The sequence below is a fragment of the Eumetopias jubatus genome, unplaced genomic scaffold, assembly GCF_037043125.1.
Source record: "Eumetopias jubatus isolate StellerSeaLion01/CBP00866 unplaced genomic scaffold, mEumJub1_p1.0 scaffold_9, whole genome shotgun sequence".
Classification (NCBI taxonomy): Eukaryota; Metazoa; Chordata; class Mammalia; order Carnivora; family Otariidae; genus Eumetopias; species Eumetopias jubatus.
Genome location: NW_028274815.1, coordinates 141031151 through 141172519, shown reverse-complemented (window position 1 = coordinate 141172519; position 141369 = coordinate 141031151). Strand labels below are relative to the sequence as shown.

The 141369-nt window shown below is 52.5% G+C and overlaps 3 protein-coding genes and 1 pseudogene across 7 annotated transcripts; all 4 read right to left on the bottom strand.

Annotated features, from left to right (window-relative positions):
* Nucleotides 1-25685: 25685 nt before the first annotated feature.
* LOC114204003 (voltage-dependent N-type calcium channel subunit alpha-1B-like) lies at nt 25686-54409 on the bottom strand. Its single transcript, XM_088026874.1, has 9 exons — nt 54272-54409; nt 38602-38710; nt 34326-34433; nt 33708-33820; nt 32569-32696; nt 31652-31768; nt 30052-30259; nt 29572-29816; nt 25686-26322 (listed from the first exon to the last, which is right to left on the bottom strand). The coding sequence occupies exons 2-6, from the start codon at nt 38696-38698 to the stop codon at nt 31735-31737; spliced, it is 480 nt and encodes a 159-aa protein (XP_087883000.1). The 5' UTR covers nt 38699-38710; nt 54272-54409; the 3' UTR covers nt 25686-26322; nt 29572-29816; nt 30052-30259; nt 31652-31734.
* Nucleotides 43836-49768, bottom strand: LOC148163623 (histo-blood group ABO system transferase pseudogene; annotated as a pseudogene).
* Nucleotides 54410-59165: 4756 nt separating the features above from the next.
* On the bottom strand, nt 59166-81850 carry PCMTD2 (protein-L-isoaspartate (D-aspartate) O-methyltransferase domain containing 2). Of its 3 annotated transcripts, XM_028095687.1 has the most exons (8): nt 81731-81850; nt 81174-81264; nt 76653-76983; nt 73177-73279; nt 71549-71720; nt 65131-65254; nt 61877-62252; nt 59166-60201 (listed from the first exon to the last, which is right to left on the bottom strand). In XM_028095687.1, the coding sequence occupies exons 3-8, from the start codon at nt 76957-76959 to the stop codon at nt 60156-60158; spliced, it is 1128 nt and encodes a 375-aa protein (XP_027951488.1). In that variant the 5' UTR covers nt 76960-76983; nt 81174-81264; nt 81731-81850; the 3' UTR covers nt 59166-60155. The 3 variants fall into 3 exon arrangements, with proteins under 3 accessions (XP_027951488.1, XP_027951487.1, XP_027951489.1); XM_028095686.1 differs by lacking the exon at nt 81174-81264; XM_028095688.2 differs by lacking the exons at nt 81174-81264; nt 81731-81850 and adding an exon at nt 77825-81135.
* A 10572-nt stretch (nt 81851-92422) lies between these two features.
* On the bottom strand, nt 92423-130640 carry MYT1 (myelin transcription factor 1). 3 transcript variants are annotated; one of them, XM_088026872.1, is made up of 21 exons: nt 130586-130640; nt 129675-129705; nt 123936-123998; nt 122993-123237; nt 120801-121664; nt 118918-119052; nt 118315-118405; nt 117195-117308; nt 114207-114421; nt 112721-112908; nt 111768-112025; nt 109055-109209; nt 107998-108060; nt 107818-107886; nt 103100-103162; nt 102652-102735; nt 98622-98843; nt 97464-97555; nt 96736-96839; nt 93939-94082; nt 92423-93594 (listed from the first exon to the last, which is right to left on the bottom strand). In XM_088026872.1, exons 1-21 carry the CDS (start codon nt 130638-130640, stop codon nt 93454-93456), a joined length of 3396 nt encoding a protein of 1131 aa, XP_087882998.1. In that variant the 3' UTR covers nt 92423-93453. The 3 variants fall into 3 exon arrangements, with proteins under 3 accessions (XP_087882998.1, XP_087882999.1, XP_027951531.2); XM_088026873.1 differs by having other exon boundaries at nt 120810-121664; XM_028095730.2 differs by having other exon boundaries at nt 112721-112845; nt 120810-121664.
* Nucleotides 130641-141369: the final 10729 nt, after the last annotated feature.

Here is a 141369-nt window from a genome sequence, read left to right as displayed (position 1 = left end):
CCCCATTGCACAGAGGAGGAGAGCGAGGCCCAGAGAGGGGAGGTAAATGGCTCCAGTCCCAGAGCTGGTCAGCAGAGAAGCTGGAAAGCCAGCCCTCCGGAGCCCCTGCTAGACCAGCCAGAGACTCCCTGAGTTGAACGTGAGCCCTCCCCTGCCTGAGCAGCCACGCACTGGCCCCTGACCTTCATGATGGCCTGTTCTTGACCGTGAAGGTGAGCTGGCCGACTACGAGGGGGAGTCCAGCTGGTGGGACAGGCTGTAGCTACAGGACAGAGTGACACGTCTGAGCTAGCAGGAGCCACACTCTGGTCTCCCTCCCGGAGCCTGACCAGGAGCTGGAATCTGGGTGCCCTAGGGGCCAGCACACAACAGGGTCTGCACTGACCAGGGATCCATGGCCCCCAGGGAGAGTCCACTCTGCCCTCTCCCCGCTCCTGCCTGGCCTCACCTCTCCTCACTGTGGGGCTGCAGGACCCGGAACCAGGCCTCATAGGGACGGATCGGTTCCAGCTTGTAATGATTTCGCAGCCCCCGGAGCCCCTGGGGCCGGAGGGAGGACTGGCTGTGGACCAGGACTGGGCTGGGGAGGATGCAGGGCCTTGTGGAGAGTGAAGGATGGGGCAGGGGCCGAGTCCTGGGGCCACTGCTCATGTCTAAAAAGGGCTGAAATCCCTGAATGCCCATGGGGTCCCTCATTACAGTAACGACCCCCTTCACACTCGGGCATCCTGCTGGTGGGCCCCTCCACCCCGGCCTCCTTCCCGCCCCTCTGACTCCAGCCGGGGCTGCCGCCAGGGACAGGCTGGACCTCTGTCCCGGCTCCTGCCAGGAAGACAAGGCAGAAGGAGGAGAGGAGAAGGGGAAGGGGCAGACTGATCTTCTCCCTGTCCTGAGTCGGCCTCCACTGATGCCTCTAGGTCCTCTGGCCCAGCCCTGCACTTAGCTGGACCCTGAGAGGGAGTCTGCATTCCAGGCCAGCTGGGTGGGAGGGGTATTCAATGACCTGTGCGTCCCCAGACGTCCTACCAACCTGGCCTTGCACCCTAAGGCCTGCGGCCCAGGGTGGGTGTGATTGCGGGGCCCAGTGGACTTTGGGGCCACAGAGCAGTTGGCTGTGGTGAGGGGATGTGGGGGACCGGTCAGGTGCAGAGCCATGGGTCTCATGTACATCCGCTGCAGGGCTGGTTCACCGTACAGGTGCTGCGTGCAGGTCTCCTTTGCACACCTGGCCATGACACACCTGGCTGGCCCTCTCGGTGGGGAGGCCTGGGTGCCTGGTGCACCTGTCCCCCACCTACCCCTGGAGGAGCGGCCACGTTCAAGCGTTTCCATGTCCAACCCTCAGGGACAGTTGGGAACCTGGGTCAAGAGAGGCAGGCACTGGCCCAAGACAAATGAGGGGTGCAGAGCCCAAGGAGCAGGGCTGCTCTCCAGTCCTGGGCCAGCCCCAACCCTCCCATGAGGGTCGCTTTGGGGGTGAGACCCCCTCAGATCCTCGGGGAGAGCTACCCACCATGTCCCATGTGGGGACATGACCTTGGCATCCCCAGGCATGTAGAGGCATGTGCACCTGCACACCCACCCAGACAAACACACCACTCTGACTGCCCAGCTGGGGGTCAGAAGGGGAGGACACCCTGGGAGCGAGGTGGGGGACAAGGGGGAAAGAAGAAAGAGGTTGGAGACAGCTGGGCCATGGGGCAGGGCATCAGGACTCCTGGCAAGGACCTGGATCCAGAGCATGGGGAGGGGAGACAGGCCAGGCTGATGGTCAGGGGTCCCCAAGGGGCCCAGGGGGTTGCCAGGGCACTGGGAAAAGACAGGGTCTGGGTTCCGGTGTCCACCACCACCCTGGGCACTTGGGAGTAGGAAGAGATACCCACCCCCAAATCCAGAGCCCAAAAGGCCTCAGCTTCCTCTGCTGTCACTTGGGCTGCAGAGATGCAGTGTCCCAAGGGTCCCACAGGCTTGTAGAAGAGCCTGTTGGCCTTGGATCTCCATCCCTGACCCTTTGTGATCCCAGTGCTGGGAAAATGCTTTGTACGCACCCTTGGTCCTTCTCAGCAGAGGACAGACTCGGGGCTTGGGAGGCTGAGGACCTGGCTACGCAGAACGTGGCAGAGCACTGGGCCACCAGTCTGGAGACCAAGGTCAGGGCCCTCCTTGTTGCAGCCTCAGGGTCCCCATGTGGAAGAGGATCCAGAATCACTGCTCTGGTCAGGGGGAGGAGGCCTTAGGAAGGAATGGAGCACCGGGAGCGGAGAGGGAAACAGGGACAAGGGAGGCTTCTGAGGTTTCTCACATCGCCCATGGAACCCACAGATCCTGCTCCTGGGAGAGACACAAACACAGAGACAGAGAAGGAGACAGAGAATGAACACAGGACAGAGGGAACCAGAAGTCATAGACTTTCCTCCACCAGCTTGGAAATGACATCCCGGCATTTTGTGCCATTCTATTCCAGAGAGTGCCGTCACATAGGCCATCCACCCTGGAGGGGAGGGGATTCCACAGGGATGTGTGACCAGGATTCAGGGGTATTAGGGGCCACTGTGGGGACTGCCCAGCACATGGGCACAGACGAGGCCCTGGGATCTGAGCCTAACCCTAATGGGAGCCCCTGGAAGTCTGTGTTGTGAGAGGACAAGTTCAGAATCAGTTCATTACTACCTTCCCATGGGGGCTGGGACACAGGTAGGAGGGGGGTGGCTTTGCCTGGACCCCAGAGCACACCCAAGCCCCACTGAGCTGTGCCCCATGCCAAGCCCAGCTACTTGGCTCATCCTTGCATTGCCAAGTATGCACCAGCCTCCTGTGATAGCAGGCACGGAACATGTGTAGAGGTCCTACCCCTGATGGCATCCCTAGAACTAGAAGCCAGAATACCCCGATGTGCAGATGGGGAGCCTGGGGAGGCCCTGAGAGGCACGGGGTCTGTCCAGGGTCATAGCCCTGGGCATGCGCAGGAGTCTGGTCTGAACCCAGCTCTGTGTCCTCACAGCAGGGACACCGGCTGCACCCAGGCCTCCCGGGGCTGTGGGTGGGCTGTGAGGGTGTCACTGTATGGATGGGGCATGGGGGGAGGGTGAGCATTCCGCAGTGGGGGAGGGGGCCCCTCGGGGGGCTCTTGTGTGAGGAGGAAGTTGGGTAAGGGGACCCCAGGCAGTGGTGACCTCACTTCCCTGACAACAGAGCCCAACAGAATTTGGAACCCCGGTAACCAGGCACCCACATTCCACAGACAGCCCCCTGCCCAGCTCATTTCATTGGAGATCTTAATGGCAAAATGTTCATGTGTTGCCTGCCAAGGTCCCGAGGCTGCAGGTGGAAGAAGGCGCGCCTTGAGGACGCTGTCCCCCGCTGGGGATTTCATGTCAGGACTCCCCACCGCCTCTGGCCATTTGGTCGGAAGGACAGAAAGGTGACAGCAGGAGGCCCAGAGCCGGCCACCCAGCCCCACTTGCTCTGATGACCTGTGTAGCCCCAGCTGCCCTCCCTGTGTGAGTGTGTGTGAGTGTGCACATGTGTGTGTGCATGTGTATGTGAGTGTGTGTGTAAAGAGGGGTCATGGGGGTGGGGACTGGGCAGGAGGACAGTACGGATGGCGGAGCAGGGCTGTGATGCCTTGGGGCCGGCTACCAGTCCCTGTCTTTGCAGAAGGCCACGGAGGACACGGAGAGGCAGCTGGCGGACGTGCCCTCCTCCCTGACAGAGGGGGTGACCCCAAAGGCATCCCAAGAAACAGGTGCTGGGGATTGCCAGGCAAGACCTACGACACCACGTGGACCACCGTCCCAGGTGGTCGTCCACTGGACAGTGGTCCAGGAGCCGGAGCCCATGGAGGCCGAGGCCGAGGGTGAGAAGGGTGGGGCTGGGTGTTTGGGGTGTGTGGGGACGGGTCGGTGCGGCCCCACAAGGGAGGAGCCCCCAGAGGCTGGTGTGGGGCCACGAGCAACGACTGGGCACAGAGCACACAGCGGGTGGACTGCAGTTGGGGAGATGTCCCCGTGAAGGTTCCTTCCCGGCTGTGGCTTCTCTGGGAGGCCCTGGGCTGGGCTCTGTCTCTGCAAAGGCCCATGGAGAGTAAGCACAGGGGTGAGCTTTTCTCCTCTCACAGGTGCTCCACCACCTGAGGAGCCAGAGCCCGATCTGGAGGGAGGGCTGGTGCCTGCAGTGACTTCAGGAGGAGACCAGGAGCCGGCAGGTGACCCGGCACCTGCCCACGGAGAGCCTGGCGCTGTCCAGGAAGAACTGGCACCTGCTCCTGCGCCAGCCCCTGCCCCTGCCCCTGCTACAGTTCCTGCCACTCCCCCTTCCCCCACCCCAGCCCCTGCCCCTGCCTCAGACCTAGATCCTGACCTGGCTCCTGCCCCTTCCCTTACCCCTGCCTCTGCCCCTGCCCCAGCCCCTGCCCCTGCCTGTGCTCTTGTTCCTGCCCCTGCCCCTGTTCCTGCTCCTGCCTCTGCCAGAGCCACTGTCCCTGACCCAGATCCTACCCTTGCTCCTGCCCCTGTCCATACTCCTGCCAGAGCCACTGCCCCTTCCCCTGCCCCTGCCAGTGGTCCTGTTCCTCCCCCTGACCCAGATCCTGTCCCTGCTCCTGCCCTGGATCCTGCACCTGCCACTACTGCTGACCCTGTCCCTCCCCTTGCCCCTGCCCCTGTCCCTGCCCCTATCCTGAGCCCTGCCCCTACTCCTGCTCCTGCAGGGCTCCCACAGGCAGATCCAGAGCCCACAGCCCTGCAGGGAGAACTCCTTGTACAATCACCCTTAGTTTCATCGCCGGAACCCGAGACCCCGCCCGATTGTTTCATCCCCTCCCCCTGTGTTCTTTCTCTCTGGTACATATTAACTGTTATTTTATCCTTCCATGTCCTATATACTGTTTATTATTTGTTTTAAATAAAATTACTTGTTTTCAATTGAACACCTCTTGAGCATTAAGTACATGCCCAACGCTGTGCCACCACACCCCAGAACATTGCCGCAGAATATCTCATTCCCCAAAGGAGTCCCCGAACCAGAAGCCCTCCCTGCCCATTTCTCCTGCAGCCCAGACCCCAGTGACCCCTAAGCTGCTTTCTCTCTCTGTTCCTTTACCTATTCCTGATGTTTCTGTAAGTGGAATCACACAATAGGGGCCTTTGTGTCTGCCCCCCTATTTTCAAAGGGGACTCGTTTTCTTCTGTGTTTCTTTGTCATAAAATTTCCCTTATTTGATATTGAAATCCCCGACGGATGACACATCAGATGGAATCATAGAGGCCACTTTAGGAATTATGGGCACAATCTCGGGGCCGAGACCCCTGGTCCTGCTGGGACACCACAGCCTGAACCCAGACAGGACAGGGCTGGTTCCTCCTGAGACCCACACAGAAACCAGGGAAATGCAGAAAGCTGGAAGACACACCACAAAGGGCAAAAGCATTGCTCACAACCCAAGGCCAAAGAAAGGGTTCACCTGACTCTCGTCCAAACCACGCTCCAAGTCACTGGGTTCCACAGGGACGGAGACCAAACACATGCAAGTCCAAGGCGGAAGGATAGGCATGCAGGGAATATGTGTCAGAGATGCGGGAGCTCCTGGGGAAGGACTCCAGCAAAGGAAACCCTATGGAGGCAGTGCTGGTCACCCTCAGACTGGCAGGTGTCTGGTCTGGGGACCAGCAGCCCTGGGGAGAACATGAGGAAGTAGAGGTCCCCTGGAGAGAACGGTGACAGGCACCCCTGTCTGGGAGAACAGTGAGCAGCACCCATCCCAGGCCACAGGTGCACCCATCCTCAGCCTCGGACTCAGCCCCGGAAACTCTGGCTCGGTTTTTCACACACCTATTGTCAGGAGTGTTCATCACAGCGGTGCTGGAGAGAGCAGGAAATGGAACAACACTAATGCCCAAGGAGATGGATGGGATCCACGGTCCCAGTTCTCATGATAGAATGCCCTGCAGCTACTGTCCCGGTGTCATCCGGGGCACAGGATCTGGGAAGGTCCTCCTGAGACCCAACCATCCTGCCACCCTGCCCCTGGGAACATTGAGAATTGTTTGAGGAGGAGGGGGAGAGGATCCAGGATGACAGCGGATGCAAGGAGAAGGAAGGTCAGCACTGGGAGGACAGATGGACGTGCCCTGAGCCACCATCCAGGGCCCAGGCTGTGATGCCCTCGGACCTCACCCCAAATAAGGACTCCTGATTTATGGACCCAGCTTCTGTGGTTTTACTCCCTCCCTCATTCATTCTCTCCCTCATTCATTCCCCACCTCCAACCCTCCCCTCCCTCCCCCTCCCTCCCTCCCTCCTTCCTCCCTCATTCAGCAGAGGATCTGGGGTCCCTGCTGTGTACTGAGCACTGGGGCTTCATCAGTGAGCACCCCCCAACCCACATGGTCACGTCCACTGTGGGAGGTGACGGGGGCAGTCCTCAGGGCTAGCACTGATGATGAACACCAGGAATCTGCTCCTGAAAACACCGGCCAGTTTCACAAAGAATGGAGAGACCCATGCTTAGCACTTCCTCTAGAAAAATCTAGTCCTGAAAAGTGATGAAAAGTAAGTATATCCTAGACTTCATGCGATGTGAGTTCTAATGGCAGGTACCTACTGATTCCTAGAACCAACAAAGAGTAAATCATCCAGTGTCGACTGGGGTGTTGTGACCCAACTTTTCTGACCAAATGACACGTTTCAGCCAACATCTCCAGGGCCTCTGAGTTTTCCCAAGGGTCTCTGCGATTCTCTGATCCTTCCATCAACCTCCTTGGGAAGCTCTGTCCTGTCGTCTTCCTTGTCTCCTGCCTCTTCTGGGACCCTTCCGTGGCCTCCCCACCAGGGCCACCACCACCAGGACTCACTGTGCCCCCTGGCCTGATGCCCACATCCCATGCTGGGTCCCATGAGCCCGGTGCTTTTTGCAAGGACTGTGTGCTCCCTCTGGGGTCACTTGGCATCTCCCTTGCAGTGGTCTGCATCTTCCTGTGCTGGGTCTCCTCTGAGCGGTCTGTGAGGCCGGACTGTACCCATGTCACGGGCATGGAAGCGAGAGTCCAGAAGGTCCAGACGACCTGCTCCCAGTCCCAGCGTGTGGAGCCTGGGTCAAGGATGGTCCACGAGCAGAGGAAGACTTGGGTCCAGGGAGACTGAGGGAGGATGTGGCACAGTGAGCCTGCAGGAGGAGAGTGAGCACTATGTGGGCCTGGTGCTCAGACCTGCTGGGAGACCGCATCTCACCCACAGCAGCTCTGTCCCCAGGGCTGGAGGGTGTCAGGGTAGCCACCCTCCGAGGCTCTAGGCTGACAGTGACTGGCAGGAGAGGAGGTGCACCTGATGCAGGAGAGAACCCTCAGGCAGAGAGGAGGGGGCAGGTGCTTCCCCAGCAGCTGGAGGAACTCGGGGTAGCCACCCTCCCAGGGTGCAGGATGGCAGTGGCCGGCAGGGGAGGAGGCACCTGGTGCAGGAGAGAGCCCTCAGGCAGAGAGGAGGGGATAGGCTCTCCCCCAGCAGCAGGTGCACTGGGGCAGGCTGAGGGGGCATCCGTGGACAGCAGTGCCTGCAGCTGGGGTCTCCACACAGACCCCCTCCTCAGGCTCAGCACAAGCTTGTCTGGATGGCCTTTGTCCCCCAAATACAAAGTCTGGCCCAGGACACTCCTCAAGCCCCGACTCCCAATCCTTTGACCTCAGCTCAAGTGACAAGAAATGGCCAATAGTTTAGGTGGGGTTGGGTGCACAGGGACATTTGCTTTTCTGGCCCATGCTGTAACATTGCTGGCATTTTAAAGATCTCAGGGCTTTGATTCAAAAACGGTAGGATGCCGGGGACCCCAGTCGGCTTTCGGGAAACCTGCCTCTGGGCCTTGCAGCCCTCCCATCCCACCAGTTCTGCTCAGAATCCCTCCAGGTCACAGACCCACAGTCTTGGCTCCTCAGATGGCCCGGACGATGCACCTTCAAAAAGCGATCCCGGTGGGGCAGCAGGACACACTGTGGATTCCAGCAAATACACCTCCCAGAAACTGAGGGTGCTGCTGGACGAGCTGTCTGAAAACAGCCATGTCAGGGTTCCAGGAAGATACCAGAGGCACAGGAGTAACTGAGGAGCATCTGAAGGTCAGGTAGGGGCCGTCAGAGCTTCCAGACCCTTCTTCCCTAAAGCTCCTCATTCCTCAGCCTTTCTTCCGGTGATTCTGCCTGGTTTCTATTTGCCCCAACTGTTATCCATTGCCTTAGGCAGCAGAGACTCACGTATGCCTTTAAATGTTTTGGACATTGAATGTCCTCCAGTAGCCACTTCACTACTGGGAAAGTTGGTAGCAAGCAAGAAGTCCCAGAGGACTCCAAGGGTCTGGACTTGGTGTTTCCCTCTCCTGAGATGGGGACACCTGTGGGAGGTGCAGGTGGTCAGCTGGGGGAGGGGGGCAGGCACCTGACGTGGACAGATGGGGCATAGGTGAGGCCCGAGGCCCCCGGGGTATGTGCCTCGCATCCGGACTGAACAGGTCTTCAGAGCTGCAGACTGGCTGGGATCATCTTCAGGCTGAGGAGGAAGGTGAGGGGAACAGAGGGGACTGAGGAGGTTCGGCTCAGACAGGAGAGGGCTGAGCCACACTTTTGGGGGAAAAGCGGGGTCGGGTTCAGGCTCACAGGGACAGACCTTGAGGCCATTATGCCATGTGAAATAAGCCAGTCCCTAAAGGACCGACACTGGAGGACCCCACTTGTGAGGGATGGAGAGCACTCCCATCACAGAGGTGGAAGGAGCTGCTGGGTGCCGGGGCTGGGGAAGGGGAATGGGGGGTTAGGGTCTCGTGGGTAGAGGTTCAGTTGGGGATGATGAAAACATTGTGGCGATGGACGGAGGTAGCCGGTGCAGAACAGGGAATATACTTATTGCCACTGAAACGCGCTTCATGGTATCAACTGTATGTCCATTATACCACAATACAAAAGAAGTGAGTCAGGACGTCGGGGCCGTCACAAATCCCTGGAGGGCCCAGGAGCAGGGAGCCTGTATCTTAGTTCTCGCTCTCACGCTCTGCCCCTTGTTGGGTGACTGAGCTCAGTAAGTGCTTGCTAAGACACAGTGCAGGCAGCTGGTCCAGAGAAAGTGCACAAGTGCAAACCCACTGGTGGGCACTGAGGAATCCCAAGGGGACGTGCATCCAGATGGAGCGAGTGCCCACATTTCACAAACACCAGCACAGAAATAGCCATTTTTTTTAAACATTTTATTTATTTATTTGAGAGAGAGGGAATGAGAGACACAGAGCACGAGAGGGAAGAGGGTCAGAGGTAGAAGCAGACTCCCTGCTGAGCAGGGAGCCCGATGTGGGACTCGATCCTGGGACTTCAGGATCATGACCTGAGCCGAAGGCCGTCGCTTAACCAACTGAGCCACCCAGGCGCCCAGAAATAGCCATTTAAAACCAAGGCAGGAACCTTATATAGCCCAGAGGGCTCCACGCTCCTGGAGGCCGAGCTACTGGCCACGGCCAAGGCCTCTGGTGGTGAGGGCACTGGGGGGTCTGAGAGGTGGCCCGGCGCACCCTGACCCTGAAGCCCCATGGCTGCGGTGAGGTGTAAGGACTGGGAGGGAAGACCCGGCCAGCACCTGTTCTGGCTCCATGGCTGCTACAGGGCTGCTCCCAGCCCCAACAGGCAATGTCTGTTTAGAACCAGAAAGAAAACCTTTTCCCTCAATTTTTCTTTTTAAAGATGGTTGCTCAGCATTGACACAGAAAAACCTCTGACATAAAACTGGAGCTGTTCACAGTTGCAAATGACCCCGAAATGATCAAAATGTAGTGACCACAAAGAGAAGAACGTGTGCCCCCAGGCAGGCCTCCTGTGCACAGGGGTGCCTGGGGCGTTGGCGTGCCCATGCAAGCAGTGCTGGGCTCCACAGTTTCCCTCAAGGGGACAGAAGTAGGAATCTGCTCTGACAGCTCCGCTCAAGGCAGCACCCCCTGATGGAGACGGGGGCAGCCCCTCGTGACTTCCAGATGTCCTGGTGATTCTTGGGCACAGCCATGGATCTCAGCTTCTTCATGACCCAGGGAATGATGGGGGGCCAGCCCAGCAACCTCGGGTCCCGCAGATCCTCCAGGGGACAGCCCAGCAGCCGCGGGTCCTGCATGGCCTCTGGGGGCAGCCCCTCATGAGTTCTGTGTGTCCTGGTGATTCTTGGGCATGGCCCGAATCTCAGCTTCTTCATGACAGGGGCCAGCCCAGCAGCCGCGGGTCCCACAGGTCCTTCAGGGGACAGCCCAATACCGTGGGTCCCATAGCTCCTCTGGGGACAGCGCCTCATGAGTTCTGGGTGTCCTGGTGATTCTTGGGCACAGCCATGGATCTCGGCTTCTTCATGACCCGGGGAATGATGGGGGCCAACCCAGCAGCCGTGGGTCCCACAGGTCCTCCAGGGAGAGCACCTTGGTGGGCCTGTGCAAGTCCCGTGCGCTCCCTCTAGGGTCACTTGGCATCTCCCTTGCAGCGGCCTGCGTCTTCCTGCGCTGGGTCTCCTCTGAGCAGTCTGTGAGGCTGCACTGTGCCCATGTCACGGGCACGGAAGCGAGAGTCCAGAAGGTCCAGATGACCTGCTCCCAGTCTCACCATGTGGAGCCTGGGCAGGGAGTGGTCCCTGAGCAGAGGAGGACTTGGGCCCAGGGAGCCTGAGGGAGGATGTGGCACAGTGATCCCACAGGAGGAGAGTGAGCAATGTACGGGCCTGGTGCTCAGACCTGCTGGGAGACCACATCGTACTGGCTCTGTCCCCAGGGCTGGAGGTTGTCAGGGTATACACCCTCCCAGGCTGTAGGCTGGCAGGGACTGGCAGGAGAGAAGGCACCTGGTACAGGACAGAGCTCTCAGGCAAAGAGGAGGGGGCAGGTGTTCCCCCAGCAGCTGGAGGAACTCTGGGTAGCCACCCTCCCAGGCTGCAGGCTGACAGTGACTCGCAGGAGGAGGCGCACCTGGGGCAGGAGAGAGCCCTCTGCAGAGAGGACGGGGCAGGTGCTCCCCCAGCAGCAGGGGCACTTGGACAGCCTGAGGGGGCATCAGTGGACAGCAGTGCCTGCAGCTGGGGTCTCCACACAGACCCCATCCTCAGGCTCAGCACAAGATTGTCTGATGGCCTTTGTCCCCCAAATACAAAGTCTGGCCCAGGATTCCCCCTCAAGCCCCAACTCCCAATCCTTTAAACTCAGCTCAAGTGACAAGAAATGGCCAATAATTTAGGTGGGGTGGGTGCACAGGGACATTTGTTTTTGTGGCCCATGCTGTACCGTGGCTGGCATTTTAAAGATCTCAGGGCTTTGATTCGAAAATGGTAGGATGCCGGGGACCCCAGACAGCTTTTGGAAACCTGCCTCTGGGCCTTGCAGCCCTCCCATCCCACCAGCGCTGCTCAGAATCCCTCCAGGCCACAGACCCACAGTCTTGGGTCCTCAGATGGCCCAGACGATGTGCCTTCAAAAAGCGATCCTGGTGGGGCTGCAGGACACACTGCAGATTCCACCAAATCCCCCTCCCAGAAAGTGAGGGTACGACTGGACCAGCTGTCCGAAAAATGACAGGTCAGGGTTCCAAGAATACACCAGAGGTAGCATCTGAAGGCCAGGTAGGGACAGTGAGAATCTCCAGTTTTGCCTAGGGGCAGCTCCCGTCCCCCTAAACCCTCAGTGGGATGGCTTTACTGGGGGATTGGGGGGGACCATGCCTGGAGGACCCATGGCTCCACTGTTAGAGGTCGCCGACTTGATCAGTGCACAGGTGGGGAAACCTGGCCACACCCAAAGAATTTCTAGAAACAGTAGCCATCTCAGTGGTAGCTGACCTGGGAGGTCAACCTTCCAGCTGCCTGAGGTGGGATCGAGCCACAGACCAGCACACTAGCCAGAAATGGAAGAAGGAGAACAAGTTCTTCATTTCATAGTTTCTAAGTCACCGGTTTGTGCCTACGGTCAGTATACTTTGCATCCTGGGAAATCTCTGCCTGTCTAAGGTCATGAAAATGTTCTCCTCATGTTCTCTGCTGGAGTTCTTAAAAAATCTCTGGTTTATAGGTAAAAATCATCCGGAATTGACTTTGGTTGGCACAGCCATGCTGGGAAAAGGATGGATTTTCCCCAAAATACTAAAAATAGAACTCCTGTATGATCCCACTGTCAGGTAGACCTTTTTAGGAAATGTAAGTCAGTTTCTCAAAGCAAGATCTGCACTCTCCCACCCAATCTCCCTGAGGAGGGGCGGCCACCCTTAGCAACCCTCCCCTTGAGGCAGGTGCCTCCCTGGACAAGGGGCTACCCCAGGGCTGGGAGGTCTCCACAGCAGCACACCCAATATCCTGGATACTAGGAGACAGAGTACAGCACCAGGCCAGTGAGGGTCAGGACACACTAACCTAAATATGGCACGTTGGCAAATTCAATATAGAAGCTAAAAGAACTTTTGCATAGAGCAGAAGCAAGAAGGTCTCTCTGACCCCCAGCCATCAGCCCTTCTTCCCTTAAGCAGGTCAGAATACTCCCATGTGGAACTTTCTCTCCCCGGACCACAGGGATGACGTGCTTATCACCAGAGTCAAGGAATTTAGGACCACGGGGTCTATACGAACACACCTGGTTAAACGAACCCTTATCTTCCTAGTTAACTTCTTTACCGTTTACGAGCCCTAGTCCAAACCCCTGTGTCTGTCAATTCTTCACACACTTACTGCTTCTTTGTCTAAAAGGTAGAAGAGCTGTCTGCTCCAGTCACCTCTGCTGGTCGTCATGGTCTTGTGAGGCTCCCACCAAAACAATCAATACATTTTGATTGCTTTTCTCCTGTCCATCTGTCTTTGTCAATTTCCAGACTCAGCCAGGGACCTTAAAAGGGTTGAGGAAAACTTTTTCCTCTCTTGCAACACTGTGGGGTGGGGGGTGCAGAGTCAGAAAAACCCATCCCATCTTCCTGGCTTTGGTGAAAATGGACCTCTACTGTGAAGCAGCACAGGACAGTGCATGGCTGGAGGAGCCAGGGAGAGAGGCACATGGAACATGTAGGAGCTACTTGGCCCCCAGCCAGGGGACTTGGCCCCAGTGACAAGTCCAGGGTGTGATTATGATTATTATAATGGAAGCATCCCAAACATCAGACCTTCCCCACACCAGGCTTCATGATTGCTGCTCGTTGTAGTTGCTACTGTTGGTTTAGGACTTTTCTGAACTAACTTTGTCAAGTCTGTATTCTTTGCTGTGTGTATGGCTACTGAATCCCTGTGCTGTTAACTTAGTGGTCAGCCAGTGGCTGGGCAGAGAAGTCACCCCTGTTTCCGAGCTATGGGCTACAGATTGGAGGTCCCCACAACCACTTCAGGTTTGAATAATCTGCTCCAGTGGCTCATGGAACTCAGAGAAACATGTTACTTACTAGATGACCAATTCATTGAAAGGACAGAACTCAGGGCCAGGCAGCCAGAAGCGATGAGCAGGGCAAGGTGTATAGAAGCAGCTCAGAGCTTCCCCGCTCTCTGAAAGAGGCCTTTGCCCATCTCCACTCTGACCTTCGTCTATACTTCCTAACTGATGACGTCCTTCCTTCTGACTCATCTGTTAACTCGAGTGAAAGACCCGGTGGGCACCAAAACGACTCCTCAAGTACTAACCACTGCTGCCATCCTGGTGATTCTTGGGCACAGCCATGAATCTCAGCTTCTTCATGATGGAGGGCAGCCCAGCAGCTGTGGGTCCCACAGGTCCTCTGGGGGCAGACCAGCAGCTGTGGGTCCTACAGGTCCTCTGGGGACAATACCTTAATGGGCTTATGGCCAAGCAGGTACCTGTTCAGGTGGCTCTCGTCGTGCCACACAGCCTCGATCCCATTGGCCAGGTTGACCCCCATTGTCTGGTGACAGGCCAAGGTCAGTTGGTGAACCTCTACCACCGACCCCCCAGAAAAGGCCCCCTTGTAGTCAAAGTAGCCCTTGCCCCTGGGAAATGTGCACCTGAGGCTGTGGCCAATGCTCGTAGCTGAAGTCCTTGTGGGCCGCCTGGTAGAAACCGGGGCGCAGGGTGCCGAAGAGGGTCTCCATACTCACGTGGTCGCGGAACTTCATGTCCACCTCTGTGCACACCAGGTAGTCCACCTCACAGAGGAATTGTGGAGTTAATCTTAGAAAATATATTGTCAGCCCTAAGGAGTGATTGTGGAAGCAGCTGAAACGCGAGCAGCGTTCCTGTTCTCAGGCTACTGACCACAATGGCCCGGTAGGAGCAGGATCCCATGATCCCCAGGGGCAGGGCAAAGGTTAGGAGCCAGGAAAGAATGTAACCCTCCCTGCCCCCCTTCCTGCACCTGGCGTTTGCTAGCACAAACATCCCACTCTTCCCTGATCCCATGACGGCCTCCCTGCGTGCCTGCGCGTAGAGGAGGGTGCAGGCCTGCTTCACAGCTTCAGGATACTTGCCATACCTTTGTCCTCCTTTCCCATGCTTTGAGGCGTCTGCCTTTGCTTTTCTGATAAAAAATGACGTAAAAGCGATGTGCAGAACCCAGCTGCTGCTGCCCTACTTGCAGAGGCAGCCCTGCATGGCCGCTCAGATTGGTGTCTGAGAACTTTATTTCAGCGCACGATGACGGGAAAAGCTGCTTACAGAAGCGGCGGATCATCACGTGTTCTGCATGGACGCGTCCTCCCAGAGCGGGGTGCCGGGAACCTCGAGCACCACCACCCTCCGGCCTTCCCGGAGGGGCACATGGGACCCGGCGGGCAACTGATTGGTGAAGACGTAGTAGGTGACCCTGTGTCCCACCATGAACTGCTTCTCAACTCTCTGCAGGAACATCTCCAGGAAGACCATGTATCCACAGGGACAGGGGACAGGGCTGGAGGAGGGTCACTGCCAGAGGCTGGCGGCAGGACCCCAAAACTTGGGCCGTGAACGTGTGCACTTTCTTCAAGGGGAGCAGGCCCTGGGCTGCTTTAAGCAACAGCCACCCTCCTGGCCTGGCCTGAGCGCGTCTGCTGGTGGGGCCTCCCTACCTTCGGCTCCCAGAGATGGGAGCCATCAGGACCCCATCTTACAAAGGGGAGCCTGAGGCTTAGAGGCTAGAAACCCGTGCAGCTGATTCTACCCAGTCTGTAGGCCATAGAAACAAGGGCTGTGCCCAAAGGTGCTCAACTCATGGCAGGTGGGGACAGAACCTGCAGGGAGTCAGCCAGGGGAGGGGACGTGCAGGGTTTGCCGGGGAGCTCAGCACAGGGGGAGTGTTCCTGGCTCTAGCATGCTGACTGTCGGGCTTCATGGGTCACAGGGTCACCTACCCTAACCCTAACCCTTAACCCTAGCCCCTAACCCTAACCCCAACCCTAACTCTAATCAAACATCATGCTCAATTTTGAGGACTGACAGCTCTACTCTGAAATCAAACACAAGTCCATCATGCTGGCTTTCACTCATTGCTCAGTATCATACTGAAAGTTCTACCCAGAATGATAAGGCAAGAAATCCACATGTGGAAGAAAACAGTAGAACTAGGTCTATTCAGAGACCAGAGATGACATCATCTTATACACAGAGCTTCCTAAACAATCCACAAATGATTACAGCCAGTTAATATCAATACACAAGAATCTCTCTTATTTGTATACATTAGCCATGAATCATCCAAAAAATAATTTAAGAAAACAATTCCATTTTAGGGAACATTAACATTGACAAAATACTTAGGAATAGATGTAATCAAGGTGCAAGTCTTGTACGCTGAAAATTACAAAACATTGCTGAAAGAAAGGGAAACCTAAATAAATCTGAGGACCCCACGGTGATGAAAAGACATACTATTGATAAGATGGCAATAGTGCACAATGCAATGTGGAAATTCAATGTGTTCCCAAGAAAATTCACAAAGGCCTTTGGAAAGAACTGCACAAGCTAATCCTAACAGTCATATGGAATTTCAAGGGACCACAAAATAGCCAAAACAATCTTGAAAAAGAAAATCAAAGGTGAAAGGTCATTCTTCCAAAGTTCAAATATTAATACAAAGCAACAGTAAATAAAACATTTTGATACTGTCATAAAGGTATGCATTCACCCTGAAACAAATAATACATTATATGTTAATTGAATTTAAATTTAAAACATTTTTAAAAATAAATAATTTTTTTAAAAAAGATATGCATACAGATCAGTGGGATTCAACTGAGAGCCCAGAAATAAACCCCTTCATCTATGGTCCACTGAATTTTGACAAGGGTGGACAACATTACACTGGGGGGAGAGAAGGGTCTTTTCAACAAAGGGTGCTAGACAATTGGCTATCCGTGTACAGAGGAATGAAACTGGACCCTTACCTCACACCACATATAAACATTAACTCAAAATACATTAAAGGCTTAAATGTAAGAGGTAAAACTATAAACTCTAGAAGAAATAAGTGGGGATGAATCTTCATAACCTTGGATCTAGCAATGCTATCAGATCTGACACCAAAGCGTAAGAAAGCAAAGAAAAAAATAGATAAAATAATATCCTCAAAATTAAAAATCTGTTCTGGGTTCCTGGGTGGCTCAGTTGGTTAAGCGTCCGACTCTTAATTTTGACTCAGATCATGATCTCGAGGTCATGAGATCGAGCCCACGTCAGGCTCCGCACTGAGTGTGGGGCCTGCTTAAGGTTCTCTCTCCTTCTCCCTCTGCCCCTGACCACTCGCACACTCACTCACTCTTAAAAAAGAAATGTAAAAAAAAAAATTAAAAATCTTTGTACATCGTAAGATACTATCTGGAAAGTGAACAGATAGCCCGCCGAATGGAAGAAAATATTTGTACATTATGTATCTACTAAGAGTCTGTTGCCCAGAACATGTAAAGAGCGTTTACAACTCCTCAGCAAAAAGACGACCCATTTCTTAAAATAGACAAAAGACTTGGATAGACCTTTCTCCAAAGAAATCATACAAATGGTGAAGAGCACATGAGTAGATGTTAAACATCCTTAGTCTTTATGGAAATGAAGGTTTAAACCAGTTAGATGTCCTTTTACACACAAGAGAATCTCTATAATCAAGGAAACTAAAATAACAAATTTTGGAAAGGATGTTGAGAAACGGAAACCCTTACACCTTGCTTGTGAAAAATGGTGCAGTCTACGTATAAAATATTTTGGCATTTAGGCAAATAGATCAAAGTAGAACGACCGTATGGTTCAACAATTATACTCCCAGATACATACCCCAAAATTGAAAGGAGAAGTACCCTTATTCAGCGCAGCATTTGTCACCGCAGCCAAAAGGGGGAAGCAACCCAAGTGTCCACTGACAGCCGAATGGATAAACGAAACGCGGTGTACACAGCACGGAGCACGATTCAGCCTTAAAAACGAAGGGGGCTCCGACACAGGCGACACCACGCACGAAGCGGGAAGTCATCACGCTGAGCGACATCAGCCAGTCACAGAAGGACAGACGCCCTGTGGTCCCACTTACCGGAAGTGTCCCGAGACACACAGTACAACGTGGCTGCCGGGGCCGAGGGGAAGGGGACGGGGAGCTGGCGTCTCCCGCAGACAGAGCCGCCCGCGGGGAGAAGGAAGAAGTTCTGGAGGACGACGTGCCCCCGCGGGACCCCAGCTACGGCCGGGAACTGCGCACCGGACACGTTCTGAGGGGTCACTGTGACTATGTTTAGTCCCAGTGAACACGGGAATGAGGGACCGATGCAGGTCACGACGGGGACGGCCACTGAAAGCAGCCCCCGTTACAAGCCACGACCGTCCACCCACTGGACCCATCGCGCTCCTTACATCCACCAAGGTCACCCGAATAAGGCAGCGTGTCGGGAGCAGTTCCAGAAAGAACTGGATCCGAATGGAAAGGACGCGTCAGACCGTGGGGCAGGTGGCGACAGCGGAAGTGGGCCCGTGGCCTGGGTTATGACGTGGGCACCGGGATGGCGTCCTCACGTCGGGTTCTGTGGTGGGTCCGCGGGACAGCGCCCCGTCGGGGGTAACACGCCCTGAGGCACCCCGCGTCTACACAGCGCGCCCTTCCTCCGCGGGGTCCTGTGAGCTCGCACCCCCTCCGCAGTCCCCGCTCAGGCGGCTTCTCCTCACCTTCTCCTCCCTCGGCGAGTCCTGAGGAGGCCCGGCTACCGTCAGTGTGGACACGACCCCACGTCCTCCCGAAGTCCCCACAGCGGGTCCTGAGGAGGCCGGCTCCCGTCAGCGTGGACGCGGCCCCACGTCCTCCCGAAGTCCCCACAGCGGGTCCTGAGGGGCCCGGCTCCTGACCGTGGCTGAGGCCCCAAGTCCTCCCGAAGCCTGGGCGTCAGCACAGCGGGTCGGTCCTGAGGCCTTGGAACACCTGTCCTCGGCCCGGAGGAGGAGGGCTGAGCGCGCATGCCCCGCACGGGTCGCGGGGCGGGACTCGGGCGCCCCCTGCGGGAGGTGGGGGCAGTGCAGGATGCGGTGCGCTCAGTTGCGTGGAGGCACCTGTCCCTTCTGGGGTCCAGCTGAATCCATTACATTTGGGAAATTCGAACTGAGATGGAGTCCAATTATCCCCTGACTTCTCCAGAAATAGAAACTATTAATTAGAAACCGTACGGAATTAAGTGAAATGCAGACACAGGCTTTACAACTTACACCAAAATTCATTTAAAATTGTACATAAATTTAAAATAGATTTAAAATCAAAATAAAGGGGGCGCCTGGGTGGTTCAGTCGGTGAAGCGGCTGCCTGCGGCTCAGGTCGTGATCCCAGGGTCCTGGAATCAACCCTCCGTCGGGCTCCTTGCTCAGCAGGGAGCCTGCTTCTCCCCTGCCTGCTGTTCCCCCTGCTTGTGCTTGCTCTCTCTCTCTCTCTCTCTCTCTCTCTGTCAAATAAATAAATAAAATCTTTAAAAAAAAAAGAAAATGAAAAAAATCCACATGGTCTTGGGTTCGGTGATGAGCTTTAACAAGCAACACCAAAAGCCAATCCACAAATGAAAAAAATTGATAACATGAACTTCCTAAAATTAAAACTTTTGTGGGGCGCCTGGGTGGCTCAGTCGTTAAGCGTCTGCCTTTGGCTCAGGTCATGATCTCAGGATCCTGGGATCGAGCCCTACATCGGGCTCCCTGCTCAGCGGGGAGCCCGCTTCTCCCTCTCCCACTCCCCCTGCTTGTGTTCCCTCTCTCGCTGTGTCTCTCTCTGTCAAATAAATAAATAAAATCTTTAAAAACAAAAAACTTTTGCTCTGTGAAAGACCTTGCTCAGAAAACTAAAAGACAAGCCACAAACTGGGAGGAAATATTTGCAAAGCGCAAATCTGGTAAAAGATTTGTATTCAAAAAATACAAAAGACTATCAGAACTCAATGATAAGGAAACAAACATCCTAATTGATAATGGGTAAGGATCTGAACAGATGCCTGGACAAAGAAGATACAAAATAAGCATACAAAAATATGTTTGACATCATCATTAAGAAAGTACAAATTTAAACAACAGTGAGATAGCACTGCACACCTATCACAAATACTAAACTCCAAAAACAAGAACACCAATTGCTGGAAGGTGAGGAATGGCAGCAACTGTCCCTTCAGAAGACATTTTGGCCATTTTTCCCAAACCTAGGTAAGTCTCATGTTAAGATCCAACAATTGCACTTCTAGTATTTAGCAACTGCTTTGAAAAACTATTTCCGAACAAAAACTCACATGCAGTTATGCACGGTAGCTCTATTCATAATGGTTATAAACTTAAAGGAACCAGGATGTCCTTCCATTAATGAATCCATAAGCAAACTAAGTGCATCCATGTGAAGGAAGAAGAATATGCCATGCAAAATATACCTCTTTGGCACAAGGGATATTTGGGCTGATTAATTTTAAGAAACGCCAGACATGGGAGAATCTCTGAAAACTGGGTAAAAGTTGCCATTTGGTGAGTGAAATGTACACTTATAAAGGAACGCCCCATTTGTACGCCTGTCTCCCTCTGTATCAGGAACAGAATTACTAAATCTCAAGAAACTCTTACCAAAAGAGAAGGCACAGACTTAAAGCTGTGTAACAACCATACCCTCGTTTACTGTGCTCACCTGATAACATCCCTTAACTGGCCTTCCCACCACCCAAAATCTTTTGGTCTTTAGCTGAGGATAGCATTTAGGGTGAGGGCTGCGCCACTTCAAGGAATTACACCATTTTCCTGGGTATCTCCCATGAATACAGGACATATGCATGATATTAAACTTTGACTTGTTTTTCTCCTGTTAATCTATTCAGCAATAAAAAGAAATGAACCATCACCCCATACAATCACATGGATGAACTTTACATGTATTTTTCTAAGTGAAAGAATCCAGTCTGAAAAGGCTGCACACTGAGTGACCCGATTTGTAGGAGATTCTGGAAAAGGCAAAACTAGAGATGATATAAGGATCTGGGAGTGAATTCCGTGATACTTTCATGATTTGTACCTGCCACTATGCATTTGCCTAAACCCAAACCTTTTGGGGCACCTGGCTGGCTCAGTTGGTGGAGCATGCAACTCTTGATTTTGGGGTTGTGAATTCGGGCCCCATGTTGGGTGTGGAGATTACTTAAAAATAAAATCTTTAAAAAATACAAACATTTCTACATCCCAAAGAGTAAATAATAATCTACTGAAAGTAAGTTGTTTAGGATGTGGGAGTGTCACAGAATGGTGTGGGGGCCAAGGGCAGGCTGCCCCAAATCTGCCACTTTGACATACAGATCATTTTAAATAAAAGTTACTTAAGAGACAGCCTATGCAATGAGGACACTTAGACCCTCCTCTGTCCCCCTGGAAAGGAAATCAATTTCCCATGTGAGGATGTCCCTGTACCAGGAGGTAAAGAGATTTTGACATCACCAGAGACAGGAGATTTGGAGCCCATAAGGCTGTATAAACAACGCTTGTTACTTTTTACTAATTTACAACCCCAGGCCAAATTTTGTTTAGAATTCCTTACTAATTGAAGCTCCCAAGGTTAAGTTTTCTTTGTCCTGTGATTTCATCACAGGTGTAGTTTCTCTTTGTCCAAAAAGTATAAATGTGCACATCACTGCACTTTAGGTTTTTTTCTCCTATTTATCTGTCTCATGTCAATTTCTTTCTTCATCCCGCGGTAAGAACCTTGGACCAAGGACAATTTCTTCCTCCCCTTCAATGGAATACAGAACGTGACACATAGTCTAACTGTATTAGAAACATATGGGGGGAAAAACCCTCACTGTAGGTTGTATGACAAAAGGTGCTGACCTAAGTAACTTTGGAAATGAATGGAATCCGTAGATTAAAGAAAAAATGTACTGTACGTACACAGTGGACTCCATTTGATAAAGTTCTCTGCCATCAGAGTGGTAGCTAACAGTTCTGAAAACACCACATCTGTAATCTGGAATGGAGCAATGAATTAAATAAAGGGCCGGTGGTGAGAGCCAGGTTTGTCGCTGTTAGAGTAGGAAGTTACAGATCAGCAAAGGGAGAAGATCACAATCTCCATGTGGTGGCGGACCAGGTTGGAGACATCAGTATAAACTCATCCTTAGCTTAACATGGACGCAGACGGTTCCACACAGAAATCTTTATCATTAGGTGTGTCGACATAGGTGGGAATACAGGCATATATTGCCTTGCATTGTCCACTGAGCATGGACATTTAGCTCCCCCGTGTAAGACTTTAATACCGTTCTCTACTACCCAGAGCTCCTTAAAGAACTTGCTGACGCTAGAACTTGGACAGTAAGTATAGGAGCCAGGACAATCTTGACGTATCAGAAAGTAAGGAAGTACCAAGAAAAGAGCCACAGAGATGGAATGATGTCAATGGAAAGCAGGAGCCAGTGGGAAGTGCTCTCCATCACCAAAGGAGGAATGAGCCAGCGACCAAACACTGTAGTGCTGGAACATAACCTACCCGGGTGTCCGTGCTGGTAAAAATAAATGATTCTTTTTAAGATTTTACTTATTTATTTGAGAGGGAGAGAGAGTGCATAAGCAGAGGGGAGAGACAGAGGGAGAGGGAGAAGCAGACCCCCCACTGAGCAGGGAGCCCGACGTGGGGCTCGATCCCAGGACTCTGAGATCATGACCTGAGCTGAAGGTAGACACTTAACTGACTGAGACACCCAGGTGCCCCCAAATAGACGATTTTTTAAAAAGAAACCACAGGGCCAAAATGGAGTCACTTACGTCAGGGGACCCAAGCCAGCAAACCAAGACTTACTACCTGACCTAACTGCAGTTCCACACACCCTCACCTCCACGTAAACTTTAACCGGTCAACCTGGAAAATGAACTGAATGGCCCCTTCTGTTCCCCTTAGGAGGGGGACATTGCCTAAAATAGTGCATCCTTTTCTAGTAATTTCTTTTTTTCAATGCCCTCTCTGCCTTTAAAATCCTTCCCCTCCCTGCAGCTCAAAGGAGCCCCTTTCTTTTTGCTAAATGGGATGCTGCCTGTTTCATGAATTGTTCAATGAAGCCAATGGGACTGGGATCTTTTAAATTACTTTGTTGCCTTTTTATTAACAAATTACATAGCTTTTTATAAGCGGGATTGCATAGACCTCTCCTATAAGAATTCCAACTAATAGATGTTGATAACCATTCATCAAGTAAATGGAGCTAACTCTCCTCTCCTAAAGTGGGGGCTCAGGGCAGTTGTCTTCCTGCACGTGGGAAAGAGTAACTTCCTGGTGGGGAAGCCTGACCAATGCTGCCTCAGCCAGGTGACCAGCGTTAACATGGACAGTGACAAGTGTTCCCTTGTTGTAAAGTAACGACAAAGCACTTTACCTCCCTGATCTGCTTCCTCAAAACCCATAACCCCAGTCTAATCAGGAGGAAAACAAGTAAATCCCAATGGGGGACTTTCTACAAAATGCCTGACCGGTCCTCCTCAACACTGCCAAGGTCACTGAAACAAAGCAAGACTGAGAAAGTGTCACAGCCAAGGAGAGCCTAAAGACACATGATGAACACATGTCACGTGGTGCCCTGCATGGGATCCTGGAGCGAGAAAAGGTAGAACAGAGGGAACCTGAATAAAATACGGACTCCCGCTAAAAACAACATATCAATATTTGTTCACTAATTGTGACAATTTTGTAGAAAACTAGAAAAAGAGGAGAAATTAGGGGCACCTGGGTGGCTCAGTCAGTTAAGCGTCCGCCTTCGGCTCAGGTCATGATCCCGGGGTCCTGGGATCGAGCCCCACGTCGGGCCCCCTGCTCCGCGGGAGCCTGCTTCTCCCTCTCCCTTGCTGCTCACCCTGCTTGTGCTCTCTCTCTCGCTCGCTCGCAGTCAAATAAATAAATAAGATCTTTATAAAAAAAAAACAGACATTAAAGGTCAAATAAGGGAAACCTATTGCATCGGACTGGAAGCCTAGAGGAAATGGGTGATTTCCTAATAAAAATGCACAATAATAAAATGGACCCTAAAATAAGGAAAAAACAGGCAGACCAATTAGCCATCCAGGGCCTCATCTTACTGCTGGTTCTCCTCTCACTGTTCTGGGGTTTTCCTCTCCTAGGACAGAAAAGGAACAGGGACAGAACTGTTCTGGAGCTGCCCTTAGACCCGACCCCACTCACTGTCTTCCTCTCCCCCAGCCATACCCTGCTCAGCGAGGACACTGTGCACGGGGAGTCTCAGGGATGGTGGATCCTGATGTGTCACCCAGTTCTTTTTTGGATGGCAAGGGACTGGACACACTTACTAAAGTAAAAGAAGTTAATATTTTTTAATGGTAGAAATACCTTAATACTTGCAAGAGACAAGAGTGGGTTTGGACCTGGCAGGCCCAAAGGCTCACACTCTCACACTGTGACCTAGACACACTCCAACACTCCATCCTGCTAAGTGCTCTGGGGTGGCCCCATTCATAGGCACAGTCTCTCTCACTGCATCTGGGGCCTCCCACAACTCCAGGCTGACACCCACTCACCATCCATTCTACTGGGAAGGGTTTCTCTTTCCCTTGGGTTCCATGAAAAGTCATGGCTTTAACTGTCTTTGGCCCGGCTTGGGTCACACTCTCATCCTTGAAGCCATCAGAGCACCCAGAAAATAGAGCAAGGGGTTGGGTAGACTTGGATCATACACCCATCTCTGAAGTGGGTGGAAAGTGGAGTCTGCCCTCTGGAACTGTCTGGATGGTAGGCAGGTGACATGGGGTTCCCAAAGGCAAGCTGAGATGCTGGACTTGGACGTGAGAAGAGATGCCAGGCTGGGAAAGCAGCAGATTCCGCATCACTGGTGACTGACTGCACGGCTTTGGAATCTGAAGCCCAAGGAAGGAAGGGGTCACTTCGTTAGGGTCACGGGCTGCAGCCGCCCATCCAGTGCTCTTGCTATTTTCCCATGACGGCAAGGCGCTCTCCTACTTGCTGAAAAAGCAACTTTGCTGTTGGTAGGAAACTCAAGGCTCCTGCCTTGGATACTGGGTCCTCACATCTCAGAGACTGGAAGGCACACAGACCTCACTCTTCTCCCTGGGAGGAAGGAGCCCCGGACTCACACCTGCCCCCCACATTAATCGCTCCTCCCCAGAGAACAAACTGGCTCATTCTCCAGTCTCTTCTCTCTCCTTTATGAAGAACAGAGAGCAAATGTGAGGATGATAAGGAAAGTATCGCTCATTGAAACAGTGGGAGGCTCAAGGATTATTCCACACCACAAATCCACACATGGCAGACTTTCTGGAGGCCACAGTCCCTGAATCATGCATGTGACTCTCTGAAACCAGGCAGCCTCACTGAGAAACTGCCTGCTGGGAGGCACAGTTACTCCCATAACCTTAATTCTTAACAAATACGTATGTCAAAGGTTTACATCACAATCGGGAGGCCAAAGGACTGCAGGGTCAGTCTGCCGAATGGCTGTATGGCTGCTGTGGACAGGGCCACATCCAACATTTGGAGGGTTAAGAGACTGTGAAGGAGGAAGCCCTTGTCTCAACCACACAGACGTTGGGAATGGAAACATCCTGTGGGGCTGTCTACACTGCCCATGGGCCTGTTACACTGCCAGGAGCACAGTCAGCTCAGTAATGGCTGTGGGGGTTGTCAGGACCCTTTCTGGCCTGAGCTGGAGGGCCACAGATGCCTCCCTGGATGGTCAGAGGCCAAGGGCTGTCCTGTCTACTGCCTGTTTCCTGCCGATCACTCAGATGGGATGAAGGATCTAGCCAGCGCCGGGGGGGGGCCCCCCAACAGCCCGAAGAAGGCTGTACATGGGGGCGGGCAGGCCACGGCAGTCAGTCCTATATGAATCCATTCGTGTCTACAGAGTGCCCTCGTGGGGTGGGGCCATGCTGGAACTTGTGGCTGCCCAGGCAGAGTGGGGCCAGCAGCACCCTTCCCAGGTGGGAAGGCAGAAGAACCCTTTATAACCTCTGAGTCCCCCTATAACCCCTGACTGGGGATGAGTTGGATCTCAAACTGTCAGGAATCAGGTGGACATTTCACTTTTCTTCTGTCTGAGCCCAGGAGTGAAGGGCTGAAAACCAATGCTCCAGCTCACCTCTGACTCGTGTGTGACCCTGGGTGAGTCCTGTCTACCCTGGAGGCCCAGGGAGTTGGAGGAGGGCGAAGAAAGCCAATTATGCTTAAACCTAACCCCGATCCAGACCCTGGCCCTGACCCCAACCCATGACCCTCACCCCAACCCCACCCAGATTCTCAGGCTGATCCACACTTGCATCATGAACAGGCCCAAATCAGTTTTAGGGGGTTATTTTCTCCAGAGAGCTGCTCAGCTCTGTACTCCTGCCCACATGCCCATGGAGGTGGCCCTGCCTCCTGAGGACGCACAGGTTGCTGACTCCCACACCTCTTGCATACATCACCCAGCAGCATGGTGAGGTTTGTTTTGATTTTTTGCTAAGTTTTATTTTAATCCAAGGACTTTGATTCATACCAAATGTCACTGTAGAAACAATACCAGAATCCAAAGTCTGGGTGATCAATATTACTCAGGCAGCAAACTCGTCAATCACAGAATTGTTTTAAAGCAGGTCCCAGTTGTGTTGCATGGTTGGGACTTCTTTTTGGGTTTTTTTTTTAACACTGTTCTTAAATATAAAGCTTTGCAACAAACCTTTGACTTATGTCAAATATAATTAAAAATTAACAAATGAGTACATTGTATCAAAAAGTACGAAGATATACATTTCATGCACATACTTGTATATATGTATATATTTTACATGCACACATAACTTATTCAAACTACGGCCACTGCTTGACTGGTCCAGATGCAGACAACTGGTTAATGCATTTCAAATTTGGCAACTCACTATGAGATCTCAGTGGAAACATATGATAGCTGAGAAGAGAGGATACAGAAACAAAACCCAAAGTCAGGAAAACAAGACACAGTATCTCTTCCCCCACTCCCTGTAGTTTTCACCAATTCCAGTGTCTAGAAGAATCCAGACAGACTGGTGAGGCTGTGTGGGGCTAGAACAGTGATTCTCCACCCAACATGGCCTGGGAAGCAGCTGCGGTTCTGCACAGAATGGATACATTCACAATAACGTGGGCCAGAGATGAAACATCAGTATCAAAATACACATCCTTCTGCTCTGCAACAGGAACAGAGCTATCTCATGCAGAGTCTGAGATACCATTCCAGTTATTATTTCCTATTGCGGTAAAATACTCTGTAATCTTAAAGTTTCAGAGTATTGTGCCTTCCAGTAAGGAGATTCTATAAAATGGTTTGGTCACAATCATGCTGAAACCCTAGAACAGGTGGTGGTCTTACGTGATTTATTTCTATAGAATGTGTGTCTTTTGTTGCATAGCCCTATGGGTTAACAACATCCACTCACTGGGACACACCTCCACACAGAGAAACGCACACACAAGTCACAGGCCAGGTTTCTTTAAGGTGAGTCATGGGGCAACAGCCAATGGGAACACTCAAATGATCCAGCGAAGAGATCATCTGACATTTCCAAACACGGAGGATGCACCAAAATCTAATCATCTAAATATTCCTTTTGTTCACAAAACAAAGGGTCTCCCGGCATTTTATGCACAGCCTCCTACCTACGGTGTTTCCCTTTTGACAGTGGCCATGAGGTTGGATTTCCCTTTCGCTTCCTGCTTTCCCGTGTCTTGTGCCACAGTGCTGGGCTTCAGATGGCTCCTACCTGAGCCTCAGTCGCCAAGCTTCTCCTTGCCCCATCGCTTCCTCCGAGTTTTGGCCTCATTTCAGTCGGGCCGTCCCAAGTGCCCACACCTGCACAGACACAGGCCCTCCCTCCTGCCCGCCGGGTCCATCTCCACTCCCCCACCTCTCCCTCTTCCCACGACCTCTCCCTCTCTCTGGCCTTATCTGAAAAGAAACTTTCACAACAGATACCACGCCCTCTTTGGCAGGCATCCCGTCCCTGAGATTCAGATGTAGAACAGACTGAAAACACCCCATACAAGGACAGGCTCTACACTGCTCTGTGGCTTCCCAGGAAACCCTTCCACTCGTGGGAGGAAAACAGGGAAATGGTCGCTTCGTTTCCAACTACAACCGTCCCACTGGATGTCATATGAGTGTTCTCCATGGACACCAGCTTTCTACTTGGTTGATATTTGGAACTGGAAACAGTTCCAAGGATTCACCCACGCTTCACACAGGCTTCACGTCACCGCCCCCAGGAGCCTGGCACAAGAGGGCTCAGAAGTCAGGCACTTGGTTGAGAGCAGCAGAAGCCAGGGGAGCTGGGGGGCCACCCAGGCTGGACGCAAGAGCATCTCCTTGCACGAGAGAGAGAGAGAGAGAGAGAGAGAGAGAGAGAGAGAGGGACACCACCCCCCCCAAAGAGCTGAGAGCTTCCTACAGGTTGGATTTTTTTTAAGTTCTGTTACTATTTCCTTCCCCATTTTTCTGTTTTTCTCTTCTTTCTAGATCAAGTATATGGAATTGACAAAAGAGGGAAGGGTGTTTCGATTAAAAACCAAAACCAACAGCAAGAATGTTTTCCAGATTTGGTCCCTGTCAAGGTTGACAGCATCTGGGAGAGGACAGAGTGTGTGTGAGTGTATTTCTGGTGTCCACCTGCTGTTTCAGTACAAAGAGCCAAGCTGGATGTGTTTGTGTTTGTGGGCGCCGACAAGAATGCACGGAGCCACAGGCCGGGCTCCTGAGGTTACTGCTGTTGACCATCAACTCTGTCTTATCTGGCCAGGCGTGTAAACATGCCGGGCTCCGTACCACACACGTGGATAAAGGATGGTCTCTACCAGATCCAGACCTCCTAAAAGTGGCCCAGGCACACCCCCCAGACGCTGGGAGCCATCACACAGGATTCAGACTGACAGGGTCCCACTCAGCACATGCAGTGACTTCCCGTGTAGGGTCTGTGGCACGAGACCCAGGCAGGCAGCATACAAGGGGACAGAGAGAGCCACGTCCCTCTCCGAAAGGGCTTTAGGAATTGGTCCAGCGCGAAAGAGGAGGTGGGGGCGGGGGGGGGGGGGAGCCGCGGGGCCTCCCCCCAGCTGGCCCCAAAGGCGGGGCCCCTCCTTCCAGGGGCTGCTGCCCCGGCCTCGGTGCCCCTGCGCATCCCTGGGAGCCCAGCATGGATGATAAAACTCATCGGCTGGAACGCGCCCACTGAGCAGGCGTGAAGCGGAGGTGCAGCTAGCACCAGTGGTCTTGGTCGGGGTGGTGGTAGCTATACTGAACCCGGCCGCCCGAGCTGAGCCCCAGAGTGCAGTGGTAGCCGTTGGGCACGTGGCGGAGGGGGTGCGACTGGGAGGTCAGGGAGGACACATAGGAAGTCCGGGAGGAGCGGCCTGAGTTGGTGGCCACAGCCTCCTTGAAGGTAAGCGTGTCCTCAGGCTGGGTGCGGGCAGTGTCCTCACTGTCCACACGCTGCCCCAAGTAAGGGTCAGAACCGATCCTAGAGCCGGCGGCCAGGGGCTGGCTGAGGGGGTCTCTCTGGAGCAGAGCGTTGTGTTCGGAAAGGCCACGGCTAAGCCGGCCTGGGGAAAAGGTGGGGAGGCTGGTCTGTGCCCCAGCAAAGTGGACAAGCGAAGATTGGCCATCTTGTAGGTGACACTGGGAAGGGGGGTCAGCGAAGTCTGGGGGAGCTGCCTCCGCCCACTACGGCCAGGGGTGCTAGCACCGGATGTTGGCAACAAGGGGCTCCCATTCACTGAACCACCACCCAACAAGAAAATAGAACAGAGAAAAAAAAACCAAAGTCCCAGACCAGAGGCCAATGCAGGTGAGAACCATGGAGGTGGGGGGTGAGGCATGGAGAGAGGCAGGCACCCTGGGAGGGGACCCGTAGGGTGTGTGGTGGAGGGGGGAAAGCCGCTGGTGCCGGTAGGCCTGGGGAGGTGGTTGGGGACCAGTGGGGAACAAAGGGACAGGCACAGCTCAGGGAGAAGGGAGACCAGAGGCCAGTCCAGGGCAGTTGGGAGGGGAGGATCGGGCTGGTGCGGGAGGAATGGAGCAAGGAGGGGGGAGCGCAGACTCGGGCCTGGGAACCAGGACATGAAGGAGGATTCGGAGCATGGTGGGGGGGGCTCATAAGGAGGGGCAGTGAGGGGGGTCCTGTCTTACCGGTCTTGGGGGTCCTGGCTCCTGCCCAGCTGTTGGTGACGTGGGGTGGCTGCTGAGGGAGGGTTTGGGCTGCGAGGGCTCCCAGCCCCCAAAGCGGTCACAGGAGTAGAAACGCTGCTTCTCCGAGGAAGAGGAAGAGGGCTGCCTCCGCTCTTGTGACCGGCCCCGCTCCTGTCTGCGCTCCGTCCGGCAGCCTGTGGGCCCCTCTCCCGGGGGTGGGCCTGGCCCTGCAGCACTGCTGGGTGCTGGCCAGGAAGAGGGGAAGTCAGCACAGCGAGCCAGGTGGGGAGACAGACCCCCAGCCCAGACCCGGTCCCCAGGGCCAGCAGGGGGGCCCAGGGGGAGAGCTGAGGTGCGTGGGTGATCCTGCCTGGTCCCCAGACCTGGGCCTCACAGCCCCCTACTCAGGGCCGTTTGGATGGTGGAGGCACAGAAAGGAATGCCTCAGGCCCTGGCCATAGGAGGGACCCCCGCACACACCACCATCTGTGTCTGCGGACAGGCTGGGCCCCTTCTCCAAGGACTTCTGCTTCCTGTCCCTGCGGCGATGGCAGCAGTGGTGGTGATGGGGCGCAGCCTGGCTGGCTGGGGCACAGTCCAGGGCAGCGCCGCAGAGATGAGCCACGTGGGGACGCTGGGGCGCCAGTGTGGAGATGGAGCGCTTCATGGGGCTGGTGTTGGGGGCCGGCTGCGGGTGGGATGTGGGTTGGCACACAGTCTGAGAGAGGGGCCTGGGGCAGGCTCCAGGGCGGCACTGCAGGCCTGGGGTTCAGGAACCACCAGGCCCCTCCCTCCCCCCAGAAAGCTCTTCCCCACCCAGGCCCACCCTTTCTCCCAGAGCACGCTGCACAAGGTGCTGTCCGTCTCTGCCAGCAGGGCCCAGAGAGCTGTTGGCCTCAGTGTCCCTGGGGGACAGGGACGATGCCAGGAAGAGGGAGCCTGCGGGCCTGGCTGGGAGAACCCTGAGGGGTGGCTGCGTGTGATGGCTCTGCTGGGCCAGGGCCATGGGGCTCCTGCCCTGGGCTGAAATCGGGACCTGCGGACAGGGGCCTTCCAAGGGGAGCTGACCCACAGCCTCCACTCGGCGTCCTCAAGCTGGCCACCCAGCGGGCCAGGCTCGGGAAGGGGAAGAGGGCGGGAGCCACCACCAATGGGAGGCAGAGATAAGTTTAGAGAATGAAGTCATTTGGAATGTGCAGAACCAGGAACCACAAAAGGAGGCAGGGACAGGGCCAGCCCCAGGCAAACACTGAAGGTCCCCGGCTGAAGGACATGCCCCTCTAAAGCCCCTCACCATCCCAGGAAGTGAAAGCAGGGCCCCCTGACACAGCCTCAGGTCTGCAGGCCCCTCTCTGAGTCCTTGTGAATGGGCCCACAGCCCCCTTGCCCTGGAGCTTCCTGCTCGGTACTCAAAGCATCCCCGAAGGAGCAGGGGATGGAGGTGGTGCCGCCTCCAGAGTCCAGAGAAAGAACAGGGCAGGTCGGGTGCCTGGGTGGCTCAGTTGGTTAAGCGACTGCCTTCGGCTCAGGTCATGACCCTGGAGTTCCAGGATTGAGTCCCGCATCGGGCTCCCTGCTCAGCAGGGAGTCTGCTTCTCCCTCTGACCCTCCCCCCTCTCATGTGCTCTCTCTCTCAAATAAAATAAATAAAATCTTTAAAAGAAAAAAAGAACAGGGCAGGTCCTCCCCAGAGCATCCATGGGGGAAAGGGAGGACCAAGCTGTGAGGCACCGTGTGCATGGCGGGGGGGCCGGGGGGGCAATGCAGGCTGGCGTGGGAGAGGGGTGTCCTAGAGAGAGGGAGAGTCTGGGTCAGGGACACTGGGCTGGGAGATGGAAGCCCCAGGGCCACCGCAGGAGGCTGAGCACTGGTGGGTGGTGGGGATTCCTGGCAGGCCTCCGAGGACTCTGGCTGCACCTCTTGAGACCATCATCCTGGGAGCTCCCAACAGGGCTGACAGTGTCCAGGCCGCCATGCAGGTAGGGAGCCCTCACGCGGGACACAAGCCCTCCCCAAGCCAGGTCTCCTCACCCCCCACGCCCCCACCCTCCCATGACCCTGGCCCTCCCAGACCACCCACCTGAGTCTCTGCAGCCGGGCGAGGCATGGAGGCCGCGCGTCCCTGGCTCTCCAGTCCGGGTTGGGGCTCCCCGTCAGGACCTCTCAGGGCCATGCTCTGCATCTGGACGTCCACAGCCTGGGCACACAGCAGCCCGCAGTCACACCGGCCCCCACCTCACTCTCACCTTCCCCCCCATCCTGGGCTCCCCGCCACACTCCTGCTATCTCCCACCATCCCTGTCTCACCCCAATCCTTATCTCATCCCCCATCCCCTGCCTGCTACCACCCCCCAGCGACACACGGTGCAAGACAGGTAGGTGACTGTTAGTTCGCAACACTTGGTTTTGGGTGGTTCATTACCAAGAATTATTGTGGCAAGAGTTAGGGGTTAGGTAACAAGGACGTTACCAATTTGTCTACAAAATACAATTGCTTCAGAAATCACTACTGGAGTGGAGATCTGAGGAAAAATGTCTTAGAGGAGTTAGGAAGACTAGACACACACAGGCCGTCAACAGAATGGGGTCAAAACAAATCATTTTCAACGGGCAGTGAGGAAGCGGAGGCAGAGGCCCCTCACCGGAAAGGGAAATGGGCACGCACAATGGGAGGTGAGAGTGGGAACCACCGACTGTCTAAATCCACTGACCTCAGTGCCATCAGAGGCACCCATGTAACGTTTTGGGAATTAGCTTTGGAGTCCACCATGGACCGCTCCAGCAGCCCGCCTGGACTAGCTTTCAGGCAGCATCCGCGGGGAACCATTTGGGGGGAGGTGGGCACGGGGTGGAACAGAGAGGCCAGTCTCCCAAAGTGGTGATGGGACCTGAGGGCTCCATGTCCTGCAGCACAGCCTACAGGGAGCCCCTCTGGGAGGGGGAGAAACCAGGAGTCCTGCCTCCTCCGTGCACCTCACACCCTGGCCAGGTACTCACACGGCCCTGCCGTTGCTGAGGGACGCAGAGCTCTTCTGCCGAAGGAAAACCCGGGCTCCTCGGAGCACAGCCGGCTGTGTCTGCTCCAGCGTGGCCTTCAGAGGGTGGAACAGGGACACAGGGCCCATCTGTAGAAGGGACGCAGGGAAGAGGAAGAGCTCTAAGGGCACAGACAGGTGTGCCAGAAAGCTGGCCTGACCCCACAGCATGGGTTGGTGCTCCTTCTGCCCTGCCCCAGCCCTACACAGGAGGTAGGCGGGGGCTTACTCCCAACCTGGCCTGTGAGTGACATCAGGAAAGTCATTTCACTTCTTGGAGCTTCAGTATCCCTACCTACAAAATCTGGGGACCTCATCCAATTAAAAATGGTAAAAGGTTTCATCTCATCATCAACTTGGATTGATGGGTAGAGGCTGCATGAGCCCTGGACTGAGCAGAATTCTAAGGACATTTCAGGGCTTGGGGGGCGGCGGGGGGGGGCACTGATGGGTGTCTGCAACAGACAGGGGAACGGGGGATGTGGTGTGGGCATCAGATACTTCCCATCCCATGATGGGTGAATGTCCCTGTAAGCTCCGAACACCAGGCAACTTTCTAGACAGAGTCTACGTATGGTCACTGATGGTTTGGCTGTGTGGGAAAGTTGTTATCTTTGAAGGATGACGTCAGGAAGATGGGGCCCCAAACCAGCCCAGTCAGAGTCATGAGTGGAAGAAATCATGACCCTGGACCCATCAGTTTGAATCTCTCCGGTCCCTGCCAATGTGCACGGTAATCAGGTTCTCCTCGAACCTCCCCAAACAACCTCCTCAAATATTCTTCAAACTTCTTTCTTCTAACACTTAAAACAGTGGGATCTCCAGGGAACATGTCCTCAGCCTCTTGTCTACTGCTCCTGAACACTAGGTCTCCATGTCAGGGGGCCCCCAGTACCAGCAAGAGACCAGCTGTTGGAAAGCACTCAGGCTGTATGGGGTTTCTGACTTTGGGGCCGGAGAGTGAGGCTACAGTAGGAACCTCTCATCTTCCTTTTCCCGCTGTGCAATCCCCAGGAAGGATGTGGGTTTCCTCTGCCGTCAAAACAACTGACGGGTGCCAGAGTCTGAGGTTTACTTCTTGGAAATCCTGGAACTCGGTACCTGGGACAGGCCTCCCGTGGCCTGCTGAATCTGGTCTCTGTGGGTCTTGTTCTGTTTGTAGAAGTCAAATATCATCAGAGCTGCGTACACCTTTCCTACGGTCATCTCATCGGCTGGAGGGAGAGAAAACAGAGGGTGGGGTGTGGAGGAGGAAGGGGAGGTAGGGGGGCAAGGGAACAGCCTCCACCACAGGGACTCCTGGACATGCTCAGGGAAGGGCACAGGGCTTGGCCGAAGTTGCATCTGTGGACACTGAGCACGTGTCCTCTGGAGCTGTACTGACTCTCCACAGGGCCCTCCATCTCCTCCCAGTGAAGTGGATGTGGGGTTTAATCTTTAAGCACCTCATCTCTAACTGTAGGAGTCTCCCTGCTGTTCTCTGGATTTTTTTAAGTATACACCCCCACCAGGAACGTGGGTGACTGTGGTCAACAGAATAAAGCCCAGGGAATCCCTTCCCACAGTCCCTATGCACCCACTGGTTAAGACCGTTCTCCCTGCAGGTGGAAACTAAGTCTAGACTATTGACGAGGTCACCCTGGCCCAGGCCTCCTGGCTCTGCCTCTGGGTGGGACACAAAAGAGGGGTGAACAAGGAGAATTTCTTGCCCTCACTTACGTTTATGGGGTGGCACCAGTAAATCCAGGGTCTTCTGGGGCAGATTGGCCCACACAGAGGAAATCTCCTTCCTCAACTCTGCATCACACTGATGCTGCTTGGTGCCGGCTGGGGCAGGACAAGGGTGTGGAGGGGAAGAGAGATGTTAGGAGCTGTCTCACGGGCCCCCTGGGGGAGCCGGCAGGGAGAGGTGTGGTGTGAGGGGAAATGGGGCAAGGACCGTGCCAGGAGAAAGGGCAGAGCGGGGAGAAGCACGGCCACGGCGGCTGTCGGAGCGTCCCTGATGGGCACGTGCAGACACAGAGGCCTGTGTGCGTGGGCCCTGGGAGTGGAGAAGGGATATGGTGGCGGTCCAGCTGTTCATCCAGCCATTCAAAACTATCAAGAGAGCACCCTCCCGTGCCAGGGACTATTCTAGGTGATGGAACAAAAGCAAAGGAGCCGCCTTTGTGGCACCATGTGGCTTGACTCAACAATAAAGTGGCAGTAAGTTCAAAACCTAGTGTGTTGGGTGCAGAAAAAGCTTAAGTAGGGAAGGATGAGAAATATTAGGAGGGCTGAAATTTTGGACAGGGTAGTCAGGAAAGGTCTCATGAGAAGGTGGTGTGTGTGTAAGACCCCGAAGGCAGAAAAGGACCAGGGGGTGCAAAGGCCTCGGTGTGTCACACAACCAGCCAGGAAGGCAAGGCTCACTGAGCGGGGGGTGGGGGTGACAGGCTGCAGGGAGCAGATGTTGAGATAGGAAGCAGCAGAGCGTGATAAGCAGAGGGATAAAATACTCTGACCTTTTTTTAGCATCAGGTTTACTATGGTATAATGTACATACAATGAAATCCACCCTTTTCAGTTATCCCATTCTATGAACTTTGGTAAATCCATAAAGCCACACATCCACCCCCACAATCGAGTCATGGTATATGGCCCCACTGCCAAAGTCCCTCTGTGCTCCCTTTGTAGCTGACCCCTTGGCCTCCTCTCACCCCGTCCCATCCCTAGTGTGTTTTCTGTCTCGGTCTGTTTTGCCTTCTCCAGAATGCCACACAAACAACGTCATCGGGTGTATTGGCTTTTGAGTAGGACTTCTCCACTCAGCGTGGTGCCTTTGAGATTCAGTCCACGTTGTTGAGTGTATAAGTAGCCTGTTTCTTTTGATTGCGGAGTACTACCTTGTGGTATGGATAGACCCCAATTTGTTTATCCATTCACCAGTTGTGAGCATTTGAGTTGCTTACATTTTGAGGAGATTATGAAATAAAGCTGTGAACATTTGCATATAGGTTTTTGTGCAGATGTATGTTTTCTTTTCTTCCCACTTGGGAGTGGGCTGGCTGGGCCGTACGGTAAGGAACTGCCAAACTAGGATCACAAGAATTCCATATTATGCATTCTCACCAGGACTTAATATTGTCATTTAGAAAAGTACTTTAGTCGTATTAATAACCATGTAGTGTTATCTTACTATGGCTTCATTTTGGATTTCTCCCATCCAAGTACGAACCAGGCCCGACCCTGCTTAGCTTCCGAGATCAGACGAGATCGGGCGCGTTCAGGGTGGTATGGCCGTAGACTTCATTTTGGATTTCTCTAATGATTAATGATATTGAGCATCTTTATAGGTGTTTATTTGCCTTCCATAGATATTTTTTGGTGACATGTCTATTCGAATCCTTTACCCATTTTTATTAGGTTGTTTATTTTCTTATTACTGAGTTGTGACAGACCTTTATCTATTCTGGAAACTGATCCTATATCAGATACATGGTTCAAAAATATCTTCACCAATGCTTTAGCTTTGTCTTTTCATTTTCTTAAATGTCTTTTTGAAGAGCAAAAGTTTTTAATGTTGATAAAGTTCAATTTCTCAATTTTTCTTTTATGGCTCGTGCTTTTTGTGTCTTCAAAAATCTTTGCCAAACTCAAAATTGCCAAAATCTCTCTCCTGTGTTTCCTTCTAGAGGTTTTATAATTTTACATTTTACATTTATGTCTATGATCAATTTCAAGTTAATTTTTGTAGGAGGTAAAAGGTATGTGCTATGGACTGAATTGTGTGCTGCCCCCGTTCACATGCTGAAGCCGGAACCCTCATTGTGACTGTATAAGGCCGAGAAGGAGGCAATTAGGTGAAATGAGGTCAGAAGGGTGGGACCCTGACCCAGAGAGTTAGTGTCCTTATGAGAAGAGACACCAGAAAATTCATTCACTCTCTGTATGCACTCAGGGAAAGACCATGTGAGCACACAGTGAGAAGGTGACCACCCTACAAACCAGGAGAACAGGCCCAGGAATGAAACTTACCTTCCTGGCACCTTGATTTGGACTTTCAGCCTCCAGGCTGTGAGAAATAAATTTCTGTGTTTAAGCCACTCAGTTGTGGTTCTTTGTCATTGGCAGCCCTAGCAGACTAAGACACTAAATGTCAAGATTTTTCCCTTTTCTGGATAGTTGTCTAAATTTTTCAAGTACCATTTGTTGAAAAAATTATCTTTTCTTCATTAATTGCCTTTACTTCATCAAAAATCCATTGGCAATGTAAGTATGAGTCTCTATTGTGTTCCACTGACCCATGTCTCTGTCCTGTCACCAACACGATACACCTCAATTGACGTGCTTTATAGAAAGTCTTTGATTCAGGTAGAGTAAGTTTTCTTTGTTCTCTTTTCAAAACTGTTTGTTATTCAAGTTCTTTTGCTTTTCTAGATACATTTTAGAATTTGTTTGTACATTTCTACCTAAAAACCTGTTGGGATTTTGATTGGGTGAACATTTATTCTATCGATGAATGTGGGAAGAATTGACATCATGACAATATGGAATCTTCCAATGCATGAAGATGATGCAGTGCTTAATTTTTAGATCTTCTTTGCTTCTTTCAATGTTTTGAAATTTGCAACATAGAGATCTCACATATATACTTTTTAGAGTTATCCAACAACAAAGAAGTACTTCATGTTTTTGGTGTGATTTTAATGGAACTTTTTCCCATTTCAATTGTTAATTGCTAATACATAGAAATACATTTGCTTCTTGCACACTGACCTTGTATCCTGTGACCTTGCTCTATACTTGGGGATGGTTTTAGTTCCTTTTTTTAATGGCTTAAAACAACAGAAATTTATTATCTCAGTTCTGGAGGCCAGAAGCTCAAAATCAAGGTGTCCAGCATGACCGTGCCTCCTCCAAATGTTCTAGTGAAGAATTCTTCCTTGCCCGTTTCTAGATGTTGGTGGCTCCCAGCCATCCTTGGCATTCCTTGGCCCGTAGATGCCACCATTTTATTCACTTTTTCTTAGAGTCTTTCAGATTTTCTCCATAGATAATCATGTCAGTTGTGAATACAGGCAGTTTTATTTCTTCCTTTCCAATACCGAGCACACGGAGGTCGCCGAACAGCTCAGCAAGAGCGGCTCCAGCAGCATTGCAGTGGAAACCCACCTGCAGACCGAACAAGAGAGACCAGACAGACAATACAGACCAGTCTCTCAAGGGGTGGTCGCGAGGAGGGGAAGAATAAACATAGGGAAGCCAATGGAGGGAGCAGAAAACCTTTTAAAGATGGGAGAGATCATAGCTTGTTTATATGTTGATACAAAGAATCCAATAGGGAGGAAAAAACTGACAGGGCAAGAAGCAGGGTGCAGAATTTCTGGCATGACATCTGTGGGTAGATGATGAGAACGGGACCTAGAGGGCAAGGGGGGCAGGGTACGGGACTGGCCTTGACTCATCCGCTACAAACGAAATGGCTGAGCTCAAGGGCTCGAGTGCGGCCAGGAGGGTGGTGTGGGGGCAGAGACAGTGCAGATCCCTTCTGGTGGCTCTAATTTTTCTAATTTTCACAGGAGGGTGAAGGTGGAAAGGATACACTGGAGGTTTATTCTCTCCTAGATTTGGCACAGGCTATGCAGTCCTATCAGTTAGCTCAGGAGAGGACCTGACAGGGCCCGGGGTCACTACGGGGAGTGGACAGAAGGCACACAGACGCTGCACCCTGGAAGGGTGCTACCTCATGTGCACCTATGTTCTGCCGTCACATGCTCTGGGTAACCTGGACAGGTCATTTAACCTGCACCTCAGCTCCCGCACATGAAAATGGGATCATTACAAGGCTCAAAGGCAGGGCGGTTATCAGGGGATGAGGTCAGTGCCCAACAGAGGCACTTGCCTCCAGACAAGCCTCCTCACACCCCTTCCCTGCACACCCACCTGGGGGTGGCTCTGGAGTGAGACCGCCCGGTCCTGGCTTGGTGCCCTCCCCAGATGCTGCCTTGCTCACCTGGAGCCAGCTCGATCTCCAGTGCAGTCCGAATGAGGGCCATCAGCGTGGACGTGAAGTGGACGGTCATGTCCTCATTGGAGATGGGCATGTTCATGCGAACCAGGAGCTAGAGACAAGGGGAGCAGGTCAGGGCCAGGCCTACCAGGGTCCCTCCACCACAGGACTACAAGGTGCTGGAGGCCCCTAGAGGCTGGGCTTCACCTCCTGGGGGTGGCTTCTGCAGGCGCCCAGGCAAAGTTGGGTGGCTGGGAGTTTTGCCAGCATTCGCACTCACCCTTGGACCACCGCCCCCCCCCCCCATTGGAGCAGTCCCTCCTTCTCCTAGCTGCGGAAAAATAAAGTCCAGGTAAAGACTGTAGCATAGCACCAAGGCAGAAGCCTGGATCCCTCTGAAAGAACAGGCACATGCTTAGCCAGAAGGACCCCTGCCCAAGGCTGGAATAAGGGGCGTGGGGCCTGGGCTGAAGAGGGAGGGATCTGGGCTGCAGAACAGAGGCTGAGGCACCCTGGGATGGCCCACAGACAGGAGGGAAGACCCCTGTCCTTACAGCTCTGCCCAACGTCATCTCCTCCACCGGCAGCCTGGAGCACTGGACAAGGGGCGGGTTAGCCAAGAGCACAGCTCTGAGCTCCCACTCCCAGGGAGGCATCCCTTCACCCCAGGAAGGCTTCTGCCTCTCACCACCCAGCCAGGGGGCCTGGAAGAGGCAGCCAGCACCTTCCAGTCAGAAGGACCCAGAACAGATGGTACTGCACAGGGCCAGCGTGGAGGCTGGTGGGGAGAGGCTCAGGGCCATTGCACAGGAGTAAAAGTACTTCGGACCAGACTGGGGTCAGTGCCCTGCTGCTTTGCTCCCTGTTTCCCCATCAGGTGAACAGCCCCTTTCCTCTCCTCATTTTTCAAGGACAGAACAGCGGGAGACAGATGTATGTCTGTACCACAGACCTCCGGGTATAGCCAGCAGCTGCCCAGAGCCTGAGGCTCTGAGAACTTAGGTGATGTCCAGGAAGAAAAGTACCCTTGGTGTGTCTGGCACGGTCTCAGCCTGGAAGGTCATCTAGCTGACCAGGTAGAGCCCTAGGGGCACCGTGACCCACCTGTCTTCTCTCACCGCTCTCTTGTCATCTACCATAAGACAGAGCTAGAGAAGGGGGCACAGGGCCCCTCCCCGGGTTGTGCCTGTCCTCTGCCAAGCCCACATCCCATGACACAGCAGCCTCTCTTCCCCTCTAGGGAGGGACCCCAGCCCAGCCCCCAGTGTCTGGGCCCTAGATCCAATCCTCGGCCTAGTAGAGACTGGGTGGCTAGAGACACGAGCCCAGACTCTGCCCCCCTGAATGCTGGCAAAGCCCCACCTGGCACATCCAATCGCGGTCCCAGGACCTCACACATCACCTTTGTGATGCACACCAGGAAAATCGGCTTTCCAGAGCACAGCGTCCCTGTAGACCAGCACCGATGGCAGGAGGAGAGGCAGAGGGATTCCTCTCCAGGGAAGTCAGAGAGTTGGGTACCAGCCTGAAGGAGGAGCAAGCAGGTGATTTCCAAGAGAAGAGAGCTCTGTCCAGGGCACCTTCACCAGAGGCTCTCCTCTGCCTGTCCAGGCCCTAGAAGGGCAGGGATCTCAGGAAGCAGCAGCAGGACAAGGCCAGGGTAAACAGACAGGCATCTCTGCCCTGGGCCTAGGACCTCCTGGTCATAGCACTCTGAGCATCTCCTGGACCCTCCCCAGCTCCCCAAGCCCATCCATTCCTACCCACCCTGAGGCCTCCCCTGGTCTATTCATGACCAGAACCTTGGAACTGGCCAGCACAGCTGGGGAGGGGCCCTAAAGGCTAGCCCATCAGAGCCCTGCATGCCCAGCCTGGCCCCAGGTATCAGTGTGGACAGAACTCTCCTTCTTGGGAACAAAGCTACAGTCTTGCATGCAGGCCTCAGGTAGGTGCAACATGCATGCCAGGCAGGGGAGGGCTGAGGAGGACAGCAGAGGCATCTGCCGATGGCCTGAAGGAGCCACTTAGCTTCCAAAGGCTGTGCTGAGCCAGGTGACAGAGGGAGGCCCAGATTGAGAGCACAGAGACAGACAGCACGGACAGAACCAGAGAGAGGAAAGCTCTGCTGGGAAGCTCGCTCAGAGAGAGGGCGGTGGCAGAGAGGCTCCAGACACATGCTGGTGGAGCCGCACGATTCAGGCTGGCTCTGTTTTCTGGGAGCAATGGGAGCTGCAGGAGGGCTCTCGGTGCGGGGTGATGGGTGGGGGGTGGTGCTGGAGGGATGGGAGGTGCCTACACACCAAAGGGCACATGGGGCAGGTGGGAGCAGGCTTGGGGCTGGGCCATGTGACCTGCTCGCCCCCCAAGGAGGGAGGTCTGGAGATGTCCTTCAGTTTACCCCCTCCTTGCCGCTCAGCCTCCTGGGCTCCTCAGCGATGGAGGGAGGGGGCGTGGGACTACCTGTCCTTACCCTGCAGCAGTCTCTGAAGCCCCAGGAATGACAGCAGAACGCCTCTCCCTGGCATCTTTTCCTTCTTAATGCCACAGTGCCTCCTTCCCGCTGTGGAACTTACAAAGCCCTGGGGATGCTGCCTCCCCAGGCTGACAGCAGCCCAGACCTGGGGAAGTTCTGCATGTGCGGAGCTGAGTGGGGGTTCCTCAGAAGTGCCAGAGGCCCTGCAGGCCCCTATTACCCCAGGCTCAGACCCAAAGGGCTGGATACCTCCACCCTCATCAGGTGCTTATGGGACAGAGAAGCTGAGTGCGGTCCTGAGCCCGGAACAAAAACAGCTTCTGTCTGAAAGGTGGTCTGTCCCCTCATTTCTGGGAAAGAGAAGGAAAGGAAAAAAGGCAGGTGGAGGGCTCTGGCTCCGTCTTCCTGAGCCTCTCAGGGGCTCTCAAGGGGGCAGACCTGCGGGCACAAGGGGCAGGTGCAGACACCATCATGGTATCTGTGTCCCTCTGTCTGGGAAGGTAGAGGACATGGTTGGAGCAGAGAAAAGGAAGAAACAGTGAGACAGCAGAGCGGCAGACAGACAGACGGACAAGCCCCGAGAGGAGACGGGAGACCAGCCCCAGCACAGCCAGCCTCGGGGTGCAGGGTCGGGGTCTACCTTGTATGCAACTCGGGCACGGCATTTCTCCCCCAGCCCCAGGGGTGGGGACATGTGTTTCAGCATCTCAAACATGTCATTGTAACTGATGCGCCCGCTGGAGACCCGGCCCAGGGAGGCAGAGGCAGGGTGGGGTCCACAGGAAGGGGTGCGGCGGGAGGGGGCCGGGGGGAGGAAGCAGACAAGAAAACAGATCCAGTTAACCAGCGTCCGATTACACGCCAAAAGTCAAAATATGTAAAATGAGGGACTTCTCTGCTTGACCCGATCCCCTCCTTGCCCCTCCCAGCCTCACCTCCACACTCCAGCCCCACGCAGGGCAGCGGGCAGGGGTGACATCTGAGCTAATGAACATGGAGGGATGAGGAAGGGCTGCATCGGGGCGGCTTTGGGTTGTCAACTTCTGATTTTACACTTTTAGAAACCACAGATAATGCCAAATCAGAAGAGCTGCTTCACCATGCCGGGAGAGCCGGCAGACAGAATTACGTGACTGATGAGGCCGGCCCGAGAACCACGGCAGAATCATACCTTTCCGTCACGCTCAATTTGCTTCCAAGTTAGCCTAGAGGCTAAAGAAGTGGAGAAAACTCTACAACAAGCCAGAAAACTAGAGCTGGGGGAGCCCCGAGGCTCTAGAGACAAACTTGACCGGTGAGTCCTGCTCCAAGCCCAGAGACACCCTAGGCCGCCCAGGGCGGGGCTGCTGCTGGGAGTCAGGGCTGGGCAGGAAATGGGAGATGGGGGGGTGGAGGGGGCAGGGGCGTGGTGGGCAGCTGGGGTGGGGTGTGGCTTGGAGCCACTCTTGCACCCTCCTGTCCACACCAGGGACAGGGCTGGCCCCAACACACGGGACAAGGCTGCAGATCCAGGGAGGTGTCTGGGGGCCGATGACTGTCTTCCGAGGTAGACAGGCCACCAGGCCTGCAGCCTCACCTCCACCCCTGGGGACACCTGCCTATGGGACCTGCTTGGGGTCCCAGAGACGAGGTCGGGTTCAGGCCACCCAGGAGAGAAAGGTAACAGCTTTTTCCTGGCAGGCACAGCTGCCCCAGGGCCTGGCCCTCCTCTCAGGGTTCCCAGCCTTGGCTGAGTGGATCGATCCAGAGGTGAAGCAGGAGGGCCCGTCTTTGGGCCTCCACTGCCTCTGTCCTCGCCTCCCTCGGGGACCAGAAGCCCCTCGGTTGTCAGGCTCTTCAGACTGGGAGGGGCCGCTCCTCCTGGCCTGCTTGTGCCCATGCGCTCCTCCTCTGGGGCCCTTGGCCTCCAGCCTGTCTGACCATTAGCCCACCCTGCAGAGCCTGGAGGCAAAGCCGGGAAAGACAGCTGCTTCCTCGGGCACAGGCAGGGCCTGGCCCCCAGCTCCCACCCAGCAGCCGACCCCTGCCCTCCAGGCCCAGCCAGCAAGCTTCGTGTGCACCGCCTCAGAAGGCTGCCTCTCCCCAGCCAGCGGGAGGGGTCGGGAGATCAGATGGGGCACCAGAGCGTCCAGGAGGTTGGGGGGCGGGGCGGGGCAGGGCAGGAGGAAAGAGAGGTGAGGTGTCCTCATTCCCAAACCAGGCAGGGAGTGTGCGCTGTGTTTGCATTTCGGGCAGGGAAGGGTATGTCCCATGGAGGCTCTGAGTTGCAAACCTTGTAGGCCAACCTACGAGGGCAGTTCTTCCCTAAGCCGACGGGTGGCGCAATACAACGCAACAAACTGTACGTATCCTTACAATGAACCGGGCAAGTGGAAAGGAAATGTCACAGGTTATGGCAACCAAGACACGATGAGCCCGTCCCGCCCGCCCACCCAGCCTGCGACAGGAAGAGGAGCCGGGCGGCTGGACGGGCAGCTCCCTGCAGGGAATCCTGGGGCTCAGAAAGCCCCGGGAGGCAGGGCAATCCCAAGACCATTTCCAGAGCCTGACGCGGGCAGGAGGCACACCATACAGAACCAGTGCTGGCCCCTGTCGCAAGCCCCCACTGTGCACGCACTGCAACCACTGGTCCGCCTCCCCCCGGGGTCTTGTTCGCCCACCCTCTCTGGCAGCCCCTGCTCTCGCTCCCTGAGTTCTGGAGACCCCACGCCTGGCTCTCCTGACCGTCTCTACCTCCTGCATCTCCTGGAGTCTGCTGGCCCGGCTAAGGACCCCCTAGTCCCAGGGTGGGCACCCTGGCCAACACCGACGTTTCTCTTTCCTGTCCAGTCAGCTCCAAGTCATTTCTGCAAAAGAGGGAAGAAAGAGGAAGCCCCACTTTGGCCTCACCCAAGGTGCTTGCTACCTCACTGGACCTAAAGGATCATGACGAAGGGTCTGGAAGCATGGTGAAGCCCCCAGCCCCAATAATCACCCAACCCAATTCACAGCCTGTTCTCTGGCTCATCTTCTCTCTTCCACCATCGAATCCCTCACACGGCACCAGATGGAAAGTGGGGGCACCATACTGTCACTGCAATGCAAAAAACTGTCCTCGCTGTCTGTAAAGCAAAGTCAAAGCTCCTTGTTTATCCCAAATTTCAAGACCTTCTCAACCTGTCCCAGCCGCCCTTCCAGCCCCTTTGCAATGCGTTCTCTTCTCCATCAGACACAATCAGACCCCCTTCCCTTCAGCCCCGGCCCCAACCTCTTCTCTGGAGCTCAATCCATCCTGCCCTCTTCCGTTTGGCTCAAATGCCACCTCCTCTGACTCACCGGCCAGATGGGGTTTCTCCCTCCTCAAACACCCCGGGCTCACACTATGGCTCCTCTGTTCTCCCACAGTCCCGTTCGACTCAGCATCCCGAGAGCACGTGCTTCCTTCGCCCCTTCCCCTGCCCCTGCCAGTGGTCCCATTCCTGCCCCTGACCCAGATCCTGTCCCTGCTCCTGCCCTGGATCCTGCACCTGCCACTACTGCTGACCCTGTCCCTCCCCTTGCCCCTGCCCCTGCTCTTACCTCTGTCCCTGCCCCTGTCCCTGCCCCTATCCTGAGCCCTGCCCCTACTCCTGCTCCTGCAGGGCTCCCACAGCCACATCCAGAGCCCACAGCCCTGCAGGGAGAGCTCCTTGTACAATCACCCGTAGTTCCATCGCCTGAACCCGAGACCCCGCCCGATTGTTTCATCCCCTCCCCCTGTGTTCTTTCTCTCTGGTACATATTAACTGTTATTATATCCTTCCATGTCCTATATACTGTTTATTATTTGTTTTAAATAAAATTACTTGTTTTCAATTGAACATGTCATGAGCACTAAGTACATGCCCAACGCTGTGCCACCACACCCCAGAACATTGCTGCAGAATATCTCCTTCCCCATAAGGGTCCCCAAACCAGAAACCCTCCCTGCCCATTTCTCCCCCAGCCCAGACCCCGGCAACCCCTAAGCTGCTTTCTCTCCCTGTTCTTTTACCTGTTCTGGATGTTTCTGTAAGTGGAATCACGCAGTAGGGGCCTTTGTGTCTGCCCACCTATTTTCAAAGGGGATTCGTTTTCTTCTGCATCTGTTAGAAAATTTCCCTTATTTGATATTGAAATCTCTGATGGATTACTGATCAGATGTTATCACAGAGGCCACTTTAGGAATTATGGGCACAATCTCAGGGCCGAGACCCCTGGTCCTGCTGGGACACCACAGCCTGACCCCAGACAGGACAGGGCTGGTTCCTCCTGTGACCCACACAGAAACCAGGGAAATGCAGAAAGCTGGAAGACACACCACAAAGGGCAAAAGCATTGCTCACAACCCAAGGCCAAAGAAAGGGTTCACCTGACTCTGGTCCAAACCACGCTCCAAGTCACTGGGTTCCACCGGGATGGAGACCAAACACACACAAGTCCAAGGCGGAAGGATAGGCACGCAGGGAATATGTGTCAGAGATGCGGGAGCTCCTGGGGAAGGCCTCCGGCAAAGGAAACCCTATGGAGGCAGCGCTGGTCACCCTCAGACTGGCAGGTGTCTGGTCTGGGGGCCAGCAGCCCTGGGGAGAACATGAGGAAGTAGAGGTCCCCTGGAGAGAAGGGTGACGGGCACCCCTGTCTGGGAGAACAGTGAGCAGCACCCATCCCAGGCCACAGGTGCACCCATCCTCAGCCTCGGACTCAGCCCCGGAAACTCTGCCTCGGTTTTTCACACATGTATTGTCAGGAGTGTTCATCACAGCAGTGCTGGAGAGAGCAGGGAATGGAACAGCACTAATGCCCAAGGAGATGGATGGGATCCACGGTCCCAGTTCTCATGACAGAATGCCCTGCAGCTACTGTCCCAGTGTCATCCGGGGCACAGGATCTGGGAAGCCCCTCCTGAGACCCACCCCTCCTGCCACCCTGCCCCTGGGAACATTGAGAATTGTTTGAGGAGGAGGGGGAGAGGATCCAGGATGACAGCGGGTCCAAGCAGAAGGAAGGTCAGCACTGGGAGGACAGATGGACGTGCCCTGAGCCACCATCCAGGGCCCGGGCTGTGATGCCCTCGGACCTCACCCCAAATAAGGACTCCTGACTTATGGACCCAGCTTCTGTGGTTTTACTCCCTCCCTCATTCATTCTCTCCCTCATTCATTCCCCACCTCCAACCCTCCCTCCCCCTCCCTCCCTCCCTCCCTCCCTCCTTCCTCCCTCATTCAGCAGAGGATCTGGGGTCCCTGCTGTGTATTGAGCACTGGGGCTTCATCAGTGAGCGCCCCCCAAACCACATGGTCACGTCCACTGTGGGAGGTGATGGGGGCAGTCCTCAGGGCTAGCACTGGTGATGAGCACCAGGAATCTGCTCCTGAAAACACCGGCCAGTTGCACAAAGAATGGAGAGACCCATGCTTAGCACTTCCTCTAGAAAAATCTAGTCCTGAAAAGTGATGAAAAGTAAGTATATCCTAGACTTCATGCGATGTGAGTTCTAATGGAAGGTACCTACTGATTCCTAGAACCAACAAAGAGTAAATCATCCAGTGTCGACTGGGGTGTTGTGACCCAACTTTTCTAGTATATGTGCTGCCGAAGCGAGCACGTGACCCAACTTTTCTGACCAAATGACACGTTTCAGCCAACATCTCCAGGGCCTCTGGTTTTCCCAAGGGTCTCTGCGATTCTCTGATCCTTCCATCAACCTCCTTGGGAAGCTCTGTCCTGTCGTCTTCCTTGTCTCCTGCCTCTTCTGGGACCCTTCCGTGGCCTCCCCGCCAGGGCCACCCCCACCAGGACTCCCTGTGCCCCCTGGCCTGACGCCCACATCCCACGCTGGGTCCTGTGAGTCCGGTGCTTTTTGCAAGGACTGTGTGCTCCCTCTGGGGTCACTTGGCATCTCCCTTGCAGTGGCCTGCATCTTCCTGTGCTGGGTCTCCTCTGAGCAGTCTGTGAGGCCGGACTGTACCCATGTCACGGGCATGGAAGCGAGAGTCCAGAAGGTCCAGATGACCTGCTCCCAGTCCCAGCGTGTGGAGCCTGGGTCAAGGATGTTCCGCGAGCAGAGGAAGACTTGGGCCCAGGGAGACTGAGGGAGGACATGTCACAGTGAGCCTGCAGGAGGAGAGTGAGCCCTGTGGGGACTTGGCTCTCAGGCCTGCTGGGAGACCGCATCTCACCCACAGCAGCTCTGTCCCCAGGGCTGGAGGGTGTCAGGGTAGCCACCCTCCGAGGCTCTAGGCTGACAGTGACTGGCAGGAGAGGAGGTGCACCTGATGCAGGAGAGAACCCTCAGGCAGAGAGGAGGGGGCAGGTGCTTCCCCAGCAGCTAGAGGAACTCGGGGTAGCCACCCTCCTGGGGTGCAGGATGGCAGTGGCCGGCAGGGGAGGAGGCACCTGGTGCAGGAGAGAGCCCTCAGGCAGAGAGGAGGGGATAGGCTCTCCCCCAGCAGCAGGTGCACTGGGGCAGGCTGAGGGGGCATCCGTGGACAGCAGTGCCTGCAGCTGGGGTCTCCACACAGACCCCCTCCTCAGGCTCAGCACAAGCTTGTCTGGATGGCCTTTGTCCCCCAAATACAAAGTCTGGCCCAGGACCCTCCTCAAGCCCCGACTCCCAATCCTTTGACCTCAGCTCAAGTGACAAGAAATGGCCAATAGTTTAGGTGGGGTTGGGTGCACAGAGACATTTGCTTTTCTGGCCCATGCTGTAACATTGCTGGCATTTTAAAGATCTCAGGGCTTTGATTCAAAAATGGTAGGATGCCGGGGTCCCCAGACAGCTTTCTGGAAACCTGCCTCTGGGCCTTGCAGCCCTCCCATCCCACCAGTTCTGCTCAGAATCCCTCCAGGTCACAGACCCACAGTCTTGGCTCCTCAGATGGCCCGGACGATGCACCTTCAAAAAGTGATCCCGGTGGGGCAGCAGGACACACTGCGGATTCCAGCAAATCCACCTCCCAGAAATTGAGGGTACTGCTGGACGAGCTGTCTGAAAACAGCCATGTCAGGGTTCCAGGAAGATACCAGAGGCACAGGAGTAACTGAGGAGCATCTGAAGGTCAGGTAGGGGCAGTCAGAGCTTCCAGACCCTTCTTCCCTAAAGCTCCTCATTCCTCAGCTTTTCTTCCGGTGATTCTGCCTGGTTTCTATTTGCCCCAACTGTTATCCATTGCCTTAGGCAGCAGAGACTCACGTATGCCTTTAAATGTTTTGGACATTGAATGTCCTCCAGTAGCCACTTCACTGCTGGGAGAGTTGGTAGCACACAAGAAGTCCCAGAGGACTCCAAGGGTCTGGACTTGGTGTTTCACTCTCCTGAGATGGGGACACCTGTGGGAGGTGCAGGTGGTCAGCTGGGGGAGGGGGGCAGGCACCTGACGTGGACAGATGGGGTATAGGTGAGGCCCGAGGCCCCCGGGGTATGTGCCTGGCATCCGGACTGAACAGGTCTTCAAAGCTGCAGACTGGCTGGGATCATCTTCAGGCTGAGGAGGAAGGTGAGGGGAGCAGAGGGGTGGCTGGGGCATTGGCATGCCCATGCAAGCAGTGCTGGGCTCCACAGTTTCCCTCAAGGGGACAGAAGTAGGAATCTGCTCTGACGGCTCCGCTCAAGGCAGCACCCCCTGATGGAGAGGGGGGCAGCCCCTCGTGAGTTCCAGATGTCCTGGTGATTCTTGGGCACAGCCACAAATCTCAGCTTCTTCATGACCCAGGGAATGATGGGGGGCCAGCCCAGCAGCCTCGGGTCCCACAGATCCTCCAGGGGACAGCCCAGCAGCCGCGGGTCCCACAGGTCCTCGAGGGGAGGGTCCTGCATGGGCTCTGGGGGCAGCCCCTCATGAGTTCTGTGTGTCCTGGTGATTCTTGGGCATGGCCCGAATCTCAGCTTCTTCATGACAGAGGCCAGCCCAGCAGCCGCGGGTCCCACAGGTCCTTCAGGGGACAGCCCAATAGCCGCGGATCCCATAGCTCCTCCGGGGACAGCCCCTCATGAGTTCTGGGTGTCCTGGTGATTCTTGGGCACAGCCATGGATCTCAGCTTCTTCATGACCTGGGGAATGATGGGGGGGCCAGCCCAGCAGCCGGGGGTCCCACAGGTCCTCTGGGGACAGCACCTTGGTGGGCCTGTGGTCCAGCAGGTACCTGTTCGGGTGGCTCTTAACGGGCCACATGGCCTCAATCCCACTGGCCCAGTTGACCCATCGCCTGGTGACAGGCCGAGGTCAGTCGGGGAACCTCCACCACCAATCCCCCATAAAGGCCCCCATGTAGTAAAAGTTGCCCTGGTCGCTGGGGATGTGGGTCTGGGACTGTGGCCAGCACGCGTAGCTAAAGTCCTCATGGGCTGCCCAGTAGAAACCGGGGTGTGGGGTGCCAAAGAGGGTGCACAGGATCTCCATGCCCACATGGTCCCAGAACTTCATTCCCACATCCACGTCCACGAACACGAGGTCTTCCACGTCAGAGGAAGCGCTGCTCGCGGAAGCGGCCGATCATCGCTCTGTGCCGCATGGACACATCTTGCCAGTGCAGAACGCCGCAGACCTTGAGGACCACCACCCTCCGGCCCTCCCAGAGTGGCACACGGGGCCCGGCAGCCAGCTGATTGGTGAAAACCTAGTAGGTGACCCTGTGCCCCACCATGAAGTGCTTCTCTGCCGTCTGCAGGAACAGCTCCAGGAAGACCACGTATCCACAGGGGCAGTGGACAGGGCAGGCAGAGGGTCACTGCCAGAGGCTGGCAGCAGGACACCAGAGTTGGGGGCCATGGACGTGTGCACCTTCGTCAAGGGGGCAGGCCCCGGGCTGCTTTAAGCAACAGCCACCTCCTGACCTTCTTGAGTGAATCCGCCAGCAGGACCTCCCTAATGTCTGCTCCCAGAGATGGGGGCCATCAGCACCCCATCTTCCAAAGGGGAGCCTGAGGCTTTGGAGGCTGGAAACCCATGCAGCCCCACAGTAAGCATGCTGGAGCCAGGAACACTCGCCCTGTGCTGAGCTCCTGGGCAAACCCTGCAGGTGCCCTCCACTGGCCGCCCCCCCTGCAGATCCCGTCCCCACCTTCCAGGAAGGAAGCACCTTTGGGCACAGCCCTCATTTCTATGTCTTACAGAGCAGCTAGAATCAGCAGGGCCGGCCACCTGTCCCACTTTGCTTTGAGTGGGCTGCCGCTGGCCCCCGCAGACCTGTCTCCACTTCCTGTAGGGTCCTCCCTGGAAGGCTACTGGGCATCCTGCTGACAAGGTGCTCAGTAAGCCACTGGTATTCCTAGGAGGGGTCACCCTCAAACTCTGCCAAATCAGGAATCAGGTCCAGCCCGTGGACAGGGAAAGCAAAAGACGACACCAGGAAGAAGAGGAGGCTTGCTTAGGCCCCAGGCTCGAATCCAAGGGTGTAAGCTTCCAGGTCCACGTCTACATCTCCCTGGCCCCAAAAGGTTGGAAGTCTTGTCCAGCCACGTCCCATGGCTGGTCCCCCTTTAAGGGTACTACCTGCTCCCCCCTGTGAGGACAGCAGCTCCCCCATTATCAGCAAGTGTGCTGAGCCCCTCTGAGACTGATGTTTTTGTGCAGACGCTAAGGCTACTTCCCTGTGCCTGCCCCATACCCAGCAGGTTAGTAAATCGCTCACATAGGGAAGGCGGGCACTACATTTAAATAGGGGATAAGCACACTCAACATGAGTCAGGTCACCAGAGGGCAAGTCCAGACCCAGCCAATGGGGGAACAAGCCAGATATGAAGCAGGGGATAGAAGAGTGATCCTGGCAGAGGGCACAGCAAAAGCAAAGGCTTGTAGTCAGGCCCAGGGCACATGTGGGACGACCACACACTTGGGTGGCCCACAGAAGGGTGGGCCGTGGTGGAAGAGGTGAGGCTGGAGAGGACGGGCAGGAGGGGAGCAGACCACAGAGAGGCCCAAAGGTTATGTTCTGAAAATATCACTCTAGTTACCAGAGGAGAATGGGTTCTGTGCAGCAGAGGACAGGGAGACCCTAACCCTAACCCTAATCCCTAACTCCTAACCCTAGCCCTAACCACTATTACCAACCCCACAAAATCAGCAAAATACATTCCTGTACCTTTCTTAAAATAGATGTAAGAAGCCAGATCAGAAGAATTGCAAAACCAAGAGCTCATAAATAGACTGCGCACCCTAAGCAAGTGGCTCTGCACAAACACCTCAAAGTTCTTCAATAGAGGGAAACAAGCAATGTTATAGAGCACAATGAATTTTTAAATAAAAACATGTGGTCATATTAATTCATGTAGAAAATGTTCTAACCAAAGTCCAATGTCTGTTGCTGATATAAATACTCATGAAATCAGGAATAAGGAGTAATTTTCTCATTAAATCTCTAGCAAACACCATGCTCAAGTCTGAAGATGGACAGCTCTACTCTGAAATCAGGAACAAGGACAGGTTGCTGGTTTTCACCTGTTGCTCAATATTGGACTGAAAGTTCTACCCAGAAGGATAAGCCAAGAAAGAAGGCATCCACATGTGAAAGGAAACGCTAGAACTCTGTCTATTCAGAGACCAGGGATGACATCATCTTATATGGAGCTTCCTAAAGAATCAACAAAGAATGATTACAGCCAGTTACCTAATTCAGCACAGTTACAGGACAAAATATCAATACACAAAAATCTCTCTTATTTGTATACACTAGCAATGAATCATCCAAAAAGCCTTAAAAACGAAGGGGGCTCTGACACAGGCGACACCATGCATGAAGCGGGAAGTCATCACGCTGAGCGACATCAGCCAGTCACAGAAGGACAGACGCCCTGTGGTCCCACTTACATGAAGTGTCCTGAGACACACAGTAGAATGTGGCTGCAGGGGCCGAGGGGAAGGGGGACGGGGAGCTGGGGTCTCCCGCAGACAGAGCCGCCCTCGGGGAGACGGAAGAAGTTCTGGAGAACGACGTGCCCCCGTGGGACCCCAGCTACGGCCGGGAACTGCGCACCGGACACGTTCTGAGGGGTCACTGTGACTATGTTTAGTCCCAGTGAACACGGGAATGAGGGACCGATGCAGGCCACAACGGGGACGGCCACTGAAAACAGCCCCACTGACAGAAGCCAGACAGAAAAGGCCACTCCAATTGGGGCCATCTGTGCTCCTTCAGTCCCTAAGGGTTGTGCGAATAAGGGAAAGTGTCGGGAGCAGTTCCAGAAAAAGAAAACTGGATCCGAATGGAAAGGACGCGTCAGCCCGTGGGGCAGGTGGCGACAGCGGAAGTGGGCCCGTGGTCTGGGTTATAACGTGGGCACCGCGATGATTTCCTCAGTCAGGGTTCTGTGGTGGTTCCGCGGGACAGTGTCCCCGTCGGGGGTAACACGCCCTGAAGCACCCCGCGTGCAGTGGTAAATGTGGTAAGGAGACGACAGCCGGGGTCTGAGTGTGGAGATAAAGCGTATTTGCGCTGCGGTGACAGGTTGACCGCGCTTTGAAATCACCGCAGAGTCCACGACTCCTCAAACCGCCACGGCGGCACCAGGTCACGGAAGCAGAGACGACACCAGACTGTGACGGAGGCCGCGCCCTCCCAGACCCGGTTCCCCCACCGCGGAGAGCCCACCGGCCCTTGAAGGAGGCCACGTGGTAGCGAGAGACTCGCGGGAGGATTCAATCAGCAGCCCCCGTGTCTCGGGTGCAGCAGAAGCAGTGGGATCTGGAATTCCCATTTTCCACAACCCTCCCCCAAAACCTGGTTAGAACTGTGAAAATGCAAGACCGGCACCTCAGGAACGTGGACTGGGGACGCCAGCAGGGAGGCCGGAGCGGGGAGCCCGCCGCTCAGGGTCAGTGACGGGAACGGCCGTCAGTCACAGGCCCGGGGTCGGAAGCCTCCACAGGAGGCGCCCATCAGTCACAGGCCCCAAAGGGGAAGACGCAGGTGTCCGCTCCTCCAGGAACTCCACGCTCCCTGCAGCTCAGGGGGGCAAGCCGCCGTCACCGCGAAGCCTGCTTCTCTCCGGCGGACTTCCCGTCGGAACAGCGCTGCCCGCTTCCTCCTCCTTCTGCACCACACACTGACCGCTGACAGACCTGTTCTCTGACCCCGAGAGACAGCGCCCTCAGGCGTCGAGGTGACACCCGGAGACGGGCAGACACCCCCCACAGGCGTCGAGGTGACACACGGAGACGGGCAGACACCCCCCTCAGGCGTCGAGGTGACACACGGAGACGGGCAGACCCCCCCACAGGCGTCGAGGTGACACACGGAGACGGGCAGACACCCCCCACAGGCGTCGAGGTGACACACGGAGACGGGCAGACACCCCCCTCAGGCGTCGAGGTGACACCCGGAGACGGGCAGACAGCGCCCTCAGGCGTCGAGGTGACACACGGAGACGGGCAGACACCCCCTTCAGGCGTCGAGGTGACACCCGGAGACGGGCAGACAGCGCCCTCAGGCGTCGAGGTGACACACGGAGACGGGCAGACAGCGCCCTCAGGCGTCGAGGTGACACACGGAGACGGGCAGACACCCCCCTCAGGCGTCGAGGTGACACACGGAGACGGGCTGACACCCCCTTCAGGCGTCGAGGTGACACCCGGAGACGGGCAGACACCCTCCACAGGCGTCGAGGTGACACACGGAGACGGGCAGACAGCGCCCTCAGGCGTCGAGGTGACACCCGGAGACGGGCAGACACCCCCTTCAGGCGTCGAGGTGACACCCGGAGACGGGCAGACAGCGCCCTCAGGCGTCGAGGTGACACCCGGAGACGGGCAGACACCCCCTCAGGCGTCGAGGTGACACCCGGAGACGGGCAGACCCCCCGCGCTCAGGGGAGAGCGGACGCCGCGAACTCGCCTACCCCCCCCGGCCGCCCGCGGAGTCCGCGCCGCGCCACCGAACTTCCCGGACGGAACCGACAGCCCTGACGCGGTGCGGACGCGGGGAGGAGCCCGCGGGGCCGGGGCCCGGGGGCACGAACAACTCGGCGGCGGCTCCCGGACCGCAGACCGCGGGAGCAGCCCCAGGAACCGAAGCCGGGTGCGCGTGGACACGGACGCGCGGACCCCAGAGCGGATCCGAGCCCGGAGAGGGGAGCCCCGGCCGCCCGGCGCACGGCCCCGCGGGACCCCACGGCCGCCCCACCGTCTACACAGCGCGCCCTTCCTCCGCGGCGGCCTGTGCGCACGCACCCCCTCAGCAGTCCCCGCTCGGGCGGCTTCTCCTCACCTCCTCCTCCGGGGGTGGGTCCTGAGGAGACTGGGCTCCTGTCGGTGTGGACGCGGACCCACATCGTCCGCAGCGGGTTCTGTCAGCATGGACATGGCCCCACGGCCTCCACAGCGGGTCCTGAGGAGGCGGAACACCTGTCAGTGCAGGCGGAAAGGAGGCCGGCTGACAGAGCGTGCCTCCCTCGGGTCTGGGAGCAGGGCCCGGGCGCCCCCTGCGGGCGGTGGGGGCAGAGTGCAGAACTCACTGGGCTTCCTCCAGTCGGACTGAATCCGTTAACTTTTGGAATTTCAAACTGAAACGGAGCCCAGTAACCCCTGACTTCTCCAGAAATACTTAAGGAACAATTATTTGGAAACAGTATGCCATACAATGCAATGCAATGAAATATAGGCACAAACTTTACAACTGACACCAAAATTCACTAAAAATTGCAGATAAATTTAAAGGGCAAAACTACTGAAATATCAAAAAGAAAATATAAAATCTGCATGACCTTGGGTGTGGTGATGAGTTTTAACACAACGCCAAAACCAGTCCACAAAAGAAAAAAGCTGATAACATGAACTTTATAAAATTAAAACTACTCTGTGAAAGACCTTGCTCAGAGAACCAAAAGACAAGCCCACATCCTGGGAGAAAATATTTGCAAAACTACACATCTGGTAATGGATTTGTATTCAAAATATACAAAGAACTCTCAGAAAACTCTCAGACTTCAACAAACAGAAAACATACAACCTCAAGGAAAATGGGTAAAAATCTGAACAGACATTTGGCCTAAGAAGATATACGGATAGTAAATAAGCATACAAAAATATGCTCTCCATCATCTACCATTAGGAAATTACAAATTGTACACACCTATTAACTGCTAAACTCCAAAAATAAATAAATAAATAAATAAATAAATAAATAAATAAATAAATAAATAAATGACAGTATCAATTGTTGGAGGATATGGAATGAGAGGAGATCTCCTTCACTGGGGGAATGCATATACAGGCACTTTGGAAGTGAAAATTAGTAAAGGGAAACCTCACTAAAATGGAGTCTGGGAAGGTTCCATCAGGGAGGGTCTCACACCTACCACTCTACATCAATTGCAGACCCAACAGGAAGACATAGACCTTGCCCAGTATGTACCATTTTACTATCCCAGAAGGAAGAAGAAAGGTTTCCTCCTCCCAGGCAACAGCTCAGCCAATAAGAAGGCACTACACTTTGAGCCCCCAGTTTACTCCAGTGGACTTTCGGTTTATGACAGCCCCTCCCAACTTCCCGCTTTCCTCTCTAAAAGAGCAATAATCCTCTGCCTTGTTCAGTGTACTTGCCTTTTGTTTTGTCTAAGCTTGCTTGTCCTGGATTGAAATTCTCAACTATTCCCAAATAAACCCATTTTTGCTGGTAAAATAATTGTCAATTTCATTTTTAAAGTTAACAAAGACAGTTTGACATTTTTTTCCTCAAAGCTAAACAAGTCTCACCTTCGGATCCAACCATCATCACACTTTAGCTGTTTAGATAACTGATTTGGAAAACTGTTTCCAAACAAAAACTCGCATTCAGCTATACATAGCAGCTCTATTCATAATGGCTAAAATCCTAAAGAAATCAGGATGTCCTTCAACAGAGGAATCCATAATCAAACTGTGGTGCATCCACGTGAAGGAAGCAGAATACTCCACTTCAGAATATGGCTCTTTGGCACAAGAATTACTTGGGCCTGATTAATATTAAGAAAGCAGACAGGGGCGCCTGGGTGGCTCAGTCAGATAAGCGGCTGACTTCAGCTCAGGTCATGATCCCAGGGCACGTGTGCACTCTCTCTCTGACAAATAAATAAAAAAATCTTAAAAGAAAGGAAAGGAAGAAAAGAAAGAAGAAAGAAAGAAAGAAAGAAAGAAAGAAAGAAAGAAAGAAAGAAAGAAAGAAAGAAAGAAAGAAAGAAAGAAAGAAAGAAAGAAAGAAAGAAAGAAAAAGAAAGAAAGAGAAAGAAAGAAAAAGAAACAGCAAAGGAGACTCTGAAAACCAAGTAGAAGTTGTCCTGTACTAAGCAAAATTTACATTTATAAAAGAAATCTCCATCTGTAAGGGTATCTCCCTCTCTGCACCAGAAATGGAAGGATGACTAAATCTCAAGAAACTCTTATTAGTGGACAAGGCCTGAACTTAAACCTGCACAACAACCTTATCCTTATATGCTGTCCTTGGTCTGATAACCTCCCTTAACTGGACTTCTCACCACCCAAAACCTTTGTCGTTAGCTGAAGATGGTATTTAAAGTGATTACTTGGGCCATTTCAGGGAGCTAATCAGTTTTCCTGAGTATCTCCCATGTACACAAGTTGTATACATGTTATTAAACTTCATTTTTCTCCTGTTCATCTTTCATTTTTAGAAGTGGTCTCAGCCAAGAACCTAGAAGAGTAAAGGAAAAATTATTTTTAGTCACCTATATATGCAATGCAATACTATTCAGCAGTAGAAAGGAATGAAACATCAACCCCTACAAAGAAATGGATGAATCTTACACGTATCTTGCTAAGTAAAAGAATCCAGTCTGAAGAGACTACACACTATATGGAACTATTTATAGGACATTCTGGAAAAGGCAAAACTACAGAGATGATAAACGGATCATGGGGTTAGGGTTTGAGGTATTCCATATGATATTTTAGTGATGAATACCTGCCACCATGCATTTGTCAAAACGCAGAGATTTTTTTTAGCCTGAGGAGTACATCATAATTATTCAAATTGAATTATTTAGGATGTGGGATTGTCACAGGATGGAATGCAGAATGTGACAAATAATCTAACTGTATTAGAAATGTATGGAAAAACTCACTGTAGGTGGTGGGGCACCAGGTTCGGAAATGAATGGAACGTGTAGACTGAAGTCATATAAACAGTGGACTCTATTTTATAAAGTTCTTTCCCATGATGGTAGTAGCCAATGGTGCTGAAGCAATTATGTCTGTAATATGAAATGGAGCAATGAATTAAGTAAATGATAAATGGTAGGAGCCCAGTTCATCACTGTTAGAGAGGTAAGTTCCGGATGAGCAAAGGGAGATTACGGTATCTATGTGACAATGGATCAGATTAGAGACACCTGTATAAACTCTTTAGCTTAATATGCATACAGACAGTTCCACATAAAAACTATCAGTGTAAAGGTAAAATACCAGTTACGTTAGCAATAAAATGAGTTTATTTGGGAATAGCAGAAGAATTACAATCTGGGACAAGTGAGCTATGGCAAACCACAGGAACATTTGAAGAGAAAAAGTGAAGCTCAGCTTTTATTAGGTTTTAGGAGGACACTAGGGAGGGCTGTTCTAAACTAAAGTTCATTGGGGATGCCAACAGAAGCCATCTCCTAGCTTTGTCCTCACTGCCCCAAATTGTCCCAAAGCTGCAGGGGTATCCTCAAGCCCACTCATATCCTCATCGAGGTGTGGGCCTGACTCTGAGGCCAGGATATGCATGCTCTCCCTCAGGTCAGAGAGCCAGGGTAGAGAGTACCCTACTGTCCACTAGGCTGCAGCACAGGACACACCCCACTCACAGTTTAGCCCCTCAGGGCACATCCAGTGAATTCCTGAAATTCAGGGTTCTGATTATTCAGTGCTATAATTTGTAAATTGCAATTGAAATAGAGCCCATGGAAGAAGTAAAAGATAAAAAAGGCCCAGTGCTATGGTCTGAATGTTTGTTTCCCCCCAAATCCACATGTTGGAATCCTAATGCCGGATGTGATGGTGTTAGACCAGGATGCCTTTGGGAGGTGATTAGCTTGTGAATGGGATTACTCCCCCTATAAAAGACCCTAAGCCATTCCCTACATGTGAAAATATGAGGAGCATGCCACTACAAAGAGGGCCCTCACCCGATCATGTCAGCACCCTCTCAGACTTCCAGCCTCAGCAACTATGAGAAATTTTCTGTTTGTAAGCCACCCAAAATGCAATAGTTTTGCCTTAGCAGTCCAGATGGGCTAAAACAACCAGCAACCAGTCTGATCCCAAACACTACCCCTAACTTTCTCCCTAAACCCTGGGCCCTTACTTCTGATCTCTAGCCCTCACCCTGGCCCTAGATTCTGACCCTGAGCCAAGGCGCCAATCCTTTTTTTTTTTTTAAGGTTTTATTTATTTCCTTGACAGAGAGATAGAGAGCACAAGTAGGCAGAGCGGCAGGCAGAAGAAGAGGGAGAAGCAGGCTCTCCGCTGAGTAGGGAGCCCGACGCCAGGCTCAATCTCAGGACCCCGGGATCATGGCCTGAGCCGAAGGCAGCCACTTAACCGAGTCACTCAGGCACCCCTAGGCCCCAATCCTAAAGCATGGCCCTAGTACCTGGTCCCTGACCCCCCCAAACCCAACCCTAAACCTAAATTCTCACCATCACCCTAACCCTCATCCCTTGCTGCCATGAAAGATATGTTACCGTTACCCAATTATCTTTTGTTTAACCTTTTCGTGAAATGGGAAAATTGTGCCCAAAAACTAACCATAAATACCCTTCAGACATGTATTCTCCCATGGAGTCCGAGCTACCACTTTTCTGTTTTGCCATTCAAACTAAGTGTGTTTAGTTAAAAATAATGCTGACTGGGTGACACAGTCGGTTGAGCGTCCGACTCTTGGTTTTGGCTCAGGTCGTGATCTCATGGTTGTGGGATCAAGCCCCGCATCGGGCTCCGTGCTCGGCACAGGGCCTGAGGGATTCTCTCTCTCTCCGTCTGCCCTCCCCCCCCGCACTTAAGCGCGTGCTTGCGCTCTCTCTCAAATAAATAAATCTTCAAAAAAAAATAACAATGTCTTCCCTAAGTGTACTAGCATGGTACAGAATGGGGCAGTAACACAAACAGTGAGAGAAAACACATGCTCATAATAAAGAAAAAGTTTATTTTTAAAGATTTTTGGAAACTATGTAGTCAAGAATTTCAATCCCACACAGGAAATACAAGCCGTGCCAGGAAGGCCCAAGGGCCGTAACTAAGGTTATTGATACCCTTTGTATTTATCCAATGTATATCCACTCACTAAAATTTTTGTTTGAAATTTCTGGCATTAATTCCCTGAAAGGTCCAGACTCGCAAAACCATTGTTACATACACAGTAGATTTTTACATTACATACTTGATATTTATACATTTGATAATTTCCTTTGCACATGTCTATGGCTTTACTACTTTCAAGACAAAAATCACATACAGAAATACATACTCAAAACATAAAATTTGTCAAGAGTTGTCTAGAATGTGGTTTACAATATAGAGGTTACAGGCGACACATAATCCACCTGTCAGGAAACAGAGTAGTAGTGCGTCATACTGGACTCTGGTGAGGGGCACTTCAGCCCAGGAAAACCCATTTACAATTCTTGTCGACGTGTATAAGATAAACACCAAACTATTTCACATATATTATATCTATATATACGTTTAACCAAATTCTGGTTTAAACATCACAAACTGACAACATGTAAATACAAACGCAAATGTTAGGAAAGGTTTGACATATATAGGGAAAAACATGTCTTATGCATTATGAAGAGTTTTTATAGTCTAGCATAAAGGCAAATGTGGTTTAAAAAAAAGAAAATCCACATACAATTAAAAAACTTAGTCAAGCCACCTAGTGTAACAGACTTCACAAATATCACGTGTTTAACATTATGCTCCAAATGTCCACGTATTGCAGAGATTGCTACATATCAATTAGAATGATGTCAGCAAAGATGTGCACACTATGAAGTGATCGCAAGTAAACATAAACTCTGCGCTTCTGAGACAAGGATGCTTGACCTTCCGTTAAAAGCAGGGTAAAAACGACTATGAAGTAACTGTCTTTACAAAGGATTACATTTTCAAATCTAGGGCAACAGACATGTTTTCCCAGGTATGCATGCACATAGTATCCTGTGGAAAAAAAATGATTCAGTTACTTAAAAAAGAAGAAAAGGTTAAAAAAGAAAGAGAGAGAGAGAGAGAGAGAGAGAAAGAAAGAAAGAAAGAAAGAAAAAGAAAGAAAGAAAGAAAGAGAAAGAAAGAAAGAAAGAACAAGAAAGAAAGAAAAAGAAAGAAAGAAAGAAAGAAAGAAAGAAAGAAAGAAAGAAAGAAAGAAAGAAAGAAAGAAAGAAAGAAAGAAAGAAAGAAAAAGAAAGAAAAGAAAGAAAGAAAGAAAGTTAAATAAACTACCAGAACTCAGTTCAGCTGGGGAAACCACAACAACACTCAAGCTCAGCAACGCCCAAGAGGCTAAGGGATAAAATTAGTCATAAACTCTGGATGACTGATCCAACATCAGCACTCTGAGTTCGAGTTTCTTGTTAACATTTTATACCATACTTTTCTTTTGGAACAAAAAGTAAGTTTGAAAAGAACCAATTGTAACTTGAAAACATTCTGCCATCTTACAGGACGGCCTTTTCTTCTAGACCCAGAACTTGGTAAAGACAGAAGTGCTCAACCCAAAGGGCCTGGAGAAGGTAGATTTCACAAGTCACTGGTGGTTAGACCATTATTCTAATGCAATGGAGCTACTAAAATACATGTATTTGTTATTAAGAAAAATTAGAAAACTAACATGTCTTTTTCTCCAGAATTATAAAAGATAAAACCTATTAATCAGTACTCTAATGTGATTACAGAAAAATAGCCAACTGAAGTTTAAAAAAAAAAAGCACAGGCTGTCTGTAACATTGTCCCCACTGTATTTCCTGCAGTTTTAATACTTTCCACCCGTTTTGAGGACTGAGCACATCCATGCCTTAGACACCCGTTAGCATATTCAAGGTTGGGTCATGAGTCATCCCTACACTTCGGGTAAAATAATGTAGCTTAGTACACACAACACTTGTTTCATTCTTGAGTATTTTGTAAGGGATTATCCAACATTGGCTCTTCCAAAGGTGAGAAAAAAGGTGTCAGGAAAATATTCCTTGGATTATTCTGGAATTCCAGAGAGACGTCTGGCAGTTTGATACTTTTAACCCTCCTCCCCCATCACAATTTCCCTCTTTTAAAATTACAATCAACAACTCACATAAGATTTAATCACATTTATTTAAAATAAGGGAGAGCTTTTCAATAACGTTCCCCCCTCCAGAGAACTAAAAGGGTTAGTGGAGCTCAGTGCCAGTAATTAAGAGGTTGATGCCATAAAGTTCTAACTGGGACACAGGTGTGTCACACCCAGGAAAGATGTTACACACTTGCAAACTTCTGCTTTCTTTCACATTTTATAAACAACACAGGTTAATTTCAACATCACTGCTTCATGGGTAATGCAGACATGTGTATCTTGGGTGGGTCTCTGCATCAAGAGTTTCACCAGAGCAAAAAGCAAACACCCTTCTCTCCAGGAGAGTCTCTCCCTTTTGAGAAAACATTCTCCTATGCACTTTGTTTGTCATGCTACGTTTACTGAAATGATACCAATGAATGGAGTTCTAGAGGAAAACCAAGAACAAACTGAACACAAAAAGGTAGAGAGGACCGCACTCTCCTTCCCCACAGCATGTGCCCGGGCAACCCCGCGAGGGCATGGGGCGCAGCCTTGGGCTCCGCCTCGGTTCAGCCCCCACAGACTTACTTCTCTCTGTAATAGAGCAGGTAGTATTTCAGGGGATCTGGCAGAGGGAGGCTCAGGACCTTCTCACGTAGGAAGTTCACCGGTCGGGCTGGCTTCGCGTCTGGCGGCGGGGCTCGGTCCTCCTCCCGCTGCTCCTCTTCCAAGTCCTCACAGCTGTTGTCGTCCGATGGGCTGGAGATCCGACTGGCAAATACCTCTTTGTCCAAAAAGACGATCGTTTCCATGCGACGGCGGCGCACTCTCCTTCGCTTGGCCCTGGGAGTGTTCTTCAGTCCATTTCCACCGCTGCTCACTGTCTCCTGACGGATGACCTTTTTAATGGTGCCCCGGATGGCGATCCGAGCCAGATCCTGGAGGCTCCGCACGGCCAGGGGCGCTGCGGAGCAAAGAAGGAGATGCGTCAACCTCGTCAGTGAGGGACCCAGACAGCACAGGGCCCTAACTCTGGAAAACCGTCCCCTCACAGTCATTCGCGAGCATTATTTACAGCACAAGCACAGGGGAGCATTCCCAGCAAACGTCAATGACAGCTCTGACATGCATGTATGTGGTCCTTCTCAATGCTTTTTTCAAACACACGAACCCGAACTCATATAAGGAAAGGAAGCAAGGTTGTTTGTCTCATCAGTCAGAAGCAGAAGAAAACCCTGGGTTCATGACTCTGTTTACTGTATTCATACCTGGGTTCTAGCTCATGCAGTGAACGTAAGGCTCCAGAATTCTTTTATCTATCTTTACATTTTCACAGTACTTTACAAATTGAGTATTTGTTCCTTTTTTATTAGAGAAAAGCAAATCCAAAGCATTTTTAGTAAGTACAAAAACTCCAAAACATACCAAGGAAAAATAAAATCTGGAGATTAAAGTCCAGCTCAGTTTAATGCAGGCAGTACACACATGGCAACAGGAGAGTTCTTCTTAAAGGGGGAGGAATTAGCGGGGTTGTGTGTTTAAATACATTATACTGAAAACCACCATCACTTTTCTCCCTCCAGGACCTAACTTTTTTTTTCCCAAGATTTTATTTATTTGACAGAGACAGCACAAGCAGGGAGAGCAGGAGAGGAAGATGTGGGGCTCCAGTACCTAACTTCTTCCAAAAAAGATGACAACCTACAAAATATAGGGAGGGTTCTTAGGTTGTCTGTAACATTTACTAACCAAATCAGAGCAGCCTGCGCAGAATCCCGTGCAATGCTCCCTGTTCCACGGGAGCCCGGGGAAGGCCCTGGGCCCGAGGCTCTCGGCACCTTCTCCCCTGTGTCCACACTGGGCCTCCTCTCCTGTTCAACTGTCTCCTCCCTGTCGTCCAGGACAAGCTCCAGCACATGCCCGTGTCTCACTACACAACACCATAATCATGACTTCCTGCTCAATACACCCATCTTTCCTTGCCTTGCCCCTCAGTCTGCTGAACCGACTCCTTCTCCAGCTCTCTCTGAGGTCCCACTTGAAGGGAACCAACTTGGCCCAAGTCTCAGCTGCCAGTCCCTCCCCCACCGCGGCTAGTAGTGCTCCCTCGGGTGCTGATTTCTACCATCTCCCCCACTCCATGTCCCTATCAACCCTTGGTTTGACATCGAGTAACAAAGACTGGGCAGCGGCTCCCAGGGCTCTGCTCCATTCCTGACTGGGGTCCTGAGCTTCCCCAGACCCACATCTACAACAGATGCTGGACACCTCAGGGCACACATCCTTCCTCAGAAACACCCTACGTGCCTGCCCCCGAATCCCTTCAGCTGCAGAGGCCACCGTCTCCATGGACACAACTTTGTTAGTTTAGAAAACTCTGGCCCAGGAAGACAAAGTTACAAATAACTGTTCACTTCCAGAACCCAAAACAATATCACATGTTATTTATTTTCCAGCATTGGCTCTTGAAGCTCTGGCCTCAAAACCCGTATCTCAGGGTGCCCTCCATGCTGTCACAACTCTTATCCAGATCCAATCAAGTCCTCACACCAAGAGACTTGTCTTCAACCAAACCCCCATTGAAGCCTCATAGATGCACCGACTACGGCCTCACCTTCTGACACTCAGGCAGTGTTCTGGAAGGCCGCGCCCTGGCTGACTGCGAGCAATGCTAGCTTCTCCTGGGGAGATTTCCAGGGAACATGCATGTGACAAATTCACCCTCCACATGGCCAGCAGGGTCGTCGAGAACACAGAAGCACCGCATCTTTTAGTTCCCACATCTGGTGGCTCCCGCAGCCTCCATGACAAGTCTAACCTACGTAGTGGACTAGTTTCTCCTATACACCCCCACTCGGACCACGCTGAGGAGCATGCATGTAGAAAGTCCCCATCAGCCTCTGCTCATGCTTCTTCTCCCTTTCTTCTCTCTTCAAAGAATTTACTTTCACCCAAAACATCCCATCCTCTGTCAAACCCTCCCTGGCCCCTCTCAGCCCCTTTCTGTATTGTACTGTTGCTCTTACCCATTTCAAGGACCACATCTATGGCATGTGACCTCCACTTAGCAGAGACCAAGGCAGAGCATGACTATCTGATAAATGATTCTTCACAAATTAAAAAAAAAAAAATTCTGGAAGGAATTTGCCAATATCTATTATCTTTGGGTGGTGAGATTATGGTTATTTCCCCCCCCCTTTTCTTTTTGGTGCATTTTCCAAATTTTCTCAGTGATCAGAATGCAGAATCCATGCTCTTATCGGTCTTATTTTAAATAAAATCATTTGCAATTCTCATTGCCAAATAAATTTCTGTTTAAATTATAAAACAGTATCTGGATGAATGCTGGCCCTGATGTCAGCTCTTTGTGGTTCTACATCCTGAAGGAGTTGAAGACACAGGCCTAGCCAAGTAAAGCTCCATGGTAAGCTTCCCACCATACACCAGCAGACCAGCTGAAGCATGTGCCCACGAGGCAGCCCCAGGAGGAAAGGGTCCCATGACTCTGCAAGAGCCCTCTGGCTCAGTGGTGCTGGCAACACACTCTCTCTGTGAGACCTCTCCACAAAGCAGAATTAACTCCCTCTCATGGGAGTCTTCTGCTTTCAATGGCATGACCAGGATTAATTCCTGTAGATTTAAAAGAAGGCAAAAATAACCTAAAATAGGCTGAAAACAGATGATTTTTCAATTTCTAAAAATCATTTGTAACATTTTAAGGTTTCAGTGGGTAGAATAATGCTCTTTAATATTAAAAGATTCCTTACAATTTGTCTTTCTCTTCAAATTCTACTGAGATTATTTAAAAGATCTAAAAGATAAATAAGGGTCTTTGTACTTACGTAACTGGACAAGTCTTGATTTTCCAGACTCTGAATGACAGGGCTGGATCAGAGGAGCAAAAGAAACTGCCAGAATCTTTTTGGTTTCCCAAGCAGAAGGACCAGTTCGTGTTATCTTAGTCAACTGCCCCCAAAGAGAAAACAAGAATATTCACAAGATTTGGCTACTGTTAATTTATATTTAATCACTCCTACATATAAACTAAAAAAAAACCACAGATATGCTGATAATGAAATAACCTGACAACAGAGGCCCCTAAAGTGATGTGACATGAAGTACCCGTAATGAATTATTATTCTTGCAAGGATGTTTTGCCTGAATATATTCAAAGCCTCTAGACCTAATTTCTGTTTACAAAAAATATGTATTGTTAGAGAAAAGAAGTCAAAGGATACCAAACCAAGAGGAGACAATCAGATGAGACAACTTCCCTGGGCTCTCCACAAGAGTCAGCGCTGAGGGCAACAGTGGGGCGGGGGGGGGGGGGACATTCTAAAATCAAAGTCATTAAAGACATTCACGACCACCTGCAATGCTTCAGTCTAGACGGGATCCCAGGCTGTTTTTTCCGGAGGACAGAAACCATAAAAAGACCTTCTTGCAACAACATGACCACACACCAAACAGCAGCTACTGTTGCAGTTTCACGGTCACATCACCTCTGTCGGAGCTTCTCCTCACTATAGTACTGAGTTTCTGTATGACATCACCGCCATGACACACAGACTTGCAGCGAAGGTCATGAAAACATTCCTTATGAATCACAGTATTAGTGGCATCAGAAGAACCTAATCAGACAACATGGCCCTCCTGTGTATTCCGTGATGGTGCCAGTTTCTGAAAGGCTCAAGCAGGTCACAGTGCTATTTTCTGCTCAGCTATGACATGCAAAGATTAGATACTCTCTTGTCTAAAAATATGTAAGCCACATCAAGGACTAATGATGTAATGTATGCTGATTAACATAACAATAAAAAATAAAAAATATGTAAGCCAGCAAATCCTCTAAAAACTAAGATTCTATATCACGAATCTTAGAACTGAAAGCATTAAGTAGCCACGTACTAGGTAAGCATCAACAAGTCACTCACACTCTTGTGTACCAGCAAAAACTTCTTTTTAAAAACATTTTTTTAAGGAGAAGTTCTAGTCATAATGAACATCAAATATCTAAATACAATCGGTAAATAACATGTGAACTGTTCAGGAAAACTATAAATCCATATTCCATGTTCCCCAGACAAGGAGATGGATACTGAAAATATGTCTACGATCCTCAAATTAATATACATATAACACAATTCCAATAAAAGGTCTGACGTATTTTTCTGATACAACAAAGATTTCTAAAATAATTTAAGTCAAGGGGTGCCTGGATGGCTCAGTTGGTTAAGCGGCCAACTCTTGATTTCAGATAGAGAGCCTTGATCAGGTGCACTCAGCAGCGAGTCCAGGATTCTCCCTCTCCCTCTGCCCCTCCCCCCACACCCCTCACCACCCCCCACCCGGCACAAGCCCTCTCTCTCTCTCTCTCTCTCTCTCTCAAATAAATCAATCCTTTAAAAAATAATAACAATTTGGGGCACCTGGGTGGCTCAGTCGTTAAGCGTCTGCCTTCAGCTCAGGTCATGATCCCAGGGTCCTGGGATCGAGCCCCGCATTGGGCTCCCTGCTCAGCCGGGAGCCTGCTTCTCCCTCTCCCACTCCCCCTGCTTGTGTTCCCTCTCTAGCTGTGTCTCTCTGTCAAATAAATAAACGAAATCTTAAAAAAAGAAATAACAATTTAAATAAAGATGTATTTAAAACAATAACCTGAGAAAGAAGAGCAAAAATAGGGACATGTAGCCCTGCTATCCACAATGATGACAGCAATAAGCAGGTGGGACTGTCAGCAAGGGCATGGGTGGCTCCTCTCCCAAAAGGCAGTTGGCCAAAGTTAAAATACCGAGTCTCTGATCAAGCACTTCTGCTTTTGAGACTGCACCTGGAAGAGGTCTTGGGTGTAGACAAAGATTAAGAATATCCACAAACATGTCTATGCACACCCTCTTCACAGCAGTACTGCTTGTAAACAGCAGAAGGGTGGAAAGAACCCAAATGCCCATCAAACAACCACATTTTCATACACCAACAAAAAACATTTTTAAGTACAAAAAATTGGGACAGAAAAGAATTTCCACGTATACCAAATATCAAATACTTAAAATGAACAATAAGCAATGATAACACCTAAACTATCCATTCCTATTTCATATGTCTGGATGAATACACGGAATGGAAAAAAAACGTGCGTATCTTCACCGAAGTAAAGTTATGAAAAAAGTGGGTTTGCTTATGTATTTTTTGAGTAAACAGATAAACTAAAAACAAAGTGGTTACCTACAGGTGAAGTGGAGGCAACATACCTGGAAAAAAATTCTGTGAGTATTCATTATTTAGATCTTGGAACCTTGTAAATATTTAACAAAGTTATAAAACCTAATATGGCAATTCCTAAAAACTGAAACAAAAGAGCTGTAAGTCTGCCTGGCAGTATAACCTCACAGGGAAGCATTATTTCCAATGACTTTCAAACACATGAATGTGTACATCCCCAGGGGAATAAAAGGGCAATCTAAGGACAGTCAGGGAGCAGGCCTTCCGGCGTGGAACACAGGTAATGCTGATTTAAGACGGAAGAAGTCAGAAAAACCCTCTAGTCCTGACTTTGAGCCGGAAGTACCAATATAAACCCATGGTGTGTTTTATGTCCAAAAGCCAAACCAACAAAAACATAGGTATGTATGGGGGTGGCTTCCTAGTTCCACAAGGAACACAAGGTTAGTTCCAACAAAGGCCCACCTGTGTTCCCTAAACACCGATTCCCACTGAACTTAAAATTAACAGAGATCCTCAGAAATGGTTAATTCCAACTTCGTGGTAAAAAAATACACCAAATGAGTGTGGAACATCTTTTCTTACCAGAGAGTAATAAAACCATCAAAGACTACTGAGGGTGTATCAGAGCCCAGAAGCCAAACTGAAGAGATGCCCGTTGGCCAAGATGGGGTATTTTAAGCTTCAGTAAGAATCATACAATGATTAAAATTTTAAGTATGTCTGTATCCATGAATGCACACCACCACTAGAAACCAAATAAAAACTTATTAGTCACCACCTTCAAGAGATGCTAGAGAACCAGATGATTGAGGAAACTAATAAATAAAGCTTAGGAATCAGAATTTATCCAGCCTCTCCTTATAAAGTGTACTTGGGGTAACCAAATAACTGATGAGGGGGTTTCTCTTTATGTAAGTATTCCAGGTACTATAAAGTTGCAAGATACAAAATCAACGTGCAGAAATCCACTGCATTTCTATACACTAACAATGATGCAGCAGAAAGAGAAATTAAGAAAACAACCCCATTTATAACCGCTCCAAAAATAATGAAATATCTAGAAATAGACTTAAAAAGGAGGTGAAACACCTCTACTCTGAAATTTATAAAACACTGATGAAAGAAACTGAAGACGACACAAAGACATAAAATGGATTAAGGCCCTAATGTGACACCTAAAGCCATAAAAATCCTACAAGAGGGCACGCACAGGCAGTAATGTCCCTGACATCGGTTGTAGCAACATTCTTCCAGATAGGTTCCTTGAGGCAAAGGAAACAAAAGCAAAAATAAACTGTTGGGACTACATCAAAATAGAAAGCTTCTGCACAGCAAAGTAAACCACCAATAAAACTAAAAGACAACCTACTGAATGGGAGAAGATATTTGCAAATGACATATCCGATAAAAAGTTAGTATCTAAATTACGTAAACAACTTATACAACTCAATGCCCAAAAACCAAATAATCCAATTTAAAAATGGGCAGAAGACATGAACAGGTATTTCTCCAAAGAATCCAGATGGTAAACACACACATGAAAAGATGCTCAATATCACTCATCATCAGGGAAATGGAAATCAAAAGCACAAAAGCCTGGGCGGCTCAGCTGGTTGAGCGTCCAACACCTGGTTTCAGCTCAGGTCATGATCTCGGGGTCGTGAGACGGAGCCCCGCATCAAGCCCCACATTCAGCACGGAGTCTGCATGAGATTCTCTCTTCCTCTCCTCTGCTCATCCTACTCATGCTCTCCCTCTCTCTCTAAAATAAATAAATAAATCTTTAAAAAAAAAAAAACCCACAATGAGATACCACCTCACACCTGTCAGAATGGCTAAAATCAACAACACAGGAACAAGCGCTGGTGAGGACGTGAGAAAAAAGAACCCTCCTGCGCCACTGGTGGGAATGCAAACTGGTGCAGCCACTCTGGAAAACAGTATGGAGGGTCCTCAAACAGTTAAAAATAGAGCTACCCTACAATTCAGCATTGCACTACTAAGTATTTATTCAGAAAATATGAAAACATTAATTCAAAGGGATACGTGCACCCTGATGTCTACTGCAGCGTTACTTACAATAGCCAAGATATGGAAGCAATCCAAGTGTCCATGGACAGATGAATGGATAAAGAAGATACAGCATATATATACACGATGGAATATTATTTGGCCATAAAGAAGAATGAAATCTGCCATTTGCAATGACATGGATGGAACTAGAGAGTACTATGCTAAGCAAAATAAGCCAGTCAGAGAAAGACAAATACCATATGATTTCATTCATATGTGGAATTTAAGAAACACAACAATTGAACATAGAAAAAAAAGAGACAAACCAAAAAACAGACTCTTAAAGAACAAACTGAAGGTCACCAAAGAGGAAGTGGGTAGGGCGACGGGGGAAATAGGTGAGGGGATTAAGAGTACACTTATGCTGATGAGCACTGGGTGGTGTATGAAGTGCTGAATCACTTCATCATACCCCTGAAGCTAATATAACACTGTATGTTAACTATACTGGAATTAAAATTAAAAAGAAAAAAGTATTTGAGGTACTAAATGAAGAGAAATGATGGAATCAGAACGTATGGTTCTGCGACCCTTAACGAAATAATGGACCAGGACCACAATCGCACTGCTACCATCGGAGAAAGAGACCACAGGCATGATGCGCCTACATATGAATGTACCCTGTAACACATGGTAAGTATTCTTGCACCCCTCCCCCGCCAAATTAAGTCCACCTGGAAACTAAGCAAGTCTTTAGATCCAACTAACAATTTATGATGAAAATAGGGAGCAGAAAGAATATGTAAAACATCACCACAGAGATATGTAATCTCCAAATCCAGGCTATAGGAAACCCTGTAAGACAAATCACCTGGTTTCTTCAACAAGTACATTACAAGGAAAAAGTAAAAAAAAGAAAAAAAGAAGTTACAGATAAAAAACACTTAAGCGGTATATCAACCCTGGGTGCCAGGCTGTCTCAATCAGTGAGTGGAGCATGCAGCTCTTGCTCTTGGGGTCATGAGTTTAAGCCCCACGCTGGGTGCAGAGATGACTCAAAAATAAAATCTTTAAAAAAAAAAAAAAAAGAGAGAGAGAGAGAAAGATCAACCAAATACAAGGCATAAATCTTAAATGGAGATCCAAATAAACATTTCCATTTCCAGGAGCCAGAGGATACACTATGGTCAACAATTCCACAGGTTACTATGTAAGCACTCAATAGGATGATACGGAATGTTAAATGGCTTAAAATCATCTCATCAATTAAATAAAACCGTATGCACAATGACCTTCTTGGAAAAGGGTACAAACTACAGGAATCATACACTAACAGTGCTTAAGGTGAGGACTGTGAGCAATTTTTCTTAATTTTCACATGTTCTGGATTTTCAACGATGAATGATTCCTTTTTAAACAAAATAAATGCTAACATATTTAAATTGCAGAAAATCGCACAAAAATGCACAATCTCCTAATTTTTATCATTTCCATTTTTCCTAGTTCTTTGTGACTGAGACATTCTCCCTGATGACCAATTCAGGTTTGATTAATCTGCTTGTTTATTACAACTTGTTTTTCTCAATGAAGCACAACAGCTACAATGTACAGAAACATGGACGACCCAACAACAGACTGAGCCAAGATTCCACCTAAGGAAGGGATTCCTGTATAATGCTCGCAGTCACAGAATTTAACAATTAGAAGACAACTACTCTAATGATTTTTACAAATAATTCTAACAACAGAATAAGCATACTGGAATAGCTGTGGAGGAGGGGGGGAGGTGGGAGAGAGGAGGAGACAGACGGAGATGAGGGTAAGGGCTTACAGTGCAGGCTCTAGGTGCCTACCTGAGTCAGGCCCTGGCCCAAGCTAGGCTGTCTTTATGACCTGTCCCTGCCTGTGTCCTCATTTGTGAAACAGAAGGAGTTGTCATGAGGAATACAAGGAAAAATATATGGAAACTTCTTGGAACAGACTTTGGCCAACAGTTAAGCATGTCAGTTAGGAGAGGGGTCTGACCTTCTCTTCCAGTGGCATGACAAGGATGCCCCCTACTTTGAGAAGACTCTTCATGTACTCTTCATGCTCTTTCTGCACACCAGCCCCACAGTACACACGATCGTACTGAGAACAATCTGGAGAAATCTCCAGGCAATTGCCAGTAACAAAGGAAGGTTCACAGAAGTCAAATCTAAAAGCAAAAAATGTTTTCTGTAACTGAATATATCACATTATAGCAAGTCTCTATAGTAAGTCTACACTAACCACAGGTTATGTTTTCCTTGAACAACCTTATAATGACATAATACAACTGACAGAGCCAGAAGATGGAAGTCAGACCTCCAAAAAGAATATTATTCATAAACAGAACCCTAGAAATTCCAAACAATATATTATGAAAGTGAATGTCATAAACATAATATAGACTTAAATCATCTAACCTCCAATCATCACTGTCTTTGCTCTGTTTTTATAAAACATTACCTTATTTAAGATCTACTAAAACCGGGCGCCTGGGTGGCTCAGTTGGTTAAGCGACTGCCTTCGGCTCAGGTGATGATCCTGGAGTCCCGGAATCGAGTCCCACATCGGGCTCCCTGCTCAGCAGGGAGTCTGCTTCTCCCTCTGACCCTCTTCCCTCTCATGCTCTCTCTCTCTCATTCTCTCTCTCTCAAATAAATAAATAAAATCTTAAAAAAAAAAAGAAAAGAATGAAATCTTTAAAAAAAAAAAAAGATCTACTAAAACCAAGTGAAATGAGGGGCACCTGTGTGGTTCCGTCGGTTAAATGTCCCACTCTTGGTTTCAGCTCGGGTCATGATCTCAGGGTCGTGAGATTGAGCCCAGTTCTCATCAGGCTCCACACTCAGCGTGGAGTCCGCCTGAGATTCCCTCTCCCTCTGACCCTCCCCCACACTTGTGTGCACATGCACACGCTCTCTCTCTCTCTCTCTAATAAATAAATCTTTAAAAAAATAAAATATAAAAACAAGTAAAATGAAAGAAAACTACATCTGGTGTTTCTAAAAATGTTAAACCCTAAAGTAAGAACTTTAATGCCTTATTTAAAAATGGAAAGAGAGGGGCGCCTGGGTGGCTCAGTCGGTTAAGCGTCTGCCTTCAGCTCAGGTCATGATCCCAGGGTCCTGGGATCGAGCCCCGCATCGGGCTCCCTGCTTGGCAGGGAGCCTGCTTCTCCCTCTCCCACTCCCCCTGCCTGTGTTCCTGCTCTCGCTATTTCTCTGTCAAATAAATAAATAAAATCTTTTTTTAAAAAAATGGCAAGAGGTAGTTATATATACTATTTAAAGACAAATGCAACAATTCTGTTTTAGAAACCATTAGGTGATAAATTGTTATCTGTGTTGGAAACATGAAAACTGGGCAAAATGAACATTCTATTTCCTTCTCTTATTATATTGGTGAAAAATTACCTTTCCCTGGTATATAGTTAAAAAACCTAAAGCCCTCAAAAGCACAAAATATTTAAAAAATAATTAGAACAACTATGCACATACCCCTGATTCTCCTCCCAAAGTTGAATCATGTTTGCTGGTATATGAACGCTAATGAACTTATGTCTCCCATCTAATCAAAAGTTTAAATTATATTTCACACAGCAACCCAAGGGTAGTATTTGATCTTACTTGTCAAAGCTGTCACTGGTTCTAATGAAGAAGTCCAGCTTCTGCTTTGCATATTCTATTACATCCGAATGGAGTTCAACTCCATGGTTCACACCAAAAGGACCTAAAATGTTCCAGAATAAGAAAACTTTTAGAACTAGCGCAAGAACTCTTACTCTTTATTTTATCAACTACAATGCACCAGATTTAGCATGTATAGTTACATGAAGAAATTCACAAGGTTTTGAGGTCTTATCACATTATTGGACCTAAATCACCCAAGCTAATCTTTAAATATGCAGGGTAGACTATGCTCACCACACTGTAAATACTTGTTTCTTTGACACTACCCATGTCACAGCTTTCTAAAGCCTGGGTCGCTCTGCTCTCAAAGATGTAAAAAAGGCCAAGATCTGCAACCAAGAATTCAAGATCTCACTAATGAATTAAAAAATAAAAACGTTATTTCCAAATGAAACTGGACTCAGGACTGTGTTCCAAAAGGTCGCCCAAACACTCAGACATGGACACAAATAGCTTTCGATCCTCATTAAAATAAAACTGTTTTTAACAGTGGTGCCTGAGTGGCTCAGTCGGTTGAATGTCCGACTCTTAATTTCAGCTCAGGTCATCATCTCAGGGTCATGGGACTGAGCCCCAAGTCAGGCTCTGTGCTCAGCATGGAGTCCGCTGCAGATTCTCTCGCATCCTCTACCCCTGCCCCTTCCCCCACTCACACACGTGCATGTGCTCTCTCTCTCTCTCAAACAAAATAAACAAATAAAACTATAACCAAGTCACAATGAAACATTTTTTATATCAAAGGAAATTTATCAATAATTGGAAATAAAGCTGTAAGAAAAGTTACAAGCCCACTTAACAATAAAGGTGTTCCCTCTGTATAAAGCTGCCTTTAGATGAGATCTATTGACACAGACAGCTTAGGTGATTCTCTCTGCTGTGGGAATTCATTTATATGAAGGTCAAAAACAGGCAACACTTATTTGTGACGATGGAGAACAAAAGGGTGCTCTCCTTTCTGGAGGGGGAGGGACAGCATGAGAGCTTCTGGGGTGCTGGTTCTACTCCGTACCTTGTTCTGGGTGGTGCCTGCACGAAGGTGAATACTTACATAAAAATTCACCAAGCTCCACACCTCAACCTTGTTCATTTACTACAGGTTAACTTACACAGCCATTTTTTTAAATGTCTCCATGTGAAAATCAACAGGGCATGTAAAACTTTATTTACTAGACAGATATACTGAACTCACAGTGCAGCACTTAACCCTACAGTCCAACAGAAATACTGGAAAATAAGCAACCATCTGTGTACCCACATCTTGATATTTTGCACTTGGGCTTACCTGGTCCCCCGACAGCACGACACCCACCCCAGGCCAAGGCTTCCCTCTCCTCGACCTGGACAGCTCACCTGGGGCTCTCTTCTCTCAACATCTGCTGCTGCTAAAACATTCTCATTAAAACACACCCTACCTGAGAAGTCACATTTTCACTATTTACAACATCAAATCCAAATTACCTAATTTCAAGACCCTCTGCCAAGTCACTGACTTCCATCCCACTGCCCTCTGGCTAGCAGCACGTGCCAGAAACCAAGAAAACCTTTACTTTCCCACTCATCATAGTTTCATTAGCCCCTCACCCTTTATCAAAACCTATTAAGCAGTTAATTCTCATAAAGGATCCAGGACATAGTTCCTACCCCCAAGAAGCTTAACACCAAATACAGTAATAACACAGAGCCCCTGACTCACCCCAATAAAAAGATGACTAAGAGGGGAGGGAGGGCACGGGAGGAGTCAGGACTGAGACATCAAGGGCATGGCACTGAAGCCAGACCGCAAGCCCCCCCCCTTCCCCCGCCGCAGGAGGGCACTCCACTCCCTAATCACACAGCACTTCAGGTTAGCTGCACAGGAGTGCAGCAGAAAAGGGATAAAGTTCAGGGCCAGGCAGAAAGGCAGTTGGGTTTAAAAAAGAGTCAGATGAAAGACTCCAGACCTCCCATCTGCAGGCAATGGGAAGCCAAAATGGTCTTCAGCTCTGGAGTGATGTGCATGAAACAACATTAAAGGCTGAGTAAACTGGAGAGGGAGGCCCAGAACACGTGGTATCCAGAGATATCAGCCAGTGCGTGCAGCCTCCTCCCTGCAAATGCAAGATGTCTATCCGTGAAAGGAAACTCTCCATTCACCTCCTTCAAATACATCACAGCAGTACAAAGTATCCACTGCAACCCCCAAAAAAGCTTCCCTTCCTTTAGATCTCTCCCCACCCCACCGTCTAATTACATTCCCAGCAAACAGGGGACTCAGAGAAGAGAAGCTGCTTATAATTTCTAGGGAATGTCAAGTGCAACAGGTCACCTCAGGCTTACTGTAAGAACTGAGCATCTCAGTTCTTTTCAAAAGCATTTCTAACCTAGTCAATTTGATATCCTAGCCCCCTCTCTGCCAAGAGCATCTCATCCTTAGCTCCCCCAATTTCTCTGCTCCACTGAATTACCTTTCACTAATTCCAGAATGATACATCACCTGGGCTCTTCACAAAGCAGGCTTAATCCGAAACAAATTAAGTTCAAAAAGCTTTTAGCTTTAAAAAACAAACCTAAAAATCTGAGGATAGCAATCTATAGCCTAAGTTAAATGATCAGTCTCAAAACTTCACCAAATTCCGAAGTCTATGAACTTATAAAGAACCAAAAACTTCATTCCATACCCACAAAAATCAACGGTCACTGCTAAGATTTTCTGTAACAACCACAAGGAAACAATGTTGTGGTGCACCTGTAGTCTGGATGCCACCCTCCCTCACAGATGCTACAGCAGCCCCAGCCCTACTTCCTCTTCAGAGAAATTTTTAAAAGGACAGGTCAGCCCCTGTTACTCCTCTGGCAAAACTGTTCTATCTCAGAGTGAAAACAGACACCTAAACCCTCAATTATCTGATACTGTTCTTTCAATAACAAAAATGCCAATCCCCATGTGTAGTCTCACAACTTATTTGGGAAAAGAGACAAAACCTGTGAAATCCTTCCCATCCCTGGAATTCATTTACAAAGAACAATTTGCAGGCATTAACTCTTTGAGCGTTAAAACAAAACAAACCAAAACTGCTTGGAAGAACTTTAACTTCAGTCTCAGTTTATAGACAGAGTGACAAAGCAGGCCGGGTGATCGTATTAAACAAGAAATCACTGTAAGGCTCCGATTTACACAACCCTCTTGGTCCTCTGTTATCCAGAAGGAGGGTGTGCTGAGCAGAGAGTGGAGGTACAGGTGGGAGGGGGTAGGGAACAGAAGGGGTCCCTCCAGAAAACTTGGAGCCCTCCCTTCACCAGCCCACCCAATGACTATGTATGTATAAACCACAGCGGACAACTGCTCAGAAGGCAATCAGACGACACTGCCAGCAGACTCTCTTCTCCTGCACCATGAGACAGATGGTGCTCTGCCCCACTCTGTCCAGACTTACCTAGAATGAGCCCCACCATGGAGCTGAGGTAGCCAGTGCCGCTGCCCAGGTTCAAGAAGGAGAGCCCCGGCTGCAAGTCCAGGGCCTCCATCACTTCCGAGTAGATGCACGGAGCCGAGAGGTGGATGTTGCCATGCTTCCAAGCCAGGTCTTTATAAGCATTTTCTTTAAATTCTTCAAGATAATAATCTGCACGATCAATAGCTCGGAAAGCCTGCTCGACCAGCTCAGTCCGGATGTACTGTGCTTCTTTCAAATTGTCTATTAGCTCATCATTGTCTTCACCAGCACTCACAGCACCTCCCATCTTCAAGATCTCTCTTAGGCAACACTGCAATTAAAAATGTTTTTAAAGAGCTATTTACATTAAAGGTAAGAGCACAAGAGTTAAAGTTCTAATAACATGCCAATTTCAAATTCTGAATTCTGAAAATACCACAGATGGAATATATTTGGTCAGCACCCACCTACCCCACCCCACCCCCGCTAAATTCAGAAGGAAAAAAAAAAGTTAAATATGAAATTCCATTATATCCATCCAGAAGTTTGTAATTTACAATATCAAATGAATTCAAATGAACTTGAGGTACCTAATGTGTATTTGACAACTGAAAACATCATTAAAGTAGGAACTCAGTATTTTAAGTCGTCAATCTACAAAATCGGGTATTTAGGATTAAAATTATCTGCCTTAACAGGGATATATTCACATATGGCAAAGTCAATGGATATAAGCATAAAAAGAATACAGATATGTCTAGAAAATCACACTAATATCAACTTCTCTTTGAATATTTCAAGCGCTACAGATCACTTTTGATAAATCTTTAAAAGCAAAAAAATCAAATAAAGATAAACAACAAATACTATAAAGTTATTGTTTATTTGAAATTCAAAATTAACTGGTGTCCTAAATTTTACCCAACAACTCTACACCCCCACATACACATCGGGTCAAGGAATCCATTCAACCCGTTCATTTGGATATTCGGATGTACAAATTTCAGGCAAAAATACCACTAACAAAACTCTTACACGATAGGACATTTTATTGTAACAAATACAAAATCTGTTTTCAGGCTACAGCTGCTCCAAGAACTCCTACACCCCCTTTGGAAGTATATTTTACACAACCTTTCTACCTCTTTAACAATAAAAGGTACATTGCTTACCTTCTTCCCAACTGCTTTCAAGAAGAAAAAGCAACAGTGTGAACCCTTCTGAGCCACCTGCTAACATACAATGTGCCTCCATCTAATTCACATGGACCTCATCTTCATGACCATAAAAATATCTTCTCCAATTTTATACCTACCCCATGTAACTCTTTCGGAAAGAATGATTTTACTTCACACAAAATGGTAATGTTTTACAAAACATCTGATGTAAATTGTTGGGAAAAGACAAAAAACACCAGACTTCACAAAGACTGATACATTTTCTGATTCAGGACAACTTCCATAATAACATACTATATTATTTTTACATATTTTACTATATTTATTATTACAAAGTTTATCCTTGCTTTCCCCCTCACAATCCTCTGGATTTCTAACAGCAGAATGAGAAGCATAAATACTGAGGGAAGAGATTCCATACACATATCCCGTGCACACTACTGGCAATTGTGGTGGGAGAGGTTTTCCCAGGAATAAAAATAAATGAACACATGATAAATCTTCAGCTCTCACAACAAATACACAAAATATGTAAAACATAGGGCTTAGTATAAATGCTCTAACATTTCACGGTTGGAACAGTTCATCTTCATCATCAAGATTTTAGAGCTGAATATTATACTTTCCACATCACCAGGATGGTCCAATTACTAGCTTTTCACGCCATTTCAAGATGTTTTGGAGCCCTAGTAAGGTTATGGTCCACAGTCAGTGAACTTAGCCGACTGGATAAAGTGCTAATGAGGTCAAGTTTAATCTTCAATAAGCCACTTAGTTCTGAGGCTACAGTCTACATCCCAAGTCTAGGACAGTCATCTTATAATTTAGGTCACTGCTTAAAAGTGGAGTTGCGTTTGCTGCCTAAAGGTCTATTTAGGAAAAGGGCTGGAAACCACGCATCTTTCATGGTGGATCTAATTCTGTTCCTAATGTTCTACCATTCTAGCTCAATACCATCATTCTAACTTCAGAAAGCAAACACTAACTAGATATTGGACACATTTTATTTTCTACTATGTAATCTATCACTTATTTCCAACTTCGCCTCACTCTGAAAGTTTATTCATATACAAAAGCTAGCATTTTAGTAAAAAGAGCTACAATCTTTACAGGCACCACCCGCCCGTCACAGGAGTTCATGTTAACTTCACAACATACTGAGGCAAATTGGGACCGAGCAGCTATTTTGCTCATGATCACACACCAGTGCATGAAGAGAAGGCTAGAATTCAAACCCAGGACTGTCTAGCCAAAGGCTTATGTCCTCAAATTCTCAAAGGGAAAACATTCTTTAACACAACATGTTGGTAATCTTTGCCCCAAATGACAGGCTACATAACTATGCGGTAACCCCCTGTTGCCGCTGGTAGGATGCGTGTGACCATCTACAGGGTTGAGAATATTAACTTTGTCTGGTCATCTACCACTCCCTCACAGTGGATACAATCACTGCTTATTCCTGACCACCCCTGTGACTGGTCATAAGACCACCCAAAAACACCAACAACAGATTCAAAGATATCCTTGCCAAACCAAATATGGACCTATAATCTAGTCAAATCCAATTGTTCAAAGTAATGAGAAATCATTTCTGGATGCTGTACTTGATTATACTTTGCAATCCCCAATATAGGTCACTACTCTGGGGTAACGCCAACAGGACCTCCTTAGTCTCATAATGCTCCAAAACCAACTGCCAGAACACAGTGAGGAAGACAGCTAAGCAGCAACAGGCATGGGAGGGTCTCATGACGGACAGCCAAGGAGGCCATAGCTGGGTCAACACAGCCTGAAGCCACGATAATGGGGGTGTGCAGTTCCAATCTACACTGGGTTTGTCAGACTCCACATGGAGGGCCATATTCCAACCTGATATCACTTCTTAATGGAAATATGGACAAGGTAATTTTATGTGGAAAAAGGGCTGGGGGAAAGGACCCTGTGGTGTCAGCCCTGAAAGGTTTGTCTTTTTTGTAATGCAAGGGCCTGACTTAAGTTTTGATTGGTGAGGAATATACACTTTGCCTCCTGTCACTCAACTCCATGAAGAACCAGGCCTTTGTTTGAGATCAGATCTTAGTTGATTTCCCTAACAGACCTTTAGGGCCACTTGTCTTTTCTCTTCCCATGCTTTACATTCCCTCTTTTGTTTTATACTCCCCAATAAAGAGCAAGCCTGAGAAGTCCTAGGCTCCCACACTCAACCCCAATACAAGCAGAAACCCAGGCCTATGCTCCCTAGAGCTCTCTCTTCCCCGTCTCACTGTGTGGCCCCAGGTATGCTATAAAATTTCCAGGTTCTGTAAGTAATAAACCTTTATTTTTTTTCAGTTTCCTGATGGTTGTTGCTGAAAGGTGTCTTGCAATCATAATAACCACAGGGGCCGGTCCAACCACATTGGTTAAAAGAAAACAGAAGCAAACCACACCTCCTGCTGGCAGAATAATGAAAGAAACACTTATCTTAAAAACTAGAACACTTGCTAGGAATACATATAGAGGGATTTTTTTCAAATACTTGAAAGGCTGCCATGTATATACTATTCCTGGAGCTGATAAAAGCTGGATCCGTGGAACACATTAGATGAAAATAATTTCTACTAAACACAGAAAAGCTTTCTAACAACTAGAATTCCAAATACTGAACTGTTCTTAGAACCTCGACAGCCTGTCACCCCCAGGGATGTCCCAGGTTAGGTACAAGCTGAGGTGGGGCCAGGAGGCCTAGGCACTGACCCCATCACCTCAGAGGTCCCCTCTCATTCCACCTCTAAAGCTCTATTTCACCCAAGCCCAGCCACAAGTTCTGAGTTGTTTGCAGAAACCTGGCTTCACTAATTCTTGATTGACAGTCTACTCAACACCCAAAACGGAGTTGTTTACTTCGGCCACTCCTCTGCCAAAAGAAAGAAGAAAACTATTACAGGCTCGTGATGAACAAAGGGGATAGGCAAAGATTTAGGTAACTTTTCTGAGGGGAAACGCTAGAGCACACATCAACTTGGGAGGCACATCCCATGGAAAAAAACGGAACACGGGCACCAAGCCCAGCCAAGTTCTTCTTCCCCAACTATAGACCTTTTTCAGACGCCTGAAGTTAAGTCCCAGGGTTCTGTGCCAATTCTTAATATCCCCAAGGCTTGGAAGGGCAAATATCTTTATGGTTCTTTTTGTTTGTTTGTTCGTTTAGAGAGTAATCTCTACATTCAACATGGGGCTTGAACTCACAACCCCAAGATCAAGACTGATCACTCGACTGAGTCAGCCGGGTGCCCCTAGGCTGTCACCTTCTGAAAAGGTCCAAGGTAGAATTTGTTTTAAACGTTGATAAGTCTTGACTTGCCTCAGAACTGCAAACGTTTCCTACTTAGTAAGCTAGGGACAAACTGCATGTCTGTAGAGTCAAGTACATCCAAGGGTGCAAGCAACGGGCACTAGAAGAGAGACCTCCGGGAGGCTCTGGAACGCTGGAGGGCAAACCACAGGGCGCACCCGGGACAACCCCCCAGCGGAGCGCAGCAGGGGAAAGGGGACACGTTCTTGGAGGAGAGGCGCCCTGGGTGGGTTGGGGGATTGGGGGGAGAGACGCAGGAGGGGGAACCCCGGGGGCGGGAGGGGGAGACGCGGGGAGGGGGGGCTGAGGAACGCTGGTGGGGAGAAGGGAGGAAGGGGGAACGCCAGGCGGGGCGGAAGGGGGGGGAGTCGCCGGTTGGGGGAAATGAAGGGGGTTAGGCGGGGAGAGGATGGGAGGACGCCGGAACGGAGGGGGACGCCCCCCGGAGGAAGGGTCCAGGCGCTCGGGACCGGGGGAGGGGAGGGTAGACAGGAGGGAGGGGTCCGTGGGGAGACGCCGCCGCCCGCCAAAGGCTGGGCCGAGGGCGGCGGCGGTGGCGGCTCTACCTCCGGGCTCGGCCGGCCCGCGAGATCGGGCTGCCTAAGCCGCGACCTGGAGCTCCTCGGGCGCCCCTCGCCCGTCCGCGGCCCGGCTGCGCCTCCCCGACCTCTGCCGCCGTAAACATCCGCCGCCCCACTGCGCCTGTGCGCGCAACGGCCTGACTGCGCGTGCGCCCGGGCCTGGCGCTTAAAGGGGCAACGGCGCTGCTGGTGGGCCCCGGTGAGGTACCTGCCCGCGACTCCCCCGCCCTCCGCCCCCCCCCCCCCACCGCGGACTGACCGCGAGGCGCGTGAAAGGACAGAGACGCAGGGCCGGCCCTGCACTCTTCGGGGGTATTGGAGGGGCAGGGGTCAAATAACAGCAGCAGGTGAGGGTTATGACTTCCACGCACCACCCAGAGCCGGGACCAAGCGAGGAAGGGTTACGAAAACCCTGTGTGATGGACAGTAACTCAGGGCAGTGGCTACTCTGGCCTGGGTGACACGGAAGGGACATTCGAGCTAAGGTGCGTAGGACAAGAAGGATCCAACCGTGCCAAGAGAGGGTCCAATGGCTGCAGACCAGGGAGAGCGGAAGTGGGCAGGACCCACCCGCCCTGTACACATCTGAAAGGAAGCCGTAGCAAGCAGCCCCCCACCCCTACTCGGCTTCAGTAGGCTGCCACCTCCTACACCTGAGTCTGGGCAGACGCTTCACCTCCCTTCCGGGCCTCAGCAGAGAAACACGGAGTTCGAGTAGACCCCATCTAAGCTCTGCCCCACAAAGTGAACCGTGAAGCCATAGTAGTCTCCACAACAGACAATTGGAGACATCTCAAATGACACAAAGACCCACCATCGTGGATTCTCAAGGTTTTCGTTCCTAGAAGATGATGGAGTTTGGGCAAGGGGGCGGACTGGTACAATTTCTTTGGGTCCTAGCAAAGAGAACTGTTTTTGAATAATATGAATAGGAATAATATAAAAAGGAACGTTATGCAGATATGAACTTCCTGACTCCACGGGAGGAAGGAGGAGAACCCTACCTCTAGGAGGAGAACACTGCTGGGTGGGTGATGTGCTGGGTGGCAAGAGGATGTGGTTGCAGATCCTACAGACCTGGAGGAGCCAAGGTATGTGTGCACCCACATGTGTGTCCCACACAGAGAGTGCAGAGTAGGAGTGTGTCTGCTTTGTTTGTCTCAAGGTGAGTCAGGGTTGTCCTAGTGAAGCAGACCAACCTAAGCCTCGGTGCCTTGTGGGACGCCACATAGGAGGCCAAGCCCCTGAGGGTTGAAGTTGGACCCGATCTCAAAACAGGGAAGTTGTGCTCGACAGCATCATGCTTTAGATGTTGACCAGGCACATGGCCCCTGCTCAGGCTGCCCTCCGTGTGAGAACAGTCTGAGATACCTTCGCTGGACATCAGTCAAGATCATTCTGCATCTCAAAAGTGACCTTGTGGTTCTGTGTCCAGGTCCTCGATGCTGCCTCCCCTCACCAGCCCCAGTCAGCCTGGGACCTGTCCCCTTCTGCCACCTGCATGCCACATGTCCCTTTGTGAACTGCCTGCCCGGCCTACCCAGTAAACTTTGTGAAATTCTACCCCAGTCTTCCTTTCGCTTCAGCCCAACCTCACCTGTGGTTTTCCATATGACCTTTTAGCAACAGAACCCTTTCTTTGAACACAGTCTTAGAAGCCACCCCATCTACAAACAGCTACAAGCACTGCTGCTGTGGAGGAAAGGGCTTGCCACCAATCTCCTGACCTTGACACTGACTCTCAGAGTCCTTCCTACCTGCGTACCTTTGCTTATCTGTGACAGTTTCAAATTACAGAGGTCCTAGAGCCATCCTTGGCCCTCTCGCCACTGTCTACACCCTCCATATACTCCACCCTGTCTAATCCCTGTATCTCTCACCTCTCACCAGGATAACGTCTTCACTGACCTGCGTACCCTCTCACCACCCCTCCCTCCCTGGGCTCTGCCAAATGGTCTTCCTAAAGCACGGTCTGATCACATCAGGCCTCTAGACCTTCCCTTAAGACCCATCTGCTTGCCTCTCCAAGGTGATTTCCCCCACCCCCCATGTCAGCTCCACCATCCATATACCATCAGTATTAATCTTTGTAGAGTGTCACAGTAAGCACTTTACATGGGTTATTTCCGTAACGTAGATACTAATATGATCTCTGAGAATGAGAAGAGCGGTCTCTGACATTGGGAGCTGGCCTGGCGCTCACAGCAAGGCCATGGATTCTCCTGTTGGACATGGACCATCTTGCAGAGGCACTCCATTGTGATACAGTGAGACAAAATGTCATAATCGTGCCCAAGCACAGACCAAAACAAGCTCCCTGAGTCACCCACAGAAATTCAGACAAGCTCTCTTCCAGCCAATAGCAGCGACCCCTGCTCTTTCATCAGTTACAGATGAGCCTCCCTCTGCCCTGCCCTTCTAACAGATAATCACTTATTGAGATGTCCCTGCTTCCTGACAACATCCAATCCACTCAGTTTCCCTGTCTGTCAAATGGAGGTGTCAGTGCCCTGCCAAAGGCCACCAGACACACCCAGAATTGGATGAGCTTGTATGCCTTGTTCCGTGAGTGGGATGCACACCATGGGGGGCTGGGGGGTGTCTCTAACAGGTGTTGGGAAGAATAACTGAAGGGTATGGGCTTGGGTTGGGGATGTGTGGGCCGCTCGTGGTTGGCATATCTGGAGGAGGAGTCCCAAGGCAAAGGGAAGGTCGTGCAGAGGCCTGAGGTCAGGGTGTACCTGGGTACTTGTGGCTGGAGCTGCATGCAGTGGGTTGTGTTGTTATCTTCAAAGTGCAGTATGAAGACTTCCTTTAGTTAAGATAGCCCTTTAAAAAAATGTTTTTTATTGTGGTAATATATAGATAACATAAAATTTACCATTTTAGCCACTTTTAAGTGTACAGTTCAATGGCATTAAGTACATTTCTTGTTGTTGTGCAACCATCACCACTATTCATCTCCAGAATTTTTTTCATCATCTCTAACTGAAATGTGCCAAGAAACTCTGAAACTCTGACCAAGATGGACTGAACTTGCTCTCATGCCTGAGACAACCAAGAAATGGACTAATATGTGAGGCAACAGTTCTCAGAACCTGGACATTGTGCAACAGAGCTCAGTGACTCCTGAGAGACGAGAAACCAACGGGCTGAGCCCTTACAGTTTCCTCATCTCACCACTGCTAGTGTCTTCAGGCTGCAGGGCAGGGAGGGGGATCCCACGCAGAGCAAGGTGGCTGGAAGTCCCAGGGCAGAGTACAGGTGGGGAGAAATTTACAGAGAGGACTTGGGAACCTGCAGCCACTCCCCCTCAAGTGTTCAGTAGAGAACTGATCCGCATATGTGTGTGTGCAGAAACAACCCAAAGCCAGGGAAAGAACTGTCCAAAAGGGTCACACTGCCATGGTTGCACGAGGCAGAGAGTGGTGTCGGTTACCAGCAGCCACACTGGAAAAACTCCTGGTTCATGGAACAGTTGGAAGAGTACGCAGAAGGGTCTTGCCTCGGGAGTGAGTTACAGCTCACTCCAGACTGATCACTGCTCAAACCCCACCTAACATATCAGAAACAGATCTGAAAGGATCCAAATATTTCCTGGCCACTGTGTCCCAGAGCAAAGCTCAAGAATATTTACAAGAATACAAAATGCCCAACACTCAACAAGGTAAAATTTACAATGTCTGGCATCCAATCTAAAATTGTCAGGAATATAAAGAAGGAGGTAAAACAAGGAGTTAAGTGCAGACACAAAGGTTACATAAAGAGACCCAAATATAACTTCCAGAAATAAAAATTACAGTGTCTGAGTTGAAAAATACAGTAAATGGTATTAGCAGCAGATTGGATGTTGCTGAAGAAAGGGTTGAAGACACAGCAGCAGGAACTATCCCAAATAATATGTGAAGAGAAAAGAGAATAAATTAACAGCATCAATGGCGCCTGTGGGGCAACCTCGTGTGGCCTGACACACATGTAATGACTGTCGCAGAAAGAAGGGACATAAGCTGGGATGAAAAGAAATAGTGGAGAAAATGCTGGATCTTTCCTAACTTGATGAAAACCCCAACCCTCAATGAACCCCAAGCACAGGAACATGAAGAAAAGTACCAAGGCACAATATAATCAAATTGCTCAAAACCGATGATGAAGAGGAAAAATTTAAAACACCCAGAGAACAAAGATATTTTACAAACAAAGGAATCAAGAGTAGGAGGGTGGCAGATTACAAGTGGCCACAATGACCACCAGGCGTCGCCCCAGGCCGCGGTTGCATTGAGAGGCTCCAAACCATCCTCCAAAAAGGGAAGAAATCATTCTTCCTCCTCATAAGCCATTTGTAGGCAGCAAGTGGAATTAGCCAGTTCTCAGACATGCCTCACACTTCTCTGCTATTCCTACTCTGCAGGTGAGCGCAGTTTGATGTTATCTGAAAGTATTGGTGAACTCCAGTGTATTTGTATCATAAAATGATTGAGAAGGGAATCTAAAAAATAATTTCTTGTCTTAAAACAAACCACTTTAATAAAAAGTTAGTAATGCGTGGGAAGAGTTCTGTGATGGCTAATTTTGTGTGTCCATTTGGCTAGGCTATGGTGCCCAAATGTTTGGTCAAACACCAGTCTAGATGTTCCTCGGAGGATATTTTTTGGATGTGATTAACATTTAAATCAGCAAACATGGAGTAAAGCAAATTACCCTCCATAATGTGGGTGGGTCTTATCCAAGCACTTGAGGCACTAAGAGCAAAGCCTAATAACATTCCCCAGGGAATGAGGAATTCTGCCTCCAGACGGCCTTTGGACACCAGACTGCAGCATCAGCTCTTCCCAGGTCTCCAGCCTGCCCCATGCTCTGCAGGTATCAGATTTAGCCACCACTACTGAGTGAGCCAATCCCACAAAATAAATCCCCTCCCCACCCCACTTCCTGTGTGTGTGTGTCTGTGTGTGTGTATTTTATATACATAGGACACAAAGAAGTAGTGTCAGACCAGGGTCCAGAGGCCTGCCCACAGGGTACCTGGGATGGAAGAGGAGCTGACACCCACATTTCTTTTCTTTAGAGATGGAGGGGGGGGAGGGGCAGAGGGAGAGGGAGAGAGAGAATCTTAAGCAAGCTCAACGCGGGGCTCAGTCTCACCACCCTGAGACCACGACCTGAGCCGAAACCAAGAGTCAGAGGCTTACCCAACTGAGTCACCCAGGCGCCACCGCCACATTTCTTAGGCTGTGAGTCCTAGGGTTCCAGGGTCCCCTCCCCCTTGGCCAGCCCCTCAGACTCTCCTCCCTAGCTCGTAACTTACAAGAGGAAAGGCTTGAGGGGAGAGCGAGAGTGGGCAGCAGCCTTAGAGAAGAGAGGCCAGTCTGGGAAGACCAAACTCCAGAACTTGGCAGGCCAGACCAGTTGCTAGCAGAGGTGGGAACAGCAGATGTACCCGCTCCTTGGGCACCTAGACTTAGGGGTGCAAACAGGAGGGCCCTGGGTGGTGCCTACAAACCCAGGCCTTACCTGGCAGCTGTGGTCACACGTCAGGTGGCTTGGCAACACACCAGAGGCAGACCTTGGAGCTGGGAGTGGTGGCTCATATAAATGGGGAGATGCAGGAAAGGGGAGGTGAGTTCAAGGGTGTCCTCAGAGTGTCAGGAGATGGTACATGACCTGGGGCCTTGGCCAACGCTTTCTACCCTCTCTCCCTCCCTCCTTCAGTAGATGTGTTGTGGACTCCTTTACAGAGAAGGAAGCTGAAGCACAGAAGCTAGAAGTGACCTGCCCACAGTCCCCAGCTATGAGATGGCCCTGGACTCAGAAAGAGCTACTGTGTCCAAAACCAGGAGCCCCCACGAAGGGGACTTGCCCAACACCCCTACCTCTCGTCCATGCAGCCACCCCGTGCAGATACATTCCCTGTCTGCCACCCCCTCCCCCCCGCCCCACCACGGAACACACATCCTGTACTTGGCTGAGTCTCCCCATGTGGTCTCCTAGGCTCTGTACATAGCTGGGGAGGGAGGTAGCTAGAGACTCTCTGAGGGAACATCTGCTGAGATTTCCCAAACGTGCTGAGCATCTCCCTTGGGCCACACCAGTTCTGACCCTCTACCTTGGCCAGAACAGCACAGCGGCTCTTTGTGACACTCCATGTAAAGGGTGTGAGTGCTTGAACAATGTTTGAAGGTCACCAGTCCTGACTGAGGGTCTCAACATGCAGGGCAGCAGCATCAGCCCCTCCCCCCATACCAATGCGGGGGGCCATTGGGCATCATGACACTGTTGCAAGCTGCCCCAGGACACCCCCCCCACATGGTTGTGGGGTGAGTTGGTGGTGTCTAGGGAATGGGGTGAGCCCTTGAGGCCTGAAGCAGACCACCGTCATCCCAGGCCCCTCTTACTGATGCCTCTGAGGTAGCTTCCCAGGGACCCTGAGCTGGTGGGGAGTGGCAGCATCCAAATGTTTCAGCTGTTTCAGAATGCCCCAGTCTCCACTGTGGTGAATGCACATGTCTCACTTCATATGCCCCTCTTTCTGTGCTGATAAGGAAACTGCAGCAGAGAGAGTCAACTTCTCAGGGCCTAGTAAGTGCAAATGATGGTCCCTAGCCCGTGGCCATTATGAGTGTCATATTCATAGGACACTTTGGGAGTGTGAGTCAGGAAGTTTCCCCACTGCTCAAGAATATGGGAGGGTTTGGATTAGGAAAAAGATCCCCCCTCCCCCACACATGCACACATAATTTCTCACTGTCAAGGGGTTCCAAACTCCAGAAAGGCCCCCCCGCCAGATTCAGCACTGCATGAAGGAAATGTGATTGGGGGTCTCTCCCAGTCATCCCAAACCTGCTTTCAGGCCCCACCTCAGACCTCAACTTGGCAGAAATCACAGAGGGCCAGCACCTGGGATGGAGCCAGGCAGCTCGCTGTCATAACCTATGGGAACAGCATGAGGGTACAAATGTGGTAGTGGCTAAGGAATGATCAGGAATGTTCTGGAGACCGTGGTCCCAGTACAAGGACCACGTCTTAGTCCTTTCTGTTACTGACTAAAAATGTATTCAGGGGAAGAAACTGCCTTTAGGAGTCTAGAAAAGGGATCTTGGACAAGCCTAACTGTCCTGTGGGAAACCCCTGGCCAGCTCTAGTGACAGCCCCAGCCCAGCGGATGAGGGCAAGGAGAGGCCCCCACAGGGACATGGTCCACCCTGCTTAGCCCTGCAGGCAGGAGGAGCCAGAAAATCGCTGGAGAACCTGTCTCCACCTCAAGGAGGCTTCAGAGTCTGTATCTGGTCCCAGCTACCTTAAGGAATGGTCAGAGCTTCCCAGAAGGAAGTGGTGTCTGCCAGGCCAACTCTCCCAAGACTGGGAGACCTGTCTGTCCACACTGCGCCTGGACAGATTCTTCCTGGTGCCTCCTACCTTCTCCTCTGGCTCCTCCGTGCCCACTGGGTCTGACTGCTCCATGGAGCTCAGCTGAGCTGGCACCCCTTCCTCTTCCTGAGGAGAACAGACCCCAGGGGCCAGAGGCCTGGTGTAAATCCTGGCTGCATAGCCAATCCTGTGTGTGACCCTGAGCAGCCTCCTGGGTCTCAGTTTCCTGGGCTGTATGATGGAGACAATCCTAGTGCCTGCACCATGGTGTTCAGAGGTCATTACTTCTCTCCTGTACCTGCTCAGGGCTGGGCCAGGTAGGGTTTTGTGTGGGGTGCCTCGGCTGTGACTGACTGAGCCCTTCCAGGTTTGGTGCCTGATAGCATCTTGGATTATCAAGCTCTGCTTGGGTCTCAAGCAGTAGCCCAGGGGGCATGGTGTGGGACTTCAAAGCACTTCTGCTTGGTCTTCACGATACAGCAGGTGGGCCTCGGGTGGAATCCTTACTGTCTTTACATAAACAGCACCAGGTTTCTCCTTTGCTATTTTGACAACTTCTACAGAGAGAACCGCAACAGAATTAAATACAAGGAAAACATTTTTGACAGTGTGTGAAAGACACGGGCAGAAATGTGTCCAATTTGGCAGAAGGTACCCTATGAACAGCGATGGGTGGGTCCATGAGGGGGTGTTCGCTGGCAGGGTGCTGGGGAGGGAGCTGTACTTTCCTCCTCTACATCCACTCCCACGATCCCACGTGGGAAGCAGGGTGGCTCTGTGGGCTTCCCTGCCCCTCCAAATAGACCCCTCATCCTGGAAGTGGCGGACTGGGGATGACCCCACAGGGCTGAGACGGTACCAGCTCCTCCAATTCTGTGGGGCTCCTGGTGTGCCCCTAAGACCTATACTGGCTCAGGAAGCTGCTGCACAGAGTGGCCAGCCCTCAGGAGCCAGAACCAGCCCAAGCAGACACCTCAGTTAGTGGGAGGGGCTCCCTTGGAGCTCAGCAGTTACCATGTCCACACTGCCCCCTATGGTAGACAGGGCATGGCTGGAGCCATAATACATGCATCCCTGCACAGCTAGACACGTAACCCAAATAATAGCCTGTTTTTCCTCAAGTCACACACTGCCCTCATTAGGGCGGCACCCACCGCCCAATGGGTGTTCTGTGGTGACGTTGACATCCGTGTGATGGCCCCTCTTGGTAGCTTGCATGTGGCCATGATCTCTTCAGCCGGGTGACAGCAGGTATCTGACCGGGCCCAGGGAGGGCCAGGATGGGAGCAGCCAGTGGGCTAATGTGGTCACCTGGGTACATGTCCTGTGGTCTGTGGGATGTCCAAGTGGAGTCCCAGAAAGTGCTAGAACTGGGAAAAGCAGGTTCGGGAGACAGTGCGGCGGTTCTCCGCACGTGGCAGACATGAGCTGTAGGGATGTTGACTCAGGGGAGGGAGGCCAGGATGTGGACTGGGGCAGCCTCTGAGGAGCACACATGGGGACAGCATCCACAGGGGCAGGGGCAGGGTGGGGCAGAAACCAGGAAGGGGCGACAGGCAGATGAAAAGAGGGCCTAGTGGAGGAGAGGGGGAGGGAGCCATAGAAGTTTCCCAGAAGAGGCCAGGCTTCAGAGGCCGGACCACTGTAGACAGAGGCAAAAGAGAGAGGCAAAGACGGCGGGGAGCAGGGGTGGGGACGTGGGTCTGGGGTGCAGCAAAGGTCCCTGGGCAGCTCTCCTCAGGGCCAACTGCCCTCCAAACACACCAGATGCCCCCAGGTGTCCTGGACCCTGTTTGACTCAGACATGGTTTGGAAATGAGGCTCCGAATGTCTAAGAATTTTCCTTTGTCAGGTCAGATGGGAGCTCCAGGTTGGACTTCAGGGCCAGATTCCCAGGGAGGTCAAAGGGGTTGACAGATCAGATTGAATATGCAAACCTAAGTCTCACCCTGGGAGAGCTAGAGCTCCACCCGACACTGAAGTCTGAAAACAGTGAGCTGCCACAGCAAGACCAAAAAACCAAACACAAGAGTTTAAGCAACAAGGAAAAGAAGAAGGGTGGGGGGAGGAGAAGAGGGGGAGGGGGAGTTCATGCCCCACATAACTGGGAAGCTACGAAGGTGGGCAGCCTTCAAGTACAGCTGGATCCAGGAGCTCTGAAAGGATCACCCTCCTTCCACCTCCACTGTAATCTCCCCATCTCTCAGCTCTGCCTCCCTCCAGAATGTCCAGACTCTCTCCTACTGCAGACGGCTTCCTCCTTGTGGCCAGAAGAGACAGCCTGTGGCAACCCCCATTCCAGCCCACAACCCCACCACCCCCACCACCCCACCCGGTCTGACAACCCCAATGGGAAGACTTCTCTCTGAGCCCAAGGGAAAGTGGTGCATTGCACATGCCCTGTCACGTGGGGAGGGGCAGGGCACTGTGACTTAGACTTCCTAGAACCACACCTTGGGGGAAAGATGTTGGTTCCACACGTGGTATCAAGAAGAGACCCAGATGGAAGAGTCCCCAAGAAGGTGACAGAGACCGACGTCACAGCACACACTGCTCCCGTGCACAGTCAGAGTGGACTTTTATTAGGAAATCACCCTGCAAACACACCGAGAAGTGCTGTGCTGTGGGTTCCACGCGTTTCCTGAGGAAGGGGATCACAGTATTGGAGCTGTCAGAGGGACAGGGAGCCTGTGAGTGGGGACTGCTCGGTGCTGCCTGTGGCCAGCACTCCTTCTCAGCAGCATGACTCAGCCATCAAGAACCAGCACACAGACGCAACACGAGAAACACGCCAGAGCACACACATCTGCGCTACACGTAAATAAATAATAAATACAGAATTCCATTTGCTGTTGTCCATACCTGAAACAAAAGGAACCAAAGGGGTAAAGAAAACCAAAAAGTCTTTCTTTCCATTGGACCCAGGGAAAAATATCCCCAAATTATCAAAATTCCTCAGTTACAAAATACTTTTTTAAAAATTCCATTATTAAAAGAATAAATAACAAAATATATAAAAAATAAGTTGGTTGCATCAAAATTATAAGAAGACTTCTATATATAGAAGTTACAGCAAGATTTTTTTTGTGGCCTATCTCATAGTCCAATCATTAATTTTGCTTTGATTTCATTGATTTCCCTCTCATGGTGTCCTGGTGTGGGGTCTAGTTGAAATAGTACAAAATTAATAAATAAAAATGTTAAATAAATAGCAAATGTTAACATAAGAGGTTGCGAATATAAATACTTACATCTTGACAAAATTAAATAATTTACAGAATAATTAAACTAACTACTTTTTTATTTCTTCCAGGAAGTGCAATTTCTCTACGTTTAAATACTAACTTGGAATTGTAGTCACAATCGATTTGGACTCTATTTACATGTTAGGAACATTGTGTTTAACACTTTCTATTACAATTTTTTTCGCATCTTGAATGGATCTAAAAAGAAATGAATCTTGGTGGTCTCCGAATTAGGAATTTATTCCCTGACCTTGCTGACGCCGTCCCCACCTCAGTCGAGCTCGGCCGTGACCTGGGTAATGCGGCAGTGACAGGTCACAGGCACGGGTGGACACACAGAGAGCCAGAGACCCTGGCCCTGACCCAGACCTGGATCCGAAGGCTGCAGCCCCAAGAGGGAGGGAGCATGACCCCAAGCTGTACATGCCTGTGCAGGCTGGGGGTGCCAGCTACCCCTAGATGTGTGAGGTGCTTTCATGTGGAACGTCCAGGGGCATCCCAGGTTAGAGTCCTCAAGTTGACCATGGGCTGTAGGTCTATTTCTAACCCTCTGGAACAGTGCTTTATTCCATCCTTAAGACAAAACTGAATTAAATGAAAACAGAAAACACACTTGCCACATTGACCTCACCGAGCAGACGCGCACCCTGGGGTGCATGCTCCAGGCTGACACTGTCACACGCACCACCCGCCCCGTGCCCACGGCTACCCTCCCAGCCTCGACAGACAAAGGAATACTGTGGTTGCAAACTCCAAAACTTCCCTGAGAACCTTGTCCATGAGCTTCCACTGGAGACTTTGAGCTGCTCTTCAGATTTCTTTCAAAAAACAAAAATAAATCACTTTGTAATACGCCGTGCCTTGCCCTGCACTTGTGTGGGGAGGTCGAGACCTCCAGCCTGGCAAGCGCAACAAGAAAGACACGAATTTCCAGGCACCCCTTTGGATAAGCCCACCTGAGGCCGCCCTGGGCTGCCAACTAGTCACTGCAAGTTGGGAATCTCCACTGCGGGGGCAGGGCAAGGGAGGTAAACGATGGAGCCAAGTCGGGGTGCCCCAGGTGTCCCGATTGGCGGGGTGGCTTCTGGATGATGAGGTCTAGACCTGGATGCCCCTCACAGCCCGTTTGATGCTCTCCAGGAGGTCCTTGTTCTCGGGGTTCTGGTAGCACTCCTGGTTGGAATACATGTCAGTGAGGGTGCTCACGTAGGCATCAAAATTCTGCTCACATATTGGCTCCTGGAGAACAGAACCGGGTTAGTAATCTCCAACCATGCAATGGGACCCATGATTTTCAGAAGCCACAGAAATCTACGGATGAACATAGAACGCCCCCGGAGACAAGCCCACACCTACCAGGGGCACCACTGGCACCCTCGGGCTGAAACAACCATGAGTATTCTGCTGTGGATTCCTAAGCTCTTCAGGAGATCTAGAGCCGCCACGGCCAGCAGCCTGCCAGGCAAAGCACCTGGATCGGGGCCCTTGTGGCAGAGGGGTGCCCTGCCCTCCTCACCTTCCCCAGAGTCCTGGGGGTCAGCTACCAGCTTAGCTGTGTGCCCGCAGGGCCACATCCTGCTTACCATGTGCGGAAGGCGGATGTTGGCAAGACTTTGGATGAGGGCCTGGCTCAGGCCCGACAGCTCCAGAAACAGGGCTTCATTCTGCTCCTCGATGAGCTTGTTCTCCTCCTCAATGTTCTTTAGGCTCTTCTCCATGGAGGAGATCTGCACCAGACCGAGAAGGAAAATGCCTCCTGCCATGGGAGTCCCATGGACCACATCCCTCAGGTCCTCCTAGGACACACCCAGCAGGCTAACTGTGCCACACTTCAGGTCTCTCTGGGAGAGGGTGAAGAGGCAGGGACCCTGGTCCCTGGATGGAAGAAGGGATGCAGTGACTGAGCCAGGGGCTGTGTGGGGTCATAGCCTTCTGTGCCACATCTGTCCTGCAGGGTCAGGGAGGAACACAGACTCCAAAGCACCCTGGGCTCAAATCCCAGCCCACCACTAGCTGTGCAGTTAAGTTCACCATGTTTCTTCTTCCTTGTCTGTAATGGGAATACTGCATCCACTTTGTGGGGTGTCTGGCCACCTTTGGGTCTTCCCCCCATCAGAAAGACCAACAAAATACCTTAATAAAGCTATGGAAGGCAAGCAGAACAGGCAACTGCTTCTCCCTCTGCAACTCCTAGCTAAGTGGAGCCAGTCGATGACCCCTCCAGCACACCCTCACAGTGACAGTGACAACAGGGCTGACGGTCATGGGCAGTCCTGAATGCTCTGGGCAGCTCAGGTGATCAGAGAGGTGAGTCTCAGGGTCAGCACAATCCTATGCAGAGGTTCACAGCCAGTGTGGGGAAGGTGGGGAGCCTGCCCTGGGGCCCGCTCTGGAGAAAACTTGCTTGGGAGGGCAGCTCCCAACCTGACTGCGTCTCAAGGGAGCCTTGGGCTGCGGCAAGCTCACACAATGTGTGTGACTCATTGAGCCATCCCCTAGGTGCAGAAAGGTGAGCTGCCTTTTAGGGGGCAATGCGTGGGGTGGAGTGCTTTCTTCCAACCACATGGCTGGGAAACATCATGCTTCATCACCTGGTGACAAGTCTTTGGCTTAAAACAGTTTGAATAGGAGTTAGGGGCCAGCCTTCTCTTTGCCTGAGCCCTTCTGCAGAGCACAGGACTCAAAACTCCCTCTAGAAGAAAGGGGGCTCTGAGTCAGTCCAAAAAGATGCTAGTGAATAAAAAGATGGAAATCAGCAAAAAAAAAAAAGAAAGAAAGAAAGAAAGAAAGAAAGAAAGAAAGAAAGAAAGAAAGAAAGAAAGAAAAAGGCAAAGAAAGAAAGGATTAAAAAAGAAAAGAAAAGAAATCAGAGGTGCTGTCCCAAGGTTACTTCGGGAAGAGAGAGAGCAGTGAGAGACAGAGGGTGGCGGTCACCCAGTGATGTGTCTCGGCACCCAGAGATGCCCCAGTACTCCTCTGCTTCTACTGCCTGTGAGCCTGGGGAAGATGGTGCATGGCAGACGAAGACCCTTCCTGTTCTCTACAGGCAAGTGCTATTTTTATCTAGGCTTCCAAGTCACAGGAGGTCAGCATAAAAGCCTCTTGGCCAGTGGAGGAAGGGACAGCATAACAAGACACGTGGGGCCCTAATGTGTCACACTGCAGCCTCTGGGAAGAGGCCTCCCCACCTTCCCATCTGCCCTTTCTGCCCTCAGATCCTGCAGGGCCTGGGCACCTCTTCGTCCCTCTGTCCCTCCAGCCGGAGGGGCCAGAGCCGTGTGTGGCCACTCCTACTGTGCCCCCAGCTCTTGCTCTGGCCCCTACTCAACAGCTAAAGACAGGGCTTCTCTTCAAAATAAGGCCCTCATTGCATTTTTTTTTTCTGATGACCAATGTTCATTTGGGGGAAATCAGAGAGATATGACACGTATACTTAAAGTAATTTCTAACCCTATCACACAACAATAGTGACTCTTTTGGGGTCAGACACTTTCCCATAGAAATACGTACCACCTCACAGAGTTGATTCCTATTATCATCACCATTCTACCAGTAAGGACGTCAGGGTACAGACTGATAACAGGTTTGCCGGGTTACTAAGCTGCTATACGGCAGCTCTGGGGTAGAATCAGGCTCCAGCCAGGCCCTCAGAACCTACCCTGTGATAATACTCCTACTGACAGGGCCAGCAGTCAACCTTGACGGGACCACTAACCCTGATGGGACCCCCAGCATGGGCACCTCAGGACCCCTACTGCTAGAAGAACTACCAAAGCTGGCAGGTGTGGCTTGTTCTGAGTGTCCCTGAGCACTGCACGGTCAGCTCAGCCTAACAGCAACCTTGACGAGCTCAGCTCTCCTGCCTCATGGAAGAGGAGGCTGAGGACAAGGACCCCTTTGGGTTGGGTGGCAACACCACCCACCTGGGCCTGCACCTGGGACTGCAGCTGCGCCACCCACCTGGGCCTGCACCTGGGCCTGCACCTGGGACTGCAGCTGCGCCACCCACCTGGGCCTGCACCTGGGACTGCAGCTGCGCCACCCACCTGGGCCTGCACCTGGGACTGCAGCTGCGCCACCCACCTGGGACTGCACCTGGGACTGCAGCTGCGCCACCCACCTGGGCCTGCACCTGGGACTGCAGCAGCGCCACCCACCTGGGCCTGCACCTGGGACTGCAGCAGCGCCACCCACCTGGGACTGCAGCTGCGCCACCCACCTGGGACTGCACCTGGGACTGCAGCAGCGCCACCCACCTGGGCCTGCACCTGGGACTGCAGCAGCGCCACCCACCTGGGACTGCAGCTGCACCACCCATCTGGGACTGCAGCTGGGCCACCCACCTGGGACTGCACCTGGGACTACAGTTGTGCCACCCACCTGGGACTGCAGCTGCACCATGGCGGCCTCCATCTCAGAGTTGGACTCATTCAGGTCACGAATCTCCTGGTTCAGCTGCTTGATCTCCTCATCATTCTCCAATACTGCTCCAGAGAAAAACCTTGGTTGTGGCTCTTGGCTTTACGCCCAGGCCAGCATGTGGGGGTGCAGTGGAGGCCTATTTTCTAGGTGGAACAAAGGACCCTTTCCAAACAGAGGTAACCGGCCTGGCATGCTGGACAGCTCATATCCCACATGTCATGCTGGAACAGTCGGGCTTGGAGACTAGTAGCCCTATGTCTACATCTGCCTCCTGACCCTGGGTGATAGGAGGATATAAATCTCTCTGGCAGGTATTAATCGCTAAAATAAAGATGGAAGTTTTCCAGGTGGTGCTGAATTTCCTCAGCTTCCCTCTTCCTTGAAACTGAATTCACAACTCCACAAACCCCGAGAACGTGGCTTCTGATGCTGCCAGCAGGGTTCTCTGACACCAACACTTACCAATACCTAAGTTAGAGCAAGCATGGCCACTTGAGGGCCAGGAGCCCAGACTCCAGGCAACCAGGGGTTCAGAGCTGAGGCTGGGAGACCTGTCGGCTTAGGCCAGGGGTCTGTCTCCACCATGACTCAGTCCAGGAGGGACTCTGCTTCCTTAACCCCTTCCACCAGCACTGCTCACTCACCCAGGTCACAGAGATCACTTGGAGGAACTACAGGAACCTTACCATCACTCGTCTTGAACTTCGTGCTGAGAACCTCATCCCCTGAGACTTTTCCCTTCTTTCCAGCAAAGGTTGCTCTGGGACAGCCGGATAAGCTGGAAGCAAAGGTCACACACCAAAAACCAGTCCAAAGTCACACACCAAGGGCCAGGCCAAGATGACACATCATAATGAAACCAAGTCCTCACTGGCTGGCAGCCTGGTAGGATCCTGGCTTGGAACTTTCTCATTTATCTCCTTTTGCTCCCTGTTCCCTGGCTCCAGCCCCCAGGGCTTTCCCAGCTCGGGCCACTGCCCTAAAGGTTCATCCCCAGATGGTGTGGGGCCAGCGCCTTACCCCTTTCTCAGAGAGGCCTCCCTCACTCCTCCCTGCCACTATTCTGCCCACAGCATCTACCCCTTTGGCCATCCTAGGTACCTCACTCATTTGTTTGCTTATAGTCGGTGCCCCACCCGCCTGGCTTAGATCAACTCTTGTTCTCTGCTCTATCTCAGGGCCTGGTGTGTGGTGGACCCTCAGTAAAGGCTTGTGGAATGAATGAGCTAATTAATCTTGTAGGTGGAGAGACAAGGGCAGAACAAAAGAAAGACAAAGGAGGTTTCTGAAGGACTGTGTGGTAACCCCCTGCACCTCGGCCAACACCTCAGCTGCCTGGCACACAGAGGAAGAGAATGGGGGATCCAAGGCCCCCCCAGCCCTGGAGCAGGTATTGGGGGGCAAGCGAGAGCCCAGGCAGGGAGGGCTCTTGCCACCATGTCCCTTCCACAGCAGGCAGAGGCCTAGACCCAAAGGTCAAAGAAGAGGCCCCAGCGGGAGGGGCACGAGGTACGACAAAGCCTCTCATGAGAAGCTGGCGGCCTGTCTCCAGAATGCACACACCAGACTCAGGGCTCTGCTCACTCCTGCTGGAGGGACTCTCCTGGGTTGTAGAAGGGGGCTCATGACAGCAGCCACATGGGGTGACACGTGTCACAAACACCATGATCTCGCCCCCACAGACTGTCTATGGCTTCCCCCCGTCGGCTACCATTCTGGGCCTTGCTTTTCCCTAGAGAAACTATAGGCCACGACAGAGCCCTAGCCTGGCCCTTCTTGAAGAAACTTGCTCACACGCCCAAGGCTGGGGTCCCGATGAAACGCAGGATGTGCTGGGCAGTTACCTCCTGTGAGTGAGGAAGCTACCGTTGGCGTGGCCAGAGCCATCACAGCCTGGAGTGGGGCAGGTAGGCCCCTCGTTCTTCAGAGATTTCCAGGAAAAGGGTGAGCCATTAAGGGAACCCTCTTTCTGCCTCCGTGCGGCCAGTGGGCAGCCAGATGCACTTCGGTGGGAGGCGTATTTGCCGCTGATGTGACCAAGCCCCACACAGCCTGGAACAGGGCACCTGGCACAGAGAGGTCAGAGGTGAGCACAGGGCACTGGAGGAGGGAGGAGAAGCCCAGAGACTCTCCCAAGCCAGACACTGAGACTGCTGGGGGCTCCTGGATAAACTCCCACTGTCCGAGTGATTCCTGAAGCCTTCCCAACCAGACACAAAGGCAGCAGGGATCATGTTCCCTTTCCAGCCGCAGCCTCTCGCCCCCTGCATCCCTGGAAGGTCAGCAGCTACCCTCTGTCCCCACCCCTCAGGAGCCATGATGCCCCTGGGCCCTGGGCTAGCTCTCTGGAGCCTCTGGGTCTACACCTAGACCTTGCTGCCACATCACGTCTACATCACCCCAGCAATGTGGAGGCCACACCCTAGGGACTGCACCAAGCAAAGTGCCGGGGGCCCTGGGGGTCACAGAAGGTCACAAGTGCACCTGCAGCCATGCAGTGTGGGGACAGCAGAGGCCCCATCACCCTACAGCATCCCAAAATGAGACTGTCAAGGCATGATGTCCATAGATGTCCCAGCTTCGCCACATCTGAAATGTGTGTTCTGGAAGGAAGAACCCAGGCCACAGGGCTCATGCAAGAAAGACTCAGTTCAGACATTCCATCATGCTTCCTGCCCGAGGCTGGGTTGGAGTGGCATTTTCCTTTGTTCAGGTTGTTCCAGGACAAGGAGAGAATCCCTTGAGGAAATAACACAAGCCCCAGGAACAGGTGAGGTAACTGGAGAAAGGTTCAGAGTGAATCCCCCTCATGCTGCCATTGGAATCCGTGCACCACAGAAAACTGGCTGATGCAGAGGGCTCTGGCCATCCACCTTCATGGCCTTCAGGACAGACCAGGACCAGGAACTCCCTGCGATACCTTCTGAGCACCAACATTTCAGGATCATGGGATCTGAGCTCAGGACCACCTAGGAACCAACAACTGACCGAGGATGAGATCCTGCACCTGCAAGTTCTCAGTTTTCTCCCTCCAGCAAATGAGACTCATATAATTTGCCATTTGTATTTACCCACTTTTTAGGGGCTGCAGGCCTGCCAAACACACAGGACCTTGAAAAGGGACATGTTGCCCCAGTTTAGAGAGAGGTCTCTGGGGTGGGGAAGTCAGAGGCAGGAAGTCTTTTGGAGGGCAAGGGCCGCCCGGGGGCTCCTGCTGCAGCCGGTGAGGGGACAGGGCCTTGCTGCCCAGAAGTTGCCCCCTACACTGTGGCCTTGCCCCCAAGGTGGCCACTGCAGACATTTTCCTAGCCTCCTTGGCCTGGATCCGTCCTCACTTGTCTCCTCTCTTGGTGCCCATCCCTCTCTCTTCTTCATCCCACACACGTGGGCCTCAGACATGCAGGATGGCCCTGAGCCGGTCCAAGGTCATCTCGGCAATCAGTCCAGAGTGAAGATACTGCCGCGGGCCCTGCAAGGAACTTGGGGGGATCCACTCTACGTCTGCCCCTCACACCTGGATACCGCCCAGCTGTGGGGTCCCAGCGGACACCGAAGCACGTCTGAACACCCAACAGAACAAGAGCAAAAGACCAAATGAGAGGCAGCTCTTCACAGTTACAGCACACAGTTGAATCTGAGTTCCTTTTACTCACATTCTTTGCAAAACCCCTAACCCTCTTCATCAAGAATGACTCCCTGGAATTTATTCCTGGGGGGATTTCAGACATGTGGACAGCAACACTGCTTTTCTTCCCCTCCACACCCAGTGTCCAAATCTTCAGAGCTACCAGGTGACCTCACACTAAGAGTGTGTGGGGGGCCAAGTCAGTCAGCTTCTGTACCTCCCAGGTGAGCCGGGGGGGGCCACCAGGACCCCAAGGTCAGAGGCGCATCTCCTTTGTCAGATGTCAGTGTGGCTGGGGACAGTGGTGGGTGTGGGGGGCTCTCCACAGGCGACAGGCGTTGAGCTCCTAACCCCCACACTGGAACATCCACAAACTTTTATGGCCAGTTATTTCGTTTTGGCCAAAGGGATTTACCACAATGTACTGACATGACTTAATCTCAAATGGTGCAGACACAAGATGTCATAAAAGGGAACTCTTCCTCCCCCAGCCTTCCACAATCACAGCGAGCAAGCACATGCTCACAAAATCCCATCACTCGACAGGACCTGATGCACTGATTAAAGTTTCTGCTGCGGTCTGCACTTGTTTAAAGATGACAGTCAGTTATAAATACAGTTAAAGTTTATGGCTGGGGAGGAGGCCCTATAAAAGGGAGGTGCTGAATGGGCGCCCCCCCCCCCCCGCCGCCTTGCCATGGAGCCATTAGGAACTTCATCCATCCTGTAAATGCTGACCTGCTTCTAAGTCATATTCTCCACTTGGCCGCAAAAATCTTGTTTTTTAAAAAGCAAAGTTGACAGCACATTAGGAGGAAGAAAACCATTTTTCCCAGTTAACTTGAAAAATGCTGATCTTGATTTTAATCATTTGCAAATGCAACACAATTCACTTATCATAACCCTACAGCAGGATCCTTTCTACATCCATAGCAGCTTGTGTTTATATGGCTTCTCAGAAGGGTAAATGTTCTTCCTCCATCCTAGCATTTAGTGGGCTGCATTCATGACACCAACATCCACATACTTTGCATTTTTGAGTTAGCATACATTATAGTTTTATTGTAAAAACTAAATTAAATAAACAAGCCACAGCCTTTTTACACCAAACAGCTGGTGGGGCCAGCCCCTTGGAAGGATGTGATGCCGGTCAATCAGGTATCTCCTCTGTAGCCAAACAGATGTTTAGGCGCAGCTGGGGTGAGCTCCAAGGAGGAGCTACTGGCTCTTGGTCCAGGCTGCTCCCCTCAGGAGGGGTGAGCATCCAGCTACTCTTGGCCCAAACGCAACGCAGTCAGGGCAGCCGGGCTTTCTGTGCACCTGCCTGGCTACGCCCTGACCAAGCCAGCCTTAAGGCTTGCTCCACGACGCAGCCAGAACCCTTCCCTTCCACTCCTCAGCTGGCAAGAGGACCCAGTGTTCTGTTCGCTGTCAGCTCTGAAAGTCCTGGGAAAATTGAATGGTGGGTCACTCTGTTTGCCCCTGTGGCCCAGCCTTGCCCCTACCAGCAAGTAGGGGGTTCAGGGGCAAGTTCCCTTCTGGAAGCATAAACTTGCAATGATGCAACCCCTACCAAGTGGGGCACTCACAGGGTCAGAGTTCACACACAATCCCCCTGAGGACATGTTAGGCACCCCCCATGAGACGGTCAGTGGTGGGTATCAAGGACTTCAATCATGTAAGGCCCAGGATGTCGTTGCTCCTCCCCACAGCAGTGTCGAGGTCCCAGTTGAGGGTGACCCTCCGGGGCTCCCCCTTTCCATACCATCTCCCTGCAAAGGTATGTGACTGTGCAGACACACACAATTCAAAACTGATCATCTTTCTAACCATCCTCTCCTCCTTGACTCCTGCAACTGTCCTTTCCCATCAGACCACAGCTGTGCAGGTTTCAATACCCATGAGCACCCTGTGGGGCTGCTCCATGCCCTGAGCCCTCACCCAGGTGACCCCCCCAGGTGCCCAGGCAGCAGGGCCCTTTGCCTCTCCTGGCCCCATCAAATACCCCCAGATCTGAGGAACCCAGACAGAAGCCAGTGCCTGTGCGTGCCCTTGATACAACACACATGGCTCACAGCTTCATAGGTGTCCACATGCACAGTAGGAGAACTTTGGTAAAAATGGGCATGGTCATTGACCAGCTGTGTTAATGAAAAAGAAGTCTAGAAGGAGCTTTTTTAAAATTATAACATACAGGAGCATCCCAATTCTGCAAAACAACCACAGGAGTCAGCAAGACACCAACTTACTTCATCAGCTCGGGGTCTTCCTTGTCGTCCTTGGTGGGTGTCACCCTGGCTCCACTTTTCTTGGCACGAGGGCAGCCTGACAAGCTAGTTTTGAAAAAGGGAAAAAAAGCCACTGTGGTCCCAGAACAGCAACTTTTCACACCCATCTGCTCCACCCATCCCTTCCAGCTCTGTGGCCAGCCGCCCCCAGGGGATCCCAAGGGAACTTCTGTCCTGGAGCACTCTCGAGGGCAGGAGGACGATGGCAGGAGGTGTCACCACGAGCCCTTTAGGTCTGGTGGCAGAGGGCGACCTGATCGGGCTTCAGGAACATCAATTCAGATGACAGATGAATCAGGCCCCAGTTGCCAGCAACATTACTGTCTTATTTGGGGCACTGCAACTTTGTCTGAGGAAGAGACCCATCCCACTCCGTCTGGCCTGGTAACCCGGGGCACGGCAGGCTCACCTTCGGTGTGAGGCGTAGTTCCCCGTTATGTGGCCAGAGCCGTCACAGCCGGGTGTGGGGCACCTGTGGAGGACAGCGGAGCTGGAACCAGAGCCAGGGAAGACACTTGACCAGAAAGGTCCCCCTCTGTGCCCAGCCCCGCAGTGGTCCCACCCGCCTCCTCAGCACTGGTCTCAGAAATGGCGTGCATGTCCTGGCCAGCCTGCTGCCATGACGCCTGGCCTTCAGAAAGTTGCCACCCGGTCTCCCCAAGGGGTCCGAGAAGGCCAAGACAAGAGCACATCTCCACTGCAGGAATCATGGGCTCCCATTTCAGCCTTCGATGGGGCTCTAGGCTGGACTAGAAGGTTCCAGAACACATATGGGCCTTTAAACAGCATTCAGAAAGGCAACCCTAACATCTAAGATGGGCTCCTCTTCCTTGACATGATTAGGAGGAAGAAGGGTTGTTTTCATGGAGGGTCGCCACCATCTGAGCGAATGAACTGATGTCTACCGAGCACGCATGACACACCGTCCACAGCGCTGTCACCTAGAGATGGATTTCTCAGTGAGTGCCGAAGTCCCACATCCAGGGGCTGTTCAGCGGTGGCAGGCACTGGCCAAGGGTGAGGAGGGGGACACAAAACACAGAAGCCCAACTTGATGCGTCCAAAATGTTTGACAAACATATCCCATAGAAGGTGAAAATTACACTTTAATACACAAGTATGGGTTTTCTTAAATTATTCTTCCCTGAATGTCCATGGCGGAAGAGTGCGTGAGTTCCTGCTGGTACCAGAATGGGGAGGTGTGCCTGATTCTGCAGGTGGATCCACCAGAAACCTCTGGAGCAGGTCTGCCACTTTGTACCTTGTTCCATGGAAGGGCGCAGCTCCAACCCTGTGGGACTGGCAGGACCTTGGTGTTTGCATCTGGGATCTCACAGAACACTCATCTGCCAGTTCTGGTTTCATCCTCACACAGAGAAGAAACCGTGGCAGCCGAGGCCCAAGAGGGTTATGGGGACTCACATCGGCTGAAACAGGACACAGGTCGCTGCCTCTCAGTCAATAGAGTTCTCTAAGGCACTTAGGCCCCTGTGCTGTGCCCACGGCCCTTCCTCAGCACCCTCTTCCACCGGCCAATGCAGCCTCTGGCGTTTGCAGCGGGAAGCTGGAGAGGAAGCCGGCACAGCCAAAGGACCCCCCCAGCTCTTCGGCTGCCTGCTAGAACTCAGCAGGCCAGGACTGCCTGTTCCCATCAGAGGAAGCACAAAGCTGGTGTGGCAACATGGGAGGGGACAATGCCCATCCCACCAGCTTCTTCTCCAAGCCCACTGTCTTTCTCGAGGCGTCCCCTTCATCCTGTCCTGCGGGCCACACGTAGGAAGCCTCCCTGGGCTGCCAGCAGGGCTGCCACCAGGCCCGCCAGCCCAATCGCCCTCCTGTCGGATTTAGGGATAACTCAAACCCTGTGAGATTAGGATGGCTCCTACTCTGATCATGTGTGGTCACATTTCAACCCACACACGTCTAGGGCAAGAAGGTTTTTGCATTTTAATAGAAACCACACACCACCTCCTTCTACGTGAGCTTCACTCCTTTCACACAAACCCCCAACCCGTACAAAGGTCCTGCTGGGACACTTTGTGCCTCTGCATCATCCAGGGTCCCAGGGTGTGAGCTGCAGTGGTTGGCCCCTTGCTGTGGGCACCAAGTCCTTCAGGCATGTCATGGTATGCCTCACACTACTCTCCGCTGAGGCCAAGGCCCTGTTGATGCCTCACTGCCCCCGCCTCAGCTCAGAGTGCCCTGCCAAGCATTCTCATGGCCCGCGCTAGCAGGAGCCCTGTTCCTGCTCTCTGGAAGGCTAAGTGCAGAGACTGAGGAGGGTGCTTCTCCTTCCCGGGTTTGCAGGTGCTCAGGTGGCCGCCTGGGGCTCCACTCTTTCTCGGCTTCGGGAAAACATGACAGAACTCAGGTTCAGTGCTGCAGGTGGTGGGCAGGGCATCAGCAGCCCCAGGCCTTGATGCCTGTAAGTGCAGGTCTGGTCTCTGGTGCAGCCCCCGTGGCACCTGTGAGTAAGGCTGGCAGGAGAGAGCATGCACATGGGGATGGTCCCTGCCAGGCCCCAGCACAAGGGGGCGCACTGAGGCACACCTTCTCCAGACCGGGGCGGAGGGGGTGGGGTGCGGGCACATGTACTCCTTGCCAAGGCCCAATTCAATGGCTTTTCCCGAAAGACGTGGCCAGTAGAAGATGACGTTTACGTGGCTGGAGAAGCAGGTACCCATGCTGGGCACTGGCTGTGTCAGCCACTCTCATGCCCCTGAGGACCCACAGGGTCAGTCGCAGGAACCCTCCCACCATCTGCTTCTGAGAGCATTGTCTGGGCAAGAGGAAGAATCCTGTGTCTAAAGGACACACTATAGCTTGATGGCGCACACCAGGTCTCGTCTCAGAGCCCCATCCGTGTGCCATGGGGAGTCTGCCACCCCCACCTGTCAGAGTCCCCATCACACCCCTTGCAGGCTACACACCCTGCACCTCAACTCCCCACACACAGACTGGGCTGAGTGGCCCAAGGCAGCCGTGTCCCCAGCCCCTGACCACACTGGGCACTTGGTAGGGAAGAGCAAATGCCCTTGGGATTCGATTAAAGCACAGAAAACACATGATCTGAGGCTGTCACTGCACCCAGTTATTGATAGGGAGGCCACCAAAGGAGCCCTGTTTGCAAGGCAGTGATGAAGTGTCTTTTCCTCTCTGGGGACAGGTCACCTTCCCCCATCACCGCCACAAGGCTGGTCAGGAGCAGCCTCTAGAAGATGCCCACTGGACAGGAGGAGGGAGGAGGAAGCCAGCTTCCTCACCAGCACGCCAGGACCATGTTGGAGGCCTGCCCGCATCCACCCCGAGCCCTCGCTGTGGCCCGAGAGCCTGCATCCACCCCGAGCCCTCGCTGTGGCCCGAGAGGACAGAGTTGACTCCCACAGAAAGACCTCTGGGGCCAGAGAAGAGCTTGGGGGTAGTCTGGGCACCTTCCCGGACCTTGCCAGAGCGGATGAGTGACTTATTTCCACACAAGACCTTCTGTTGTTATTTCTAAACCACTTTGGGTTAAGGTTCCTCACAGGCTCTTAGCTGTAGACAAGCACTAACCCTCCCAGATGGCCATGTTTCCAGACCCAGACCAGGCCCTGAGCACCTGCTCTGCAGGAAGAAATGTCTGAGAGCTCTAAAATCATTCCGGCCCTCAAACTGGAAAACCATGAAAACTGATTACAGTTAAAATGCAAGTTGAGTTGGAAAAGGAAATAGGAAAAAAGAACATGGGAAAGACGTTATGAGAAGAGAGGAAGGAAAGGGACGGGAGGTGGGGGAAGAGGGTCCTGAGCCTGCAGGACGGATGGTTTCAACTGGATGTCTGGGGCTGGACACAGGAGTGGTTGAGTGAGCATGTGAATCTGCCATGATGAGCTGAGCCTCAGAAAATGTTTTACGTTAAAGCTGTTAGCTCCTAGAAGGATGATTCTGGTGGTGGACCTTGCCCAGAACAGAGGGCCCCATTGGTAACAAGGGGCAATGACATGCTTCTGGCTGCTGGGACCAGAACAGCCTCCCCAGAGTGACAAAGAGGAAGCTGGCAGGATGGGGGCACTCTAGAGATCTAGAGCTTTCTGCCCTGTTTCTAAATCAGCTCAGGCCCCTTTGGCGGCAGCAGCTCCTCATCTTAGAGGCCCTAGGGCCCTGGCTCCTGTCTGGCCCCAGACGGAATGAGCCTAGATTCCGTGGCACCCAGTAGGGAGGCTCAAGGCAGGGACGAACACCCCTGGAGAGGGAGTGAGCTGAGAGGGCAGAGTTAGGACCTCCTTCCCGAGCCTCTGCTCAGCCTGGGAGCCCAGGGTCAGCACTGCATGGCTCACGGTCACAGTGGCTCAACCGAATGCATAAAAACCAAAGGCAATGACAGTCCCCAGCTCCAGCCCCAAGAGGACACTGATAACCTGGGAAAACTCTAGGTGCTTCCATCACATTTGAGCAGGGTGGTCAGGCAGGCTAGTTGGTGCCCACAGGGCCTGGCCTGCCTGTGTGTTAGGGACAGGGAGGAAAAGCAGAAAGAGGGGATGCTCCGCAAAGAGAAGGGTTGAGCATGGAGAGGCATATCTGGGAGGATCACCAGGGGCCAAGACAGAAGCAGCTGCAGGGGTCGTAGGAGAAGGGCAGGGCAAAGAGTTTTCTCTTGCATTGTCAGCACCCAGATCCCTTAGCGAGAGCTGCGCAGCCTGAAGCCCGCTGGACCGCAGCAAGACTTAGAAGCCAAGGCCAGCTCTGGGCTTCTCCCACACCGCAAGGGCAGTGACAGAAGCAGGCCCAGACAACCCCATCCTGGGTCCTCGGGAGAGGGAGGGTGGGCTGGGCCATCAGCAGCTAGAGGCGGGTCCTCCGGCCCTCTGTCCTCAGAGTAGTCGGCAGGGCCAAGGGCAGCACAGGGGCCTGCAGCAAGGGACAGGCAGACAGCAACACTCAGAGCAGAGACACACAGGCGGCAGCAGCAGGAGCCCCCGGCAAGCAGGTCGGCCCCTCCATGGCCTGTCTCTCTGCCCCATCCTGCTGGGAGGGGCTCCCCTGGGGCTGGAGCCCTGGAGAAGGCCGACTTTGGCTGGGGCCTCATGGAAGGAGAGAACAGAGCAAGGGAGCCACCCAAGAGACGGGAGGCCAGGAGGGCAGACATACTTGAGGTCAGCAGAATGGGCAGCCATGAGGTTTCTGAGGCTCTTGTCAGCAAGAGGGCAACCAGAGAGGCTGAAAGAGAAGAGATGGGACACTGGGGTGAGCCAGAGAGGGAGCAGAGGAGGGGAGGGGAAGACCCACCACACAGCACCCAGGCCAGGCTGGACCCGAGCAGGGACGAACCTGCGGTGAGAGGCATAGTTCCCGGTGATGTGGCCACTGCCATCACAGCCAGGGGTGGGGCAGCTGAACAAAGGAAAAATAGTGTCAGAACAGAGAGCAAGGCACACCTGCCAGGCCTGCCCCCCGGGCGGAACCCACTCGGGGAGAGTGGCTGACGCTTGTTCTTGACTCACCCACGAGCCAAGGGGCGATTCCTCCCCCCTCGGTCCTCGGACTGCAAGCTTCTCCCACACAACTTAACTCAAGGAGGAAAAAGGAACCAAATTCAAGCTCAGCTCGAAGCTAGGATGCCTCTGCATGCACACGTGTGTGCACCCATGAACGTGTAGACAGGCAGTTCTTTCCTAAAGCGGCATGACCCTCCCTGAGGATAAGGTCCCAGACCAGAGCCTGGGAAGAGTCAGCTACAGGTTTGGTTCATAGCAAGGAGAATGGAACCCCAGGGACAAACTGAGCACAGGGGAAGGCTGGGTCCCCGGCGGTGCATGTGCCAGATACAGCCTCCCACAGTCCTATAGAAGAAGCAGTTCTCCAAGGAGGTTTGACCGAAAGGCTGTGGGGTGGCATCCAACCATGGGGTGACTCCTATCTACCAGCAGCTTCCCCAGTCTGCAATGGCATCTGCTTGGACCCCGTGGGGACCAACTCAAAGGGGCTGGCTGGGCTGCCAGAGCCGAGGGCACTGAGTGCACGTCAGGCCTGGGCTCTGAGAGCCAGGGCAGACGGCTGTGGCTCAGGAGAGGGTCAGCTTCCCTCGGCCCTAGTCCTGTTGTGGCCCGAACAGAGGCTCTTCCTTGCTCTTACACTTTAGAAGGTTGTGTTAGATCCAAGTGCAGCGCAGAGGTGACGGGAAACCTGTCACCCATTGCCGGGCTCAAGAGGGTCGTCGTGCAGGACGCCCAACCTCTCCGGCCAAGAGGACGGTTGGAGCTGAGCTGGGGCAGGGACGAGGCCTGGGGCTGAGCACATCCGGTCATCAGGGACTCAGACCAGGGCACACTTTCTTCCAGACAATGAAGGTTCTCGGGGAGCCCTCTTGGCCCAGGTGGGCACTTACGTGAGCAGCTCCTTCTTTATGTCCTTGGAGAGAAACTTCATCTTAAAGTTGGTCAGGGTAACTTCCCCAGGATACTTCCGCTCCTCAAAACTCTCTTCCGACACTTCCTGGTCATCTGCTTCAGAAGAAGCAAAAGAATGGGCTGCTGGCTCTGACTGCAAAAAACCAGCAGGGAGACGTTTTAACCGGCTGGCGGGGGGCCGGGCGCCCGACCCGGGGGCTGAGGGAGAGGGACCCTTCAGAACAGTGTTCGCAGAGACATTTTCTGGAGTCTCCTGCCTTCTGGATGAGGGAGGAAGCCTTACACCCCCCCCAAAAAGAAAGCACAGAAAACAGCACCCCTGAGGGGCTACAGTGCTCCCCCACCTCGGCCAGAGCTGCTCGGCTGCCCCAGGGATGAGGAGGCCTGGGTGCTGCCCAGTGCGGCCGGCTGCACCACCCTCCCACGGCCTCGGCCGTGTGGGTCACCTCCACCTAACAGCCACTGGGCCACCTTCTAGACACAAGAACCTACACACGGTGCAGCTCCTCGGGGCTCAACAGACAGTAGCACCAAACAAGGGTTTGTTGAGATGCTATGACAATGAGAGCACAAGGCGATAACATAGAAAATGTGACCTTGTGACCCCTGCACCTTCCCAGCCAGTGCCAGGCCCCGACCGCAGCAGGCCCTTCATAAGCTCAAGTTCTAGGTCTGGAGGGGATCAGGAACCAGCAGAGGGCAGGATACTACGGACACAGGGTTGAACAAGGACAAAAGTAGAGAAGGTCAACACCCTGCAAGTGGGTCTGTGCTGGTCCCTGGTCCACATCCCAGTGCCAGCATGTGTGTGTGTCTCAGCAAGGTGTTCAACCTCTCTGGGCCCAGATGGTACACTTTCAAACTTGAGATAACGGCAGCCCCTTACGGGATTTCTGGGGATCCAAAGTGCAGAGCCCAGCGCAGCGGAGGCTCTTGGGAACTGACAATGAATCTCGTCATTGTCGGGGGGTGTGCGATTCCTGCCGCTGAGACTATTACTGCACAAGGCAGGGGAAGTGGGTCCTTCCCCTGAGCAAGTTGGCCTTAGCTGGGTCTTTAGGGTAGATGGCAGCTTCCCAGAAACACAGGGAGGGGGCTGTTCCAGTGCAGGGAGAGCAACTCAGAGGCCCATGGACACCGCCCTGACTGCTGCCAGAGGATGGGATAGGAGATGAGGCTGAGGGTGAGGGCACAGCCTTACACAGGATGGATCAAGGAGCCTCAGGCAGAGCTGGAGAGTCTGAGTCGGGTCCATGGCCACGGTAGAGGGGCCAGGAAGGCCTGGATGAGGGAGGCATTTCTGGGGGTGACCCACCTGTGCCCAGAAGGGGGCTGGAGGAGAGGAAGGGACTGGGAGTGAGCTGAGGCTCTAGGGTGGAGAATGACGGTGGGGAGGAGTGTGGGGGCAGGCTTCTGTGGGCAAGGAAGTCTCAGCCTCTGAGACTGATGACATGAGTCTTGGGGTGCTCAGAGGGTGTGTGAAAGGGGAAGGGGAGGGGCAAGGCAGCCAGGGATGTCAGCCTGAGCTGGGGGTCATGGAAAGGGGCAGGGAGGGGCCTAGCGAGGGGCTGCAGTCACCAGGAAGGGGGCTTAAACCTGGGGGCAGGACCGGAACAAGGTAAGAGCACACTGTACTGGTGGCTCCCCCATAGGAGGGCCCCACCTGGCCTCAGACTGGGCTCCCAGTGACCAGGGAGAAAACCACCCACACAGACCCAGGAGACCATGTCCCGGGCCAGCCCCTTCCACTCGGGGCTCAGTCTGAGAGGTGTCCCCCTTCTGGGGCCTAACCCTAAGTTATAGCCACACCACTGCGCCAAGTGACCTCAGCCTGGGGCCCAGTCTGCTCCTTTATAATGTGGAGACACACGCGAGGTATGTAGAGGGAGCTGGGGGAGGGAGGGTTGGACTGCAGGATGGTGGTTTCCCAGAGAGGGATCTTCCACAGGGACCGGCCCTCCTGCCCTTCTGGGGTTGGTGGGTGGGGTGCTGGCAGGGATGGGGAGGGAGGGAGAAGGGAGGGGACCTGCAGGCCTGCCCACACTGTGTGGAGGCTCCCCGGAGTCTGTGCCATCTCACAGCTGGGCTCTGCTACTCGGGACGCACACCTCTCTGGGGAAGAGCCTTCAATCAGTCCCATTCTCAGGAGGGTAGAGTGGTTAGAAAGGGATGTCCCCCGTCCCCAGACTGCAGCTCCGACAAAGACACCTGGCTTGTTGCTCTTTACCAGGTGGTGCTAGTCTTGGGACTCAGGCCACTGCCCACCACAGGGGGTCCTCTGTCCAAGGAGCCAGCTGGCTGGCTTGTCCTGTGGATGCTGAGCAGGGACTGCTGCCAGAACTCAGGATGTCCCTATCTGGACAGCAGGTTGCAGGGAGGCCACAAAACCCAGGAATTTGGAGCCATTCCCAAATATTTCCCATGAGATGTGAAAGAAGCCCTCTTCTCCCCATGTTTTCCAAGGGCCCACGATGGTGATGATCACCAAATCCTTGGAAGTGAGAAGACAACTTCTCTCTTAGACAGGACAAGACCACAGCATGGCCCAAGGGTGAAAAACTCCCCAGGAGGGCAGGCCGATTCCTAGCTTCCTAGAGGTAGCAAGGCCCCATGAGGACAGGGACAGGACCCTGGAAGCTCTTCCTGGAGAAGTAAGCACTTTTTACACCAGCCCTCAGACCCCACACCCACCTCCTCGGGCTCCTCTTCTCGTTGGCGGCTGGGTTTGGTGTAGTCCAGAGGTCGATCCCACTCGTCCTGGCGGGAAGCCTGGCTGGACTGGGGCGAGGTCATGGAGCTGCTCGGGGCGCTGGTACTGCTCTGGCGCTGGGAGGCTTCGGGAGACTTCACACCAGGGCTGCTGCTGCTGGGGAAAGCGCTTTCTCGCTTGCGGTGTTTGTGCATGCTCAAGTCTAGGGTTCCGTTCTCATCCACCTCAATGTCCCCAGCCTGCAATTGTAGAGGCAAAAATCCATGCTAGCGATTTTACCCTTTCCCAGGTGTGCCTTCTGGTACATTAAATCAGCATTACAGAAAGCCCAGAACAGTGTTTCCCTTGGAAGGAAGCAGAGCCAAACAAGAATAGAAGAACCTCTGAGAAGCAAGAATCTTGACTTGCCACTTCCTGAAATTCATGTGGAGGGCCTCCACTCTCTCTCAGGTCTTGCGAACATCACAAAACCTTGAGACGTGCTGACCATGATCACACAAGGACATGTGCTCGACCCTCAGATTCAGGGGAAGATGAGGTCACACGTGTGTGCGTGACCCTCAGACTCAGGGGAACACGTGGGAACGTGTGTGCGCGTGACCCTCAGACTCAGGGGAACACGTGGGAACGTGTGTGGGCGTGACCGTCAGACTCAGGAGAACACAGGGAAACTGGACCCTCAGACTTAGGAGAACATGAAGGAATATGCGTGTGCACAGCCATTTGGTCCTCCTTAGGCACAGCACACAGAGCTCTCAGAGGGGACTCGTCATCATGAGCCATGACCAAGAGGAAGAAAAGGTAAGAATGATAATTGTCAAGTGGACACTGAGTGTCCCTAAGCACATTTTACGCAGGGGCATGTGGTCCTGACTGTTAAGTCCCACCAGCCTGTCTCTGCCTCAGAGGGGCTCCTTGTAGCAGACACACCAACCTTGCTGGGCAGGTCCTGTGGCTTCGTGCTGAGGTTCTCGGGCATTTCCCAGCAGCGCGTGGAGAGGTTCAGGATGGCTGTGGCGGCCATGTGTGCAGCCTCGGCATCATGCGCGTAGTCGAAGCCTGCAGAGGAGGATGAAGTGCAGGGGCTGTGCCTGGGGGAAGAGGCCTTTGGGAAAGGTTTGGCTGCAAAAAGGGAACAACACCAGGCTGATATACAACTTGAATGAGAAGTGGCCACACAGACACAGTGGGGAACTTTGGGATGGCTGGGAGGGCACAGGGCACAGCTATATGGAGGGGGGGCTGGGGCAGGGTCATTCATCCCAGTCACAGGTGCCCACAGCACACTCCTACTCACCCTCTCATAGGGCATTCAGGAGGCCATTTCTGGCTCATTTAAAATTTGGGCAGAGAGAGCAAAACCCTCCAAAGATATTCCAGCATCTCTGATATATCAAACAAATACAAGTTGTCTATTGGTGAATGCTAACTGAGAGAGTAAAGAATTCTGTAAATAGGAGTGGGTAGAATATTATTCAAGTAGGAAAGTTTTTGTCACAACATCTCGAAAGGCTACTTTTGGTGTCCCCATAATACCACTTCAATAAAGTCATGTTATTATTCAAACAAACATGACCAATGAAGGCATAAAATGTTATCTTTTCTAGTAATTATATTGTAGTCATAAACTAACGCTCAGGCATGACATTTCCGATATCATGGTATCACTAGTAAATTTCCAGATCTACGAAGAGCTTCTTGTGAGTGTTACATGGTGCCTGTGCATAATGGCACCGAACAAGTGGGACAGATGTCCACGCTATAGCTGGCGACTGCGTGATCACTTAGTGTTTCCATTATTAACATGACAGAAACTCCTCACTGCTGCATTTGAGGGCCAAACACTCACTGGGAGAGGCCAGTTCCTATCTCATGGGTAAATTGGGGTGCTTTTCCATTTCATATGTGTTTCCAGGGCTAATGGGCTTGCAACCCACAGACTGGTATATATTCAGTGACCAAAACAGGCAAGGAAGGGTTGTTCTCAGAATGCATTTTGTTAGTAACAAGTACCCAGAGAACTTGTGCTTAATATCACAACACACTGTATCCAGCAAAGATGGTCCACGTGCAGGAAGGCAAATAGCTTCTGTCAGGGTAACCAGGCTCAGCATAGTGGTTGTCTGAGCCCCCACAGGGTGGACCACATCAGGGAAGCTATTCTTAAGCCTTTGGACATGCACACCATAAAGGACCTAGGTTTTGTTTCACAAATAGTGAAGAGATACATCATGCTTGATGGGGAACATGGCGGCAGTAACGTGGGCAAGATATAGACTCCGGGAAAGCCACCATGGTAAACATGGGGATGGCCAGGCACCCCCGGGGCAGAGATTGCCTACATGCTTCTGGCGAGGGGGGTCCTTCCTCCCCCGTCTCTCAAACCCTACATCTCCCAGGAGTAGATCTCCCCAACTTACATTTAAAGGCTTTAGGTGAGGTTTCGCTGGTCTGAATCTTTGGGGCAAGCATGCGTTTGCCAAAAACCTGAGCATCAAAACTTGCGTAGTCAAAGGTGACCTTGGAGAACTTCTCCAGCTCCTTGGCCAGGTTGGCCCTGGGTGTGGCAGGGGCCACACTAGGGCGGTAGCTTCCATACGGAGGGACTTCAAGCTGCTTCACGAAGCACATAGGCCTGAGGTGCAGGACAGAGGTGCAGAACCATGAGGACAAGGCCCAGGGATCCCAAGCCCCATCCTAGAGCCTGGGCAGGAAACCCTCAGAGCCCTGTGTGCACAGAGACCCTCCCCCGTATCCCACCACTAATGGGTGTCTGGGGCCTGCTCTGTATGAGAAAGAACTGCCTGCAGGCAATAGAGGCCTTGAAGAAACAATGGCATGTGTCTTTGCAGACCAGAAGAAGAGGGAGGGCCTAAGACGTTCCCCCAGAACTTAGGAGGGCATGTTTCAGACAGCTCTGCTACCAGCAGTGTGAGCCTTTAGCAAGCAAGCCTACAGGAGCATCCCTCGGAAAGTGGCCAGCCATCCCTAGACAGAATTCTCCTGGTGCAATAACACAGCTGCCCAGTGAGGAAGGAGATGGGGCATCCAGAGGGGACATGGGTACTTCTGAGAACCAGGCTCAGGGAGGGCCCGACTCAGCTCTTCATGGGCCAGGGGCTCAGCCCTCCACTATCCTCTGCTTGAAGTCGGTGGAGAAGAGCCCCAGAGGGGCTGAAAGAGTTGAGGGCAGGGGTGAAGAGGCCACTGCAAGCATTCGTTCACTGTCACTGAAGCCCTTGGAAGAGCTCAGCATTGTAAATGCATGAGAGGTAGCAGAGGGACACCAGCCCAGACGGCACAGGGGCCAGGGCAGGAAGACCAGCCAGGTGGGGAATGGCCCCCACACAAGGTGTGGGCAGGCTTCTGTGATGGTCAGCTCAGAAACAAGGGAAGGAGGAGGAGAGGCTGGGAGGACCCTCTGCACCCCCAGCTCTCTTTACTCCTGACTCTGAACCAAGCAATGACTGCAGCCTAGAATTAAGGAGGAGTGGATGGTAAGGTCTCCAAGATGCCAAGTGCTGTAAGAACAGGAGCCCAGTGACAGACCCCGCAACCATGAGGAAATCAGCTCTGAGCCTGGACCTTGGAAAAGCAGATGCCCCCAAGCACAGGCACCTTCTCCCCCCAAGGAGGGCCAAGCAGCATCTGAAGAAGTTCCGGAACAGTGCTCAGGCACCGCCCAGGGGAGAAAAGAACCCTGAACTTAATATTGGTGCCACGTTTCATTGGCTTCCTTGACCAGGGCTCCATCCCGCAGCAGACTTAGCATCTGTGATGCCAACAGAGGTTTGCAAAGACTCACCCCACACCCCAGGGCATGACCCTCAGGAACGTGGTCACACCGAATAAACAGAACCTGAACACAAGGCTCCTGCATCCTGGCCTCAATCGCTACCATTTGAGGCTCGTCACCAAGGGCCTGGGGAGGCAAAATGTCACAATCTTGTTCAAGCCTCTTGAGATATTTGTGAAGTCCACAAGATAACGCTGTTGTCCACTTTCACAGGCAAACAAATGGAGGTCACATTCCCAGGAGCACAGCCACCACGTTGGAGCCTCTTTGCCCCCAACCCTGAGCTCAGGGGGCCTCACCTGCCTGCTGGTTTGACATTTTACCAGTGACTTAGATCAAGTCAGGAAAAGACCTGGATTAGTAATGGACAGGAAGCTAGAAGGAACAGTTATAGGGTAGAAGCAAGAAGCAGCTTCCAACCATCCCAATAGCCAGCAGGTGGAAAGGAGCCAACTGGACATACAGGGCTGAAGGCACCCATGGATGGGAGTGCAGGAGGGTTAGGCCCCGGCTCTGGCCCCACCCAGAGGCCCCTCACGGGGGACCCGCAGAGCAAACCCAGGTGGGTGGCTGGGTTCTCTGGTTGAGACCTTGGCAGGCACACGCCAGGGAAGGGACAGGGGGTTGGGTGGGCCGTGAAAGGAGGTGGGCCTCCCTCCAGACCAGGGTCCGTGCTATTGCCCATATTTGTGACTGCCTGACAAGGGGAGGCCCTTGCCTCCCACATTCTCCTTTGCGAGGCAGACATGGGACTGGGGTCTGGAAAACTGGGGAAGGGGTAGACTTATGTGAGTCCTAGTCCCTGAGCGAGAGACAGGAAGCAGATTGTCCACCGAGTGAGGGCAGTAGGTAGGGAGTCGCCTCGCTTGTCAGGAGAAAGACTCGGAGGGTGGGCTGGCGGGGGGCCAGTGCCAGGTCCCCCAGCCGATAACTGCAGCCTTGGGCAAGTTCCTGAGACTCGGGCCTTCGTTGTGGCACCCGCTTCAGAGACTCACATGGGTGGCGGGAATGCTAAGCAGATGCATTCTGTATGACCTTTCGGGAGCCCCCTTATTGCTGACATATGTCTACACACATGCGTGCCTACAGCTGCCTCAGAACCTCTGGGGCCACAAGCAGGCAATGCTCTGAAGGGCACCCCACGTACCCACTCCTCTCCCTCGGTTTAGGGACCTTCCTCGGGGTGAGGGAGGGGTAGATATAGGACAGCCAGGAAGGAGCAGCTCCTGGTGCATCTGGACGGCAGTGGCCCTCAGCTGGTGTAGTCTGCTCTCTTGAGACAGGACAAGCATCTCCACAAACAAACCCCTGAGCAATCTCAAGCGGTGAGATCAGATGCCTTTGGGGAGAGCAAGGCAGGGGCGGCCTCATGGGTGTCTGTGCCACAACTGAAACACTGGTGAGTGCAGCTCATGTCAGACTCTGTTCTGTGTGCCCCAGAAACTACCCTCCAGCTCCGCCCCTGGGAGGTTCCCAGGGCAACTCAGGGCATCAGCCCACGCGCGCGCACACACACACGCACACGGGCACATGCAGTCCCAGAGACACTGGGAAGACCCCTGCAGGATTTTGGGAGGCAGGTGCCTTCAGTTCTGTGGCTCATTTCACTCACCTGAGGATCCTGTCTGAATTGGAGCTATTCTTGGAAGGATCTCCCGTTTGAGGCTGTTGCTTCTCATGAGATTTGGCTAATTTTTCAGCAGCAGCAATGGGACACCCAGACAAACTAGAGAAAAGGCAGAGAGGACAGCTAAGCCCTCTCCTCCAGACCCTGCCTGTCCAAGCCGGGGACCCCGGAAGCACCAGCCAGAGTGTCTCTCTCACTCTGTCCTCGAGCCCACAAACAGCAGCTGCACAGTCAGTTTCTGTCTGGGGAAACTCCAAGCAATGACAAAGACCAAGTATATCCTAAATGCCTTCACAGCTTTGGGCAAAGGCACCTCCTCTGGGCAGGTCTGGGCAATGGGCCTGCGGCTCACCTCCCTGCCCTCCCCTCACGGCTGACCAGAGCTGCCCTCGGGACCCGTCTCTGGCTCTCGCTCCATCAGCCAACTCAGGGAAGCCCAGGGCCCCACAGGCCACACAACCTGGGTGCTGACCCTGGAGGCCCAGGCCCCTCCCAGGAAAGGACCCCGTCTAAGACATCAGGGGAGCAACTTCATCCGTCAGAATTAGGCTGACTGACTGCTGGTGAGGTGACAGTCGCAACCCCACTCAGGAATCTAGCCTCTTCTCAATGAAGGGGCCTCAAAACTCTAGCAGCCTTTGCAAGGACACATCCCATCACAGTCACGCTACCCAAGGGACTCCGGGCAAGCGTGGGGAATATGGTCACCTCTCACTGTGCAAGATGGCAGAGAGCTAAACCCTGAGTGCCTCCCAGGAGTCTCACGTCTACCTGGGCCGCGGCACCCACAGTCTAGCCCAGAGCTTGGTCCTGGCCGGCGGAGGCCCGCCATGAGCAAAAGTCAGTGTGCAGAGGCTCCCCAAACATCCGCAGGACACACAGGCTGCACCTGGCTTTCCCCAAGGCTAGGAGGCCTCTCTGAAGGGCATATACCCATCCCTCCAGCTGCCCTCTGGTCTCTAAGGACGCCCCCCACAGGGACCACACCTCTGACCCCCCCACCAAGAGGCCTGCCCTGACCTGGCACCCGTCCCAAGCCAGGGCACACACACGAGGCCCAGCCCACCCCACCACGGCCCTCGCCATGCCTGGCTCCCCTCAGTACCTTCTGTGCGTGTTGCGGTTGCTATTCACGTGGCCTTGACCAGTACAGCCAGGAGTCGGGCACTTGAGCACATTCTCATGCATAGCCAAGACTGTAACAGAACCAGAGGGTGGGGCAGGTGAGCCCAAACAAAGAAGACGTAGGGGCCCCATGTGAAGTCTGCAACTTTGTAAGGAGGACGGCAGCTTCGAGCAGCAACCCGGGAGGGCCCGCAAGCCTCAGCCCCGTCAGGCTGTGCTCCCTCCCACTATGGCCCCCTGCATCCCTGGGGGCAGAAACCCACTTGGCCTCAAACCCTCTGGTTGTTCTGTGATTTGCCTTTGAAATGCACGTTCACAAGTACTGCCTCTAGCCTAGACGTGAGGACAGGCTCTCCCCTTGTGCCCTTCGGAGCACAGGAGGCTGGCTCTTCCCTCGCAGGCCTCCTGGGGGCCCTGACACGGGCTGCTGTCTCAAGGTGGGTAACTGGGCACACTCCACGTCCCCAGCCTCGTAGGACTCAAGTTTGGGCATCTGCCAATCAGAAAGGGACAGGGCCCTGGGTGGCTCCTCCTCCGTGTGAACACCATCCAAGCAGCAGAGGTGACCTGCGCAGCTACTCACTCTCCGGGGGGATCCTATCCTTGTGGGGGCAACCAGACAGGCTTCGGTGGTGAGGGTACAGCCCTGTAACGTGGCCAGTGCCGTCACAGCCTGGTGTTGGACACTTGATCTCGCGCTTCTCAGCTCTTGAGGGATCTAAATACACAAGACGCATCGGTTAGAGTAGCCAGAAGGCAGCGTTGTGGGTGGCGAGTTGGGAGGAGGACGGGACAGCCATGGTTCTTCATTCACACCGTCCAGAGGAGAGTGGCCAGACTGTCCAAGAGCCCGGGAGGGACCGGGGCTGGATCGTTCTCGGGAAGCTGGTCTACATCAGCCATCCTCATGGAAAATTGTCCCATATAACAGGATGTGCGGCATTTGAAAGAGGAGGACCCAGGTGGCAGCCGGCGCCCTCTATCCCTGCTCCTGTTGATATTGTGTGAATCCTGCTGGCTTCAGTGTGGGGGTCATGCCTCCAAGAGCCCCCATGCCTAGAGGTCCAGCCTCTACACAGAGTCGCAAAAAATGGGACAAGTTCCTTGCCGGGACATGTCCTTTGGATTTGACAAAACGAGGAGGACAAGAAGTTAACTTGCCAACAGCCGCGTGACTAATAAATGCACGGGCAGAGATTTCTACTCAAATCTCAGTTGCTGACCTCATCGAGCCTCCTGCGCCAGGAGACGTCACTACTGGGTGTGGGGCCGTCCCCTCCGGGAGAATGCAGAAGTCACACAGCCGCACTCAGAACTCCCGCCCCAGGCAAGGCACAAACCCAAGGGGGTTCTGAAGTGCAGGACCCCTGGCTCTGCATCTCCACGTTCAAATGGGCAGGAAGTTGGACGTTCACCAACCCAGCAGGCAGGGTCGTCACCAACCCTTCCCCGACGCCTGCTTCCTGAACTGCTGTTGCCACCACACGGACTCTGTCTAGGGCTCACGCTGCATCAGTCCCTCGGTGTGAGCCCTGTCTCTCCCCCTGCCCGGTGCTTCCAGCGCGGCCGTCTGCCTCACCCTGAGGCTCTGTCCCCTGGGTCCATGCCCTCAACTCTATCCCTAAAGGCAGGTCCCCCAACGTCTGTTCCCACAGGTTCGAGTGACCCAAACACCTGGGCCTGGGGCTGTCCCTCTGCCTGTGTCCCCCAGCCATGCACTCCTCAACAGTGTCCCGCCAATGTCTGCCCTGATCTGTGAGCCCCAAGCCCACCACCTGCAGACTGATACCCTACACAGGCCGCAACACCTGTCCCTAAATTGTGTCACCTTTACTTGGGTCTCTGTGCATCTATGTCCCCTCAAGACCTTGCCGGTCTGAATCGAACTCTCAAGCAGCTGTCCCCCACATCTGTGCCACCCTAAAAGGGGGTCCCCTTGACAGCTATCCTCCAGGTTGAAACAATGTCCTCAGCTGTGTCCCTCAGTATCTGCCCCAAGCCTGTCTCATGTGAGTATCCCCAGGAAATCTGTGCCCTGTGTCCCCACCTACCTACCAACTGGGGTTCCGCAGAGCTCACTCGAGTCTCTCCACGACCCGGATATGTCCTCCCAGGGTCTGCCTGTGTCTCTCCATGACCAAGGCAGAACCCCCCCCCCCCCCGGCTGTGGCTGTGCTGCTGGAGCCAGCTCACTGTCCCTCCCACCCTCCTCCGACCTGGAGCTCTGCTTCTCTCTCTGGATCACCCTATGTGAGCAGTGTGAGCCCATCTCCTCAGCAGCAGCAGCCAGTCTGTGGCTATGTGTATGTTTGTCCTTTGTCTGCACCTGCCAGCCCTGCCTCCAGCCTGTAAGGGCCTCTGGCTGTGCCTCTCACTCAGCCTGCTCCTCCATGCCCAGTGGGGACAGGGAGGCGCCCCCCGTCCCTGGATGCAGGGCAGAAGGGTGGGTGTGCAGGGCCCAGCCGCCAGCCCTACCTTTGCTGCAGTAGTTCTTCCGGGCAGCATCCAGGGGCCTCACCGCCTTCCCAGGCTCACCGGGGCCCAGCTGGCCCTGCTCGGTGGGTGGGCAGCCTGGCTCGCAGACGGCTTGTACCTGCTCAGCCTTCAGGGCAATAGCCTGCTCCAGGAGGCCCAGGTTCCCACGCGTCATCATGTCGTACATCTCCGACTCGTCCGTGACCGCAGACTTCTGGGAGCGCGCGTCTTCGTCCCTGCCGTCATCAGAGTGCACCTCCACTATGACAGAGTACTCGGGCTTGGGGCTGGGAGAGGCCGGATGCCGCAGTTCGGGGGCCTTCTGGGTGGGGGCGAGGGGGGCGTCCTCCTGGCAGATGACCTCAGGAGCGGCTACCTCCTCCTCCTCCTCCTCCTCCTCCTCCTCCTCCTCCTCTTCCTCCTCTTCCTCCTCTTCCTCTTCCTCCTCCTCCTCCTCCTCCTCCTCCTCCTCCTCCTCCTCACCCAGGGCGACTTTCATCTTGCGGGACTCCTCACTGGCCACACCCTCCACGGCCTGGGGACAGAGCTCCTGGGAGCGCTCCCTGGCGACTCCCGCGACTCCCTCCGCATCCTCTAGGGGGAGGAACGCGTCCCTCTCCCCCTCGTCACTGGTGGCCCCTTCCTCGGCCTCCTCCTGAACCAGGTGCACAACACCTGGGCCCGGCGTGGCCACCTGGCCCAAGTCCTCCCCAACTAGGGTCTCTACAGCAATTTGGCCCAAGTTTAGGAGAGAAGTGGCGATGATCTCCTGGTAGCTGCTGTAGCTGCCCTTGGCGGGGCCCGCGGAGCTGCCGATGGGCTTGGGTCCGAAGTGGGACTTGGCAGGGGCCCTTCCTGCACGGAATCAGAAAGATGTGGGAAGAGCACAAGGGCACCCTGCCCCGACACATCCTGGGGAACACAAAACCCCCCGGACAGGGAAATGTGTCGGCTGTGCCAGCCCCTCCGCCTGGAACTTGGAGACGCAGGGAACTTGTTTTAGGGGGAGGAGTAGAGCCGCTACTGTGTTTGAAGCTGAGAAATACTCTGATATTTGTCATTAATGGTCCTCCCCTTTAGGGCTACTTTCTCAAATCAGGTAAACCTGCATTTCATAAAATGGAACTTAAAGAATAAAACGGATTTTAAAAATTGCTTCACAAACACAAAGCAGAAAACGAAGTTACGCTTTTAAAAGACACAAATTTATACCTCTTAACTGCCATGACTATGTTGTAGTGGGTGCTTACTGCACACAGGCCCTGTGGGATGGTCGACAAGGGTGCCCTAGGGTGCAGGAGCCAGCCTTGCCATCCGCCCATTCCAGGAGGGGACCAGCCAGGGCTGGTGCCCAAACCCCAAACTCCCTCCTCTGTAAGAAAGCGGGCAAGCTAGTCCTTTCTCCCTAGAGCCCATGGGGCCACACACCACTTCAAGCATAACCAGAGACCCCCCCAGGAGGGAAGCAAGTGTGAGGACTCTCCCTAAGGATTGGCTCCTAAATAAAATAAAAATCCATCTCAGACCCTGCAAGGTCAAAAGACACAAGCACCTTGGGGGTCCTGGGGGTTTGGGACCTCAGGTCTCAGTCCCACCCTCAGGACTCTGAAGTCTGCCAGACTGGGGGGCACATGGACACTTCCCTCCAGAACCTGGGGCCACTTTTACACCAGCATTTGCCAAAGTTTGGGTGCCCCCCCCAGGGAAGAAAGTGCATCAGGGAATCCCTTCGGTTCCCCATCCCACCCCAGGCTTCCCTGGATGCTCCCAAACAGTCTCACCTGATGCCAAGCAGACCCCTCACCCTCGCCCCCACCCCCAGCTGCTCTTCCCTGGGGCCAAGTGGGGGGGAGGTCTGTCTGAGACCCCCTCCCCCGACGCACGGACGCACAGCCCATGTCCATCTGCCCATCCATCTTTCCCATGCACACAGACACACATCCACACTCACACACACAGTGTTCACAGAGATGCGCCCACAGGCCCCGCAAACGCCCTGTACCAGCCCCTCTCCAGGAAGCCCCAACAAATGTCAGGACAAGACCGCGCTTGTTCTCAGGAAGGGCTTCCTCGGCGGCCCTTTCACTGACTCGGAATGGGGCCCCCTCCCCACTCACAGGCTGCGATTCTCCAGGGCCACACTAAGCGCCCTTTATTTCGGGGGAGAAAGAGCCACAAAGCACCTTCAGCTGGCTCAGGACGATGAATCTCCTCCTGTCCTGACATTTCAGCCTCGTCCTCCAGAGTTCCTTCCGATTCATCTGAAACAGAGGCGTCCTTCACCTCGGCGTCCTCGCTGCCATCGGTGTCCACGCTGTAACCCTCGTCCAGAGCCAGCTTCAGGGGGTGGGACTTCCGCGTGGATGCCAGGTGCTCGGCCTGGGCCCCCTCCAGCTTCCTCTTCTTGGCCAGGGGGCAGCTCTGCAAACTGGGAGGAAGGGGCCCAGGGCCACCCTGTCAACACTCCCTGGGGGTCCTCCCGCCCACTCTCCACCCTCGGCAGCCGCGTTCCCTGTTGGGAAAGCTTGTCTTTACCTCTCATCACTATCCCTCAGTTAAAAGCCCCACATTCATGACAGGCAGGTTTTTGTGCCTAACATTTTACATGAACTGTCCACATTAAAAACGCGTGATGTGCTTTAAATTGCATTTTGTTCTTCTCTCCTAAGACCTAACGTCAGAGGCTCTGTCCACACCAGCGCCCCCTGTGGGGAAGAGGAGGGCACTGGCGCTCCGTCAGACCCAGCCCACTTCCTCCCACCAAGCAGGTCATCAGGATGCCCTGGGCCCTTCCTTCTCCACCTCCAGACCCTGCACACCCTCACCCACCCGCAGTCAAGCTAAACCGCCACCACCACCACCCCCCCAGGATGAAAACAGTGATGACCAGATGGCAGATGGTTGGGGCCACCCCAATGTGCGGCAGGTCTGCTCTGAGCTCTCCCTCACGGACTCATCCGGCCTTGCAGCCCCCAACAGAGAGACCCCCGGCATGACACACCATGGCCATGTTGGCCTCAGCAGCCTCAGGCAAAGTTGAAAGGTTCTAGATCTACAAAAGGGCCCAGAGAGGAAGAGGGGCTCCCACACCTCACAGCCCAACCTCTCTCCCAGGAACCTCCTTACCTGCGGTGCCTGGAGTACTTGCCCCGGATGTGTCCTGAGCCAGTACATCCTGGGGTGGGGCAGCTGGGGGGAGGCAAGCAGGGGTGGTCACTTGGGGGAAGGACCCACCCACCCCAGACCCTCACCCTGGGGAGCAGGAGATTGTCTCCAAACAGTGCATCTCAGAATGGCTGTTTGCAATTCACTAAAAATTAATGAAATATCTTACCCCATTTAAATAAACGAATGACTCATTACAATTTTATGAGTGTGTTTAATTAAAGATCTGTATGTATGAGATCAAGACTTCCAACATCGGTGTCTCCTAGATGGCTTCTTTTCTCTGTGGGTAAGTCTTTCCTAGTGTCAGCAAACTGCCGTCAGGCTTCCAAGCAGCTGGGAAACAGGAGGCTCTGTGGAGCCCCCAGAACAAGCACCTGAGGCTGGCCCGAGGGCAAAGCAGACCATCTCTGGTGCTTTGAGGCCTGCAGCCCCTGCCAGGCACACCCTTGGCCTGGCAGAGTGAGCAGGTGCCTCCAGGCAGGAACGGCTCAATGTAGACACGCAGGCCTGGCCCAAGCTACAGGCCCCCCGCTACAACCCTCCTCCAGAACCGACAGCCTGGTACAGGGAAGTGAGGCCAGGTGAGCTGATGACCCAAGGGCCACCCATAGACGTGGCTGGGGGCGCTGCACGGGGATGCAGGCGAGGCCCCCAGGAGTTCCTCACCCTCCACTGTCATCTGTCTCCCCACTGAACCAAACCACAGAAAGCTCTGGAAACTTCTGATCATAGGCACAGGGCATGCCACCCAACCCACTCATCCTGCAGTCAGCTTCATGCAAGGCCAAGATCCTGTGGGCTGCTGGGCACGTCCACAGACCACAGACGACAAGAAGCGGACATCACCTCCTGTTCCGGAGTGGCAAGCTAATGCCAGAGAAAAGGGAGAACACATGAGAACCTCTTCCCATCACTGGTGCCCCCTCTTTGGAGGGGCCATCCAAGGTGCCCAAGATGGGAAGACCTTGTTTTTCACAGGACTGGCACCACAGGGTCTGAGCTCCCCACCTCAGATCAGGCTCTCCCAGATCCTGCGAGGGAAGAACAGGGTGGACCCCAGGAGGGGCAAGGCCCTTGACCTCTGTGTAGACACGCCTGATGGTTTCTAATTTAATTGATCACGGGCCTGACTGCAGTGCACTGTGGGGCTCATCTGACTCATGGACGGGTCAGAGAGAAACAGGACAGTCGATGGGGGCAGAGCCCCACCCAGCCTGAGCTCGACAGCAGCTTTTGCGGGGGGGAGCAGTGGTCTCCCTGCAGCCCTCCAAGCTGGGGCCACCATGGCTGATCTTAGGGCTGGTTTTCATGAGTTTAAAAGGAAGAAAGGAAAGGAGGAAGGGAAGAGAGAAAAGAAAGGGGGGGAGGGAGGAAGGGGGAGGGAGGAAGGGGGGAGGGAGGAAGGGGGGAGGGAGGAAGGGGGGAGGGAGGAGGGGGGAGGGAGGAGGGGGGAGGGAGGAAGGAGGGAGGGAGGAAGGGGGAGGGAGGAGGGGGGAGGGAGGAGGGGGGAGGGAGGAAGGGGGGAGGGAGGAAGGGGGGAGGGAGGAGGGGGGAGGGAGGAAGGGGGGAGGGAGGAAGGGGGGAGGGAGGAGGGGGGAGGGAGGAAGGGGGGAGGGAGGAGGGGGGAGGGAGGAAGGGGGGAGGGAGGAAGGGGGGAGGGAGGAAGGGGGAGGGAGGAGGGGGGAGGGAGGAGGGGGGAGGGAGGAAGGGGGGAGGGAGGGAAGACATGCCACATTTTATTGTGGATTTCCTTTCCAGACAGACAGGACTTACTGCTATCCCGGGCCTGTCTATATTCTAAAATCGATGCCCCACGCTTGCTTTCTCTCTCTCAAGAGCTAGCTTTGAGACTCTTCACAAAAGGTCCTTGTTACTGGGGGTTTGAAGCTGAGGTCCAATTAGCCGATTAATCACTGAGTTAACCAGGCAATTACGTAACAGCTGCTGTGGAGCCCTGTAGGCCATGGGCACTGCCCCTAAACACGTCACCAGCTCCAAGCCACACCTCCAGCCACCAGTTCACAAGAGTCCTGGCCTCCAGCCCAGATGGCAGCAGGACAGGCCGAGAGCCCACACGTCTGGAGCAGGTGAGGACCACTGTGGGAAAAGAAGCTGGAGCTCCCGCATTCCTGCTCTCCACGCCGCGGCGACAGGAGACCTGGCCGAATGCCCCACGGTTCGCACCGTTTCCCCCACAAGCGCGCCCAGGGTGACATCACTGGTGCCCCCAGGGTCCTCAGGGCCAAAGTGAAGAAGCAGCACCAGCTCCAGGCCTCAGGAGCCTCTTTCCAGCCTGGGGGAGGAGGCAGATGCAGCCAGACTTCTCCCTGAACTCCCCGGTGTGGTTCCCTGAGTGTGGCAGAGACAGGAACATAGGCAGGGAGGCTTGCAGAGGGCCTGCTCACAGTCAGCACGGAGCAGGGTCCTGGTGACAGCTTTGGGGCATCTAACCATAAACAGCAGGTGTCAAGGGAAGTCAAGGCTGAGGCCAGGAAGAACCAAATCCCAGCCAGAGCCCTGCACTCAGCTACCACCCCTCAAAGGGACTGACTTCCCTCCAGCCCACCAGAGGCAGGTGGAGCACCCTCCTCCATTCCCATCTGTGCCCTAGGCAGGAGCTGGTCACTGGCTCAGAGGAGGCCCTCAGGTGAGGGAACCCGGATGCAGGTGTGACAGATGGGCAACTCTCCTCGAACTTGGAGACAGCCCTGAAGATGCTCTGCAAGGGGTCCGGAGGCTTGCATCTGCAGAGGAGGCAGGTGCCTCACCTTCCCACTAGCCAACACCTCTGAAAGAGCCACTCCAAGGTTGTGTGGCAGCAGATGGGCCCAGACTAAGATACAAATGGAAGTGTCTACCGGTTATTCACTGATGCAAAGGAAAAACCACCAGATCCGTTTGCTTTCTTTTGGGCACTCGGTGTTAAATCCAGGGCACAGAGAAGCAACGTGGGCTCCAGAGGTGGGAGAAGGCAATCAGAGCCCTGATTACTCCTGGTCAGCCTCCTGCTCAGCGCAGCTCAGCTCCTAACAACCACCATGCCACTACCCCAAGAGCAAGCAGCTTCCTGGGAGCCTGCTCGAGCTGGGGAAAAGACAAACTGGGGCAGGGGACAGTGGCCAAATTCTGGGACAGGGAGGCAACCGTCCCTCATCCATGGTGCGAGTCCCACAGGAGAGCTTCACCCTAACTCGGCTCTCCCTTCCGGTGATTGTGCATAAGTTTATCTAACATCATGACATCCTGTTCCAGGTCATGTTCTCCCTGCACTGGCATCCACAGTGTAAGCCTCACCGGGACAGGGCAGAGCCACCGGTGAGCTGGGGAAGACGTCCTGGCTTGCGGTGTCTGCCCATTCTCACGGCATAAAGGTGCCCCTGTGGCTGATGTGCACAGTTAAGGAGGGAGAACCACGAGCGCACCGCAGATCACAGCCCTGGGTGTAGCTCACAGCCAGTGAGCAAAGGGGACACAGGAGTGACCAGCACCTTTCAGGCAGGACATGTGCGATTCTTTGGCATACACTGCTCCACTCAACTCCAAGCAGCCATTCCCCAAAACTTGAGGAATTGTTGAAGACCTTGTTGCTAAAACGTTAGACGTCAATGCATTCGTCCCTAGTTTCTCCATTAAAAATTGTAACAGTCTCACTATTACCGAAGAAGCAGGTTGAGACCACACGATTACTGAAGGTGCTCACATAATCCTCTCATGGCTGGATCCTATCTGAGAGTATTTCAAAACAATTCTATCTTCAGAGTCATTTTTGCTTCTGCTATTTCAAACTTATGAGAACAAGCTCTTTGGATCTGCCTTTGCAAGTTCCTCCATAACTTTATCTGTTGCCAAAATTAATTGCTGTTACCAAAACCCAGAGCTTCCTGGAGTCCTATGCCCAGCCTCCTCCCCTTCACTGTCCTGAAGATGTCCTCTGCTGAACATCACATGCCCAGGGGAAGTGGCACCTCCTCCTGGAAGCCTTCTCTCCCCTCCTGGTGTCCCCGGCCCCTTTGAGCATCCACTGGTCCACCCGTCAGAAGGCGCCTCCCTTCCAGGGACCATGTTCTGCAGAGCTTCCAACTGGCCTTTCCACCCTCACCCTCTTGCCCTCTGACCTGGGCTGGGGCTTTGAGCAGTACATGTATGATCCAGCTCTTCTGTTCAAACTTGGGCCCTCCGAGCCTCGGTTTCCCCACTTCACCAATGGGGTAATAATACCACCAGGCGGTGCCTCCTGAGAGCAAAACTGGGCTGTACAGCCATTGTAGAACCCGTCACAAGCCTGGGCATCCAGCCTCCCTCTGTGACCTTTCCCTTCTGTCCCCAACTTACAGCCTCAGAGGTTAGAGGGACGCTGGGACACTCTGGGGTCCTCTCATTGTCCTGATTGGCAAAAAACAGCCATCAACAACTCTGGTGAAGAATGAGACGGCCCTGGCCGCAGACTTGTTCAGTTTGGTGAGAATCTTTCCCCCTAAGAATTAGGAAGCCCTGAAGCTCCAGCTGCGTGCAGTGTCACAGGAAAGGTTACTCCAGGCTGGGGGCAGAGGGCCCTCAGAAACTGGGATGTTCTGTGTGTCCCCAGCTAGGAGTCCGGAAGCTCACAGAAACCCCATTGAGGTGTGGTTGCTGCTCTTGGCCCCTCCACAGGGGCAGACAGAGCGCCACACCGACGCAGCCCTTGCCAGCTGTCTTGGGGTGCTGGGGGCTGAGGGTTCTGTGGTGTGCTCGGTGGGAAAGAAGGTGGGCTTAGAGCCCTTCTGTCCCCCAAGGACAAGCCTCTGGCAGGTCAGCTCTGCTGCAGTCCAAGCCTGGCTTCGTCTTGTGGGGAATTTGTGACAATTAAAGGGGGCCCCTGATGCCCACCTGACATGCTGGGACCCTCCACGAGCACCACTTCCCTTTCTCCTTTCCTGTTAGAGCCAGAATACACTGGCACAGGGGGATCTGAGGCTGGTTTTCCTTGTTGGTTACTCACATCATCAGCACTGTCCAAGCAAAACAGCACCAAGAGCCCAGGCCCCCAGAGTCTGAAGTTCGAAGGTCATGTGGGTGGTTCTTGGACAGCCTTGACACACCAGCCTGGGTGGACTTTCTCTCTGGCCATCCCCCCGCTCCAATCTCAGGGGCCAATCCCAGGACAGAAGCCAGCAGGTGAGGGCAAGTTGACCTGGCCCAGCAAATCCCTGCAGTGGGCTGTCCTCCCTTCCTCCTCAAGATGTTCATCCCTGGTGAGATGTGACCTAGATCTGGAAGGTCACAGAGCTCAGCCATTGCCAAGATCACCAACACACCAACCACTGTCAGCACCTGGAGTCCATGGACGACTAGGGACCTCGGCAGCCTGTTCTCTCATCTCTGGCCAAATGGGGCCTCCGGCCACCAGACACAGAAGCCTTTGTGAGAGCCCCCTAATACAGCACCTTGTTGTTGGCTGGGGACCATGGTGACAGGCAGGTCCTGGTGGTGACCAGGGGCCAGCACATCTGTGCCCCTGTCTCAAGGCTGGCTGCGTGGTGGGGCCGGGACAGAGGTGGGAGAGGGCAGAGGCAAGGTGAGACAGTAGGACTCATGGCAAGGAGAAAAGGGGTTCAGGGGTACAGTTGGGCAACACAAAGTGCCCCGTGTGGGACATTTGGGGTGTTCGGGGGTCACAGGCATGCGCAATGCTGGGTGCTAGCAGAAGGCCTTTCTTACCTGAGGTCGGCACCTGTGGGCTCTGGGGGCACTGGGTGAGAGAAAGAGAGAAACAGGGAAACACATGTGGGAGTCTGAACTGAAAAGGCACATTGTCCTCATGGCACAGATGGAAAAAAGCGGAGGCAATCCCAGTGAAAACTGAACCCCATCCTTTCCTGACCTCCTGGAATGTCCTGCAGAGTCCAGTGGAGTGAGCTGCCACCTCTCCCCCGATTCTTGCACCAGACTCCCCGGAGAGGCTGGTGGTTCTGCAGAGTGGGTCAGGCGCCCCCACCTCATGCCGGCTCTATGAGCCTTCAGGGCCAGAACAGTATCTCATTCTCTAATTGCAGCTGGAAGTCAGCTTCCGACAGGAAACTTGACCCAGCAGATAAAGCTGGACAGAGAGAACCAAGGAGCTGGTCCCTGGTGATGGGGCCACTGGGGGCAAAAATGCACAGGGGTCCAACTGAGCAGCTCACCCGAGAAGTTCAGCGCTCTGGCCACTCCGTGCACGGGACAGGCAGCCGCGGTCCTGTGTGTGCTTACAGTGTCAGGGAGGGGAGCCGGCCAAGGGATCCACCCACCCCACTGCCAGTTCCCTCCAGCACCAAGACTGACATCCTGGGAGGGCAGGAGTCTGGCAGAAGCCTGGCAGCATTGGAGCACCGTGCTGGTGTCTCCTGACTGAGCTTTGCCTTCCCCACTCTGTGGAGCCGTCTGCCTCCTCACCTCCACCCAGGCAGGTCTGTCTGGACCCCACAGCAGACCTCTCAGGCACCAGACACCATGGGCCCCAAGTGCGCAGGAGGCAGGAAGGGAGGAGGGCCCAGGGCCTGGTCATCACTGTGGGGTTCTGCTTTCCTGAGCAACGCAGCATCTGCTGCTTTAGGACCTGGGACTCACGACTGGGAGGGGGCGGCACTCACCTCGGAGGGCCTTGGAGCGCGTACGAGCCCGCTTATCCTCATTTTCTAAGCTCATCTGCAAGCAAGAACAACTGCGATGTTAACGGAGGCCAAACACAGAACCACCCCCAGAGGGCTGCGCGGGGCCTGCAGCTGAGCTGGCCACAGTGAATCTGTGACACAGAAAGACAAGGGGTGGGCTCGCAGGAGGAAAAGACCTGAGACCCGGGGCAACAGGCCTGGGGCAGGTGCTTCAGGGGGGAGACCACGGCTCCTGGCCCTATTCCCTGCCCTGCTCTCGGCCCTCGCACTGCCCCCACGTTTGCACCCCCACAGGAACCTCAAGCAAGAGCCCTGCCCCACCTGCCGGATCCTCGTGGATGGTAGGATTCTTGGCACATGGTCTCCTGGCTGAGGAGCACCCCCCACTGCTCCCTTGGGGGTGCCAACCGCTCAGGCTTCATGGCAGGTCACCCGCTGGGCCCCAGACACCATGGGCCCCTAGCCCCACCACACTAGGATCATCCTCTTAGAAACAGACGGACGGGACCCGAACGGGCCTCCACAGAGTGTCCAGAAAAGGAATGACTTCAATTTCTACCATGTGCCATCCCGGAGGGAGCCGAGGGACAGGCGGCCTGAGCTTGGGCACCAGACCGTCCCGAACATGAGACGGGACGTGCTCACGGAGTGTGTGTTCCCAGAAGGGAGGCACCACCACCCAGTAGGAACAGAGAGCAAGTCAGCACGGTGCTTTCAATGTCCTGACAGCCACATTACAAATGTAAAAGGACACGTGACGTGGATTTCAATACTAACCCTTACCTAGCCCAATCTACCCAAAACATTATCATTTCAACGGTAATCAATAGAAAACACTGTGAGTGGGATGCTGTTTTGTGCTAACTCATGGAGACCTTGCATGGCTCCTGGACTCACAGCACATCTGAGATCAGCTGGCCACAGGCCCGTTGTGCTGGACAGTGTGGCTCTAGACATGGGAAGCAGTCTCAAGTGGAGGCCAGCTTCGGGCAAGAATGCAAGCCAAGGGGCTTGCAGGACCCACGGGCCACCCTCCCAGGGATGTCACTTCTCCCAGGAGTGGGTGAGTGGGGTGTCCCGAGGGGGACAGGGCACCCCACACAGTGCAGACCCCTCACATCCTCTGGCCACCCCCCCTGAGCCCATCAGTGCACCCCCACATTCCCTGCCCCTGACCAACTTCCATGGGGAACACTGTCCACCAAGTCCCATGAGGGAGTCAGAGAAGGGCCCTCAGGAGGGTGAAGCCTGGGGCCAAGAGTCACAGGGAGAAGCCCAAGAACGGGATGCCCCCTGGGGCTACAGATCATCACACAGAATCTTGGACCTATGTCACCCAGGACAAAGCTGGGCAGATAGGTAATGAAGAGGTAGGAGGTAGGTGGGGCCCCTGAAGTGCTCCTTGTCTCTGAGGCCAGGTGGGGGGGGCCTCCTTCTGGCAGGGTGTGTCCTGTGCATCACATGAGCCCCACAGGGCTCACCACCTGTGTCCGTGGTCAGGAAGGGGAGGGGGCAATTCCATCTGGCCCAGGCCATAACCAAGGCTTGTCAAAGGCGAGGCCAGGCAGCAGAAGAAAGGAAGGAAGGGCAACAGAAATGGGCTTTAGAGCCCAGAGACCTGCAAGAGACAAGTCTGAGCCCTGAGGTACAGAGACCCACCAAGGAGAGGAAGGGAATCCCCCCAATTAGGAAGACAAAATTTGCAAAGTGAACCTCCCCCACAGGCGGCACTAACATACAACGATTTATGTGATGTGTTAAGGAAGAAAAATCAAAACCTGGGGTAATTTATGCAACCTGTCGACCCCAGGCTGCAGAGCACAGTGTCAGGAGCTGTGCGTTTATTACAGCCTTCCAATAGCACGGAAGACAATTACTATAATCTCTATTTTTAAAGCAGAGGTTCCCCGTGGACCAATGACTCACATTTAAAGTGAAGAGAGGGGCAGGTGTCAAAGGGACTTCATTACATTTATGAGCCTTCAAATGTCATCTGCACTGAGCCCAAGCGCAATGCCTTCCCATGCAGGCCGCACAATGGAGCTAATGCGTCTGATTGCCGGGCGCCTGCTTTCAGCTGAAATGCAATCTACAGCCTTTTTTTTTTTTTTTTGTCAGTTTTCCCAAGGAAATTGGCAATCATTCTGCTAGGTTAAAGCGTGCCTTGGCAATTTGGATTTCCTGCAGATAAATTATTCAAAGAGCACAGAATAGAGAGGGTTGCAGGGATGCGTAATGGGCGCTGCTTGCAAACTACGAGCTCCCATTGATGAAGCTAACAGCTGTGACATTCATTTTGCTGAGCACCTTTCCATTTGCAATTTATCTGCATCAAATGGTCAATAAGTGAGAAGTTCTCTTCAGTGCATGTAGCTTTGATTTTAAAAGGGGGGGAGAGCTCAACCACAGGAGGAAAAACAGGTTAGCTCTTTAATATGAGAATGAATCTGTGAGAGGGTGATGTAGGACATCAACAAGGAAGCGGGGAGACTTTGATTTCTGGGCTGTTTGAAAGGAGCAGTGGTGGCTGCCTCAGAAGCGTCTGGGCAGAGCTGTGGAAAAACCAGCTCCACTCGATGTCCGTCGTTTTCCTGCCCAGAGAGCTGAGAGTTCTTCAGAGGTGGGTTCCCTGATGGCCTCCCTCCCTGTGTTGTAGGTGGAGAACCAATGTCCATACAGCCCAGCATCACCTGGGATCATGCTACTACTTGGCTTCCTAGCAGCTCCCCAGGGCCTTCTGCCCCTCACCACACAAAGACAGGCCACTCATCGGTGCAAAGATGAGACACATCCCAGTGTTTCACTGATATATTTTTAAGAACCCTTCACTTGTTCCGAGGACAAGCCAATCACGTGTTTATTTTTGTACAGCCCAGAAATAACGGAATGGTCTCTCACCTGCAGGGCGAAAAGGCCCCCTTGTCACAGCCAAGCCAACCTCAATCCCCACTCTCACTGTGGGGCAGTGATCTCTCTCAAGAGCATCGTCTGTGCTCTGTCTCTGTGAGCCACCTTCATTCTGCCACCAGGAGCCTGTCTTACAGCTTCCCTGTGCTCCTTAAACCATCACTTCACTCTAATTAATATTTCAATAGTTCTGTCTTCAATAGGAAAACTATGGGGAGGAGAATCATTTACAAATGCAAATACATCCTGTTTTGCCACATCCATTAACCAGAGAGAATTGTCTTTTCAACCTTCCTTTTAACTTGCTTTGTTAGTGCCATATAATGGGTCTCACTCAAGAAGGTGTTACTATTTTGTTCTGTTTTGTATTTTTTTATAAAGTCAAGATTCATCATGTAAGCTCTTTTTAAATATAAATGGTTCTCACAACATCATTCTACAAAGACCAGCCCCTTTTCAGATCCATCTGCGTAGCACCCTTGCCAAAACTGAGTTCCTAAGTTGGACATTTACAAACTTGGGGGCCAAAAAAGCAAATGCAGTAATTATGAGGCCTTGAAACCCGGCAATTTGTCTGGATTCTCAGAAACGCGCCCAGAAGCCAGACACGCAGTCAGGAAGAAAGCAGACAGGATAGACTCTCAATGTCCAAGAATGCCCAGTCCGAGATTTTTCACAAGGTGTGTGATGAGGCCCAACAGACTTTGTGCCAATCTTTGCCTTTACCCTCAAAGGCTGGCTCTGCTTCCTGACCCCCCAACCCACCCCCAAGTTCAGGAACATCCGTGGTGGTCTCTGGAGGGGTCCCCCTCCCCTCTCTCTCATACACTCTCCCTCTCTCCCTCCCTCACGTCTTCTGGGTTCTTCCCAGGTCCTCACAGCTCCTCTCCACCCTGTGTGTCCCTGCTCTTCTGCATGGACGGCTAAGGGTGGGGCAGAGATCAGAATTCATGCTGAAACTGTCTTGCCTTTACAGCCCCTGCAAGTGTCCCGGCAGGAGGCGTGCGGGCCTCAGCAGCCAGGTGGCAGGGTCCTCCCCCTAAGGGAGAGCTCAGGAGGGAGGGCATTGTTCAGACTTGGGAGCCTGGATGGGAGTGAGGAGGCTCAGGGAGTCAGTGAGGACCTGAGTGTCTTAGGGGTGATGGCCTCAGAGTGGGAGGTGCTCCAGTCCTGGGAAGCAGGAAACGTCCCTGGGCGGCCTCTCGAAAGTCAGGCCTGTGCCTCCCGTTTCCCACCTTCTCCCCCTCACTCTCCATTCTGTGCCTGTTCATTTCCCTTGTGGTCCTCATCTCAATGTGAAGACCCAGGCATGCTTTCAAGGTCACTGCCTCTCCTACAGGGCTTCATTCACTGCCCAGCACATCTTCTGTAAGGACAGACAGCAGACCAACAGACAAATGGCGATACTTGGAAATGTCTCTGAGGTCCTGGAACTGGGGAATATGGCCAGGAGCAGTCAGAAGGGACTGAACAAATACCAGAGCCTGAAGCTGGGTGGGGGTTCCAGGCCCCCTGACCATGGGGGTCATTCATCTCAGCGCTGGGCTGGAGGAGGAGACAGGTTAGTGTTCCATTTTATTTAGAATGTGTTCCAACAGCTAGCAAAGCTGGAAAATTAGAATGAACCTAGGACAATTTTTTAAATCCACAAGATTATATGGATTATAGTGTCCCTGTGGGCGGGTTTCAGTGTTTTCCCTCCTGGAAGACCTAGACAAAGAGAGGGAGGCATCCACTGACTCCCAGGAGACCGCAGGCAAACCTGCCTAGAAGGAAGGGGTGACGCGGGATGAGGAGGGCAGAGGAACATAACAGGAGTGGAAGCGAACTGGCTGTTACCCACCCCGTTGGCAGCAACAGCATCTGCCAGTGTCCCCTTTCTCCAGGGGAGGGAAGGGTGGGGGAGGAGCAGCAACCTGGGTTTGTTGTATTGTCTTGAGTGTGCATAGCCAAGGGCAATGCCCACTCGCACACTACCACTAGGAAGCCCTTCCAGCAGACCCATGTTCCCACCACTGAAGGATTTAGCAGCAGCATTAAAGTGTGTTCCTTGCTGCTTCTCCCCACCAAGCATTCCAGTGGAATCCTTCAGAGCCTCACATCTCCAGTCTCATATGATGCCTGCCTGCACAACCTCCCTGGCTTCCCGTTCTTTTGAGCACATACCTGCACGCCGGATCAAGGTCAGCCTGAAGAGCAGCCTTCTTCTTTGAAGATGTACGAGTCCTACCACCTCAGGAACCCTCTGCACACATTCAGTTTTCCATTCCCTGATCTGTGAGGCTAAACCGCATGCCCACAGCCCTGCCCCCCACCCATTGCCATCACAGCACCCCTGGCTCCTTGAAATGATAGTTCTGTCCCCCTTTGGGGGGCATCCCACTGTGTCTCTGAAATTCCGCTGACATTCCACCCATTGTTTGACCTACTGGCAGCTGAATAGAGCAGGCTTTTCCTTGGTTTGTAGAAAGGACACCCCAGGGAGCATTATTTAACACATGTCTTGGGAGGGGTTATCCTAACATCTCTGAGCAGGGGATTGGGGCTCACGCAAACCCCGAAATTAAAAATTATAGTTATATGGGGACAAACAAACAAAAAACCCAGAATCTTAACTATAGAGAATAAACTGGTTTTTGCCAGAGGGAACATAGTTGGGGAGATGGGTGAAACAGGTGATGGAGATGAAGAACACACTTATTGTGATGAGCACTGAGTAATGTATAGAATTATTGAATCACTGTATTGTACACCTGAAACTAATATAACGCTGTATCTTAATTGTACTGGAAATTTAAAATTAATTAATTAATTAATTTTTAAAAATTACAGCTATAGGGGCACCTGGGTGGTTCAGTCGGTTGAGCATCTGACTCTTGGTTTCAGCTCAGGTCATGGTCTCAGGGGTCCTGGGATTGAGCCTTAAGTCGGGGGGGGGGGTCCATGCTCAGCGGGGAGTCTGCTTGAGGATTCTCTCTCTCTGCCTCTGCCCCTCCCCCACTCGTGTGCACTCTCTCCCTCAAATAAATAAATCTTTTTTAAAAATTACAGCTATATTGTAGACACCCTGATAAAGCAGCTATGTGTGGGTCCATCTGTTTAAAACTCCAACATAAATGGAATTTCTACCTACTCAAGGGTAGAAATCTAGTCACATCCAGTGAAGCAGGCCAGAAAGGTCATGCACAGTCGTACCCCCTCCCTTGTCAGGAAGGACTGCTAGATCTCCATGCAATCAGCCTTCTCCTGGATTCATATCCAGAGTTCTCCATTGATTACGTGATTGGAGCCCAAATGTTTCATTCTTAAGGTCAAGAAGTGCTTTAAGGATCTACCATCAATGCCTACTCCTTTTCTCAAGTTAAAAAGTAAAAATAAACAGCTCAATGCCCAGCACTTTCCCCAAACACACAAGCACCTCCTAACAGCCCGTCTCTGAGCTGTCCACGTGCCTGGTGCTGAAGCAGTAGGTAGTAAGCACTTCCACATGCCTGGTGCTGAAGCAGCAGGTAGTAAGCACTGTGCTCCCATCACCCTCCAGACCCGGAGGTCCACATCACCCACCAACCCCCATATAAAGTCAGTCCCCCTGGCTGTGTGATGTTCTGCTCTCCCATGGCCACCACTGGCCCCCTGCTTCGGCCTCCCCTAGCCTGCTCAGTGAGCACATACCACCTGGACCAGCCCTGCAGTCCTTCTGGAAACCCACCCTGTCAAAGGTATATCCTCCCTCCTTCTCTGGCCTTTTAGCTTCTCTGCTCAGGACAGTAACTCAGGCCCTCTCTGCCCAAACTAGAGGGAAGACTGTAACGGAGCAGTTGTTGCCAGGAAAGCCTGAGCACAGGCCACCAGGCGGCTCACAGCAGGTCCTGCACCCTCTGAGCTTGTCAGTCAGCGCTGTCCCTCACACACCTCCCACAATTGTCAAGACATGTCATCCAGAGCCCCTGACCTCAGACCAGATAACTCTTTCAGTCACAAAGTCTCTGTTTGAATGCTCAGCCCTGGGAAGAGATGAATGAGGCATTCACCCAGGTGTAAATTTAAGGTGGGAAACAAAAACTCAGTGATTGAGATAACGGTTTAATGCAATATTTCAAAATAACAAAATTAATGCCAAAAATCCATGATGAATAAAATACCCAAAATTTAAATAAAGATAGGATTGGTACTACCGACTTTTCCTTTTGCCTCAGGCTCCAACACGGCAGAACACTGACAAGCCTACAGGAATAAAAGTGGGAGTGGAAGTGCTTAACAAGGTGCCAGGAGAGACCCATTAAAAAGAATATCCTAGTCACCAGGTTCAAAGGAAACTACAAACATCCTCAAATAAACTAGCTGCCTCAAACTTTCTAGCCCTTCCTGTCCACACCCTGGGCCATCACATCTGGGTGGCCATGCCCTGCCTCATGGCTAGGATCCTTGATGGGGACCATCTCCACATGAAGGAAATGAGAGACTGGAATCTGAGGTCTGGAAAGGAATGCCCAAAGGCCTGTTTTCATCCCTACTTCCACCTCTGAGGGTCACCAGACCCTGGGAAGCCGGGGTCACCCAGAGTGCATCCTGGGAGGTTCTAGAATTGGAGGTTGGGTGTGGCTGTAAGCACATGGCATGCCCTGGGTTTGGGAGCATCTCTGGCGAGGCCATCAGTGAGTTCTAGGCCGGTATGAGATGGCATGTGCCATTTGCCTCCACTTGGGAAGATGAAAATAAACAAAGTCAACAGACCTCATGAGCTCCTGCAGCCAAGTCTACCAAGGATTCTCAGCTATGGAGGCAGCCCAGGTGTGACCAGACCCAGAGCAGGGACTTGCCCTGAGGTGACACTCTGCTGTCACATTGACTCTATCCAGAGTCATTTTTCTTCCTTTAAGTTTACCGTGACCAGATGACTGATGGTCCTAGCCCCCACTTAACCCTCTACCTACTCAAGAATAATGGTGACCAGACCAAAATCACCTCTGGGCCCCATGCCTGGAAGTGAGAAGGACCCCTGCCCAGACCCTGGTGGGGGGGGGGCGGCAAATGGCAGGAAAGGGGCTGCCTTCCAAGCACCTCACCTTGCCGCGTCTGCCCAGGAGGAGCCTCGAGGTCCTGCAGTTGCTGGCTTTGTCTCCTTGTGTCCACCTCTGACTCAGCAGCTCACCCCGGAACTCATTTTCTGAGGGGTCAGAAAAAGAAAACCTAATGAAGGCAGCTCAAGGGAGGAAGATGGAGAAACTTGGACTGCTCTTTTCCACAGGATTTGTGCAATGCCCCCTTTCTGGAATCCACCAGAAAGATGTGCAAGGTTGTGGCCCCATGGCTGTTCCAGGGACAAGGGACAGGAGCTCTCTAAGGAGAACCGGTCTCTGATTGGGACGCTCCTCAGAGGCTCCTAGCACCCTGCACCCCTGTACCATCTTCCTGCCTCAGAGTGGGTGCAGTTTCCACTAACAGCCGCTCCAAGAGGGGACTGGTGCAAGTCAGGTGAGGTCGGACACTTTGCCTCCCCTCTGCCCTGGTTCCTGCCATCTTTCCTCTCCCTGTTTCTGCCTCTCTCCAGAGCAATGTCTCCAGTTAATATTTAATTCTGCACATAAATTCACATGTCTAAGCAGAAGCTGAAGGCATCAGCTGGACATGACAAAGAAATGCCTATTCCCTGCATGGCACTCCCTGTTTCCATGACAACTAGCTTTCTACAACTGCAGCGTTTCAAAGGAAGGTCATTAAGTAACCAACAATAAAAACAGGAAATGAGTGTTCCTGCATTCTGCTCTCTGCTACTCTTTAGAAGTGAGTTTGGATTCTGCTGAAGGTAGGTCAGCACAGTGCTGTCATACCCATTATCTTTCTTCCCTTCATGCTTCTGACATGCACTCCAAATGCTGTTTTTCTAAAATTCCACCATTCCTGCCCCAGGCAGCCCTGTAGCTCCAGCCAGAGCATCCTCTTGTCTGAAAACATCTCCATCCCATTAAAGGGCCTCCTGTGACCTCAAGGAGCACAAACACAGAAGGAAGCAAATTGCTTGTCAAGGAGATGGCCTAATGCAAGGTCTTCAAAGGAATGAGTAAAACCACCAGGATTTGACACCTACTGTGTGCACCTACTGTGTGCCTCCCTCTCACTGAGCTGTGGGTCACCTGCAGGGGACCCTGTGAGGACTGACCTCCACTAAGGAAGTGTGAGCAGTGTGGCTCTTCCTGGGTGGGTGCCCAGCAGTCAACAGCATGCTCCAAATGGGACCAGGCACCCACTGGGTATTCACGCTCCCAAACCTATGCTGGGAATGTGGGGAATTGCCCTGAACTCACAAGGAGGATGCTGCAAACAGCGTGAGGTTGGAAGACAAAGGGTCCCACAGAGGTGGGAGGGAGGAGATTCAGGAGGTGAGCCAACAAAAATCACCCATCACACTGGATAGGGGGATGAGAGTTTCCCTTGCAACTCTGGTGACAGTGGAAGCTGGGAGACCCGAGGCCGCAAAGTACATGGGATTGACTTTCTACACATACCTCCCAGGAAGAACCCTGCACATGAGGCTGAGCTGCAAGGCCCAGGCAGGGTTTCTTGTCAGGGTAACACCTGTAAATCTATGAGGTAACTGGAGCACAGCTCACTAACAGCTGGAGGGAAGGACATAAGACCCTAAGATCTTGGCAGGAGCAGGACTGTTCCCTCCTCCTCACACCCCAGTGGGGTGCCCTAGAAGCTGAGGGGGGACAAGTTCTTTCTGCCCTCAGTCTCTTCTGCTTCCCAGGGAAGCCAGCCAAGCTGAATGGCAAGTCTCTGGGAAGGGACCTCTGGTTTTCTGTGTGATACTCTCACCTGCCCAGGGGGTCTGCAAGTAGACCTGAGCATCAGCTCAGGCAAAGCACTAGGGCCTTCCAAACATCTGCTCCACATCACCACCTCTACATAGCAGCTCCTGCCTCCTCTGGCCAAAGGAGCCTAACAGCACCCTAGTGATGCATTTAGTGCCATGCCCCTGGGTGTAGAGCCAAGTGAAAGAAGGCACACACCCCATTTATGAGGACCCAGCTTTACCTTAATGCAATTTCCTCCTTTTCCTGGGAAGTTTTTGGCAGCAAACTATAGTCACTATTAGAAGCCCAGTAAAGTGCAGCTGTGCTTCTCGCTGCTGGGAAACCCCCACGGGGACCTCTTTGTCCCCCCTGGGTAGTGCGTGTGGCCAGGCCCCACCACAGGCAAGACCACTCCTGTCTGGATGTACTGAGCAACTAGCACCCCAGCTTGCACAGTGGCAGCCCCCACACACCAGACAACTCTAGAGTTCCCAGGCCAGAGGAAGGCCCTGAACAGAGACATGGGGGTCCCATCAAGATGCCGCTTCTAGAAGTCATGCTGCCAGCCAACACTCAGAGGGTGGCAGAGAGGCAGAGGGTAAGGCAGATCTGGTTCCTGGTCCCACACCTGACCTGCAAGTCACCTTCTTCATCCACACATAAAGTGGGAGGAAAGAACCATTTGGGGATTTAGAGCACGTGCAGAAAGTGACCTGCCCGTGCCTGGTGCATAGTGAAGGCATGAGAATATCACTTCCTTTATTATCAGGAGGTGCAAGTGAAGAGCACATTTTCCTCAAGACAGGTTCCTTCCTTGGATTCTTATGTCTCCAATGAGTTCTTCTGAAACCCTGCTCATAGACACAAACAGCAAACAAGCCGCTCAGGACCAGGTGGCAAGGACAGTGACACCTCTGCACCCTGCCTGCTCCATACTGCCCAGCATCTGTCCCCACAGAGGCCCCAAACTCACTTTTACAGGATACTAGTGGACAGATAAGCTCCAAAAAGCAACCAGGGCCTATTAGCAGATACATGTGGGTCTCGGGGAGGGGACTC

Coding starts and splice junctions, on each gene's coding strand:
- LOC114204003 (XM_088026874.1), bottom strand. CDS start 38,698: ATGAACATGCCCATCTCCAATGAGGACATGACCGTCCACTTCACGTCC. Junction 34,434..38,601: donor GGAGATCGAGCTGGCTCCAG/GTGAGCAAGGCA, acceptor GTCCTGCCCCAG/CCGGCACCAAGCAGCATCAG. Junction 32,697..33,707: donor CCACGGGAGGCCTGTCCCAG/GTACCGAGTTCC, acceptor TCCCTTCTACAG/ATGGGCCCTGTGTCCCTGTT.
- PCMTD2 (XM_028095687.1), bottom strand. CDS start 76,959: ATGGGAGGTGCTGTGAGTGCTGGTGAAGACAATGATGAGCTAATAGAC. Junction 71,721..73,176: donor ACCAGTGACAGCTTTGACAA/GTAAGATCAAAT, acceptor TTTTGCTTTTAG/ATTTGACTTCTGTGAACCTT. Junction 65,255..71,548: donor TCATGCCACTGGAAGAGAAG/GTCAGACCCCTC, acceptor CTTTGGGGGCAG/TTGACTAAGATAACACGAAC.
- MYT1 (XM_088026872.1), bottom strand. CDS start 130,640: ATGAGCTTAGAAAATGAGGATAAGCGGGCTCGTACGCGCTCCAAGGCC. Junction 121,665..122,992: donor TCGTCCTGAGCCAGCTGAAG/GTGCTTTGTGGC, acceptor GATTCCGTGCAG/GAAGGGCCCCTGCCAAGTCC. Junction 109,210..111,767: donor GAGAAGAGGAGCCCGAGGAG/GTGGGTGTGGGG, acceptor GGTTTTTTGCAG/TCAGAGCCAGCAGCCCATTC.